The 119,951-nt window shown below is 42.4% G+C and overlaps 9 protein-coding genes across 16 annotated transcripts; 3 read left to right on the forward strand and 6 right to left on the reverse strand.

Moving 5' to 3' along the window:
• The first annotated feature begins 32,486 nt into the window (after positions 1–32,486).
• Positions 32,487–35,224, forward strand: LOC141015331 (galanin receptor 2a). Its single transcript, XM_073489343.1, has 2 exons — positions 32,487–32,827; positions 34,585–35,224. The coding sequence occupies exons 1-2, from the start codon at positions 32,487–32,489 to the stop codon at positions 35,222–35,224; spliced, it is 981 nt and encodes a 326-aa protein (XP_073345444.1).
• Positions 35,225–38,098: 2,874 nt separating this feature from the next.
• Positions 38,099–51,139, reverse strand: exoc7 (exocyst complex component 7). 6 transcript variants are annotated; one of them, XM_073489336.1, is made up of 21 exons: positions 50,953–51,139; positions 50,716–50,781; positions 50,079–50,263; positions 49,889–49,994; positions 49,399–49,621; positions 48,006–48,173; positions 47,648–47,659; positions 45,408–45,500; positions 44,214–44,282; positions 43,840–43,985; positions 43,520–43,672; positions 43,325–43,423; positions 43,184–43,246; positions 42,914–42,980; positions 40,599–40,664; positions 40,394–40,514; positions 39,531–39,626; positions 39,384–39,447; positions 38,993–39,034; positions 38,751–38,884; positions 38,099–38,420 (listed from the first exon to the last, which is right to left on the reverse strand). In XM_073489336.1, the coding sequence occupies exons 1-21, from the start codon at positions 51,010–51,012 to the stop codon at positions 38,318–38,320; spliced, it is 2,136 nt and encodes a 711-aa protein (XP_073345437.1). In that variant the 5' UTR covers positions 51,013–51,139; the 3' UTR covers positions 38,099–38,317. The 6 variants fall into 6 exon arrangements, with proteins under 6 accessions (XP_073345437.1, XP_073345438.1, XP_073345439.1 ...); XM_073489337.1 differs by lacking the exon at positions 47,648–47,659; XM_073489338.1 differs by lacking the exon at positions 44,214–44,282.
• Positions 51,140–52,210: 1,071 nt separating this feature from the next.
• On the reverse strand, positions 52,211–55,974 carry tvp23b (trans-golgi network vesicle protein 23 homolog B (S. cerevisiae)). The gene is made up of 7 exons (XM_073490350.1): positions 55,902–55,974; positions 55,018–55,094; positions 54,706–54,850; positions 54,523–54,612; positions 54,204–54,329; positions 52,904–53,032; positions 52,211–52,810 (listed from the first exon to the last, which is right to left on the reverse strand). The coding sequence occupies exons 1-7, from the start codon at positions 55,908–55,910 to the stop codon at positions 52,784–52,786; spliced, it is 603 nt and encodes a 200-aa protein (XP_073346451.1). The 5' UTR covers positions 55,911–55,974; the 3' UTR covers positions 52,211–52,783.
• Positions 55,975–56,760: 786 nt separating this feature from the next.
• trim16 (tripartite motif containing 16) lies at positions 56,761–66,973 on the reverse strand. Its single transcript, XM_073489971.1, has 7 exons — positions 66,857–66,973; positions 65,758–66,751; positions 60,648–60,743; positions 59,437–59,670; positions 59,175–59,346; positions 58,749–58,844; positions 56,761–57,680 (listed from the first exon to the last, which is right to left on the reverse strand). Exons 2-7 carry the CDS (start codon positions 66,481–66,483, stop codon positions 57,070–57,072), a joined length of 1,935 nt encoding a protein of 644 aa, XP_073346072.1. The 5' UTR covers positions 66,484–66,751; positions 66,857–66,973; the 3' UTR covers positions 56,761–57,069.
• Positions 66,974–68,459: 1,486 nt separating this feature from the next.
• Positions 68,460–79,732, reverse strand: fads6 (fatty acid desaturase 6). The gene is made up of 6 exons (XM_073490016.1): positions 79,144–79,732; positions 75,324–75,490; positions 74,292–74,472; positions 73,910–74,097; positions 71,373–71,552; positions 68,460–69,712 (listed from the first exon to the last, which is right to left on the reverse strand). The coding sequence occupies exons 1-6, from the start codon at positions 79,400–79,402 to the stop codon at positions 69,563–69,565; spliced, it is 1,125 nt and encodes a 374-aa protein (XP_073346117.1). The 5' UTR covers positions 79,403–79,732; the 3' UTR covers positions 68,460–69,562.
• A 1,765-nt stretch (positions 79,733–81,497) lies between these two features.
• Positions 81,498–89,305, reverse strand: ush1gb (Usher syndrome 1Gb (autosomal recessive)). 2 transcript variants are annotated; one of them, XM_073489977.1, is made up of 4 exons: positions 89,042–89,305; positions 83,697–84,144; positions 82,769–83,592; positions 81,498–81,973 (listed from the first exon to the last, which is right to left on the reverse strand). In XM_073489977.1, exons 1-3 carry the CDS (start codon positions 89,203–89,205, stop codon positions 82,771–82,773), a joined length of 1,434 nt encoding a protein of 477 aa, XP_073346078.1. In that variant the 5' UTR covers positions 89,206–89,305; the 3' UTR covers positions 81,498–81,973; positions 82,769–82,770. The 2 variants fall into 2 exon arrangements, with proteins under 2 accessions (XP_073346078.1, XP_073346079.1); XM_073489978.1 differs by lacking the exon at positions 89,042–89,305 and adding an exon at positions 87,777–87,817.
• A 3,993-nt stretch (positions 89,306–93,298) lies between these two features.
• LOC141015223 (proton channel OTOP3-like) lies at positions 93,299–97,482 on the forward strand. Its single transcript, XM_073489178.1, has 7 exons — positions 93,299–93,644; positions 93,725–93,861; positions 94,734–94,792; positions 94,890–95,044; positions 96,309–96,988; positions 97,064–97,228; positions 97,312–97,482. The coding sequence occupies exons 1-7, from the start codon at positions 93,299–93,301 to the stop codon at positions 97,480–97,482; spliced, it is 1,713 nt and encodes a 570-aa protein (XP_073345279.1).
• Positions 97,483–98,856: 1,374 nt separating this feature from the next.
• hid1b (HID1 domain containing b) lies at positions 98,857–112,175 on the reverse strand. 2 transcript variants are annotated; one of them, XM_073490241.1, is made up of 20 exons: positions 112,052–112,175; positions 110,398–110,547; positions 108,941–109,111; positions 106,962–107,084; positions 105,301–105,407; positions 104,967–105,083; positions 104,227–104,458; positions 104,089–104,145; positions 103,872–104,012; positions 103,618–103,708; positions 103,336–103,487; positions 102,716–102,794; positions 102,432–102,596; positions 102,130–102,351; positions 101,761–101,934; positions 101,283–101,431; positions 101,121–101,204; positions 100,821–100,912; positions 99,569–99,727; positions 98,857–99,374 (listed from the first exon to the last, which is right to left on the reverse strand). In XM_073490241.1, the coding sequence occupies exons 1-20, from the start codon at positions 112,115–112,117 to the stop codon at positions 99,311–99,313; spliced, it is 2,595 nt and encodes an 864-aa protein (XP_073346342.1). In that variant the 5' UTR covers positions 112,118–112,175; the 3' UTR covers positions 98,857–99,310. The 2 variants fall into 2 exon arrangements, with proteins under 2 accessions (XP_073346342.1, XP_073346343.1); XM_073490242.1 differs by lacking the exon at positions 101,761–101,934.
• Positions 112,176–114,575: 2,400 nt separating this feature from the next.
• On the forward strand, positions 114,576–118,538 carry plaub (plasminogen activator, urokinase b). Its single transcript, XM_073489179.1, has 11 exons — positions 114,576–114,725; positions 114,811–114,922; positions 115,005–115,109; positions 115,193–115,346; positions 116,327–116,424; positions 116,508–116,549; positions 116,635–116,830; positions 116,912–117,063; positions 117,142–117,282; positions 118,105–118,253; positions 118,344–118,538. The coding sequence occupies exons 1-11, from the start codon at positions 114,576–114,578 to the stop codon at positions 118,536–118,538; spliced, it is 1,494 nt and encodes a 497-aa protein (XP_073345280.1).
• Positions 118,539–119,951: the final 1,413 nt, after the last annotated feature.

Raw genomic sequence — 119,951 nt, forward strand, 5'->3', positions numbered from 1 at the left:
ACTAAAATAATATATAAATAGTACAGTATAAGTGTGATGTTAAGTTCACTTACAGAAAACTTAAAAGTATATTTGCATAAAACTACTGTATTAAAGTAGTATTCTGTAATAATGCACAGTGTTGTATATTTATATTTTCCTCCATATTTATATCTCTTTAGTGCAGTCAGACTGTTTTATCATTTGCAGGGTCAGCTTACAGTAGATCCTGTATTCCCTTTGAAAGCCACGTTATCAAATATTTTATCAGACTGTTTGGAATGAGCACGAGATTTATTTTGTCCACCTGTGATGTGCACTTTAAATTAAACCTCGGGAACACTCTGCTCAGATTCTGTACATTGATATTGGTGAGTTACATGTTGGCTCACTGTGGTAATGCAAAACATTGCTTCACTAGTGTTTTTCCCTTTTTTCTTCCTGCAAAGTGCTTCTTGGCCTGTGAGGTGTGCAGCCATGGAAAGTGTTTAAAACTGCCTGCTGAGAGCTAGTTAGCCATAGACACTAATTACATGGCAGACAGCATGTTAAAAGCCCTTAGAAGTCTTGTTAAACACACACACACTCTCTGAAATAAGGAGACCGCACTCTAGTGGAGCCCAACTCTGTCTCAGCGGTTCGCGTCTTGTTCACGAGAGCAGCTTTAAAAATGTAAAGGCCGACCTCGCTGTCGATGGCAGGATGCTCGAGTCCTGACTGAGATCTATTTCGGCAGCTGGAGCTTCATTTTGATTGGCAAGAGGATTGTTTTCCCTTTTTATTGTGAGCAGGCTTATTTTAGAGCAGAGAATTTCTCATGAAAGAGAATGAGCCGTCGACTCGCTCAGGTTTCTTTATATGAATCGAATTTGTGGAATAAATTGAAAAGCAGAGGTGGAACCGAGGAATGTGGGGGAGGGAGAAAGACGCAGAATTTACTTCCCTGGCTCAGAAATATGCCGTTCATCCGGTAACAGTTGTGTAAGAAAAGAGAATATCATCTTACATCACAAACACTTTCTCTGTGCAGCTCACCTGTGCTCATCCTCGCCAGGTTGGACCACATGTGCAGCATCTCAGGCGTCGCTGCAGCGGTCGGTGCAGAGACGGTGTTTTCACAGCTGTCCGCGGCTGCGTGCACTCGCAACCCCACACGCCGACGATACACGCACACACACTCTTTCTCGCATACACTCTAAACTTCCTGCCAAAGTTTCCCAGTATACACAGCAGAGAGCGGAACTCCAGGGATGAAGGAAAAGTACAGCAGATTACAAACCTCCACCGGCAAATGCAAGGGTGGAAACAACAGAGCACTTTTATGATAAGCTCAAGTGTCGGAGGTAAACCATCACGAGGTAACATGTCGCTGTGAGAACATTCATTTTCAGGGAGTACATTACAGGTTCTGTTTTGCTGAAAGTGTGACAAGAGTTGCACATAAATGTACTTTCTTGCTGCAGCGTGGATTTTTTAAAATATAATATGTGAGAAACTGGAGGCTTCAGTCTTTTCAGTATGAGATGACCTCTTTGTGTTTCCTTTCTGAGCCACAGTGAAGCGATACTTCCTGGTCGTCAAAAATAGATTTGTTGCCGGGACAAAACACAGGCAATAAACCTCCAGGACAACCAGGACCAAGATACCCATTTGATTTGGCCAAGTCAGACTGCTGAAGCCTCATATTAGCTCTGGCTGAACTTTTGCATATAACAGGGCCTCTGAATTTTGCTCCATGCGTTTTACAGTGGATTCATGTCAAGGAGGGATTACTACAGGGCCACCATGGACGAGCAAAACGATTACAGCAACCAAAAACCTCAATGGCACATAAAATCTAAGATGGTGAGAAAAAGAAAATCCAAACGTATCCGAAACTCCAATTTCAATTTTAGCTTGCGTAGTCATGAATCACTTTTTCAGCTTGGATAACGTCGTGGGACCGTGGTTAGGCGACCATTGTTCCAACAACCCATTATTTGAAGGCCCATTATTCTGAAACCTCAATTGTCCGAATAATGTCCCACTGGACCGAAAGCCCATTTGTCCAACAGCCTGTTATCCCAACAAATGTACTCCTTCCTCTTTCTCAAGTGTGGTTGTGGTTGAAATCTCCCCCTGTGAAATGGGAAAACCCTTCACGACTCCCATATGTCATCATTCATCGCTAACACCATTTATGTAAACAGACACAACCGGACATTTCCGGTTTCACAATGCCATTTCTCTGATGGAGATAGAAAAGCATGGATGCTCGCTATCAATCAAGTCATCAAATAAAAACAAATCAAAAACCCTGCTTCATTACCTGGCCACTAGCGGTGTTTTATAGGCTAACATTAGCAACCTGTGGTCCTACATTGCCAATCTGCACAGATATCAGAGGAGGGTCACCAAGTGCAGCAACTTCACTGCTCGACTTTAGTTAAATTTTGGGCATTATATGCCATCAAAATGGGGGAATACAACGTTGAAATACATCAAAATGTGGGACTGTCAGGCACAAATCAGCAATAACAATGTAACATTAGCTAGCTAGCTAGTTTGCTTCTGAGACATCAGCAAACTTGTAGTGATTGTTTTGATGCTTGTTATAAAGAAAAAGGGCTATAACACATTGAAACGACAGAGAGTTCTGGTAACCCTCAGTTTGAAGTGTACCTCTGGAGAAAACCATTCTGCTCCCCTGATCTCTCTCCAAGAGCTTTGGGCCATTTGCATGTCTTTGTCTTGGAGCTAAAAGCTGACTTGTCTCCAAATTGCTTGTTTATTTTGTCTGTCCAAAAGACCAAAAGATATCCAATTGGTTCATTGTACCAAACTCGTACCAAACCCTGACCCCAAAACCAAGGTATGTACCAAACCATGACTTCTGTGTACCATAACATTCCTACTTTGTACACCTGCCCAGTTGCTACATCAATCACACCAATTAAAAGATTGTTGTCTGAAGCCACCGCAACTCAAACATCGGAAAAGCACTTTCAAGATTTATTTACTTGCATCTCTAACATTTATGTAATCATAGTCTTCATAGCAGTCTAAATGGATTAAGTGAACGTGATACAAAAAGCACCTGACAGGAGAGCCTGTTCATGGTGCTAAGTGTTGACCTGTTTGTGTTAAGCTCCAGTAAAACCATGAAGCCACATTCCAGGGAGCGGCCTGGTTTAATTTTGGACATTTATAAGCAATCTGATTGAGAACAGAATGTGAACGGATGAGGGACTTTTGTATCCTGCAATGCGAGTTGTATTTGTCACAGTGTTATTTCATGCTCCTGACTGGAATAATCTCGAAAACGTCTTTGATGTCGTGACCCTGCATTTTCATGGACTGCTGTGGCTGGGTGGCCAAAGCCACTCTGTGGGGAGAGTCTGAATGTAAACACAGTGAATCACAACCACACATTCAACTGCAAAAAGTCCTCAAGCAAATCCTGAAAAGAATTTGGACACGCCGTTTTTGATATCATTCTGGGAAGAGATAAGGAATTCACGTGACAGTTACAGCCTCTGCTTCCAGTCTCGCTGATGAAATCATGACCGGAGCCGAAAGCCTGCCATCACCTGTGCTCGTAGGTGTGTGTTTGTGCATGTGTGAGTGGGTGTGTGGTATCCAGTGTGTACTGTATGCAGGAATAGCTCTGGAATTTAAGCCTCACTTGTAGGAATGTGGCTTCAATTAGGTCCATCTGATGTAGTCCACACTGCTGCATGAGTCAGGAGCGTTTGGCCTTCTGATATCTATAGTTTTGTTCCCAAATTCTTTCCTGTGTATTCAGTGTTAAATGTGGCAGTCAGTAAAAACTTTTTCCACCAGAAGAACTTTTTTTTTACCTGCAGTTCAAGTGCAAGCTACATCCCAGTTTGGTTCCTGGGCATCAGAAGGGTTACAGATGCCCCCTTACTACCAATGTGAACCAAGTGCTGGTTCAGAGTTTGTTCAACCTGCAAACCTCCTCTTTTCGAGCAAGGCTGTTCAAGGGCTGGTTTGGAGCCAGTACTTATTCTTGAACCAGTTCTTTGCATTTCCACAGCCAAAGAAGTGGCTTCTGGCCAAGAAAACTGGTTCCAGAGTGGCACCAACACTTTGCGAGTCTATAACAAAGAACTGCTTATGTCAGGGGCTGGGGGCAGGGTTATGATGACCCAGGAGAAACTAAAACTGCTTATGATCACCATCTTTAAAAACTCAAGCCAATGTAGCGTGATCCGACTTATCCACGGTAGAGTAAACAAAAGATTTACACAATGGATGCCAAATTGAAGCCACAGTGGTCAGAGGACCAGTTATGTTTGGATGCCAATGTAGGCATGCAAAGCCAGAAGCAACACTTGTTAAGAGTCGATGTAGTCAGCCATAGTTGTTCCTGGCAATGCTTAGAACTTGAAGCTGTATTCAGTGACTGAATGATGTGGCTCTACGGTGGCTCTCATGCTCGTGGAAAAGCAAACCGGTTTGTGAAAAGGTTCGCTGAACCTACTCTGAACCCGCACTTGGTTCACTTTTATACAAAAAAGGGGACCAGTTTACTTTTCCAGGGGCTAGAGAGAGATTCACCGTAGAGCCACCATAGAATCACATCATTACATGAGTGTGTACTTCTTCGATTTCCAAGCATCGCTAGGAACAACTGTGGCGGACTAAATCAACTCTTTACAAGTGTTGATCCTAGCTTTGCAGGCCTACATCCAAACATGACACATTTGTGCTGCTTGTCACGATTGCTATGGACATCGATTACATTCAAGAAGAAAGATAACTATCCACCACATTTGTATTCTTTTGCACCCCGAACATAAGCTACCAGTATAAGCCTTTGCAAGCTCAGGCCTTTGGCTAGCTATCTGACTACGCTGATATCAATCCACGTTGGAAATCTTTTGTTTATTTTTCTTTAGATATTTTAGATTACACACTACACAGACTATGCGGTTTATAAAAATGGTGGTCAGAAGGTTTTATTTCATCCTTGACCATGATAATTCTCCCCCAGCCCCTGGTGTAAGCACTTCTTTGTTCCAGTCCAGCAAAATGTTGCTGCTCTTGAACCAGTTTTCCTGGCTGGGAGCCAGTTCTCCGGTTGTCGAAATCCGAAGAACATGTTCAAGAACAGCACTGGCACCAAACTGGTCTTTGAACTCCCTCGGTAGGAAATGGGGTAAGAGAGTACTTTCCTACCCGAGAACATCTGAGTAGAGTTTACTCGACTGGTCAACCACAAAACTGTTTCAGGCTTCAAACAAATACTGATCACCAAGATCAACATTGGGATTAGGAATGGGAATTTCTTTTTTAATGTTTTTGACATCAGCAGATTTTGCCAATATAAGACATGCTTCAAAACACTTGTGGTTATTGGGTTAGGGTTAGGGTTAATAATAATAACCATTAATAACCATACAGACTGTCACATTGCGGAGGGTCAGTATGTGCTGACGCTGCAGAAAAGCAACAATTTTGCTGTGTTTGTTTTCTGGATTGGCACATCCCAGCTGCTGTACCTTGATGACTTCTAACCGTAACACTTTATAGTGTGTCTAGAGTGTGCCAAGTGGGTCAAATGTTATTCGGCTATTTATTTTGAAACTAACAAACAAACAAAACTACACAAATGTAGCAGTTCTGCAGTAAAATGTCTAAAAAAAACTAGACCTTTGTTGTATAATTTGATGAGTAGGGCACTTACATTATCCCAAATGTTTCTAACAATGTTCAAACCAGAGAAATCCACAAGTTCACTCATGTAAAAGGTTTAATTTGGTCACTGCTGCCACTTCCGGGATAGAGAAGTAAGCGTTATCAAGCAACGAAACAAACTGAGGGTTTTTGGTTAAATTCAGGTCAACCGTCAGTGAAATCAGCACTCACCAGAGTCTCTGGTTCTCTCTCTTCTTCTTCCCCTCTCCTCTCTGTAATGTTACGTTCATGAGGTAAAGTACATTTCCCCTCCAGCCTCAGTCAGCAGTTAACATTACAGAACATATGGAGGTTACCTCCACTGATCACTGCTGCAGTCAGGTTGATAAACAGGAGTGAAGATAAATCCAGTTTTTGATCTCACAAGTTAAAAAGTAATCTCTGAGCTCTCCTTCTGTTGGTAAACGATCAGGCAGAATCCAAAGTGACTCCAGGTGTTTATTCCTCCAGAAGGTATGGCTCTAATCCGGACTGTCTACCCCCACCCCGCCCGGCCTCCACACAACACTCCGTAAACATCCTTTTGATTTGATAGCGCCCCCTAGCAGCAGAAGTTACATATTTTACCTTTAACTGCTCTCAGCAACAGGTACTTCAGCTTCAATGTCCACTAAAAAATTACATTAGTGAGAGAGATGTTTCACTCAGTACCAAGACAAAACAAAATACCTCTCCCTTTCTTCCTTTCCAACACGAAAACAGCTAATATGAACACACTGTGAGGAAGTATCACATAACTAGCTTCGAACAATGAGCTGCACAGCTGGGACCAGCTGACAGACCTGAGGTCAAGGTCCTCTGTTTCACCTCCATCATTCTCCTAATATTGTTTCCTATGGCAACCCGACAACCAAACCCCAGAAAATTATATAACTCCTTTCCTTCTCACCAAAGTAATGAGCGGTCAAGAGCTCCGAGACTTGAAGAAGTGCTATGAAAAGAAAATGATCTAATCCACTTCCCTCAGTAATGCCTCGCATGAAAATATTTACTAATTTGCAGAATCAATACCAAAAAGGAGAGAGAAAGAGGAAGATTTGTCATCCAAAAATTACACTCCATGTTCTCCATCCAAACATCAACACTGTGTGACAGGCCAACAGTATGACCAGCCTCTAATGGCAGCAGCCCCAGTGTGGATGCGGAGACCTCTGCGTGACCGCACTCTGGGCCCGTCTGCATGCAAAGACCTCCGTCTCTCACCTCAACATAATCCCTCACAGCTGAATCCAGTCACCGGGAGAACTCAGATAGCACCGCTGCACCGAGCTAAAAATAATTCCAGAGGATTAAATCTCGCCTGTGATAAAATCAAGACGAGTGTGTGACTTTGGGTCTTCAGCTGTCCGTTTTTAATCCCCGCAATCAAAACAAGCAGCGGCGTGAAGCCGACTTCACGAGTGCACTTTCTGACCCTCCTCTTCCCTTGTTTTCCATCATCCAGTCTCACTTGATCGGAATAATTTCGGCACTTTTTCCTGTTTCCTGTTTGGATATCTGGCCTGCCGCGTTAACCACTACAATTACTCAAAGAGTGTTGTTGAGAATGTATTGGAAAAGCTTGCGGAGGATGAGAGCAGGAGGAGGTGACGGAGGTGCGTAAACGGCTGATTCTGTTGTTGCCCGGGAAAATACAACAAACAAACCTGTGGAAAAAGATGTTGTTTACAACCACGGACAAAAGCTTTTTTTTTTTCTTGTTTTGTTGGAAATAGCAGCAGAAGTGTTAAATGACAAAAGGTGTTAAACCTTGGATTTCCTTGTAGGGGGAATATTTGGAAAGTGGACATGGAAAATGGGCCGTTTTTTCCATTCAGCTATCACACCTGATTTATTTGAGATATTCCTGGAAGGTCTTGCCACTGCTGCTGTCTCTGCCTACCCACGCGAAGGCGGGACGTCAGGCCGGCCAGGCGTCCTTAATCACACACCACGCAAACACTTCTGAGTGATCTGAGGCTGTGGGAGTGTATTTCCAGATATTAACATAACCGCAAGAGGAAACAGTTATGATTAAAAATAATAATAAAATTTACAGAAGGGGGGGGGGAAGCAGCCAAATTAGACCCAGCTGGAATGTCGGTGGTGTGGTCCACAGTTGGCTGCTGCTGTGCAGGCAGTGTGGTCAGGGAGGTGGTGTATGGTTTCTGAATCTTGTGTGCAGCCCGGCCCTGTTACTCTGCAATATGACCAAATCATAACAGTTTTGGTGTTTTTTGTTTGGTCTGTTTTTTCAGCTAATGATGCAAAACAACTATTATCAGCTCATTAAGTTTTTTTTAATAGCCAAGCAGCATTTTCACACATCCTGCTGCAACGAGCAACACTATTGCTTTGAAGCCGTGTTTTTCTCACATGAAGGGATATACTGAGCAGTACAAAATTAATACCATTTCCCGAATGGTCAGTGTCGAAATATTGATAAGCTTCTGGACAATCGGTGCGGTTATGAGTAGTTTTGGAACGGAAAAGTATCCCGCTGAGTAAAACATATCCAAAAGAGCCAGAATGAACGTTTTTTTAGGCATCCTTTCAACGTTCACCACTTGCTGTATTTCCCCAAAGAAGGGGAATGTTCGCAATTGGGTGCACAATTCTCAAAATGTTATCGTAGCAATATAAAAAAAGACATATTTAACATGCAGATCTGGATCCAGACGACCAGGGGATACTCTTGTCAGATGTTTTCCTGTTCAAGCAAGTGGACATGATTGATTTCCGTCGTGAGAGCATTTAGAGAACAAAGTGTGTCAGGTCAGCGAGAGGTAACGCACTCAACACGTCTATTTAAAGAAGCTTTGTGACGAGTTAATTCATCTCTTCTAATCCTCCTCAGGAGTTATCAATCTTCTCAGTCACACCAGCTGACGTTTAGGGAGAAAACGCTCCTTTCATCACTGTCCAGATCTGACACAAGACTTTTGTTACCTTACCAACGGTGTATTTTAGTAACCAAACACAAGGAAGATGAAGATATTCAGTGTTTTTTATGTTGTCCACAAGATGAAGAGAGAGGAGGTGTGAGTTTGGCCTGGATCCACAGATTCTGATCAAATTCAGTTTTGATTGTCTCATTTCCAACACACTTTGGCTCTGTGGCTGATCCAACCTTCCCAAACCCAAAGATTTTCATCATCATTCACAGACGTCATGACCGTATAATTAGCTGCGTGGCACACTTTATTGTTACACTCGGGAGGAGCCGCTCACTTCTGGGTGTTGACTTTGCTTTGTTGGTTTCCCTTCAGCACTCGCCAAGGAAGGAAGCAGTTTGGTGGTATCAGATGGTTGGTTATACCCTTCTGACTTCTTAGGAAATATAAAGAAACTATGGGCATTCATTCCCAGGCATCTGATTGGTGCAACTCAGCACTGCACCCTGGGAAATTGTGAGTAGTCCATTGTCCAGATCGATGAGTCGGTTCCTGAACATGACCTCATTCCCTCCCTGGGGAGAGGTCCCGAGCAGAAAGGCGGGGTGTTGAAAATACACCTTACTGGGCTACTTGCTAATGGGTCGAGTGATCATAAATAACAGGCACACAGCTCAGTGGAGAATGTGTTAAACTCTGTGTCAGCTTCCTATCACACAATGTTAAGACTGACAGAGGAGGTCTGTTGATGATTCTGCTCAAAGCTTTTAAAACAAATCGATTGTTCCAACGTGTTCGGTCATCAATTAAAGACTGCAGCCAATGAGGAGTCAGCAGGCCGACATGAGCTGAGTGGAAAGCGAGGTGAGAGCTGTGTTCAGAGTAAAACATTATCGTCTATAGCTCCAGGGACCGGGTCACTGACCTGCTGTGACATCTCCCAGTGGTTCAACCTGTGATGTCCCAGGAGGACGAGCTGCATGTGCTGCTGAGGACACGTGTCGGCGACAGAAACACCTTCCAGTCAAGCACGGCCATATTTACACGCTAGCTAACATGTGTTAAAAGGATAGGAGATAATAACGTTCCCGTGATGCTTTGCTGAAGTCTGAATTAGATGTAGTCAGACTGAAGTTCACTTTGACCCCTTGTACTTCATAAATACATCCATTTCAAGACAACAGAGACAAAAACAAACAAACCTTAGACCACTGCAGAAGAGGAAAGCGCATCGCAAATTAAAGGAATAGTTCACCCAAAAATGTAAACTCATTCATTATCACCTCCCCTCCCATGCTGATGGGAAGTCAGGTGAAGTTTCGTAGTCCACAAAACATTTCTGGAGCTTGACAGCAAAACAGCGTTGCAGCATTCTCCAGTTGCAGTAGAAAAACTACAGAAAAACCCACAAAATGGCTCCACACAGTGTAATCCAGGTTTCCAGAAGCCCCGAGATCCCAAATTGATATGAAAAGACGTTATTTACACTCTTTGTTGAGCCAAAATCTTTACTGTAGCTGCTAACCTAACGTAAGTAAAGTAAGTGGTGCAGTGTGCCAGAGAGCTGTATGGAGCCATTTTATTTATTTATTTATTTATTTTAAATTATGTTTGTTTTTATTCCAGAAAATAAGAAATGTTGATTGTTAATTAATCAGTTACCGTCCCAATCAGCAGGCTTTGTACTCGGCTTCAAACCATCCCTGTGTGAGCTCCGCCGTGCGACAGAGACCGGCTGATACATGCAGCCGTCCCCTCGCTTTCTCCCTGAGGTGCTGTTTTCAATAAGTCGAGGAGGAAAAGAGTTGAGTTCACTGAAGCAGCTCGCCCGTATCAAAAACATGATTCATGTTGTCCATACGCACACTTAACAACACGCAGCAGTGGCCGAGTGGAAAAAGCTGCCCTTGTTTTCCAGATCGAAATAGGAAATCAATTTACGACCTTTAACAGCCGAGGAAAGGAAAATAGGAAAAATACATATAAACAAAGCAACAAGTGTAGTAACACACATCTTCAATACTTAACGAGTGGCAACGTCTCTGCTCCAACCTGTAGATTTGATGAGAGCAGCACTGGTTAGACAAAGTTTAAAGAAAACCACACACAGCTCCTAACTGTTTGTATGTTGTCTTTTTCATCCCGGTACTGATAATTAGCTTAAACAGTAAGCGGAAGAAAGAGGTTTGATGTGTAAACTGGTCTAACACCATGACTGAGTCCGTAATTTTACCAAAACATGGTTTAAAAAGTAAAAGCAACGGTGTAAAATTGCAAATGCTGGCAGAGTTTGAGTTTGAGTTTATGCTTATCAAAACTTGAGAAGCCTCGAGACAAAAAACTGAAGTCTTCATGCTGCATCTAAAAAAAAATTGAATAAATTGCAATCTGAGATCAAGAGCCTTGAGAGTGTCACATTTTGATAACAGAAAGCCAAATGACCAGAACCTCTCGAACATAACTGAGCTAATCACCTGTTCATGGCCGTGATTGTGCAAATTACACAAATCTGTTTTGTGAAGTGAAAATATGAAATAGGACAAATTATTGGGTGAAATAAGAGCAAGACTTAAGACTCAATACTGTTTCCAATTTTTACTCCCACTCCTCCATCGGATAAATGGCAGATGACACTGTGATATACCACGACTGCCATCGCCATCAACAACCGATGACGTGTGAGGTGAGGCTCCACCATGGAGCGTAAAACTCGCACTCGTCACGGTCCTGTGTTTGTGGGAACACATTTGTGCAGAAATGCTCTATGTGCTTGAATTTCTCAGACTTTATCGGTCTTTTGCCTTTCCAACGTCTCTTTCCTTCGAATACAGATTAGGATTTGGATTACCATGGAGACGGTAGAAGCTTTGAGGCATTTGGGTCAGCTCTGAACTCTCAGTATCTTTGACTTGACATGTTGTTTTGGGCCGGTGACTAAGCACCTTCAGCTGATGTGTGAGCCGGAGCCAGAAGCACTGAGTACTTCTGAACTGCTGCCCCAGTTTGGGTGTTTGTCATCAGAATGTTTGAGGAGTGTTCGTGTTAGAAAGGAGTTTGTTTTCATTTGTGACGTCAAAGTAGCTGTTGATCAGGTTTAAATGATTTCCACCGTTGATCTGATCCGATCCACAGTGATTGTCAGCAGAGCAGGTTACTTTTTCTAAAGAATCACTTATGAAATTGTGTTAAATTCCTGAGTCTAACAGCGGGCATGTGCTTGGACTGTGATCTGATTTAAACAGATTTATTGGAAGTGAGCAATGACTCAGATTTTCCTTCATGTGTGAGAGATCTACAGTACTTCCTCTGCTGAAGGGTGGTCTGTGTGTTGTGCAAATCCATTTGATTGGTGAGAAGGTTCCATGGCACCCGCCCAGATATATTTGGATCCTTTCCTCTATTTCGACATTATTTTTATGATGTAAAGTGTTCTCAGCAGGAGCAATGCAGAAAGTCTTCAGCTCTCAGGTGATGTTGCTCTTGACTGATGATCTGTTTCATCACATGTCTGGGTCGGTTCCAGGAAGACGTTCAGGGGCGACATCAGATCAAACGGGCTCCCGTGCAGCAGGTAAATAATCAACGTCCACTCGGAGGATACAGGCCAGTAGGATGTAGCCAGCAGTACTGGGACTAGACTCTGAGCTCAGCTGTGAGGGCCGCGACCTCTCCGGTCTGGGGGGAGGTGAACAGGGAAGAAGGTCAGTGCCAGGGGCCTAATCCGTCTCTACGGCCCCTCTCTTCAGGGGCTGTTGTCGAGCCTCAGGGTAGGCAACTGTATCAACACGATCTGCGGCTTCGTGTGGTCTCGTTCACCCAGACCCCTCTGAACGGTCACCAAAGCCGACTGTGCACATCGAACAAACACAGGGAAAAACAGCAGACGCTGAATAACTATCGCCCTCGGGGGGCGGCTGTTTGGGGTTGCAAATGGAGTTCAGGATGGGCTGAAAAGATGCCTCAAATGCAGGCAGCACCAAGCGGCACACGTGCAGACTCGGGAGTATTTTGGCATCGGTGCCAAAGAAGTCAAAGATAATTAACAATTGAAACAAATGACTCATCATAATATTATCGTAAATCCACGTTATCATACTTGAGTTGACTTTTGGAGGTCTTTGGTAGTTGTAGAAATGAAACTATGAACTTTGAAAACTTTAAATTAAAAGTAACTGTACAAAGACTTAGATAAAATGTTAAGCGATGGCTGCTAAAAAGAATTACATAAAGTTTTGATTCCTCAACAGCCAATGTGATCACAAGTGTGGCCTGATATCTGTTGAACTATGGGATAGTTCTCAAGGAAATGTCAGGGAGAACATGTCTGCTCAGGGTGGCCTTTTGTGATAATCCCTCTGTTATTTGTTGTCTGTAGTTTACACAACATCAGCGGGAGGTGGTGTTTCTATTGTAAGCTCTGTAGCTCCATATGTTCAGAAGAAGATCTGTCGTCACGGACTGTATGGTGACGGTACAAATGACATGTTGGTCTTTGCTGGTAAACACAGTCAGACTTACACGACAGTCTCCTCGTGTGTTGTGGCAACACACAGATCAGCTGCAGCATTCCTCACCTTCCACTAAAGTGTATTTTGGTAACCCTCATATGAGGATTTTTGTGTAGTCCAATACATCTTTACAGCACCGTGGAATTATCTTTTGTTTGTTGTTTTTATGATAGCGTTTGATTAAAGTTTGACTTAATTTCATATTTGAGATTTTCTCTCCCTCCCTGCGTTTCTTTGATTGATTGTGCTGACTGACTGAAAGTTTGTTCTGCTCCTGTCACGTTTGAATAAAAGCTGAGGGATTTACTCCACACGTGCTGCAGAGAGATGACCTTAAACATTAGCTCAGTAAACATTAGCTGCCGTCTGGGAGCCCATCGCCAAAGAAATGGATATTTACTCTTATCGATTTTATGGACTCTACATGTTCTTTGGGATCCTATCCAAAAAGGAACGGCCGCAAACAAAACCTAATCCAAAAAGATTCACGGATAAAAGGACAATTAGATCTGACCCAAAATACGGTCCACCTAAACAGAGTGAACACCAATACTGGCAGCCATGTTCGAAAAGAGCAGCGATTCTAGAACAGAACCCGACCCAGTTGGCCTGAATATAATTTGAACTGTTCCCTACTCAGTTCCCAGGTTGGGTCTCAGTGACCAGAAACCATGAAGCCCTCTACTGCAGTAGTGGGGCCTTGTAAACATCAGTGTAAAAATCCATGACACCAAAACTGTTTTGAGGTCGTTCAGGGCAAGTCCAATTCAAGTCTTTAAGTGTGAGTCGGAATTGAAGCATACAGTCCTTGGAGTCCAAGTCAAGTCCTCCGAGTCTCTAGAAGCTGACATTCATGGTCCCCAGAGGACGAATCCCTGAGTTTCCATCCGGCACCATAATGAAATACCTGCTAAACTAATACTCCCACCAGCTTCAGCTGTACTTTGTGCTAATAAGCATGTTTAAGCGTGCTAGCACAGCTAAACATTGCACCTGCTTAACACCAGCATGTTTGAATTTTCATTGAGAACATGTTGTCATCCGTCCTCCATGCGACTTCATATCCCACTGGGAGCATTTCAGAAGCAGAGCGTAATGCCTGCCTGATGTTGCTGTCTTGCTCAGATTGTGTTTGTTATTTTTCTTTGATTTTGTGCTTCTACTGTGGTTGAGGAGGCCAGGTAGTGAAATTGTTTCGTCCGCTTCCGTCAAAATAGACTCTGCACGTATTCTCCACGGGGAGCCGTTTCTGGGACGCCGTCGAAACGTGCTGTGGCGCAGCCGGTGGAAACACAAGCATCGTCTAGGAGGGCCGTGATCAGCTCCAGTGACTGTATCGTGCCCGTAACACGGCCGAGACGGTAACGGTGGAATCTGAGGGTGAGACAAAGTCCTTCCATTGTATTGGCCCAATAATTATATAATCAAGTTGTGTCTGGCTATATAAGGCCTGTATGAGTCTGTCTGATGTCTGTTGACTGTTCTGAGATTTTGAAGGTTTGACACTTCAATATTTCCGTCTTAAGTAAGTCACTTCTTCATTCTCGTGAGTCCAGGTCTCAGGTCTGCAGCGCTGCCTCACGCCCTTCTGCTCTCCAGGCTGCACTCGGCCAAGCCTGGCAAGAGAGTGCCACTGCGTGCTATTGACTTCCTACCGTTCAGACCTCAGGTCACGAACCGGCAGCCATGATCCTGTCCAGCCTCGAGGATCTGTCATCGCCAGTAGCTCTTATGTTTGAGAGCGTCTCGTTTAAGTCTCAGACCTCGGATGGACCCGGGCCCAGAGGCCTGCCGTGACCCCAGGATGTACAGCAGGAGTTGCAGCAGAGGTTTTGGCAGAGCCTGCGGTTCCCGTGCAACTGTTTGCTAATGACCTGCACAGCTGTGAGATCAGGAGGAAATGTGTTGAATAACGTAACAGACTTTCTCTCTCTGACGGAGATCCAGAACATTTTTCTTCGAAGTATTTTATTTTTTATTGTCTCATCATCAGAGTGAGACTCCGCTCGCCCTTTCAAAGCTTTTCTACATGTAATAGATCATATTCTGTGCTTATTTTACGACTTCCCATAGCCTGTCTTGGACATGACAAAAAGCTGGCAGCCGTACACAGACAAAACATTTACACGGACCGTAATATTTCCAGTATTAACTTGATTAAGACAACACCCTGAATAAGAAACTCATGCAAACAGCATTTTCTTTTCTTTTTTTCTTTTTTTTTTGAAGTGACAAAAACTGTTTTATTCAAACGTCGGATCTTTTTTCGCTCAATCCATAAATTCTTGTTTAATGTAAATAAACAGAAACAAGTGACTGAGGAGCCACTTTGATCATAAACTAGTGAGTAATACACGAGTATTTACGGTGACGTCACATCCAAACACCACTATGAACCAGAGCCACTGGTTTACATCTGAAACTGAATCGGACATTATTCCAACAATCCAATAACGGTTGTCATTTCTTCCTCCAGTCGCAGCGTCTCAACTGTGAGGATTTCATATTTTTCAATATTCTGACATAAAACCAAATCATTGTTATTTTATTTGGCCTCGTGATGACCTCGTAGGTGGGAATGTTTCAGTACTCAGACAACCTGTTTTTAATCTGCACCTGAATGCAGCTGAATGTTCACACTGAGTCAACGCTCACCTGTCTGTGTTCTCTCTCTTCTCTCTGGTTACAACTTGTTTTTAGAAAATAAATAATGGGACAGAATGAATGTAACACGTGTTTGAAGAACCTGATGGAGCTATGACATAAAAAAATAGACCTGTTGTTTCTTTAAAACTAAATAAATACTCTGGTCAGTAAATAGCCAAACAGGAAGTCATCCTGCCTGAATCAAACATCACTGCCAAACCAAACAGATAAATAAATCATTTAAAAAACAGGAAATTAAAATCTTTACTGTGATGATTAGAGGCTGATACCAGAACTTCTTAAAGTTTTAGCTTGTTAACTCCAGGAGGAGTTTAATCACTGCCCCCTCCTGGACGTTGGTCTGTGTCTGTTTAGCTTCAGTCGTGCTGCCGCCCTGCTGGCCGAGCAGCGTCCTGCAGTCTGTCACAGAGACATTTACCGAGACTGTCCGTCCTCCATGTTCAGATCTACAGGGACTGGCTGGGCAGAGAGCTGTGCTCCTCCTGCAGGTCTCCTCCTCCCTCCCCCGTCTCTCCTCCCTCCATCCAGGGGAGAGACGGGATCTCCTCCAGAGTCGGACGCTCCACAGGCCGTAAGACAGACACCAGCAAATCAGAGACTGGCATTCGCCTGTCTGGTGAAAAGGGGTGTGGCTTGGACAATATCCTGGATACACTCGAACGAGATGTCACCGCGAACCATGTCGAAGAGCAAGACGCCGTGAGACCAGACAGTGAAGGAGACTGCCTCGTAGGACTGAGGAGTCAAACAGATCCTGACACTGCGGCAGGTGGCTCCAGCACCAGCAGGAAGCCCCGCCCCTCCGCCTTCAACCAGTCCAGCATGCGGACGACGCCCGCTGGAGGTTTTCTGTTGGTTGAAGCTGATCACATCCATCCTGTTACAACATACTATTTAAGTTATTTTCTCCCCTTTAGACATCTTTAAAACATTGAAAAATAAAGTTTTTTTGATTAAAGTCCGTCCCACAGTCCGTGCTGACCCCGTCACTGCCGTGTGTTACTCACAAACAGCATTTTCTGATTAAACTGACCCAACAAAGGTTCAAACTGAATTAATTATTTTAGCTTTCCCGTCAATGAAGGGCGGTGTAGAAATTCAAGTCCGTAATGCGTCATACAGCGCTTGTTGCCAGATCTGTCAGTTCAGCCACCTTTTGATCACAGTTGAGTTATTAGATGACTATTCGGCTCCTTTTTTATCTGCATTATTTCATTAAGCTGTTTCTTTTTCTTCTTTCTGTGTCATGGCGCAGGTTGTCAGAGGTTTTAGACAGGAAACCAAACTGTCAAAACTGCTGTGAGTCGACGGTGCTCTCATGTAACAGGTCAAACCACAGCGCTTCTGCAACTGAAAAATAGACGTGAGAGGGTGTATCACATTAATGAAGTGACCAAAGATGAGGTTTGGGGTGAACACTGGAACATTTTAATAATTGAAAAGGCAGCACCAGGTACAAACAGCATGAAGTTTACGGCTTGTTCTCTTTGTAATGGGGACTGATAATCGGAAAATGCTGAATATCGGCCTCAATAATCAGTCTACCCCTACCCCTCTGAAAAGGGAGATAATGACTGAATTTTCATTTTTTTCAGTGAACTGTTCCTTTAAGTCTCATAAGTAACATACTTATTTCAGGTTAAACTACCAGGTCTCCCTCAACCTAACCAAACGATGAAGCTCCACTACGTCACGTTGTTTTCGGTCGCTATTTCAGGTCTGAGGATGTGTTGGGAAGTCGTTAGTCTGTAACTTAATGAACTTGGATCGAGGATGTTTCCTGAAGCTCGCACCGTAACGAACACAGAATGAGGGCGTAGAGACATTGTGACCCAATTACTCAGATATGGTTGTTTTTTTAACCTGTGATGGTGCCTCACCTCTCCGCTTCCTGTAGTGACGAGGCTGTTAAGTGCTGAAAACTCTCTGCAGCCACTTTGGACTGGAAAAGCCAGGCTCTGCGTTTGATTATCCTGACATGCAAACCATCATAGCAGAGCTGTGATGAAACTAATCCTGTGAGAGAAACTCAAGGTGTGTGTGCTACTTATGTCAGTTATTCTTTTCAGGCTTTTATAACACGAGACACAACAACAGAGGACATAATGCTTTTAGGTCAGACTGCAGAAACACAATGCTCTCACTTTACAGCTGTGTTGGCCCCTGCTTTCCTGTGCTGCTCACTTATGTATCTTCTTACTCCAGAGATTACATCTTCGAGGAAGGGGGAAACTGACCACCTTACTGTGAAAAACAAAAGGAAATTAGGAATGGCATTCGACACAACAGGAAGACGAAAGGACAGCAAGAGGTCAGGCTGAGATTAAGGGCAAAAACAGGTGTATCACTGCCCTGTTTAGTAAATAGTGAGATCCAATCTGTCTGCCCTCCCATTCCTCTGTGTGTTTGAGGGTAAATAACCACCATGTGTCCCCGCAGAATAAATAAAGAAATGACAGAACACTTTCGCCCAGAGGGAGCAGGACTACTGTAATAACAACCCCAAATTAAGAGCTCCCATTGGTCGATATGAAATAGAAAAGTCCTCTCTAGCTCCATCCATCATCATACCTCATTACGGAGAAATCCAAACAGTCGTGTAGCCGATGTTTGGGTGTTTTTACACCACCAATCTTGGCCTCACAGATGTGTACGCTCTGAGCGTCTGGTTGCATGCAAAATGACATAACGTTGACAGCACATGCTCTTGCGTTACGCTCGTGTGTTTGGGGAGTGTTTTTCGCCGAAGTAGATTACACTTATTTTCCATGCTGCTCATCCCTGTGATGTATTATCCACCTAATTCAACTGATTATGAAGCCTTGTTTAATGTATTTAATCACCGACTTAAGATAAGTCTGATTCCACTCTGAAAGCTCTCTTTCCCTCAGTGCACCTTGCAGCAGCAGCAGCAGCAGCGGCGGCGGCGGAGGGGACAGTGTTTTAGTGACAACAAAGGACAAACATGACATAAACACACAGTCACGCTGCAAGTGATTTACTGCGCCGAGGAAAGAGTGTGCGTTTCATTAAGGCCATTCGCTCATCGCGCTTCTGAGATTTTCCTAAAGTCGGAGAAAGAGAGGGGTCGTGTGTGGATTTGGGGATGCTGAATTAATCTCCATGGGGAGTTTGCTCGGAGGTTAACCCTCACAGCCTCCAGGAGGACGAGGATGAGTTTTGTCCAGACATTTACACAATACATGAGTGAAACCTGAAGGTTTGTTTCTATATTGGAAAAGGAGGCTGTTTGTACCTGACCTACACGTCTACAGAGGGAAAGAAGGAAACATGGAAAAGTGTTGCAATGGAAATAAGAAATATACGTTGTCGTGAAGTCATCCACTGAATTAACATGTTTGGATTTAACTTAAAGGACAGTGGAACTTTGTCGTCTTCAGCCGAAAGCTCGTCGTAATCTGCCGTAGCTCGGCTTCATCAGCTGACATTTACGTGAATTCATCAGAAGAAATCCCCATGAAAACATCTGATTACCCTACATTAGCGAGAAAATGTCAGGATACCATCACTAATCAATGAAGTGCTTTAAGAGAAGATCTGATTAATTGGGGTTTGGAGCTTCAGGGGCGGACAGTGAAGAGACAGTGTTTCTGTTTTCCTTCAAATGCTACCACAGCAGCTTTGCAAACAAAACAAAATGAGACCTCAAGAACAGGGAGGATTTCGAAAACCAACGTGTACAGTACAGCTCCAGAAAAAGGTTGCGTAAAACTAAAAATGGGAAGAATGTGTGAAAATTTGTCGTAGATCCAGAGAAATATAGAAGAATTGTGACCAAGTGAGGAAACCAGGAGAGGGCGATGGAAAACGGAAGCCTCCCAGGAAAGGCAAAATGGGAATAACAGAAAAAACTCATGTTACACTGACCGGGGAGCGCTGTTAGCCTATTGCTAGCATTGTAGGCAGACCAGATGAATAAGCTATTTTATTATGCTACATAGTTGTGGTGGCGTGGCGCGTCCGCAATAACCTGCTACTGCAACCATTTCACACAATTTTCTTATGACTAACACAAAGAAGGAAACTAGCGGCCTCATAATCAAAACAATGAAAACAAAGATGTAGTTTGATGGTAGCATGGGATCGAAAATCTTGTCCCATGTGACCGAGGCAGAAATGTTCATGGATGAGGTAATGCTTGATTAATTCTTGTAATGTTTAGTCACATTTGCCGACTTCCTTCCTCACTCTGGGAGATATCATCAGATGTTTTCACGGAAGTTAGTCAGTACCTTGAACAAAATTGTGGGTTTCATTTGGGATAATACAAGTACACAACAAAATATAGATGAAAAGGGCTCATTTGTTTTAGACATCGTAATGCTTTAATGTTAGATATCATATATTTAAATAGCCTACATATGTCTGGTGTGGTACGCTTTCTGTTTCCTTCCCTCCACATGCTTCGAGTCCACGTTTAAAGTCGAGTGTGCAGCGCTGAGCAGGTTCTGCAGGAGAGAGATAGACTAAGCACAATTAGGGGACTTGCATTCCTCTCGTTTTTCTATAAATACCCTGCACATTTCCTCTCCTCTGTCTGTGATTCTCATTAAACCAGTGGAAAATCTGCCGGCCTCGCGTGGAAGAGAGAGAGCCCCTTTTATTTCTCTCAGCCTCTCAAAGGGGACAAACTGGGTGGCAGTGCTGCTGGGGAGGCATGTGGGGAGGATAATGGAGTCATTATAGGCAGTATTAGTTAGAGGTAGTGGAGGAAAAAAGAAAGTATAGCTTTGTTACGTCACCTGCCACACGTGGGGTTTGCAAAATTCCTCTGGTTAAATGATGGCGTTGCGAGGTCAGGCTTCGACTTCCGAGTTCACTGAGTTCACGTGAACTTACAGAGTTTGCAAGAGGCAACGAGGTGGTTAGATAGAGGGGTCAACAAAAAGCCAGACTGCGGACTTTAACAAGGCCGATGTTCTTCAGCTGACAATCCAAGACGCTCTCATCCCAGGTCGTCAATTACCGATGTGTCAACCTGAGGGCTGATCGGGCTGATTACAGAGGCATTGTTAGGGGCATGTGGCCTTGCAGGGCAAAAGTTAAGCATCGAGGTGTCACATTGGTAACACATTAGTAATGTGGTGGAGTAAAGGGAAACTTTCAGCACTCTGAGCAAAAGGGAAGGGCTGGTACACCTAACTGAGTACACACAGAACTACAGGAAGTGCTGAGTCAAAGCTGAGAGATTACAGTTTTCTTGTTTCTGGATTTCTGAGCTTCACAGCAGAGTTGTGGTGTTCTCCCAAACAACTGGAGTAGCTGGGGAACAACAACAAAAAAAGTCTTCGGAAGCTCCAAGATCCAAACTTTGCAGTCAAGCTTGTGTGCCCACTTCAGACGGATGAGTGCTAACACTTTTCGCTAAGCAGCTACAGTGAAGATTTCCACTTTTAAAAGGGTGTATATGAAGTCTTTTCAAATCAATTTGGGATCTCTGGGCTTCTGGAGACTTGGCCGTGTGGAACCATTTTATGTTTTTTTTTGTTGATTTGTACATTTTAAAACAAGTCTCCATCTACTTCAGTTGTTTGGGAGAATGCTGCAGCACTGTTTTGCTGTGAAGCTCCAGAGATAATGACTAAATTTTCATTTTTGGGTGAAGTTATCCTTTAACATCTGAAGCGATGCAACATATTTGAAGCACAGCACTACCTATCCATTCTGTCAAAGCTTCCTGGACGAGCAAAACGGTCAAGATGTTTTGTTGGAACGATGAAATAAATCCTGTTCTGGCAAAAAACGTTAAAGATTCCTTTGTTGTTCTCAGTTACTGGTATAAAACATAAAGTCTGTAGTAAAATCAGAGGGACACACTTCGTGAGGTCCTAATAATTTCAGTGTGTGCGCGCTGTCTCAAAAACATAATGTTCTCTGTCACTTTGAAACCAAAAGGTATTCACAGGCTGGAAATATTTTTATGGTCCAGGCAGCGGAAATGTTTGACTCAGGTCAGTCGATTCCCCGAAACACCAATCTGGAGCCATATGGACACAATAATAAATGCATACAAGCAAACACTTGATAGCACATCATCAAGCTCAAGCGTATCATAAACCCTCGGACATGAGACGGTAATAACGAGACGAGGAAAGACTGATCGATCCGCCCCGGTGATATGAGGTTCAGTGCATGCTACTCTGACGTCAAGAGAAAACAGAGCCGCTTCTCTCCAGGTCCTGTGGTTTCGGTACTTGAAAGGGACGGTGCAGAGTCCACACGAAATCCTCTCTGAGAAACTCCTCCGGTTCTGGCTGTCCTCTGTGTAGCTGCGCTGAACTTTCTCAAACCTGATCACACACCCATGGGAAGAGCTTTGTTTCAATAACACATACTCTGAAAATGTGACTCAAGGTGGAGCTCGACTATGGATGGATGGTATATAGGCAAGGGAAAACATGAATAATAGACTAAAATCCGAGACGAGAAACTAAAACCACGACATTACTCTAGTCATTTATGTGATGATTTTTTTTATTGTTCATTTAGAAAAATAAATGAGAATCCGAAAAATGTACTTCTTAAGAGTAAAATTCATCAGTGTTCGTACTCGTGATGACGGGAAGTCCTCGTTGGGTGGCTGACTGAAGTTTATTCATTCAAGCAGTGTTGGAATATTGAGGCAAATAATGTATTTTTTACACCACTACACATATTTAATTGAACTTTAGTTACTAGTTATGTTTGCAGATTGCATTTTGCAAACATCTGACATCTTGGGGTTAGGAAGACTGATTTTTCAGTTCAATCTGACATTTAATGGACTGCCAGCTCTAGAGGAGAGAGGTGGGTGCAGAGCCAGGCCTTCTGGAGGAATAAACACCCGGATTCGCATCAGATCCTGCTCTGATCCGGACATGTTTACAGACGGGAGGAGAGCCCAGACATGACTTTTTAAAGGGGAAATGTACTTTCATTTACCAAACGTTACAGACAGGAGAGGGGAAAAGAGGAGAGAGAACCGGAGTCTCTGCTGAGTGCTGAGTTTAGTCAAAGTTGACCTTTATACAAATGACTTTAAATGTCATTGGCTGACTTCCTTCCTCACTCTCTGACTCTCTCCAGGAAGTTAAAGCGACAGGCAACCAAATGTAAAGCACCGTTACCTTCAGTATACTTGTGGATTTCTCTAACAAAGGTCTTTTTTTAGCCACTTTATAGCAGAAATTAGACATAAGATAATGTTGAAACAAGGGTCATGGGTGTGTAAAATAGATGTCTATCAAACAATCAGTGTAGTTACCTCACCCAAACTCTGCTCACGTAAGCAAGTTGACATGGCAGCTGTGTCTAAAAGTTGTAAGAGGTCCCATCTCATCTCACAGCTGCACACAGTGTGGACGAGAGGCCATTTTCTCCCCAGTCACAGGGTCATTAGGCCTCAATTTTCCAAAATCCGTCCTTTGAACTCAAGATGCCACAGCCTGAGGGCTCCTGCTAAGTATCCGTGTGCCTCCCGAGCCCATCGGCACCTGATGAAGCCACACACCATCTCATCTAATTTCTGTGAGAGCACACCTGCGCTCATGTCATCGAGACCTGGAAAGGCTCACTCGCACGAGAGCCTGCTTTTAGTTCATTACCGGCCGTCCTCCAGTCTTTTTACTTCCCGAAAGAGACGCTGTTTGCCGCACGTACAACAGACTCACACGAGCCTCCAAGGGACCTGATGCTCTAATTGCACCAGAATCAAGGCAACGTAATTCCAGGCTGCCCGAATATGACCCAGAGGTCTGTGGATGAGCAGGGGGTGAGGAAAGAAGTGACGTTGTTTGTGGGATGTGCGTCTCTTTTCCTTTTTCTGCAGGGGAAACTGATGGTGACTAAGAGGAGGCCCACTGTACCGTTACAATCTGCATCTCACGCTATTTTGTCCTCTTCTTATTTCTATACATTTACACTGATGCATGTCAGGGACCCAAGGAGAAAAATACACCTACAGTAGCTCTTTGTTTGGAGTCTTTACAAATGAATTTTTGCTGATATGCAAACAAGATGGAGAGCTAACAGCCATGCTAGCTGCTGTGAGGCTGGACTCACACATTGGTGCATTGAGCTAAATGCTAACATGCTCAAAATCACAATGCTTACATGCTGATGTTTAGCAGGTAAAATGTTCAACCCTCTTAGCTTAGCATGTTACTGTATTAGTGCTGTAACTAATGAAATAAAGTACTCCAAAACAACATACGTATATCACCGCTCCCAAAACAACATGGCCATTGCAACGTAACGGTGACAGGCGTACCGGATCTACAACTCAAGAACTTTTGGTCAATTTGGTTAGATCTAGGCAAGAACAGTACTTGGTCATGTGAAGGAAAACATTGTGAATTTGGTTAAAATAACTACATTACATACATTACTCTAGTTATGTTACGTACGAGACGTCATTTAACTACCTGAGTAGGTCAAAATAACTCACCGTTGACTTCCATGGGACAGAAACAGCAGACTGCTGGATGAAAGTCCTGCGCTTTATTAAAAACAATCTCAACTGTCCACCTCAACCTCCTTATGCTGACTTTTTCGCTCTATATACTCCATCACATGACTTCCTCCTTTGCTGATGTAGTCATTACTATGGCCACCAGAGGTCGCCGCCTAACAACAAATGTAAACTGGGGTCTTAACAAGCTGCTTTCACAGTACTTTTTCTATATGGTCCTCTGAGGACGGCCTGATTATTCAGTTATCCCGGTGAATATGACAAATATTCCAGAAAATGGTTTTTTTTTTGTATTTTTAAAGCAAAAACCCTCTTTTCTCTCTTTCTGTAAAAATGAAATAAAACATAAATAATAATCATAAAACACGTAAGTACTACTTTGAGTAGTCACCTTCATGTGTCTAATGTGCACATGCGTCATCCATGATGACTTACGAGCTACAGTCGTCTGTGGAGGAAACATAGGAAGCCGTGATAAGATGAAAGGTTCCAAGCCACAAACATGACTCCAAATGGAAACTATCAGGAAGACCATTGCGTAAGTTTGAGATATGCTGCTGTAAAACATTCAAATATGGCTTGGGGTGACTAGTTAAACCTGTTCTTGGTTTAAACATGTATAATTAATGGTTAGCTTGTGGTTCATAGTAGCTACCGGCATGATGTCATGGATCAGACCTGTGTTACATTTGTTTGTTAGCATTTCTAAAAGAGCACGACTGCGGTCTGAAGTATTGATTCCTTCCTCCACTTCCTGATCTAACTAAGCAGGTGAGTGGGACGTGTTATTTATTGATTAAGTGACAAACCACTTCAGCACTAGACAGATGTCAGGCCTGTGTTGGTAGTCCAGACTCTTCCAGCTGCAGAGTGGCTGCATCCGAGTCCAGCCGCTGAGCGCTGACACCAGACTGCCCGGCCAGACGGAGTCCGCTGGCGGATGAAGCAGCTACCGCTCCGTTTTATGAGTCTCCACTGCCGTTTAGCTCCAGTCTGCTAGAATCATTTTGGTGTATTATTACTAACTGTGTGCATGTGCAGTACATGTGTGTGTTGTAATATTTAAGTAGCTAAAAGAAAAAAAGGTCTCCATGGTCTTACAAATTACAGCTTTTAATGGGATGAAGGAGGTTTGACAGTTGGCTGACTCTGAACGCTGCAGGAGTCGGAAGTGGGGCCGTTAAAGTCGAATTTAAATGATTTCTTCATTAATTGTGACACTGATTGGTTTCTTTATTGTCTGGAGGAGTGGGCTGTGATCAATTCAGAGCGGCACATCGATGCAGCCCCTGTTTGTGATCCCGGAGACGATCAAAATGAGGGGAAAATGTGACATCATGAGGCATACCATAAGTCAAGACAGAAGGGCTGTGGTTGGACATGTTTTTCAGTAGTTACAGAAGCCTGAGTCGCGTGTGCCTGCCTCCTTTGTGAATCATCTCTATGTGACAATATTCATTTTCTCTTTTACAGTTTTTGTTTTTGCTCGAGGATTCGAGTTTATTTTCTTGTTTTGTTTTTTTCCACTTGTGCCAGCTCTTGTGGTTTTCGCATGACGAAAGTCCGCGAGCACAGCCTTTTCCGGAACGGGGTGAACAGACTCGGCCAATAGGTCCTTGAGTTTCCACCGCATAACAACAATGTTTCAATTTGTCTAATCGGGGGTATTTAGGCTAAGTAAACTATCACTCTTCAGGATTTCATCTGTAGCCACAGCCCAGTCATGCAGACCTCTTATTCAAACCATTTGTGTGCGGTCGAGAGTGGGAGTGGGGAGGGACAGGGGGATTGGATAACTCAGGAGAAAGTCTGGGACGCAGAGAGTGAGAGGTCTTGGCAACGGGCTGGAAACCACACGCAGCTTGCGTGATTGTGGTTCTCTCACAGCCTCGTCTGTCTCTGCTCTCCCCCTTTCACTTCCTCCTGCAGCTCTCCGAAGCACCTGCATGCCGCGACGCTCGACCTTTGTGACCTTTGAACTCGGCCAGAGAGACGAGAGTTCCTGTGTTACGTCATTTTACTGATACAGTGTCCATAAGTATGTGGACAGTGATGTATTTTTTGATTTTCTGGCTCGACTCCTGCATGTTAACTTTCACTTTAACTTTCAGATCTATGAATCAGTGCTGGAAAAGTTTACTAGAAGTCAAGCACATTTTATTTACAGTTTATAGCCCAAAATCACAAATCTTATCAAGCCTAGGACTAAAGCTGTCTGGAGTAACTGTGACTAAGGCTGCAACTAATGTTTATTTTCATAATCTTGATTATCTATTGATCATTTAGCCTAAAAAAAAAGTTTAAAAAAGTGAATAATTCTCATCACAATCTCCCAGAGCTCAAAGTGACATCTTCAACCAACAATCAAAAACCCAAAGACTCTTGTCATAAATGTCATAAATGACAAAGAAAAGCTGAAACTCTTTAAGAAGCTGGAACCAGCAAATGTTTGACAAATAATCAATTTTCTTTTTCTTATTATTGACTTATCGATTAATCAACGAGTAGTTGTCGCTCTAAGGGTACGTGTCCACAGAGACGTCGTTTGACGCGAGGCCATGCAATGCTTTCATGCTTTGCACATTTGACCAAAACAGGCGACAACCATGTAAACACTCACTGGCTGCACCTGATTGGACGAACAGCACTCGTGGGCCGCCGCTCTGGGATGGCGGATGGCAACATGGCGGCTTGTTTGGAAACCGTTCTCCTATATTACAAAAGCTGCTCAGCGAAATGTGTTTTTGAAGACATTTTAGGCGAGGAAGAGGCCATGCAGCTGCAGGATCAGCCTTCATTTTACCTCGACTTTGTTTAGTTTTTATTGTTTCAAGAGTTTCATGAGGTGTCGTGTTGCGTTGGACGCCACTAATTTGCATACAGTAGCCAGAATTCAACTTAATGCAAATGATGAGCGAGCAGCACGTTTCCTCAGACGCTGAGGCTCCTGTGCATTTAGTGAACCCTTTAGATACTTAAAGTACATTTGCTGAAGATACTTTGACTTCACGTGTCACAGTCCTCGTACTAAACATCTGTACTGTGCAGGTACCTGCAGCATCGGCCCTTCAACTTGAACAATACATTACTCGATGGTGCAAAGAGCCACACAATCAGCAACACTACCTTTTTATTCGCGAGGTCATGGCACCGCTTACCTTACCCAACTCCTCCATCTCAGTTTCCTACATCGATTTAGGATCATAACTGGCCTCATAAAAAGTTTGAGAGGGGACGTGAGAGCCAAACTCCAGACCCAGCCAGCGAGTTTTAATGGTACAGGTTTATAATGAAACACTCCTTGAGCCTTTCTCCCAAAGCGCTGACGTTATCCACTGGACACACACGCATATTAAAAGCGCACGCTATTTATAAAGTGTGGGACTATCAGCGAGGCACGGCGGCGGGGAGCTGAGAGGATGTGGAGGCTCTGTGTGTGTGTGTGTGTGTGTATGTGTGTATGTGTGTGTGAGAAAGTGACCGTTACCCGGAGGTTTATCTGCCTCGGTTGCACTCTGGAGTTTTGTCATGAGGGGTTTTGGCCGTTTGAGCGGATGAGCGGCGCGCCGTGTTGTTGTAAAGAGCAGATGTTTTGAGGTCACCGCTGCTCGATCCGCCTCCCTGCAAGTGTTGACACTTGTGGGTTGGAGTCGTACTTAATGAGGGAATCATGATGTGTGGGTTGCGGCTCATAGGAAACACAGAATGAGCGCCGTAGCCGTTCATATCCTCCACGACGATGACTAGCAGCAACAGCACCCTGCAGTTCCCAGAGGCTAATCAATCCGAACCCTTTATTTGTGCACAATGGTGCCACTTGATGAGACATTTTAAGGCAGCTACTATAATTACTCCGCGCTGCAGCCTCCTCAGTCCGTCCACGTCGAGCCTCCACCTGCTCTGTCCGCACACGCTCGAATGATTTCCCCTTGATTAAGGTTCAAATATTCCCAGGTGTGGTCACCATCGGGGCTGCAGCGTGTGGTTAACTCTCACCCAAGCTGCCCATTTTCAACATTCCTGCCCTGCCCGCCCCATTATCACACAGCGATGATGTATCTCAAACATGAATCAGGTTAGTCTCGATCTGATACCTCTGAGCGTTCCCTCCTGCGCGACTACTGGACGGGAGAGTCATCTCTCAGATTGGCTGTTGGTGTTTCCCAGAGTTTAAAAATACACACTTTGATGCACGCGATGCCTCAACAGCTGCAGGACTTTAATCTTCAGTCTTCTTACTCTTTTGGAAAACACTCTCAGAGGAGCATTGTGTAAAGTTGAGGTCGTTATCACGGGGCTGACACATGGAAAACCCAGTGACTTAATGCATCACAGAAGGTTAAAGTGCGCCGCTTTTCTGCGTCTGTGATTGGTGGATGCTGAGGCAGGAGTACACATGAACCTCCATCTCCTCCGAGGCAACATCACCGATGAACTCTGTGTGTGTGTCGAGCCACAGCAGGAAGTCACACAGTCCAGTTCTTCATTCATTGTTCTTCTGCTGCCATCTGCTGGTGAACAGGAGAAATACGTCCTCCAACAGAGATTCATCTGGTCAAACAGACTTGAGAATTCGCACTTTACTGTAATTATCTAAATTAAAACATGTTGCACTGTTCTTCTACAGTTTGTCCACCTCACATTTGTCAGTATGACCCAGGTTGTTTCCAGTTACCACTGTCACACGGAGTCTTTTGAAAAACTTTGTAAAAAAAAAAACACAAATGAAACTGAAACTTGGATGACACTCAGTAGAGCGCATACCTCTGTCAAGGCCCAGCAGTCCCCTTTATCCACAACAGATTGTACTCACTTATAGATACCAGCCCCCTAAATACGCCAGATTTTTTTTTTTTCATCAAGATCCTTGAGAAATTAACAAAGAAAGCTAAAATTATTTCACAACTTCAAATAAAGTGAAAAAAAACCCTGGATCAGTTCCTTTGTCTGGATCTGCACCAAAAGTTACTCGGGTCTATTCAGGGCTGAGACTCATCCTCCATCCAAGTTTAGTGAAAATCTTTTAAGTAGTTTTTGTGTAATCCTGATGACAAACCAACAAACAAGCAAACGGATGCTGGTGAAAACGTATCCTCGAGATGATTAGACGAGAAACGCATCTCAAGATCCGCAGAGTAAATACAAAACATAAACACAGAGCATGTTATTTCTGCTGCACAAAGACGGAGTTTGGTGTCATCATGAAATATATGCGATCATGGCAGTTGTGTTCATTTTGAAACGATCACGCCGAAATGTTCACGGACGAGTTAATGTTTCAGAGTTTCATCCACGTTATGTTTGCTCACTTGGGATGAGCGAGTACACCGTCCTCTGTATCTGTAGCTGTACCTGTCCACCCAGCTAAATCATGTGTATCCGGGCGGAGTGGGCAGGACTACCTGGAAGTTGTTGACGGGTTGATCAGAAATGGCTATGTTTAAGACGATTTATTAGAAAACTGCCTCAGAATTGAGCTTCAGATCAAAGTTTGTGATCACAGGAGAAGGAGAACTATTTACAAACTAAAGTTTTTTTTTAACTTATGAACACACACTTTGCTCGCATGATACTCATACTCATAAAAACTACATTATCTGTACCCGAAACTCATTCCAGCTGAGTTCTCGCTCAATTCTATTAACCATGTTCGGTGACTTTCAGACGTTTCATCTCATTTCCCCGGAGGTTATGTCCACTAGAGGGGGGTAAAGGCAATATGAGAGGCGACCAAATGAAATGCACGGTGACTGTGAATAATATTACATATGTCTTTGGGTTTGAACCTTATGTGTGAGGCAAAACATATGAAACTGAAAAATAGCAACTATTAAATCAAGAGGGAATCAAGAGAGGCTGAAACTCAGAAAACATGCCAAATTATTATCACACTAAATAATAATAATTCATTCTTAGAAAATGTTGCAGCTTGAGGTTTATTTTTATTGTAAACAACAGGGAGATGATGTGCAGCGTGTAGACTCGTACTTCCTCAGACTTCCAGGATGTTTGATTGTGGACTGACTCAGACTGTCAGAGGAGGAAACAGACGCACTGAAGCAGAAACTTCCTCCTGATTAAAACAGAAACCTCTCTTTTAAATTTAGTCCACTGAAGGAGTTTGTATTTGTTCAGCTGCTGGACGAGGTTAGCGTGTCTCTGGCTGTGAGTGTGTGTGGTGGTGGAGGTGTGTGATGTGAGTCAGATAATCAGGATGAAGGACTCAGTGGAGGGGGGGGTTACATCAGAGTGGTGTTTGGGTCTCAGACAGTGAGACAGAGGAAACTGCAGCAGCAGACTAATTACAGTTCAATCAGCCTCACTGAGATCCTGCTAATGGATCCAACACTGAATGTCAGCAGTTAACTTCCAACTCTGCTTGAATACATCAGGTTTTATTTAAAACATTCTTTTTTTTATTCATTTTGATTCGTGGATTATTTCTTTAATAGTTCAAGGAAACGAGACACGGCCTTCGCCTCGCCACCAGAGCACAGAAATACATGAACAAAACAATCCCTCAGCCTGTTATCTTCACGACTGACTGAACTTAATTCATACAGGATTCGGTGGTTTCTCCCACAAGCTTGTCTCAGCTTCTTGAAAGTGGCGACATCAGAGATCAGAGATTTCCCCTGCGGAGCGGAAGAAGAATCCACAACCCACGTCGTCATTATAGCCTGAATACATCGGTTCTTAAAGCTCACTTTAACATGAAGGGGTTCTGCTCATTTGACCAATTTTTGTAAAAGCGTGTCTCTAGGAAGTCAGTCCACCTCTTCGGTTAGGACAAATGTCTCTGTTGAATATCAAATACTTAATAATTCACAAGAGAAACAGATTGGTAACAGCACTCAAGATGAATGACTTCTGAGTGGGAGGAAGTCGGCCTGTGTGCAGCAGTGTGTGTGTCGGCTGGTATCAGTGTCCACACTGTTGAAACAGCGTCAAATATTCAGTATCGATATTTGATATTTCAATATTTATGCCAACACTAGATCACACCACTCGGGACGCCCGTCGACATGTTGACACTCCGACCCACGACTACCGACTACTCAGTCACGAGTCTTCAAACTGACTCAACTTTTTTTCAGAAGTTTTTCTTTCTTTTTTTTTCAGGATACATTTTTTTGTCCAGTTGTCTTTTATAAATAGACAATTTTTCTGGAGATTTTTTTTTTCAGGAAAAAAACTTTTGGAAACTTTTTTTTCAGAAGATTTTTTATTCTGGAGAATTTTTTTTTCAGGAAAAAAAATTTTGAGGAAAAAAATTGTTAGGAAACATTTTTTCAGGGAAAAACATTTTTTAGGAGAATTTCTTTTCAGAAGATTTTTTTTCAGGAGAATTTGTTTTCAGAAGATTTTTTTTCAGGAGAATTTGTTTTCAGGGGAAAAAAATAGGTCAATTTTCTGTGCAAACCGAGCATGGACTTTTTTTCTTTTCATGTGTGAAAAGGAGTGAAAAAAAACCCCCAAAATTTTCAACAGGAAAAAAAATCTCATATGTGAAACCAAGTGAATTTTTAATTTTTTGTAATTTTTTCCCCTTCGAGATAATTTTTTTTTCATGTGTGCATTCATGTAAATGATACCAGTGTAATCGGACTACATTGAAATCCAGCATTTAACCAAATGACCCAAAGTACTGATGTTATCTTGACATGTTTGGGTCCTTCAGGGACATACAGGTATTCTCATCTTCTTCTGAGCAGTGCAGTGGTTCATTGTGACCACAGGGGGGCAGACTGCTCTCATTCTCACCTGACTGAAGGGAAACAGGACAGGTGTGGACAGGTGTGAACAGGTGACAGAGAGAACAGAAGACAAAGCGACCAAAAAACAACATTTTAAGTATTAGATTAAAACGTTTAATAGTTTAATAGTTTAATCAAGGCTTTATTATGAGCCCTTGAACTTTATGGTAGTTAATAATTCCTTAATTATTCTTCTTATATTTTTTAAATGCTTCTTCCCTGCCTGAATTGTCTATAATTAACTTGCGATTACACATTTTTCTTGTTTTATCCCACTCAAAGCGTCAGAATGGCTCCAGAGATCTTTCATTAATCAGCTACCTTGGAGAAAAAGTGTGACCTAGTCAGAGAGACAGGTTGGAGGGAGGGGATGACTCGCGTCTCTCACAGCTGATCAGTATCACAGTGAGATACACGGATCATCCCCCGGGTCTGTGCCCGCCGCGCTGCGTCTGGGTGTGGAAACGTTGCGCGCAAAGCGAAGCGCGCGTCTCCAACAGTCAATGTGTGAGCGTGTGAGTCCGTCAGGATGAATCTCTCCTCGCTGAACTCGTCCTCCTGGAGAGCGGAGTCGGTGGTCATCTCTCTGGGCTTCTCGCTCATCTTCCTGGTGGGCACCGTGGGGAACTCTCTGGTGCTCGCGGTTCTGCTCCGGAACGGACAGATGAACATCAAGACCACCAACCTGTTCATCCTCAACCTCGGGATTGCGGATCTGAGCTTCATCATCTTCTGCGTGCCCTTTCAGGCCACCATCTACACTCTGGATGAGTGGGTGTTCGGTCCTGTGGTGTGTAAAGTCGTGCACTTCATCATCTTCCTCACCATGTACGCCAGCATCTTCACCCTGACGGCTGTGTCCCTGGACAGGTGCGTCCGACAGGTTTTTATAAATGTTAACAGATAGAAAAGTTCCTCATGTTTATTGATTGTGAGAATCAAATGTAAAGTCATATTTTATTAAACTGGGAGTGAACTGATGATGCAGGGGCGTTGATAGGATTTTGGATGGATGGATGGATTTGACTTTATTATGTGTTAAAGCAGTCAGGAAATAACCAAAAAATGAGATTAAAGAGACAAAATAACACTTAAAAGGACAAAATAAACAGGTTACAATAAGCAGATTAAAATAGAAAATAATAAAAAAGAGAAGAAATCTTCATTTTTTTATGTAAAAAGGCATCCTCATCACTTTACGCCTTTGCTGTCACGTAAAACTAATCAATTCCAGGAGAGTAAACACACCAGCTCATCTCCTCTCAGATCAGCAGTGATTGAAACACGTACACACTCAGACAAACTCTCCATTAGCAGCTCAAGCTCCATTTGTGTCCTGGTATGCACATCAACACACCCAGAATCATCCATTTCCTGCTTCCTGTTTTATACGACTGTTTTCCAGCAATTTTAAATCGTGTCCAGTTTCCTCCATTTTAGCTCAATATAAAACTTTCCTACAGAGATGAGTGCAGATGTCACTGCAGCGGATATAAATACAGTTTTTGTTTTTTTTAAATAATTACATACATTTATTATCAGCAGCCTAAAAGCTCTCAGAGAAATCTCAGTCAACATCACAAACTACAGTGATTTGATTTATTGATTCATATCTTTCAGTATTAACCCGCCTGCATTTAGGAAAAACTCCTAACTTTTATCTTAGGATAGCTAAATTTTAAGCTAGCTTGTGTTCAGTAGATTTTTCTTGTTTTGGGGAGAATTTTTTTTTTCAGGAAAATTTTTGGGGAATTTTTCTTTTTTTCAGGAGATTTTTCATTTTTTCGAGATATTTTTTTTTTTCAGGAAAAACATTTTTTCGGGATAATTTTTTCGGGAGATTTGGCTTTTTTTCAGTAGTCTTTTTTTTTAAAAAAATTCTTCTGATTTTTTTTTTTTTTACTTGGTTTGGCAAATGAAAAAAAAAGTTTTTTCTCTGGAATTTATTTCCCCCGGTTTTCACAGATGGAAAAAAATTGGGAGAATTTTTTCAGGAAATTTTTCTTTTTTTCAAGAAAATTTTTTTTCAGGAAAAACATTTTTTGGAAGATTTTTTTTTTCGGGAGAATTTTTCAGGAATTTTCCTTGTTTTTCAGGAGATTTTTCTTTTTTTCAGTAGTGTTTTAAAAAAAATTCTTCAGATTTTTTTTCTTTTTTTTATCTAGTTTGGCAAATGAAAAAAAAGTTTTTTCTCTGGACTTTATTTCCCCCGGTTTTCAGATGGAGAAAAAAAAGACAACTTTTTTTCCCACGAGTTCTCAAGTCATAAACACAGGAGAGAACACAATTCAGATCAGAGAAAAGTTCATCACTTGCCCCTCAGGGCTTCCCTAACACTGATGTTAGCCTGCCAGAGAAGCTAACATTGATGTTAGCTTGTTAGAGAAGATGTGATAAGTGAAATGAGTCGACTGTTGTCATGGATACAGGCAGTCCCCAGTATAATCAAAATACAGATTTGACAGGATGAGCGCTGATTGAAGAATGGAGGTAGCAGTTCTGATGAGGATTTCTTATGTAAGAGGAAGACAGGAGTTCTCCTGTCTTTGAAACCTAACATAGGACAAGCAGATAGGACATTTTTTCATAACAAGGCCCTGGATCACGTCTTCTCTCTGCTCTTACAGGTATTTAGCCATCTGCTACCCTCTCCGCTCCAGAGAGATGAGAACACCAAAGAATGCCCTGACCTCCATCTGCCTGGTTTGGGCCTTGGCCCTGGTTTTCTCCGGTCCGTATCTCAGCTACTACACGCAGATGGACCTGGCCGGCACTGTGGTGTGTATCCCCGCCTGGGAGACCAAACCTCGCATCATCATGGACGTGTGCACCTTCGTCTTCGGCTACCTCATCCCCGTCCTGGTGCTCGGCCTCACCTACGCCCGCACCATCCGATACCTGTGGACCAGCGTGGATCCCGTGAAGGACATGTCCGAGTCGAGACGCGCCAAGCGGAAGGTCACCAAGATGATCATCATCGTCGCCGCTCTCTTCTGCCTCTGCTGGCTGCCCCATCACCTGGTCATCCTCTGCATGTGGTTCGGAAGCTTCCCCCTCAACCACACAACCTACGTTCTCCGCATCCTCTCCCACCTGGTGGCCTACACCAACTCCTGCCTCAACCCCATCGTCTACGCCCTCGTCTCCAAGCACTTCCGCAAAGGCTTCAGGAAGGTGTTCAGCTGCTCGCTGAGGAGGAAGGAGGTGAACAAGGTGCACGTGGTCCAGGCGGTGAACACGGTCAGCAGCATGGAGACATCCAACTGAAGACAGCAGCCAAGAACCGGACAAGATGGAGGAGAGGAAGAGCCAACTGAACATTATGAACTATGAACATACCCAGAAACTACCCAAAAGTATTAATTTCATCAGTCTGTTGAGTAAACTTGTCTGTGAGGACGACATCAGAACAACAGAACAGCTTCAGGGCAACAAAGGAAAAACTTTACCTGTAGAAAAAAACTTTCATGTGTGAAACTGTGTGAATTTGTTTTTCTTTCAGGAGAAAAGTTATTTTTTCCAATGTATCAAACTGAGTGAAAAAAAAAAATTGCGCAATTTTTTTTTTCGTGTTTCGAAATCACATTTTTTTCATATATGAAACAGTGAAAAAAAAATTGGAGGTCACCTCCGCTGATCACTGCTGCAGTCAGGTTGATAAACAGGAGTGAAGATAAATCCACTTTTTAATCCCAAAAGTTACCAAGTAATCTCTGAGCTCCGGATCAGAGCAGAATTCGATGTGACTCCGGGTGTTCATTCCTCCAGAAGGTCTGGCTCTGCATCCGACTCCGGCTTGATTAAGTCACCCCTCATGGTAATTACATATTGTGCATTTAATTGAAGCTTGAAAGCCACCTTGCCTGATTTAGGTCGTCATTGTCACCCAAAAGTTGAAGAGTTTGTCGATGGAGTGTCTCACTACAGTTCAGGATTAAAAAATCTCAGATAAATCTCACATTAAAATATTCTGTCTGAGGAGCTGTGGGTGGTTTTGGACTGAAGAATTGATGGTTATGCAACCAACAGTTGTCAGACAGATTTTCAGTGACTTCACATGTTGTGCTGCTGATTCAGAGTCTTGGACAGATACCTCCACAAGCCTCAGTGTCTTTTGAAAACGTGCTGCATGATCATTATTATCATTGGAAACCTCAGTGTTGTATGTTGAGTATTTATGACTTGCTGTCACTGAACATAAAACATATTTTTTGTGAGACACATTTGTGTTGTGATGCATGCTGACAGTATTACTGTGGTGTACAAAAACACGTAGAACAAAAGCTGCTGGAATAATAAAACCATCACGTTGTCGCATAACTCGTCTCTGTGTCTGCGCATCAACATGTGATACATCATGCCACTAACTCCAGACATGAAGTGTCTGTCGCAGCCCTTCAGCTGATCCCGAGTGAGATCTTTCAGACATGCTACGCCTGTCGAGTGATGGCAGTAAATACTGAGCACAAAGCTTTTTTCTCCTCTTCGATGACAGTGTCAGGTCTAATCCATGTCAAACAGTAAGTCATAATCTGTGTTTCAGAATCAATCTTTAATTTATTTCACAGTTGATCTTGAAGTGTAGTTATCCTCCTTTGCAGCAAAATCTATCGGCATGCTCACGATCATACTCAAGCTTCTTCAACACGAGTCGTTAGAATCAGAATTAGAAACTTCTGAGGACGGCGTTCATCTTACTTGTTTTGAATCCGCCCCAGAAACACGACTTCCTGTCATCACATCAGGCGCCAATAACAACTCGTTTATCATTTAGCAAAGCTCGATCCAGCAAACATTTAAAGCAGCAACATTTTCATTCAGTCTCTTCAAGCGGAACAGCCTCGCAACACAGAACAGGAAAGCATTATGAGCCATGGTCACTGATCGATGATCGATGCTTTTTATCGCCAAGGACACAAAACTCAGGATGTTGAGAAGGTCTGGTTGCCTTGGTGATAAAAAAAGAAAAAAAGTGTCTTTACCTCCCAGCAACAGGATGGAAACACTTCACTCTTCAGACTGAAGGATAACTCCTCATTTGTTGTGGGTTATCTTTTTTAATTGTTAAAGTTTTTATCTTTTTTCTGACGTTCTGCTCCTTTAACGTGCATTTACCTACAATCCAGAAAATGAGAGGAAGAAAAATCAGTTCTCTTCTGTTGGAACTCGCTCAGAAAACATCACAGACTTGAAGTGATCATTGATTCATGATTGCTGCTGTTACACGCATGTTTTCATTTCTCTACATTGCACAAAAGCCTCCTCCCAGCCCGTTTCTCGTTGTTATGAATGAATGAATGTTTTTTTTACATTCCCCATCTACTTCAGGAGAACGCTGTGAAGCCGTTCTGCTTGTCTTTTTTCACTCTGTATATTATTGTGTTATAATTCTTCACTTTGATGCAACGTATTCTATGATAATGCATCATAATTAATTAGTTGATTTATATTTTAAGAATTTGTATCTGCAAAGTCACTAGAGCTCTGAAATAAATGTAACTGAATATAAAGCAGTCTAAGGAGGAAAAACATAAGTGTGCTTTACATACATGTAGTCATGTAATTGGTTGTGAACATCAGAATACTGATTACAGCAGCTTCAACATGACAGAACGAGCTCGGGTCTGCACACCGAGCTGTCAGTGGAACATCAGACGCTCGTTATTTAAATGAAAACCAAACACAATCTGGAGCGACACGCTCAGTAACAACCTGTTCAACAAATACACACTTGCTTTGTTCAGATGTCTCGAGCTCGTTAAGTATTTTTGTCACAAACATGCACATGTGGTGAAGAAGCCTCGCTGCCGAGCCTTCAAGTGTTCAAGCCGCAGACGACCCTCGAAGGCTCATTAGGATGCACAACATCCGGATGCTCCTGGGTTTAATGATATGTTTCTGCTCCGAGGGAGAGAAAAGAGCAGCTTTCCCTGACGCCTGCTCGCTTGTTTATGCAGACAAACACTATCAAGTGGTGACAGAATCTAAAAATTAATCTGAGATTCAGAATTGGATAACAAATAACAAAAGACTCTCAATACTCAACCCTGTGTTGTGTTTCATGTCAGTTAACCAGTCTAATTATCTGCTCTGCGTTTTGTTGTTGTGCAACTGTAATTAACAAAACAAATTACAACCGCGGCCAGTTCACAGAATTCCCTTTATTTGTTTGAAATGCTGAGCTGGAACGGCTAAATGGCATAAATACATCATGTTGATATCTTTGTACAAAACATTCATGAGACGGAGGAGGGTGACGTAGTGTGAGGAGAGTGCTGTTAGAGGAGCTCGTGTTCTGCCTGGGGTCAGATGTGTTTAAGGAGTGTGGGGAAGTGGAGCCGCGGTTGATCAAAGTGCAGCTCAGGCGGACGTGTCGAACAGCCTCTCAATCATCTCCTCCACCTCCTCCGGTCGATATTTGTGGTACTTCTCGGGGTTCTTGGTGAAAGAGATGTTGGCACATCTGGATGAGACAAGAGAGGAAAATGGTCAGTGTGGAGTCAGACCGCGGGGGGCTCCGACTGGCTGGCAGGTGTCATGTTTCAACTTTTCCTTCAGTGTGTTAGATGTTTTTTTGTGCATGTAAAACATCTGTTTGTTATGAAGCAGCATTACAGGAAAGGTTGTGTTTGATAAGCTCGGAGGCTTTCATCTGATGGATCGGACAATTTGGCACCAGTTCTCAACAGTTCTCTATTCCTTCCCTACGTCTACCAGATCCTTTAGACTGTTGAATTAACATTACTCCTGAAACACGTCAAACCCTTTAAGTGTGAGTTTCCAGCGGCCTCACCTCTGCAGGAAGGTCCTGTAGGCGTCTGACACCACCTTCTTCTGAGACTGACGGATGAAGTCTCGCTGCTCTTTGTCTGGGATCGCCCAGCCCTTCTGGATCTTACACAACTCCTCCAGGCCGTCGTTAAAACCCTGAGAGGAAAAACAGGTCAGACTGTTTGTTCTTTCGGGTTCCTGATACGACGGTGTGGATTTTTAGAGGATTTGTTATGTTGAAACATCTTTGACCTCTGACCTCACCTTGAACTTGTCTTTAATGACCTGTCGCTCTTTATCTTTCAGCTGGAGGGACGAGAGACGGCAGTTACAAAATGTAACAGAAGCACAGATTTTTTACAGTATTATTTATCTTTAAGATGTTTTTAGTTTTAGGGGCTTTTAAAAATTCAGATTCATCTAATTTTTCTCACTTTAGCAGGTGTGTTTAAAGCTATAATCTGTGTATCTATATCTCAAAGAGTTCCCAGTGGTGATTGCTGCCCTACATTTGACCAGCAGGAGACACACTGGGCTCACTGGGCACAGTATCAGCTTTTCTCCGCTGCCAAAATATCATACAGGCGTGTTAAAGTTGACACTTCTGTACCAAAGTTGGCTTTTCTCTGAGAGCGAGAGATAATAAAGTTCCGACCTTGGTGCCAGGTTGGAAGACGGGCATGTTCCTGTCGGTCAGGTGCTCGGTGACTTTCAGCCAGCTGCAACAGAATTGAATAGATCAGGTGAGGACGAGCACAGATGTGACAGACGTATGAAGCGTGTTGGAGTTTGTTTTGTTTACCTGCTCTTGTAATTGTAGATCTGCTGCTCTATCAGCTCTCTGTAGTGACTCTCAGCTTTCTTCAGAGTCACAGTGACCAGCTGGATCAACTCAGACCTGAAGAGACATTCAGAAGTTTATGTGCTGGACGGATTCACTCGCTGACGACAGGTTCTGGACAGGATGTTCCAGCCCACTTAGAATTAATCACTTCAGCTTACAGCAAATCATGTAGCTGGTTTTCTAGAAATTTGAGTGCACTTTTGTTGACCTTTCACTCGGGGAAAAATCTCCTGGGATGAAATGTTTTTTTCCCCACTCTGTCTCACATTAAATTTCTTTTCATGTTGAATTTTCTTTTTTTTAATTTCTCCGTTTTCACACATGATAAAAAAAATCTCTTGGGAAAAATGTGTCTTCTGCCGATTTTTTTCTTCACTGTGTCACATCTGAATTTTTTTTTTCATGCTGATTTTTTTCCCAAAACTTTCTCCAAAAAAAAAAAAAAAAATTTTCACACATGAAAAAAAAAAAAAATTCTCCAGAGGGAAAATAAAAAGTTCACCTGGTTTCACACAAAACGTTTTTTCCAATGAATTTTTTTTTCCGTTCAGTTTCAAATATGAAAAAAAACCTGCATTTATTTCGGTGTTCAGTTTCACACACGAAGAAACAAAAATTTCTCCTGAAAATCCCTGTTTTACACATAAAGGTCTTTTTTCATGCTGATTTTTTTCAAAACTTTCTCCTAAAAAATGTTTTTTACAAGGTTTCACACAAGAAAAAAAAACCTCACTTGTCTGTCTGGGCTTCCACAGCTCCACAGTTCATCTACACAAATAATTCATTTCAGACAGGAAAGAGACAAAAAATAGGAAACTCACTTCTCCAGCGACTTGAGGATGTAGTTGTAGTTGTTGTGCAGAAAAATGGCGCTCAGAGCCGAGTCCTCGTACACTTTGGACTTACTGAGCAGGTTCAGCTGCAGGTTCCCCAACACCTTACCTGAGAGGAGAAACTCAGCCGTCAGGCCCGAAACAAAGCCTGCTCATGATCATGAGGACAGGCGGTGGTTCTTTCTATACTCACATATGTAAGTGCTGAGGAGCCTCTTGTTGAACTCGGAGGTGTAGCTGCTCGCTGATGAACTCGTCTCTGGAGGAAACACAGAAGCCTTCAGCACCGACACGACTTTAAATTCACTCAATAACCCACAATGATCAGTTTTACCGCTTCATTTAATCTAATAACACTCGTTTCATTTTCTCTTTAGATCAAGACTGAAATCTTCATCTGCACTCCATCTCCCCTCTTGATGATAAGTACTAATTACAGAGGAGGCACTCAGGTTTCCATGGCAACACCATAAGTGTCTCTTTATGAAACAGACTCCTCTACAGTCACTCTGCATTAATGAGCTGCAATTATAGTTGTAAAAATCAGCATGAAAACCACTTCAGAGCACAGAAAACATTCAGAGTCAGCAGCAGAGGTGGAAAGTCACAAAGTTCATTTACTCAAGTACTGAACTTTAGTACACAGCTGAGGTACTTGTACTTCTACTTTATGCTACTTCACACTTCTGCATTACATATTGTACTTTTTACTGCCCTAGATTTATCTGGGGGCTTCGGTTACCTTTCAGATCATGATTTTATTTATAAATTAGCTCAACCTTTTACTTTTACTTTAAGTCCAGTTTTGCTGCCAATACTTCGACAGGACGGTTCAAACCAAAATCAAAAACACATATTATTACTCTCACCTGTAGTTTTATTTAACCATCTAGATGGTTTTGGTGGGAGTTGTAGAGTTTTGGAGATACTCATGCATACTCGCAGCACCAACTTGAAGGAACTTGGACTTCCGACTGTGGTTCGAGCAGGTTCGCAGGCTGTTTTGGTCAAAAACTACATTTCCTTGTTCATAAATATTGTAACTGAGGATCATGAATTGCACCCATATTAATGAAGATGATAAACGAACAATGCAAGGCTCTGTAGTCTGAACCTAGATATGTATTTTGATTTTGTAGTGAACTTTCCCCTTAAGCAGGATTCCCTTTCTTCTTATATCTATTCGTACTTGAGTAAAACATCAGAGTGCTTCTCCACCACGCAGTCTGTTTCTTACCTCGGGGGTCTAAAGGTATATTGTAAGTGTCCCCCAGTACTAAAAGGGCCGAGGCAAGGCAGAAGAGAAGAGAGAAGAGGCAAAAGTGCAAAAAGGTTAGAAAAGATCTGTTAGTGCAGAGTAAGCAAACAGTCATCAGCCAGCAGCGAGGGGGTCGAGTGTTTGAAAGGAGACGAGTAATGAAAAGGAGACAGGAGGGAGCCGGGGAGATACTGCAAATACTGATTTACAACCCACAGAGGAACGGTGATTGGATTATAATTCATGATAAATCTGATTTAAACAAATGAATCAATCTTTTTAAAGTATCAGTGGGACTGACGCAGAGCCCCCCAGTCTGAACACATGCTGGTCTCAGAGTCACAGAGGCTCCCCGAGAGAGAAGAGACAACAACGTGAAGCTGCGAGAAGAGAGGAGGAGGAGAGGAGGAGGTGGAGGAGAGGAGGAGGAGGAGGAGAGGAGGAGAGGAGGAGGTGGAAACATACAGAATAAGTGAGGGGAGAAACTGGAAACTGTGACAGTGTTGGACTGGTGTTACTGAGGGAGGGTCCATGTGATCATCTATATGGTCTTTGTCTCTGGATTCAGATGCAGTGTCTGGACAGTGACTTGTTTTCTTGTCGGATCAGATACAAATCTAATATTGCTCTGAAGCAGCAGAACACACAGAGATGTTGAAGGTGTGATTACCAACATATGAACAGTTTGGGAAAATCTGTGACAGTTAACAAATTTAAATCTTGTTCGTATCATAAAATGCCACAAGTAATCCATTAGTTGTCAATCATTAAATTAATTGCTTACTATTTTGATAGCCAGTTAATCAGTTTGAGAAATTTTTAAAAAACCAAAATTCAAATTCAAAACCAGTGCTCAAGTCAAAATTATGATTTGAGCACTGTTTTTTTCCCTTTTTTTTTTTGTCATCCTTGAAAACACGTGGAAAAAACAATTTCAGGAGAAAAAAAATAATTGGGTGTTAAATCGAGTGAATTTTTTATTTTCTTTTTCACGTGTGAATCCAAGTGAAAACATTTCTGTTGCAAGTTCTGCTGCTGTTTCCTTCACTGTTAACTCCAGAACCAAGACATGAAAACACACCACTGTCCAGATACTTCCAGACACATTAATGCGTGTGGTGTGCAGGTTAACAGAAGACCCATGTTAGTGTAGTGACATGATTAGAGGGAGCAGCATCGTATCAGCCCAGCGGTGCAGCCGGGAGGTCTGAGGTGACGACAGCTAACGAGTCGTGTCGGCGTGTCTCTACCTTGTGAGGCCAGCATGGCTCCAGCTGTCTCGTGGAAGTCCAGCAGCTGCTGCAGGAACAGGATGGCCTGCAGAGAGAGGTCAAGGTGAGCATCGCCTCGGTTTATTCATTAAACAGAGACGCTCTGCCGTTCCCAAGGAGACCACCTGGATCCTCAGAGACGGACAAAAAGCAGAGTCCTTGTGGGACTTGTGTTGAGTGTGAAGTGCAAAGAGAGCAAATAAATCCAGAGACGTTACATAACAGAGAAGTGAGAGAGCGTTAGCTTACGTTGCTAGTCAGCTCGTGAACGGTTCCGTCCTTGGGCATGTTGTACTCTTTATCAGGATCGTTCTGTGGTCAAACAAGAGAGAAATCAGCAAATAACTCTGGAGTATAATCAGTAAAAAGATTCAAATGTGAGCTTGTTGCCTTGATGCTGTCTGCAAACTCCTCCAGAGCTTTGGCTCCAATCGTCTCCATGGAGGTGATGAGAGTCGGCAGCTTGTTCTTGGTGCTTGCTGCTGTTCCCTGCAGACGAAGGATAATAAAGTTAGGTCAAAAAATCTAATATTATTTATATGCAGCAGCATTCTGTATAAATAACGAGACTAAAGTGATTTTGACCTGCAGAGTTGTGTCAAACTCCGACTTGTTCATCTTCAGGTGCCTGAGGATGGGGAAGATGGTGAGGACGGCCGAGTAGTCGTGACGCATGATGGCTCTGCGAGCTGCAGACACGATGTTGTCTCCCTCCAGCATCAGGTTGTCCAGCGCCTCCTGTGGACAGACGAGGGGACAGGAAGGAAGCAGATTAGACATAATGGAGACGTGAATATTTTCTGGTTTCTTTCCTCCTCTGTGACAGTGAACTGAATATATCTTTGGGTTGTGGACAAAACAAGACGAAGACTCAGTCCATCATAATATCATAATCTGCGTTTGACCTGAATGAGGGAGTCGAAGGTCTTCTTCTGGTGGTGCTCGGGGATGATTTCTGTCAGCAGGGCGTACTCGCTCTGAGCCAGCTTGACGAAGGCACTGATACAGTGGATGTACGAGTCGATCTCGATGTCCAGAACGTCATCCTTTCCTGAGAGGTACACGAGGAAACATCCAGTCAGTCGGGAAACAAACAGATTTTTTTATATATACAGAGACATGACGTCTGGTGCAGTTACTGTGTGTATGTTCAGATGCAGGGCAGTATGAAACTGTACTTTGTTTGTTAAAGATAATGAGATGTGTTAAAGCTGCAGCAGGTGAGACTTGTATCAGCCTGTTTTGTTCCTTCTGTTCCCCACATGTTCCCGTCACTCACCTGCGGCGGCCCCGTGCTTCTCGGTCAGGGCGTCACTGTGGTGTTTGACCCGCAGGTCGTGATCATAACCTGGTGGGTGAGGTGGGGGCAGCAGGGACACAGGCCTAGTCAAACCACCGGGGTCGTGACTAGGCCAAAACCTGAAGCTGGAACATCTGTACCGACCACCACCAAGCACCCAGCAGGGGGGAGGAAGCAGGGACACCCACTGAAGTGCCCACAGAGGCTTGTTTTGTGTGTGTGTGACTCATATCTACGTTAGTCAGTGTGTGTTTCAACTACAAGAGAGCTGGAAGAGAAACGTCACAACAGCTTCTGATTCACTGCAGCTTTAAAGGTGAAAGGCATCCGTTCATACTGCGACACTGTTAAATATTTTAGATTCAGGCGGTCCGAATATCTTTTGATTTTGAGCCCTTTGAAGGCATCACCTCAGGCTCTTGAAACTCCAGTTTTTACATGAAGAGGCAGAACCACAAACACTGGCCTTGATATAAAGCTCCTTATCATTTACGCCTCCAGCAAAACATAAGACCTATTCTGGGTGCATTGCATCATGGTCATTTGAGGCGTCTGTACATCGACTTCCTCCGTGATTTCGGGGGTTATATCAATCTGTATACTTGAACTGTTAATAGTTTCATGTCTTGTGTTGTCGTTTTAATGGCTGCCGCATGATTTTTCCCTTGAAGCAATAAACAATCAATTGAAGCTGATTGATTTGTTTTTACGGCGGTGGCTCTAAAAAAAGGCCTCGGCTGTTGAACTAATGTGCATCATTAATATAAAAGATCAAATTAATATTTGTTCACTGTTATTCTGCAGGAGATATGTCGCTGTGATGTATATATTTGTCTCGTAATCTATATAAATTAGAAAAATACTAAATCAAACACTGAATTAGATCCAGAAATGAAAGGTCCTGCTCTTACATACGTTAAATTAAACATGTTTCAGGATGAATGTGTTTACTTTCAATGGCTTAAATAAATGTTCGTCCCATCCAATCGTATTTCCCTGATTTATTACACATCATCTGAATGATCTTGAAGCTGTTGTGACTGTCGTGAGGAGATTTATGTGTGCCTGTTGCTCTGAAAGAGAAACAACACGGCAGCACGACATAAGAAACACCGGTACACTGTCAGCGAGGAGGCAGAGACAGACACCGAAGAGAAGACCGAGGTGCGTTACCTTCCAAAGGAGTGAGGTTAGAGCCCCCCTTTTTCCCATCCAGCCCATGCTGTGAGTACTGTTTCAGAAGGTTCTGAGCCTTGCGAATGGTCCCTGGTCCCATAAACACAGAGACAGAGTCCAGAGGAGGGAGGGGGCCAGGTCCAGACAGCCAAGAAAAGGAGGAAGGAGGAAGAAGAAGAAGAAGAAGAAGAAGAAGGGAGAACTAGGAAGTGAGTGATGAAATACAGACACCACCACCGAGACAGGCAGCAGAGGTTTGTATGTGGAGGAGGGGGGGACAGCCTAGCACCACAGCTACAACAACAGGATGTTCAGGAGAGAGATGGAGCGACTACGGCTACGTCATGAAAACACAGCCGAGCACATGTGCTCTGACACACAGTGCCCAGAGTGATGTAAGAGCAGAATAAACAGGTTAGGTCAGTTTAAACACAAAACAGCCATCAATTAATACAATTAACAGTCATATCCAGCATTAATATCACTAACATTACCACAACATGTTGTTACATGGTTTAGGTCTACAGGACATTCATATTCTCAGGATTAAAACACAACATCTGAGCTTGGTTAGCGGGTTAGTAAGCATGTAGCACGAGTAAAGCTGCGGTCGTTGATTTATTTATGTGGGGGCAGAAGATTTCTGCATCATGGGCTTATTATTGTTAGCATTTTAGCAAACAGTTGGCTATTAACACATGCAGCAAACACAGAGCAATTTTATCTTCCCATTGGAGTTTTTCCTGTCCAATATTTTACTTCGCCTGAATCCGTCCTCATTCTTTACGGCTACAAAACCTTTCTATAAATTTTTTTTTTTCCCGGTGTTGTTGTGACACTTCAGCAGAAGCATTAGCAGGACCGAGCTGTGAGTGCACGTTTATGAAATTAATTCAGATTCGAGCAGCGCCGATGATTGAAAGAATATATAATAAATAAATTGTGTTTGAGACCAGACCAGAGAATCAGCTACAAACTCCTCTGATCAACACTACGCACAGTCCTGTTACACACATGAGCCACTCTGCACAACTAATTTACACAACACTGAAACTCGGCAGCCTCTAGTTTCATGGTGGCAAACTGCTGCAGATGCAGTGACGGCAGGTTTTCATTTATAAAGCATCACACATAATTAACCTGCAGGCTACTTTGTTTTTGTAAAGTCTTCTTAACATTTTGGATCGATAATGCAACAAAAACACAGTCAGCTATTAACGCTAAAGGTTAGTAAAGGTGTGTAACACTACATCTTTCATGCATTACAGAATCCCAATATCTGAGTTTATTAAATAAGGTGAAATAAGGTGCGCCAAAAAAAGTGTACATTAATTGTCTAAAGTAATTTTCTGAGTAATGATGAAAAAATTCACAGGTTCCAGGTTCTCACATGTGAATACTTCATGGTTTTCTTTGTCTGCTGATTGTAAACTGAATATCTTTGAGTTTTATTTGTCTGCAACAAATAAAAGATTTAAAGTTGTCACCGTGTCCCCTGGGAACCTCTGATGGACACTCATTATTTTCTGACATCTTCAAACCATACGTCTAATTGTCTAACAGTTTGGCCCATGTCCCACCTCCTAACATGGAGAGGACAGGGGTTAAGACCGTATGTACTGCAGCCAGCCACCAGAGGGCCAGTGTTGGGGAGTTTACTTACAAAATGTATCGTACTACATATTACTAGTTAGTTTCATTTGAAAGTAATTAGCTACTTTACAATACTCGTGTTTATGCATTGTAATGCATTACTGATTACACTACTTTTGTGTTACTTTGACCATGAAGTGGCGTGGTGTGGATAAATTCTTAAAAAAACATCAATGAACACTTAATTTCAGGTGGTAACCTATTATACAGTCAATGATTGTGATAAATAACTACATATGCTGTGCTAGTAGATTTTATGTTCACTGGTTAGGAGACATGTTTCCTTATTTTTAGGATGATGAACCAAATGTTTTCTATCAAGCAGCTGCAGGTAAACTTGTTCCACCTTTTCAGTCCCGCACTCGTACTGGCAGCAGTTTCCAGCAGCACATCCCACAGTGAAACTAGAGGCCCACATCTACTGTACGCTGAAAACAACCTGTGACATCTCTCCAGAGAACATATAAACTTCTGCACTCTTACGATCCTACTTCTCACTGCTAAACAAACTCATGCTGTCACTTAATGTGGCATCCAAAGGACAGAAGCAAGCACGAGGCACACACTGAAGCTTGTCAGTTTACCTGGGATGTAGACTGTCATCACAACATTGGGATTATGAAAGAGGAAAGGATGAAGGATTAGTTGGAGCTGACTGTAAAATCACAGGGAAACAGTGTGGAGTGGTAGTGCTGAACCGATCAGTGAGGAGGATAATTAGAGAGACACTTGAAACAGAATAATGTGGCTGGATGGTCATCTAATCAAACAGACTTGATGTGGTGAAGATCGTGTGCTGCTATCAATTAATAATCAACATTATGCAGAATCGTGCTCTTTTGTGAGACTAATCTATAAAAGAGAGCTTCTATAGAGGAGTGTGATCATGACTGAGGTGAAGCGATAATGGAGTTTGTTTGAGGAGGCGCGGTTGTTGCTGACCTGGTCTCTTGGGAGCCTTCTTGGTGGGCGTGTCCTTGCGTTTGGTTTGGACCGCGGGCGAGTAGAGGATCCCGGAGGAGGCGCTGTTCTTACGGAAGTGATCCTTCAGGCCTTTGATGGAGCGATCGAGCTGGTTGGACCTGATCTGGAAGTAGACGTTCATGAAATCTGAAGGAGAGAGCAGGAGAGGGGTCAGGAAGGCTGCTGCTGTTTCTTACTGTCAACAAATCCCATAAAAACACCAACAATGGGTCCATTTGTTCCTCCTGAAGGTGGAAGAAGGTGAATAAGTTGGGGCCTGTTTTCAGCGGCAGAATAATCCAAATTTGGGGCCCTATCTTAAGCTCGATGTAAAGTGGTATTTACAAGCAGCAAAACTAAAAGCTGTAAGCATAAACTTGGCAGGAATTAACAGAATTCAACAGAAATAAACATTTGTAGACTGGCTTTTTTCGGAGGACAGCAGCTTTACTCCAAACATCTTTACTGAAGTGTGTCTGCAAACCTTTGGATGTTTACAAGAAGACAAAACACTGATTAATATTAGATACCGAACGATCCCGTCCTCGTGTCAGGAGATTAGTTAGGTACATTATTCACATTCATGTCAAATCGATTCATGGCCAAGTGAACAAAACACTTCATACTCACATTGTAATATGTCATTTGATTGAGTGTGATGCGTATGTTTATGCAGCATACGAGGCAGATTCATTTATGTTATGTTGCACAATGATGCATGATGTAATAAATCATACAAGCTGATCACATTTCCACTGATAAGGGTTTAGAAATTCAGTATGACAGCCTGAGTTTGAGTTTGAAAAAAGAACTAATCTTAAAATGGCCTTTAAAGAGAAATATTGTACATTTCTAATAGAATAAAATAGACAGCAAAGCTCACGTTTTATGACGCGGGACCTTTATATTTCATGCAACCCCTTACGATGCCATGAGAAGTCCAGAATCAGGTTGGCTCAAACTGACTTAAGACTTATTCTTAGTTCTTTGCAACATGCAGAGCAAAAAGTAATCTCTCCACTTTAAATCCGTCCATCTGGTGTGTACTGCGGTCCCTACAGACTGACTTTCTGTCCATACCACATATGATGTGGTTTTAGCCTGTTCCTGCTGTTTCATTCTCGCCTCCTCCTCTGTGCAGCTGAAAATGAGACACCCTGGACCTGATCTGACAAGCCTTTGAGATGGAAGCTGGGTTGATAGTAACAGTTGTATTTTCTGTCATCACTCTAGAGAAACAAACCAGATGTGAACAATCTTATTTCTCTGTGTGAGAGCTGCGAGACACGAAAGCTGAAAGAGGAAAAAAGAAAAGGTAGAGACGGAGCAGTGCAGAGCAGCAGGATGTAGAGCCATCAATATAAAGCCGTACCCTGGTTACGTCCGTACTCCACCAGCCAGCCGGCGATGCAGATGATGTCTTGGAGCACGGCTTCAGGCAGGTGTTCGAGCACGACGTCTTCCTGAACCTCCAGCTCCTCGTCCACACTGATGGCGTCCAGGATGAGGATCGGGGGAACGGGTTTACTGTAGCGGGTCAGCAGGCTGCGGAACTCGGCCTCCAGCAGCTCTTTACCCTTCTCAAAGCGCGCTTTCTGCAGAGAAGCAACAACGTTGAGTGTATTTTCAGGGAAATTAGGGGACACATGAAAACATTTACAGCTAGACAAGCTTTGATATTCAAAGTGAGGTGGTTTTGGTTTTATATTTCAAAATGTAAAACTTTTCTGTGTGCTAGTAGCTCTGGAAATCTTTGTAGGTCATCTATCTCAAAAGAACAAGATAAGTGTAATTAAATAAACTAAATATGGAGCAACTCCTTTAAGAGTACATGAATATAAAGATAAACGTTAATACTGTACCACTGTGTTGAGTTCGGGGCTGTCAGGGTTGTTATCTTGAAAGTATTCAACAGCCTTCTGAATCTTTGCAATGCAAGCGAGATACTCATCCAGTCTGCCTGTCGGCCTGAGACAGAAACATCCAGAATCATGACACATATAATGTTTTTTACATCAATTCCCCGACAACAATAAAATACCAGAGTCTCACCCCTCTCTGATGATCCTGTCGGTGTCTTTGGCCACGTGGTAGTAGCTGATGACGTGGTCCATGCAGGACAGGGTCTTGTCCACGTTCTCCTGCAGACGCTGCAGGTTCTCTGTCTGTTTGTGGACCGGGATGATGGAGTTCTCCAGCTGCATCAGGCGACTCTCGAACGAAGACAGGATGGAGACCTTCGAGGGCGAGAACGACATCAGCAGGGGTCAGAAACGGACATCAGTCTGCTGCAATGATGCTTTGACAGTAGGAAAGAAAATAGACACACCCTTGCATCTCATCTCTGCTTTCTCAACATATGTGCTGACATATGTGGCTTTTCTAACCAGACAACATCACACCAGGTCTAGCTTGAAAAAATTTACATTAGTGATCAGCAATTATTTTCAACAGGGTAATCGTGACATGAAATTTTCATATCCTCCCATGTCGTGTGGGCACAGAAGAGGTCCTCTATTTGTACATGACAGAGAAAAGGCTCTTACGCAGGGCAGGTATAGCAACTAATTAATAATGGACCTGGGTCAATTGTTCTTCATCTATGACTAATGAAGGAGTTACATCTTTGAGTACCATTAGGGGTGTGTGTGTCTGTGTGTGTGTCTGTGTGTGTGTGTGTTGATCATACCATCCCCTTGGTCAGCTGATCACTCTTCTCCAGGTTTTCTCTGATGAATGACAGCGTCTCCTGCTCCTGAAACGTCACACACACAACCAATGACTCACTTCTCTCATGTTGGCAGTACGAAGTGACGTTTAACTCATCAATAAATAACAATTTAAACAGCAGCTGAAGCCAGTTTGATTAATAAGCCGCTGAAAGGCTCGTTTGTGATGCTTCCTTCCTCCTGCAGCCATGTCTGACCTGCTTCAGTTTCTCCTCTATCTCCCGCTTCCTGGCGGACGCATCCTCGGTAGGAATCATCCTGGAGGAAATTCCCAACAAAGGACGTCCACCGGTGAATTATAACCGATTAACAGACCGGTTTAGGGCATAAAAATGACAACAACGACGACCCGAGGCTAATGTTGTGGATAGCTACCAGCAACGATGTCAAGCTAGGCGGGTTAGCGGTTACAAGACAGTTTCCGGTTAGCGTTTCAAAGTAAATCCCCGTGCTGTTAGTTAGCGACCATACTTACCTTACCTGACACTTATTATTTACCAATAGTATCAAGATCAGTGCGAATTTTATGATTATAACTTTCATGTGCTTAAATACATTACGTCTGTCTCCAGAAAAGAGAAGTACCTATGTGCAAACTTTATCTTGAAAGTACACTCTTCCACGTTCCGGAAGTGACCAGTTGACTAACTTGACAAAGGCGAGGCTTCTCTTCCGGGTCCGTCAGCTGATCCTGGGACGGTTTGGAACAAAATTGACGCCATGTTTGTTGTGGCCAAAACAATTAATACCAATTATTAATAAATGATACTGACGCTCGTACTTCTTGATTAATACATTTGTCTAAAATACAAAACTCACACCACGCTACATGCAATAACACAAACTGACCGCTGGGGGTCGTTGCAGTCTAGTGAAGCACCAAAACAAACAGTGAAATCAAAAAATAAGTGTTCAATAAATAAGATATTAAAAATTATAAAACCATTATATTCACATGTAATTATACCTAAAATGTAAGCAGTAAAATAATCATATAAAATGTTTAAATTCAGCTAAGTATCATATTTGTTCGCCCCTCCTGTTTTCATGATAAAGTGATTAATTGCAGGTAATTTTAATTTAAATCCAGCAGTTTTTCCCCTCAAGCAGACCAACGCAACAGCCAGTAACTTAACTGGCTCTGAACAGTTCGGCTTGACAGACAGACTAAAATGTTGTGATTATGGAAATATGCTGTTGTGACACAAAAACAAACAAAAACTGCTGGAATCAAACAAAAATGAGCTGCAACAAAATATCAGTTAATGGTTATATTGTTTGTGTTGTTTGTTTTTAATAATAATTATTTTAAATTAAGACAATTTGGGTCTCAAAAGGAAAAACCCCAGACTTCTCCTCGAACCAACAACAAAGAGAACTAACCAGATTTAACTCTTTTTTCTTAAATTTTACAGTGAATAAGAACTATATTCATAAATAAAAACAACCACCATGTTCGGAAAAATGTTACAAATGTATTAGCACAAAAGAAGATGTTCCACATAGTTTCTTTACATACATATTTACAAATCTCCTGGAATACTTTACACTCTTACATTATAACACTGTCTATTGCACAAACAAAATGTTTGAACAATACCTCTCACAAACAAACTGCATTATTTACTTATATAAAGATTGGAGTTAGAGGGAATGAAAAAACAAACTAAATAAGATACCAAACTAAATGAAATATCTCCGGGAGCAGTGAGACTACAGGACACATCGAACTTTAACATGTCGAGCCCTTTTTTCACTCATGCATTTACACTTCAGTGTTAGCCAGAGTCTGAGGGTTTATTGCCGGGCTCCAGTTACTGAAAACAGCTACCAGACCTCAGACCTCACACCTCTCTCTGTCAGGACTGATTGAATCACACGTTACATTAAAAAGAAAAAAACGCATCACAAAGTGTTATTTTCATGTCACGTTGCAGAAACATTTCTCTCTGTGTATCCACTTGCTAAAAGAATAAACGTAAGAGCATTAATAATAATGCAAACGTGTTAAAATCGCAGAGCGGCACTCTACGATTCCTCTTCTTTGGACATCGCCTGTGGATGAAAAAAACACAAGACACACACATGAGAATTTGTGAAACAGAATAATGTGAATATTCTGTGTGTTCTAGTCAAAATTTAAATCACCTGTTTGAGAAACTGTCGTCCAAAGTAATTCGTGGCCATATTCTTTAAGCTGGTCTTGCCTCCCACTTTACACCTCACATAGCCGTAGAGGTTGGCTCCTTGCAGCACCACACCCATGATCACTACAGGCTGTGAGGAGGAAGACAGAGTATGACAGCGATGGGAATCTTTTATTCATGTTGTTTATACATTATTTCAGGCTGATTACATTCTACATTTCTTTGATTACCAATAAATCACAAGAAAAGATTGAAACCATCAGTGAATGTATCTCCTAACAAGTATAACGTGTGTATCACAGCCTGAATTATCTTCTTCCTCGGGGCCATAGAGATCCAGTGTCGTCCCAAAACTGTTTAAAACACATCAATGAGCCACTGGGAGAAAGTTTCATCATTACCATGAACACACACACTGTAGTTTAGTCTGACTCATCCTACACACACCACCCTGCTGCCACAAATACTCACTAGAGTCAGGCTGCAACTAACTATTATTTTCTTTGTCAAGTACGTACTTGATTAATCTATGAGTTGTTGAAAATGCTGAAAAATGTCGATCAATGTTTCCCTAAGTCCAAGATGATGTCCACAATCAAAAGATATTCAGTTTACTGTCATAGAGGAGGAAAGAAACCAGAAAATATTCACATTTAAGAAGCTGGAATCAGAGCCTTTGTTTTTTAAGATTACATCTGCATTAGGAACCAATAGGCTTGGTGCTGAGTGCACAGACGTTGGAAACTATTGCTGGTCTTAGTGTTTTTGTGGGATTTGCTGACAAAAACAGGGTTCCCCCTACATTTAATTGCACCACGTATTCATTTTCTATTTTTAGAGCTGCGTGCCTCTCTCCATCTCTCTCAGGGGCCCGATTAGACAGCTCAAGATTGATTTACGCAAAAACACTTAAAAGCCTCCAGAAAACAAATGGAAAAAGACACCCGTCACTGCAAAAACTGCTCTCTCAAATTGAGCCCTCACTCTTGTTGTAATGCAACCTCTTCTGATTAACCATGGCCATCTTATGTAATTGTTTCCCAAAATCTTTTAAGTGCAGCTGGTTAGGGCCGATGTCATTCGGTACCACACTGGTTTTGATAGTTTTAATAGGCTGCGTCATCAACACAAACCTCCCCCACATGAGGCACAAAAACACAAGGTGTGTTTTTTGAGGTGACTTTATAAAACACACTGCTGAGTAAAGTCAACATAGAAGTCACAGGGACAGAGAAACGGAGACAGATGGGGTAGGTGCCACAGTGATACTTTTGTTCTGTGGGAACAAGTTGAGAACTTACCACCCATTTAATCTTGAAGGAAAAGAGGGTGCTGAAAGCAAAGATGACCCAGAGGACCGGACAAACGATCAGTCCGAGCCAGAAGATTCGGGACTCGGAGTCTGACGCTTGCTGTTTCCCAGTACCCTGAAGAAAACAGGATATTCTCACAGTCAGGACAGCTGCAAATAGTATAAGTTTGATTGACAGTAAACAAGTACATTCATCAACTCCATACAGTACAAGAGGTCAGTGTCATATGGGGTTAAGGAGTCACATGTGGGATGGAACGAGTACTGTAACAGCGAAGTAAACTGGAACAAACTGAGGAGCATCTCACCTTCCTAGACTCAAACACCCAGTGGCTGCGTCCATCATCGTCCACCTGGTTCCACCACCGGAGACCAACCATCAACCTCCCAGTGATGTTCTGTAAATGCACAGTATATCATCGTCAGCACAGGGACAAGAATTCCTGTTGTTGACAAGAGAAAGTTTCTTGTAAAAGAAGTAAAAAACAAACCTTTACTGCCCAGAAGTCACACGAGAGCAGGAGGATTATTGTCACCATGCAGGCGATGAAACTTCCACCAGTAAACTCACAGAGCAGGTACACGATGACGGCCATAACTCTGAAGAAGAGGTGGAAGAAGGAGGCCACCGGATGCCTGGTAACAGATACATATAACATATTTCAACTACATTACAGAAGCTGGAACCACAAAATCTGTATTAAAGCAATTATTCAATTATCAAAGAAGTTGTTGTTGCTCGTCTGTTGTGCTGGACGTCCCCTCCAGAGACAGTTCAATCCATCAGTCATGTGTTAACTTACTTAATGTTCGACTTCTTTGACCTTTTCCCCGCATCTTCCTCCGCATCAAACAGAGACACGTCTTCATCGTTGTTATCCTGAGGGATCAATAAGGAAGAGCTGAACCCCTGGAGACTCAGAACACAGAGTCATCTCGACTAGAGGCTCATATTTTGTTTACATCGGGTCACATGAGTTTGAATGCCTGAAGTCAATGTCTCAGCTGAATTAAAATTCCTACACCACTTTTGCTACCAGTGTTTTGTTCAGACACTAATTTGTAATCAGTAAGTATTGTATTGTAACGTTACGTCACGTCATTTTATGTTTTAGCTTGTCAGTCTGTAGCTTGATATGTCACATGCTAACTGTCCACTGCTAAACCATTTGAACACATTTGCTCACTGAAATTAAACATGAGTAACAACAGTGCGATGCCGTTGATATATCTGCGAGTTTATACTTCTATTTGATCAAAATAATGACGTGTCAGCCGAAAGGATAACGTATTCAACTTTACTTTGCTACCGCTAGCTGACAGGGAAACACTTCAGCTGCTAGCTAACGTTATCTGGCTACTAGCGACAAAGTGTTAACGCAAAGACAACCCGAAAAACACATTTAGGTGTTTAACAGAACACAACTGTACATGTACAGTGTTTTTGAAACGCTTAAATGAAGTTAAGGTTGGCTGTGTAGAAATGTAAATAGCTAACTTGCCCACTAGCATGCTAGCTAGCCGTCTAGCAACATTAGCACGACAGCTGTTCGCCGCAGCTGGGAGGTTATTTGTGTTGACGAACTCACTTTTCAGCAGTTTTTAGCCCTACGAGATGAAAAGACATCAGCTGATTGACACATCCTATACAACAGATACAGTATACATATTAAAAATCGCCACTTACTGTTAACATGTTGAAATCCGAGCAGGCTCTTCCTGGTTACATGCTCAGTTGGAAGACACGTCACTCTCCCAGGCGGTCACGTGACCAAAACGTGCCACGTAAGCAGTACGTCATCAATTCCGTGGTTGAATTATAAATTGAATTGAATTGTTTACATTTTATTCTTATTACGACATTTCTCTGTTACGTAATTTAATCACAATATATATATTTTTGAATCGTTGTTGATTGTTGATGTTTTTATAATTCTTCTGTTTATTGATTATTGATTTATTGTTTATTGAGGCTACATTCAAAACAATTCATATCTGTGAGGCCTTGTAGACATATGTTGTACTTTACCACACCAAGTCACACAGCACTACTAGAGCGGACAGTTTTCAAAATAAAACAAACTGGGTAAACATCTGGACATGATTTGTGTTGTTTGTAAGTACGAAGAACCTTTTTTAACCCCTGCATCATGTGTTCACGCAGCATGTTATTATGTAAGAGGCTGCACTTCAAGTAAAACCACCGGCTTACTGTGTTATACTACATAATATTACTGTATTATACTGTCTTTGTTCCTTTTTTGTTTCTTTCTGTTGTATAAATCAGGTGATGACAATCAATTCTACCTTGAACATATGTGTGTGATTGTGACATGTTCAGGGCCACATTAACATCTCTTATATCGATAGTGACATTTCAGGGGTAGGGTAATCGTCTGTGCTGCAGATTTCTTATTTATTGATTAGACCATTTCCAAAGAAATCCCTGAAAACAAAAGTCCAATTGAACTAAATAAAGTGAGTTGGTTGATTTAAAATACTGAGTATGACTGAACTGTAAAGAAAACAGACTTTTTTATGGCAAATGATGATACAAATGATTTATTTGCATACAGAAAATATAGTAGACCTCTGAATTCACAGTGTGATGAAAAAGTAACAATAGTCCCAAACGTACACATGACCTGAGCCCAGATATACATGACAGAAACATTCACAAGTTATCCAGCAGTTGTACAAAACATTTGTGGCAAGACTTTTAATTTCTTTCCCTTACAGTTTCTGGGGTTATTTTTTGATTTGTGTGGGTTTTTTGTTGTTGACAGTAGTCTTACATTGTTGAATTGTCCCTTAAATGATCCAGAGCAAACAGACTTTTCTCATTTTATTCATCGCTACGCTGCTGGTTTTGAAACAATAGCTCCGTTTGCAGGTGAGGTGGGAGGAGAGGGACTTTTGAGCCGTAATGGCTCCCCCGGAGCCACCAAAGCCACGATATTCTCCTTCTTGGACAACCAGAACGCCGGGTAAAGAGGCTCCAGGAACTCTGCCTCGTACTTGTGGATGAGCTTAATGGTTTCATCCACGCCGTAGAAAGCCAGGAGGCCTCTGCTATAGTCCACGTAGACCCCGATACGAGTGAACTTCTCCACGTTCAGAGGGGTCTCCACGTCGCTGTGCCAGGCGGAGAAGGTGCGTCCGTTCCACTGGAGGCACCAGGAGAAGTTGTTTCCAGTGATGCAGCTGTTGCTCTCGCTGCCCTTGCGGTCGATGCTCTTGTAGGTCACGCCGATGTGCGTTCCCTCTCCGCTGATGTCTACCTCGAAGTAGTGCCGCCCCAGGTAGAAGCTCTCTGTGGCCAGGACTTGGCGCCAGCTCTCAAAGCGCTCAGGTACATCAGGATAAGGATGCTGCCAGGGCGTGGTGTTAGTCACCTTCCTGTTTTCTTCTGTCAGGCGCAGGAACTTGTGAGCCGTGTCAGGGTCAAAACTCACGTGGGCGGCATCTGGGGGAGGATTGTGAAAATATTAGTCAACAGTGCAAATACCGCGGCAGTCACCAAGGTCACCATTTTGTTTTTGTAATACTCTACTTTCTACTCCACTACATTGTCTGACAGCTGAAGTTATGTTTCAGTTTAAACCTCACCTTAAAAAACCAAGATCGGCTTATAAAATACAACATTTTAAAGGTTGAACCTGTGCTTCATGACCCTTTTGGGAGGTTACCCGACAAAAAAACAGCAAGATTTTTTCCATCTGTCCCTCTGTCTGTCATCTGCAAACTCTATTTATACTTTGCAGGGTCACGGGGAGCTGGAGTCGACCCAAGCTGACATAATTGGGCAAGTGGCGGGGTACACCACTGTCATGCTCAGATTGTCAGATACCAATCAGGTCATTGGTGTTGGACTCGAATCATTAACCCACAGCGCTGAGACTTAACAATCAACTACGTTTCTCAACTTTTACTTTCCATATTGTTGTACTGCTACTTCTTCCACTTCTGATGTTCTTCATATTGTTATTTGAGGAAAACTCAACCTGGTTCCTCTAGTTACCTTACCTAATGTAGTAAACAGCTGATATTTAGTTGATCTAAAGCCTGGGGGTGGTGGGTCATTGGGGGATTCAGAAGAGAAAAAGTGTGTGAGATACATTCCTGAGCAGGTGAAAACAATGCAGCTTTGTTATAGACCTGTCCAGGTGTCTTTGGTAACATGAATACTGGAAAAGGCTTCAGCAGACTGTGTGTTTGAACAGGATAAACATTTACAGATGGATGGATGAAGGTTTTCCTTGTCTTTTTCCAGGTTATTAGTCCCCACCTCCAGCTCCTCAGGCCGAATACTTTTTTCTTTTCTGTGTTCAGGAAGTTGTTCACCTGGTTTATCTGATCCAGAGCCGGTTTATCAGCTGAATGGACTCAAAGGACTGCACCTGAAACAGCTGTCTCAGTGCATCATCTTTACTCCTTGATGTCAGGGAAGTGGGACTCATTACCACAACCATGACTGCACTGTCTCTGCCCTTTGGCCCATATTCATTCACACAGCTAAAAAAAACCCACTCACACTTGAGGAAGTCTGCATGAGCCACTGGATCTGGTATGGACTGGTTCTGTTTGGCTGCAACGATTTGCTGCACAGTCGTCTTTATCCCCATTTTGTCTGCAACGAAAAGGAAACACATTTCAGTGTCATTTCAGATTCATTTGCATGAAGCTAGCACGAGAATCCATCGCAGGGAAACAAGTAAGTGCTGTCTTTCAGCTTTAGCCCGTGACTTACAAAACAGGTGAGTCATGGAGCTCACAGGTGGTTTCTAAGCATATCTATGTAAATGTCATCGCTCGTGTTACCACCGCTGTATACCTGAACTCCACGGCGATGACACGCAGGCTGAAAATTCTTTACAGGTGTGAACACGCCCCAGACAGACAGTCTGTGCAGAAAACTGTATCTTAGTGCTGGAGTGTGAATTCCTTCTTCTTTTCTCACCGTTCTTGCACGTCTCTTTAACTTTCTCTATGTATGAAGACACGAGCATGTCACACAGCTCCTGCGTGGAGTCGACGATCACACGGCTGAAGGAGTTCAGGCGGTCCATGAGGCCGATGTAGACTCCAGGCAGAGAAATGTCAGTGGCTTCTTTCTTCCACTCTGAGTACTCCTGCAGAACAAACAGCAAACACAACAACATGAGGATCGTTGCAGGACTCTCCCCTCTAGAAACAAATGATCTTGCTCCTGCTGGTGTTACCTGCAAGAAGTCCACATCATTTTTGTTTTTAGAGAGCTTCTCCATCTGCGCCTGTGTCTTCTTCAGCTCCGTGCACCTCTGCTCCAGGTGGACACGGATGCCCTCGGCCTGCCTCAGCGCCTGCTTCTCCTCGCCCTCCAGGATCTCCGTCAGCTCCCGCTTCGCCCTCTCCACCACCGCCTGCAGCTCCTCGAACTGGCTCTCGATCGTCGCTCGTACCTCCGTCACTGAATGCTGTGGAATAATGCTTTTAGTTCAGAGTGAAATGGTGACAGTTTACCTTTTTACAAACCACGGATACGTTAAATTTGTATGTATGGTGGTTTCGGGCGAGCTGGGCGAGAGACCACTGTTCAAGGGGCCGTTTGAACATTTGTGAGCATGAAACCACTGGATATTTTTTACAAGATGTCGGGACATTTTCAGCTGCGTTAGGGTCATCAAAACCAGATATTTTTGACAAGATGTCGATTCAATTTCCAGCTAGGTTAGTAGCCAAGAAACATGATATTTTTGACAAGACATTTGGACATTGTCCAGCTGTGTTAGTAGCAACAAAACCGGATATTTTGACAAGACGTTAGGACCTTTTTTCAAACTGTGTTTGAGGCAAAAAAAATGATATTCTTAATAAGACATTGGAACAAATTTTCCATCGTAGCGGCAGAGCCAAGTAAGCCAAAACATGATCTTTTCCCAAACCTAACCAAATGTTTTTTTGTGCCTAAACCTAACGACAACACAAAAACACAATATCGTATTGAAAATTTAAAATCGAACCAAAAGACATGTAAAGTTGCAACATGTCAGCGGTTTATAGAAACATGTGTGGCCAACATTTATTGTGGCGATTGTTCGTGTCGGATGGCAGCGGGCCAGGCATTTTTTACAGTCTGAGGGAGGAAGTGAAGGTATCTCAAAGGCTCAGGTAGCAGGTAGGGAATGCATCCGGTCACATGATGGTTTTACATAACTGCCAGCTCCCTGAGGGATTACTTGTTACCTCACCAACACTCAACTAAATAAAAACATGGATTTCCTCACACACCGCAGGGAAACCTGTTGGGTTTGGGTGACTCCGATACCTCAGGGTTTACAGGCTGGTGGTTTCTCAGGCCAAAAATAACCAGCTGATATTCATTAAGTATTGTGACATTCATGTGACATACCGACAGTGAGCTCATTCCTGATTAGTCATGCGGTGGGTTTACCTCAATGGAGACTGTGTTGAGTTGAAGTTTGTTGATGGCGTTCTCTGCTGCCGTCACTGTCTTCACCATCTCCGTCTGCTTCTCCCTGAGCTCTTTCTGTGAACATCAGAAGAAAAACAGAAGTCAGCGCAGAAAAACCACAACCATGTTCTCATGCTGAAAATATGCCCGATCCTAACAGATGGTAAGTAAATGTATCTGGGCTGATGTAAACATTCAGGCTGTTTCTTCAGGAAAACTGTGTTGTTTCCTGGTTTCCTCTTCTCTCTGTATGTGGGGGCCTCACATCCTATTCTACACCCTGTGTCTGTGGTTTTCAAAGGCTCGTTTTTTTTTTTTTATAGATTCGAAGTCTGAATTCCTCGGGCAGGTCCAGGCGGATCCGGAGCTGATTCTTTTCCATAATGTTCAGACCCTGAGGGGAACATTTCCAGTGGGACAGGGCATCAAGTTTATGATAAAAAAACAACCAAACATGTAATGTTAAAGTCTTACAGAGATGCCCTACAGCTAAAATGTGTTGTCTGAGGAATTTCATTAATTTTAATTCAAATTAAATCCCCTCTCCGAATGAAATTCCTCAGACAACACATTTAAGCTGTAGGGCCTCTCTGTAAGACTTTCACATTACATGTTTGGTTGTTGTTGTTGACAGGATCCCGTCTCTCCCCACTTGTCTCAACAATACAGAAATATTTAGATCCAGAAGTGTGGCTTAGTTATGTTATTTATCTTGTCATGTACATACAAATGCACACAACAAGACAAGACAACAAAAATATAGTTGTAGCGGTGAATACAGGTAAAAATCAATACCTTTAAATGGAGTTGATTTTTTGACCATCACCTCTCTGGCGAGGTTAGCCTGTCAGCTAGCCTAGCTGGCTACTAAAAGGAAGAAAAGCACCGGCAAGTTTCTGAGCAGTGAGCTTGGCTAATGTTGGGGCTACACTGAGTGACTAGCTAACGTTGCTAGCGGTTATCTATGACACTGAGGGGGTTATCGATTAGACCAAAAACGCTACTAACAAAAATTAAAAATGTTAAATACATTACAGTATGGAAGATAACTGTGAAAAGGGACGTAACTAACTTATGGATGAAAAGTCACTGTCACCACAAAGGTTGGAGGTTAATGTAACGTCAGAGTTGACAGACAAGCAGTCTGCAAAACAGGTACACTTCACACTACATTGAGCAGGTAGAGAATAAATAACAGATAAATAATAGATAGATAAGTAATGATAATCTTTAATGTTTCAAAAGTTAAATTCTTAAGTTGTCTTGGTGTAATTGAGGATTTGATGTACCAGATCACAACATGCCACTCAAGCATTTTACACGAGTCCATCCTCAAAGCCATATTTTTCTTTTAATGAAAAAGTATAAATATTTAAATGTAACTTGGCTCTGACATGTTAACTCATCCATCGGTTTAAGCTCTGTATGATTTATCGGGACAAATGAGGCCACAGCAGAAGCAGAGGGCTTGTGCTGACATGTGGCAGCTAGCAGAAATACTTTTCTGCTAAACAAGTAGAGCAAATCCATTTTTTGGCACTGTGACAAATATCTGTAACACACCCAACAGCTTCTCAACTTGTACTTGTAAATTCATTTATTAGCATTACGTCATAATCACCCAAATCCAGAGGGTTGTTAAAAAATGCTATCCTGCCATCTGGATAAAAAAATAATCCCTCCCCTGCCCGATAAAAAAAGGACTTTATACATGTTTCTTTTGCCGCAAATAACATATTCTCGCTCGATTTGTACAACATGAACCACAAGTAAAAACTATATTGTTACTGTGTATTCATACAAATTAATGCATTAACATTTTGTGTTGAACCTCGCCTCAGTTAAAGGTGGGGTGAGCAATTCCGGAGAAAGATAGTTTTTTTTTTTTTTTTTTTTTTTTTTTAATGATCAGAATTCAGTTTATTGACAAATCAATTAATCAGCTAATCGTCTCAGCTCCTCCAATCTCTGTGCCCCCTGATTGTTAACAATATATTTATTGTTTTTAAACATAGAACATACAGTCACAAGAAGAGATAGTTGATCGTTGAGTCCGGCGACCTGGGCGTGAAACTCAACGATCAACTGCCTTTCACCCCACCTTTAACCGGGGCGAGGCTAGCCAAAGCAGCGTCGGACAGTCGGACCAAACGGAGGTATGAGTTATGTCACTCTATTGTCCGCCGTGTTTTTCTTACTGTCGGTGTCGGTCCTGTGTGAGTAAATCTCTTTGAGAGGAAGTTTCCTCTTGTGCAGAAAATATTGCCAGTATTATTAATTCCCCTTTTTGTTTTCTATTCAAACACAATTAGAGATGTAAGAAAACATGTTTTGCGGCTGTGACTGGTATTCTACCTGCATTTTCAAACAGCTTTATTGACACTGCGAGCCTCCCAACAGTGTTTGCTTTACAGTTCTAATGAAGCACTTTGAGGTTTTGCAACAACACACTCCGCAAATAACAGGTGTAGGCTAAAAGCTCCAGATCTCTGCGGGAATCTGGACTGGAATGCTTGAACCTGAGGGTCACGAACTGTCAAAAAGAAAAGACAAATGAGACTTTAGCTGAAGCTTGAGCTTTCGCTGCGTCAGAGCGTGGAAATAGACCCGAGTATTAAGTTTCCAGACCGACAGGCCATCTTGTTAATCACAGAGCAGACTATGATTTGACGAGCTTTACATGGGATATTAGTCAGAACGAGCGTCCTCATTAGATTTAAAGTAATCAGAGCTGCATGGTGAGAACAACTGTGATGCACGTGGAGGATACAGTTCATCCCCGTCATAGCAGCTCAGTCGGACATCGCTATAAATATCCCTTCTTCTAGAAATGTTTTGTGGACAACGAAACTTCACCTGACTTTCCATCAGGGTGAATTTTCATTTTTGGCTGAACTGTGCCTTTCAGGATTAGTTTGGAGGTTAAATTGCATCTCAATGGCACTTGTGCTGCCATATTCTCTAAACTTCAAAGCTTCAGTCCTCAGTGTTTGTCTGCTCAACCAGTTGGACTCCACCTTTACCACAGACTGTAAAATAAATAAAAGAAAACACACAGCTATCAGATGACAAAACCACACTGGAGGCTTGTTGCAGTTTGAGAAAATAATGGACCTGGAGCTTATAAAATGCCGAACAAAAAAGTAGAGCAAGTTACGCCAGTCCTTAAATCACTGCACTGGCTTCCTGTGTATAAATCATATTGCTTCTCTATAAAGCACTACATGGTCTCAGGCCTGAACATCTCTGGTAAACGTATACGTAACGAAGCATTCAGACCCCTCAGGTCATCGAACACAGGCTGACTCAATGTTCCCAGGATCAGAATCATGCAAGTTGAAGCAGCTTTTAGTTTCCATGGTCAACACCTGAGGAACAAACCTGAGGTCTGCTTCAACCATCAGCTCATTTAAAGTTTTTAGTTTCTGTGTTAGAAGTCTGGTGTTTGGTTCGAGCTTCTCACAAGGTTTGCGAGCCAATCGTACGTCAGCGTTGGTATCACATGGCGTCTGTGTTTTGTTACTGCTCAGCGGCAAAAGGAGGAGCGACCACAGTGAACGTTGGAGTCACGCCAAGGTGACCACTGTTCTTCTTTGTAGGCTACAGTTTAGGTTTGGTGGCTAGCTAATGTGAGCTAGCGTTAGCAACATTGGACTGGACGTGTTTCAGTTTCTTTAAGACGTTTCATCTCTCGTCCAAGAAGCTTCTTCAGTTCTAACTAACTGGAGGGGAGCTGCAGGGTTTTAAACTCTGTGTGGGAGCGTCCTCACAGAGTCGTTAGGGCCACTTGTGGGTCGTTAGTCCAACCGGTCTTCATGTGGGTTGCTAGGGCTCGGTGAGCCCAGGTGTGAATGGTCGTTAAACTGTCTGGGGAGGGAACTCAGTACTGCATTGTAGGTGGGGGATAAGTAATGTCGTAGGCCACCTCCTCTGTTCAAAGACACTGTCTCGTTAGTCACAGTGACTACAGTTTTGGTCAAATTTGAGTTATGACTGGATTCAGACTTTTAAAAGATTATATTGTCTTGTGAGAAATTGTCCAAGTTCAGTCTTCCTAGAGAAAAAAGATGTGAAAATTGCCAAAAATGCAGAAAAACGCCAAAAATACTATCAAAAATCAAAGCAAGTAGTAGTAAATGTAGTTAAGTTGGTTAGTTAAGGACTTAAAACATTACTGTGTACTGTGGCTTTACAATAAATTAAATGCTTAACTTCTATTTAAGCTGCAACTATTTATTTGCTCATCGTGGTTTTCATTTTCTTTTAAATTCAGTTTCTTTTTAATCTCTATTCGCTTAATTTAGCCTTTTTGTCATTTAAATGACATTTTAACATTCTCTCTGTCTCTTATTTTAATGTATTTCTGTGCCTCTGTGCAGCACTGTGAACTGCCTTGTGTCTGAAAGGTGCTCAATGAATAAAAGTGCCTTGCCTTGGCAAAGAGCTCAAGAGCCCAAAGATATAATGATATAAAACAGAGACAAGCAAATCTGGAACCAGTGAATGTTTGACATTTAACTTTATAAATATTTCAGACAAGTATTTTCCGGCCTGAGGGCCAGGAACCAAGGAATTAGTTCATTTTTTCCTGACTCTTGTGAAATACTGAATACTTTGACCTCTCCAGGCTCCCAAAAACCCTTCATAGAGGACACATCTGTAAAGAAATAATTACTTTTTGCTTTAGCTGCTCACTGTTTACTTAAACTGAGCTATAACCTGAGATGAGGGGCCTCATTTTAAATTTATGTTATATAGAAAATGTTTTCTGTTTTTTTTTGTTTCTGTTTCTATTATTTTCTTTCAATCTGATTTGATCTGATCTTATGTGTGTGTGCAAATAAAGTAAAAGCAAAAGTAAAGAGGTCACAAGCCAAAAAAGAGTAGAAACCACTGATTAAATGATTAATTAATTATCAAAATTGTCATCAAACACAATCAGATATAATCAAAGAATCATCTAATTGTTTGAGAAGTTTAGTTGTACAAAAAAAAGGTGAATTTAATAGATTAAGATGTATAAACATGCCGTTTTGAGGAGTTGTCATGACAGTAAATGAATCCAGCGTATGAGTGAAGGATCTCTCACCTCTATTCGTTTGCGAGCCTCCACCACAGGTACGATGTTGTGGCCCTTGTGCTCCTCCGTCACACAGTCCTGACAGACGCAGCAGGAGTCGGCGCTGCAGAAAAGCTCCAGGGGCCACTTGTGGCTCTCGCAGGTCCGCCTCTCGATGTCCCGGAGCGGCTCCACCAGCCGGTGGTTCTGAAACTTTGGGTTCTCTAGGTGAGGTCGGAGGTGGGCCTCGCAGTAGGACACCAGGCAGGTGAGGCAGGACTTGAGGGCCCTGCGGGGGTTCTCGATACAGGAGTCGCACACCACATCGTCGGGGCCCAGAGGTTCCTCCTTCGCCTCCTCTTCTTTGACCTCCTCTTCTGCACCATTTTTCTTCTCCTCTGCCTCTTTCTTCGCCTCCTCTGCCTCTTTCTTCTCCTCCTCAGGCTTCTTGGGATCCTCGGACTCCTTCAGATCCTCTTGGATCTTGATCTCCCCTGTGGTCTTGGAGTCCGGCTCCTCTTTGCTCTCGATCTCAGGAGCTTCAGCCTCCGTCCCGTTCTGTTTGGGGCTGTCAGGTTCAGGCTTGCCGGGGCTCTGCAGACACTCAGGACATCCTTTACTTTTGTCCTGGAGGCAGGAGCCACAGACAGAGTGACCGCAGGCTGCCGGCTTGTCTGCGCTCAGTGCACCTGAGCAGACTCCACACAGCTGCTGGTTGGAGATGGGAGCTGTTTCTTCAGCTGCTGTATTTGCCATGTCTTCAGTCCGTCTCTCTCTGTCAGCCTCTCTCCTCTGCTGTCTGAGAATAACTGGCTCAGCCACTTTTTGTCAGCTGGTAGTTCCTGGATCGCGCTGAAGAGCCTGAAAGCCACACCTAGAGGATGTCAATTGAAGCCCATAGTTTCAGTCGAAATGTTAACCACTCACATGCAAGCGGGCGGGCCAGCACACAAGAGATACACCCTCGCCTGAATCACTGCCCTCCCTTCCCCGAAGGAAAAGAAACCACAGGGAGGAGCCCACACTGCAAAGGGAGGAACACAGAGGTGTAGAGTTTCTCCCACATGCACCGTGTTTGAAGACAAAGCAAATCTGACAACATTACTTGTTGACAGATGTTTTTTCTTACCTCACTGACGGATTCATTCACTGCTCTGTTGCCTCTGTTACAGCATGATTGAGCTATCCTGATAAAAATGAGGAAGTCATCGCTGCAGCCTTTTGTCAAGTGAGCATTTCTCCTTCTGCTGCTGCTGCTCCAAAGTACAAGTGGAAAATCCAGTGAAAATGTAAATACACTGAGTGAATCAGCAAAATGAGAGCAGATACTGCCACCATGTGACCACAGCCCGTGGATATCAGAGAGCCACTCTCAAGAGCCCAGTATGAGAAAAAGTCAAAGTGGACAATAATGCACATTTATCAAGTGACTCATGAGGAACAGTAAAGTGGTCATGTGATTAATCACATGTGTTCAGCCAATTAGAGACATGGATTCGACCCATTGTTCTTCCGTCTTACAAAAATGTTTAAAACATCTTTTAACATTTTACTCTGCAGAGGTAATAATGATTTTGAGGTTATTTTTACTTGTATGTAATCTTTAATTAAAGCAATTCACACATGAAATTATCAACAAATAGCTCCCAACTACAAAAATAGTGCTGAAATAATAGAAAAGTGGCCAAAATGGTAGAGAAGAGAGGAGATGAGAGCAGATATGGATATATATGCTTGTTATTTTAATCTCTGATGATTGCATTCGATTCGAATCATTTTAGAGCAGAGTTTGAGTTATGTGGGAGACAGTGGGGTCCGAGCTCCCATAAAGCAGTAAAATAACACATCTGTGAGGGTCGCTAATACATTAGCAACTAGGATGACACTCAGCAGAGCACATATCTCCAGCAAGGCCTAACAGCCCCCTTTAATTCAATCAAGCCTCATGTAAAATCAAACTTCAGCCTCATATCACTCTAAATTTTGAACCACCCATAACATCTGAACTGAACTGAACTGAACTGAACATAACATCTTAACTATAATTTCAGCTCGGCAGATCTAGGATCGGGATCAAAGGTACCAGTCACCTTAATACGCCTGATGTTTTCATCAAGGTCGATGCTTTATTCCCTGAGAAATTAATTAAAGTGTAAGACAAAAACAAACAAACAAAAAAAAAAAAAGTCCTATCTCACAGTTTAAAGAAAAATTCCTGGATCAGCACCATAAGTTAATGGGGTCTATTCTGGGCCCAGACTCGTCCTCCATCCAAGTTTCATATAAATCTGGTCAGTAGTTTTTGTGTAATCCTGCCGACAAACCAACAAACACACAAACAAACAGACACTTGTGACAAGTGCGCCTTCCAAATGAATAAACTTCAATATAAAGTAGTAACTGTTTGCTAATGTTCAACCTTAATGAGGTCATAATGTGCTCATGTTGTGTTCACTGTTCATTTTGCTGCCCCCAAGTGGCAAAAATATATACCAGCACTACTCGATGTGTTTTATACTGTGTGAGTGTGTGAAAGATGAGATGTGACCGATTTACGCCCCCAATTTCATTATAGCTGTCTGTGGGTTTAAAAAAAATTCTGGATAAGTTTAATTTCATATAAATACACAATCATTTATTTTATCAGGAGTGTCACTTAAACAACAACTGGATACAAGCAGCACAGATGTTCGAATACTGGACTATAAGACAATGAAGGCAATAAAACAATATTTAATTCTTGAAAATTAATGTTAAAATTTATTATCAGAAAACATTAAACACGCTGAGACAACTCTATAATGTATGTGCTTGTAACTACAGTGCAGTCAGGAAGTGACACAGAAAACAAACATCTGTCACTATGGAAACAGGAGCCTGTCTCATAAAGCGGGATCAGTGGTGTTATCCTAGTTTTGTTCTTCAGTTAAGTCAGTAAAGTCAGTCTAAATTTGGGACATTTTGGGAAATGCATGAACTGTTTGTGCTGAGAGTTCGATGAAAAGATCAACAAAACTCTCCGTCTGTTTGTTAAATACACTGTGGAGCTGGAGCCAGGAGGTGATTAGCCTAGCTTAGCATAAAGACTAGGAGCAGGAAGAAAGACATCTCACTTTGTTTTTCCCTAAATGTCTGAACTTTTCTTTTAACAGGACACCCGGGGATGTTTCTAGCTGTTTTTGTGGCGACCACCCCGGCCGTTTTTCACGGGAAGTCGGACCATCTCCATCTGTGATCGCGGTGACCAAAACAAGTATTTTAAGCGAAACTGCGATGTTTTCCTAACCAAGTGGTTATCGTGCGTAAACATAACCAGAGCATAAGCACAGCGCTGCGACGAGAGAGAAATATAAAATTCAATCCAAAGGCTGTGAGTGAATTTCCGAGTGAATATCACCAATTTCTTTATATCTCATGAAATAAGATCCTCTGATTGGTTGATAAGCAGTTATCAAGGACCAGCAGGTACTCACAGAGAGAATCACTGAGCTGAATCAGCTGCTTCATGAGACAGACTCCAGGTCATCAAACATCAAACTCACTCAAGTCATCTTTTGTTTGAGCGCTTATCTTTGTGCTATTCATTAAATTACCTCTAATAGTGCAGGTTATTCAATCAGTTAATATGATAATTTAAAAAAGCTATCATGAGGATTTCATGTTACTTTAGCTCCTAACATCATGAGTGTATGTGTTATTGATTAAAACCTATCCTGTATGTTAGAGACTATTCAAACCTGGACTGTGGAGGCAGAGATGAACCTAAACACTGAGGCAGCAGCAGCAGCAGCAGCGACAGTCTTTAGTCTTTAGTTTGAATAGTTTTTCTCCTTCATTACTGCACCCCCACCAGCTCTGTGATCGGCGGGGCGAACACCATCAGTTCCTGGTATTTGTGGAAGAAAAAGTTCAGGCGGGAGAGGTAGCTGTCCTGCTGGTACGGGAGCTTCTTTTCAGTCAGATACTTGGACACGACGGGCTTCACCTGGAGACACACAAGGACCACATCATCCACATCAAAATCTGAACATAACTGACTTCTTATATATTCTTCTTATATATTTTAAAGGGCTAGTCCGCAGATTTAGTATTGCTCTCCCTTAAAGTTAAAGGGCTCACTAGGGACAGATTTTTTCAAAAAGATAGTCAAGATTGAAGCAGCAGAGTGGAAAAATCATTAGACACTAATAGTCTGTTGCATGTTAAGGTCTTTAAAACTTACTTTGTAATTAAAGTTTCCCTCTAAAATTTAAAGTTTCAGGCTCAAATGAGGAAAAAATGATGTCGTCATCGAGGTGGATTTAATCTCAAATCTCTTCCAGAGCCACAGAAAACATCTCACAACGAGTTCTCACGGGATGAGTTGAACTCATCATGCGACTACACTGATTAATGTGCAGTCAAATAAAGCTATTAACGATAAACCAAAACAAATAAAGCTGTGTGAATCAAACAGTGAGTATTAAGAAATTGATATCAGTGTTGGTTCATCTTATTTGCTTTAAATGTGTCTGTCAGATTAACTGTGATATACTGGTGTAATAACGAAAGTCATAATAAAAACAAATGGAAGCTTTTATTTATTGCCAGTAGTTTTGTTGTGGCTCTTTGATAATGAAACCTCAGTTTGCACAATGCATTAACTTTTATTGACAAGACATTTATGACGTTAATACTGGTAAAATAAAACAAACAAACCAAAAAATTATTACTGTTGATTAACACCAAGAAACAGTATATTAGTATTTATTTGTCTGACAACTTTTGACTTTTCCTCCCTTGAACACAAACATCTGAACCTTCTCCTCCTCACATTTTCAAAACAGGCTCGTTATTGTAGTTTGAATGCATTTGAGGGGAATTATGGATTATTTTTGTTTTGAATCATCGCACGCCGCCTTCCAAACATCACAAGACTGAGTTCAACCTATCAGCGCATATCACGGAAGGCAGACGAAACAAGACGTAAGAAGACAGAGAGGGAGACTGGAATGGGGAGAAAAGACGTGTTAGTGTCTCGTATCTGCAGAGACCCTGCTGCCCTCTGCCTGGATTGTCTTATTTTCTCACTTTGTTGCTGCTCGGTACGCTTTACCAACCCAAAATGTGGATATTTGACGTCCTGGGAATGAGACTCAACAATCAACTGTCTTTGTGGTGCATTCAGGAACAGCTGGGACAAATCCTACTGATTCCACCTTTAAGTTTAATAGTCTTTGAATTATATTAATATGATGTGAGCTTCAGTTAGAAACTTTTTACTTTGATACTTTGAGTACATTTCAGAGCCTGTACTCTATTAATTTTACTTGAGTAAAGTAGTTGAATCAGCACTTACGTCTCTGTACTTCTACTGGAGGAAAGGATATGTGGACTTTTGCCACACAACTTTTTACCTCTGTAGTGGGAGTTACATTTTATACATACCATATATGCTTGGTAAACTGTTTTTAGTTTTTGCTATTTTATGCCAGTTCATTATAAAAATGCTTTATGATTACTTTGTAAGATCAAAGTAATGATTGTTCCTGTTTGTTTCCACCGCTGTACTCTTTAACCTTCTTTCCCAGTGCAGTGAAAATCAGTCCAGCTGCACATTAAGATAAAACCACGTGTAGACTGATAATATATAATGGTTTTCTCACCTTTAAACACATGTTATCAGACAGAAAGGGGAAGAGATGGTGCTCCACGTGGCAGTTGATAAGCGAGTGTCCAAATATCCAGTCCAGCACGGGGTTACGCGGCAGGTTCAGGACCCCGTGGGTCATCTGGTAGATCCTCTTTGGTCGGCTGGTCGGAGAGAACATGTCGAGGCCGATGTGCTGCAGATTACACACAGTGTTAGTTTGTTTTGATGTTCATGGGCAACTAGACAGGTTATAAAAACAAAACAAAGTAAGAAGTACACTGCAACTGGATTTTAACTTTACTTTTAATTCTCAGGAAAGAACACAGAATAATAGTTGTTGTTGTTTTATGGGTTTTTGTGCTTGTAAGAGGTCTTAAAATTAAAACGGTCAAAGTCGGCACCAACAGAAGCTCCTCTCTCCCACAGAAAACACAGCTCCTGAAACGCCTCGTCAGTAGTCCCGCCTTTAATTCTGTGACTTTGTGACATCACGCTACATCACTTATTTGTATAATTTATTCCTAGTGGCTAGTTTGGCATGTAAGAATTGATTAAGCACAACTGCTCTGTTGTTGTTAGCCATGCTGGGTCAGGCGTGTGTGAGCGGACCAATCAGAGTAGACTGTATATTCAGGGGGTAGGCGAAAACAGAGCATTTCAGACTGCTGCACTGGGCAGAATGAGAAAACTAATGTGTGTTTTTTAACATTAAAGCATGTAAACCTATTCTAGTAGTAACCCAAAATAAAATGATGAACCTGAAAATTAGTTTAATGTGTCTCCTTTAAAACTTTATCGAAGAAATTTAAATAATTATTAACAGGACGTCTGAAATTTGCTGAGTGTTTCCTTCTCTTCTCCATTTCTCTGTCCATCTCTCACTCACTGAGGAGGACGAGACGCAACAGTAATTTCCTGTACTTCACGCTGTACAGTGCCAGAAACAGGTTGTGATAACTATAAAGAGGAGAAAGGTATGAAAATTTGTCTTAAAATGGAAGAAATAGAGGAGAATTCTGACCCAGGGAGGAAACGTGTATCCCAGGGTAGCTGCTTGTTTTGTTCATTTGGTAAATCAGGAACGAGCTCAACCAAACTGGATTTCAATTCCTCGAATTTCAATATTTGCTCTGCATTAATGAAGCAAAACAACAAGAAACCACTGCTGCATAAATACAATATAAGGAATATAACTTCTGTTTATCTTTTATTCACCGTCAGTGTTTAGTGTTTTCATATAGAAGGGAAACGAGAAGAGTTTTATTATGACATGTTTTCAAACGAGACACCGGAGTCGACCTAACCAAAGGTCGTCCTCAGCTAGAGGTCCATGGGAACACTGAGTTCAGGGGGAAATATCGGCCAACAGCCAACAGCAGCAGCAGACAGGTCTGAACAGGTTTCAGTGTGACCCCCCACAGAGAACAAACCCTTCGCCCTGTTACACTTCACATCAAGAACCTGTGTTTTCTAATCCACCTTCACACCCTTTTGATCAGAACAATGCACAATGACCTGCAGGACTCACACTCCATCACGCATGAATTGTTCCTTTTTATCCCCTCAGCTGTGTGACCGATCTGATCTATGAGAACACAAAGCTGCATTGAAGCAGAATTTCTCAGAATGCAGAGCAACAAGAAAGTGCTCTCATGATGGTTTGGCATGAAGCGACACAGCCACAGTATCAATCTGAATTCAGATGACCATCATAGGAGCACATTGAGTAGATAGTCGGAGCTTTCAGTCATATCACATGATCTTAATCAGCATTGGGATTTAGCCAAGCTGTCGTGGAACAACCTGGGAACGAGACGAACCTGAGAGTTCATGTTTTATTTGCCCTGGCAGATGGGTCTGACCTCCGCCCCCTTCCTGTTCAGACAGATTTTCATCCAACCTAGGCTGTGTTGGGCTAATCAAAACCATTTATCTAATGTGAGGTGGGTTTGATACCTCTACTTTATATACAGTCTGTGGTTTGATAAGTCTGGAGTTCAGAAACAGAAGTTCGGAGGCGAAGTTCCAGGAATTTCTAAGCAGGCAGTTTGTAGTTAAGACGTGATTGACTGATTGAGTGATTTACAGTAATGGGCTGCTATGTCAGTTTGAATAAATGGAGATGACGCGACATTATTTACACCCTTTTTTGAGCTGAAATTTTCACTGTAGCTGCTTAACTAAAAGCATCAGTCTGAGGAGCTCAACCATGTGTCGGGGGTGTAAATAACATCTTTTCAAATCAATTTGGAGCTTGGATTACACCGGACGACCTGTATGGAGACATTTTTATGTTTTTTCAAGTTGTCTTTAATGTTAAAACAAGCCTCCATCTTCTTCAGCTGTTCAGGAGAATGCTGCAACGCTGTTTTGCTGTTCCAGAAATGTTTGGTGGACTACGAAACTTCCCCTCATCAGCATGAGGGTGAGGAGATAATGACTGAATTTACATTTTGGGGGTGAACTGTTTCCTTTAAGGCCAGCCTCACGGAGATAAGACCATGTAGTGAACATGTACAGTGCAGCAGGCCGGCTGCAGGTATTTCTCACCTGGAAAATGTTGACGTGGATGTACGGCACAGAGAACATCGCTCTGCAAACAAGCATGCAGAGCAGAGCGCTGAGAGGCGACTGGAAGCCGGAGACGTGGATCAGCAGCCAGTACTGTGAATACAGGCCCAGTGTTACCATCAGCATGGTCCTCAGGATGAGGGCCACAGACTGTCCTTTGATGTGAGCTGTAAAACCAGAGAATCAGAAACTGTCACATGTATGAGAATAAACTCACAGCTGAGTGAGAGAGGCGAGGTAACATGGCAACACGAACAGGATCAGATGGTCAGAAGTCTCAACTTCACGCTGATAGTCACATTTAATGTTGAAATATTCGTGTGAACTCATAAACCATCTCTGGTCCTGTGGCGCCTCTTACCGAGTGCAACGAGCGGAGTGATGATGGGCACGGACAGGGGAGCTATGAACAGGTAGACGGTGCGAGGCAGGAAGGGGACCTTCCACACGCTGGAGTCACCCAGTCCAATGACGTTAGTGTGAGCGTGATGCATCTTAATGTGGCCCTGAACGCCGGCCCGGGCTGAGAACGAGCCACAGATCTGAGTGGATGAAGGACAGATGGCTCGTTTATGAACATCCAAACAACACGGAAACTATCAATGAAAATTATCAGGCATATACTGTATGTATATGACTGGATTATTTTTATTATATACTCTTTTTGATAAGCAGGTAATGACACAGTGAGGGCAAAGAACAGCAAAGGTTATGATGCCGTCTGTTTACTTATCATCCACATCCATATTCACAGGTTCAAAAGTTCACTGTTCAGACAGCGGGGCTATTAAACTCAGCTGTACTAACCTGATCCACATCCGTGAAGGGTAATCATTCACCCGGTAAATATTACTGTGTCAAGGATCATACATGAGCTGGTAATTCACCTTTCACCTGCACTGTTACAGCTTCCCTTCCAAATACACATGTAGTTGTTCATTTGAGTACAGGTTTGTGTTTCTGTGTATTTATGCAAATGAGTGAATATTTAATAAGACTGCCTCATTTGCATATCTAATCATAAAATATTGGAAAACTTACTGTACAGTGATACGTACAGAAAGTTATATTTCCATGGTGATATCTGCCTGCTGGTTGCGGCTGTTTGCACGGTTACACTGCTGTGTAAATTTAAGCACATTTTCCAACATATTGAGAAAGATATTCTTAAATCCTCTCTTTGTATCAAGACAAATGTACTTGTATTAACGTATGTCTTTTTTTAAAGACGCCAAAATACCAGTGAGAATATCTAAAAACACAACAACACTCTGAGGGGAGCTGGTCCAAAATTGATTTGGACCAGCTGCCACAGAGCCACATGTGATCAACAAACAGAAGCTTTCCCTCAGGTGTTTAATGACAGCTGTCAGTTTATTTCCGAACATCTCACCTCGATGAAGAAGACGGCCCAGAACTTCGCCCAGGCCTGAGACTCGCTGAGCGCCCCGTGGCTGGCCAGATGTGTCCCTTTGATGGTGAGGACAGCGTGAGCCACACCCATCAGCAGCACGCCGGCTGAAAACCACAGGAGCTGAGAGGAGGCCAGCAGCAGGAAGGCTGCAACACAAGGACACAAGAAAAATATACCAGTTAATTCACAAAAATGACATATTGATGCCTTGACTTTGTGAACTTGACAAAGAATATTCATACAGATGTTGAGTTTAACTTTACTTAGACTACATAACCCTTACATACACGGTTACTTTATTATTCTTTTCATTGTTTTTACGATCTTTATTTGAGTTTCTTTGTTTTCTAAATTCATGCTGGATGTGTTTACTGACCTCTCACAGTTCAGCATGATAAAAAGTCTTTATTAGCGCCCTCATGAGGCAGCAATGTCCCTCACACCAGAAAACAAAGCTGCTGGATGTATGAAAAACAGAAAGACGACTTCTGTCTGTCACCTTATGTAACAACATCTCAGCTTCTACAGGGAACTTTTGATTCTGGCGGCTGCAGAAAGTAAACTTTGTTTTATTGCCGCATCATAAGACTGCAGAGCAGCTTCTTTCCTCAGACTATGAGCCTCCTCACTTCATCCTCAGCACTCCACCATAAAATATGGTTTTAACTTTATGACTCATGCGCCGAGCAGCTGTTAGTTTTTTGGCACCCTTGAACCTTGAACCTATCCGACCTTGATAAGTTGGAATCTGACCCAGTGACAGGCATCAAGAACAACTATTTTAATCTTTGATTTGCTCATGAAGGTCAGATAGAGGCTTCAGTATAAAACTGAGACTGTTTCATAACCAGTTAAAAGTTCCTCATAGTAAGCTGCTTGAGCCGGCTAGACAGTCTGGATGAGAGCCAGACCTTCTGGAGGAATAAACACCTGGAGTCACATCAGATTCTGCTCTGGAGCTGTTTACTGATGGGAGGAGAGCTCAGAGATTACTTTAAAACTTCTGGGATTAAAAAGTGGATTTATTTATCAACCTGACTGCGGCAGTGATCCGTGGAGGTGACCTCCACTGTCGGGTGTTTATGTTCTGTAATGTTGACTGCTGACTGGAGCTGGAGGGGGAATGTGCTTTACTTCATGAACATAACGTTACAGAGAGGAGAGGGGAAGAAGAAGAGAGAACCAGAGTCTCTGCTGAGTGCTGAGTTCACTGAGAGTTCACCTGGATTTAAACACACAAACATGCTAGCTTTCGGCTAGGGTACAGTAAAGTACGCTGTAAATCTTTTTTGGGGCGGATAAACACTGTATGAGTAACGCTTTCATTTTCTGCACCATAAATGGCTCTTCTGACAGTTAATCCATCCAGTAGTTATAGTTGGATCAGCAGACCGACTGACCCACACTTCATCCCCACAGCAACGGCGCTGTGTGGCTAAAAACATGCAGCGTTGTCTCTGTTATCTGTGAGCAGCCATCCGTTTATTCCACTGCAGCAGCAGCGGCGGTGGTGTGACTTTCAGCCATGACAGGTGGAGGATCAGGTGGAAGAAGGAAACTTGATCCTTAACTGGAGGTGACTGTGCTGCTCTGTGTGTGACGCCGTTTCATCACACACGACGGGGTTTCTTTCAGGATGACATCACCGTGTAACGTCTCTGCTTTCAGGTTTCCACATGATGCAGAAATAAACATTCGGATTCTGTTGATTTTCTTGACTGCACTTTCAGAGTAACTTCCTGCCTGCAAAGTCAGTTTGATCACAGAATGACCTCACTCTGATCACATTCAATAATTAATGAGATGCAGCATCGATGTGGTTGCGCTGTGGTCACATAGTTTTAACTGTAATAACTCTGCAACACAGGCAGCCAGTGACTGGACGGACTCCTGCAGCTGGTTTAGCTGACATGTTTCTTTCCTAACCCAATAAAACTGTGCTAATAGACTGCACCTCCTATTTCAAAGCAGCCTATTTCGAGGTGATAAGTCACAAGCTCTGATACACAATGACAGGCGACTCCTCGGCTCCACTGTGAGACTAGAATCCATTCAGATGTGAGTGTTTCTTCACAGTCGGGGAAAAAACAGAGTGAATCTAAACTTGAACCAGGTGTCATGTAAAGCTGCTGAAAGCTGTCACTTCCAATGATCGAGTGACAGGAGCGACAATAGGCTCTCGTCCTAATTGAGGTCAGCAGCTGACCACCAGTGACCCAGTTACAGGGGGGCCATGAGAAACTGGGAGTGTGTGAACCAGTCATGACAACAGTGTTGGTTTGTAAGGGCCCATGTACAATGTTTAACTTGTACATGGGCCCTTGAATCTAAAGTCCATGTATGTTTACATTATATCTATATTTTAATCTGCAAAACAAATATGTCTGTCACATATTTACACTTAAAGTTTTCTACATATGTGGAAACTAAATAATGTAATCTAGTATTTGCACATAAATGTCACCTCATATGAGACACACACATGTGTGTGAGACAAGTATCTGAATATCAAATATGTCCATGTGAAGTTATATGTCCCAGTATTTCATAAATATATATATATATATATAATATATATGTACAAATGTTATTTTTTGGAAAATAAATTACCCTCAAATTACGTGTGTAGCGAGGTGTAAAGATTCTGTAACTGTATAAAAAAAACAAAACTTCATTCAATTACCAGTGAAAAGACAATCGTGACACACTAATATATTCATATATGGATATTTATTTTCCTTTTTTGTAAAACACTTTGTAACCCTGTTTAGAAAAGTGCAACATAAATAAAGTTTATAATTATCATTTGAAATTTGAACAATTTCAGTGGTTTCAGCTCGACGGTAAACTGAATATTTTTGGGGGGTTTTGGTCTGTTGGTTCAGACAAAACAAGCAATTTTATGTCATCGCCTTGTGCTGTGTGAAGTTATGATTGCCATTTTTCATAATTTGTAGATTATTTATAGTCTAAACAATTAATCTTGAAAAGAGCAGACAAAAATGCCACTTTGAGATGCTTTTTCTGATGGTTAATAGTCTTAATAATCAATTAATTAAAAAAAAGTCATTGACAGATAAAATAGCAGCATGATAATAATCATCAACATAAGTAGGTAATAAAATTTCTGTGGTTTCGGCGGCTCTGTGGAGTTCTGGAGAAGGAATTCAAACTCAGAATTGTATTATTTACAATATTAATGAGGTAATATTGATCTTTTCCATAAGTGAAAAAACAAGCTGTTCTCAGAGGAAAATAAGGTCCCCAGAACACTGTTTGAAGCTAGAAAGGTGGCGGGGTCGCCACATATAAGCAAAGTAAAACAATACGAAATGATGTTGTCCTTTAAGGTCAGTTTGTTTATTCAGTTTGTTCAGTCATTAAAACAAAGAGAGTTTGTTTATTTAATTTGTTTACGCATAAAAAAAATTATCTTTCCCTTCTGGTGAACAAATTTACATCATGCACCTTTAATTTAAAAAATGAGATTAAGTGAAGAACAGCACACAAAACACTGCAAAATGTTTTTTTTAACTATTACCAACATACAATGACAAGATTACTCCATTATGAGTTATGATTATTGCTATAAAGCATTATGAATACACGTGAGCTTCATATTGTGGTGTACATGTGTCAGATTTAGCCAAAAGGTGGATTTTTCTGAGCAGGTAGATGCCATAAAATAACTCAAAAACTTAAACCTTCTGTAACTTATTTTTACCTCTTTACTAACAACATTTAGTAACTTTTTACCCTTTGAAGCAGCTTAGTGAAGTTTCCTCAGACTCTTACTCACCAGGTGGCAGACAGAGGAATGCTGCTGCCAGGATGCTGCAGTCGATCCCCCTCCTCTCCCACCAGCTGCTCTCCTTCACCATCTTCTGCACCAGCCTCGTCAGCTCCATCATCAGGGACTCCTTCTCCACCTCCTCACCGGCCGTCCCTCCGTTCTTCTTCCACTCCTCACCAGCTGTCCCTCCGTTCTTCTTCCACTCCTCACCGTCCTCTGATCCCACTCTCCTCCTCACCATCCCCTCCTCTGGTACATTCTGCATGTCAGCCCCCTTTGCTGATGTTCAAAACAAAGTCAGCAAGCAGCCGGAGCTGAACGCTGCCTTTTCACGCTGCGCCCTGAGCACAAAGTCCTCAGGTCAAAGTAAGCATTGCGAAAGTCCTTATTGGCAAGAAGCATTGTCAGAGAGGCCCAGCCCCCTTCCTGCTGCTTCAAGAGCCTGGTGGACCCTCCTCTTCTCTCCTACCTCCTCCTCATCTCTCTTACAGTTTCCTCTCTTTCTCCCTCCGTCAGCTGACTCCTGATGCAGTCCAGCAGCAGAGGAATTTATTGTCCCACGGCCTGAAGATGTAAGACTGCCCCCGTGACGTGATGGATCCAAAAACTACCAGTCGCGCGGCTCTGCTTCTCCCTCCTCTCTCATGCATTCTGCATGTCGTTCACCCCCTCGTCTCTCTTTGTGTCAGCCTCCCCTCCTCTCCCCTCCCCTTCCCTCCTCTCCCCTCCCATCTCTGTAACCTTGGCAAACGTCCTGGGAAAGGAGAGGGAGAGAAGGAGGTGGATTAACAGTGGCTGGTCAGTTGTTTCTTCACTGGGGGAAAGGTTCAAGATGCTGCTGTGCAAGAATGAGCCCCAATAGTCAGGGTGTGTTTATGAGTTAGCTCAGGTGAGAGTATAAATATCTGCGTGCACAGATCTAATGTCAGTGCTGCTTTTCATTCTGGAGAGAGGCCAGTGTTCTGGGCTGGAGGCCAGGCTGCAGTGTGCACTTTAACATAAACAGTGTGTGTGTTTTTAAGGCTGTAGGACAGCAGGTTCTGCAGAGACGGGAACATAAGAACACCAGGGAGTCTGACAGATCTGCTTACATCCTCCCACAGCCTTCAGCTGCTGGTTTTTATTTATGCAAACACTAATCGACTGTCAGTGTCTGTGTTTGCGTGCACGCAGGCCAGAGAGGTAAAGCACACAGTCAGCAAACATTGACCTTACAGAAAAAGACCACACTTCTGGTGTGCTGTTACTATGCTTCTTTAAAATGAAAAATAAGAGTATGCCTTCATTTTTTATGTACTTATCAGAGATTTAGTTAACTAAATCAACGGTACACTTGGTGAGAATGTTGATTTTTGAGTGTCATGTCAGAGTCTTATCATTGTAGGTCGAGTCCACAATCCCAAAGCGTCCATATTTGCCAAGTTGGGATGATAAGACTCTGAGCGAGACTCAAAAATCTACTTTTTTTACAAAGTTATAAACTTTAAGTATATTTTGTTTAGTATAATAAAAAATGGAATCATTTCTTTAATTGATTGATCGATTGCCGATCAAATAACGTGTACAAATGTTCTTTGGCTCTGATGCAGCATGTAATCTGCAAAGTAGCTAGTAACTACAAATATCAAATACATGTAATGGAGTTAAAAAGGTACAATATTTGCCTCTGAAATGTAGTGGAGTAGAAGTATAAATTACCTCAAAAGTACTTCGAGCTTGCACTTAAACACAGTAATTGAGTAAATGTACTTAGTTACTTTCTATCACTGCCCTTTAGTCTAAAGTCATGATTATGATTAATCATTCACTTGTACAGAATAAGTATAAAGTAGCAGAAAATGGAAATACTCAAGTAAGTACAAGTACCTCACAATTACACTTAAGTACAGTACTTAAGTAGATGTACTTAAGTCCATTCCATCACTACGTAAAAGTATACTTCCAGTATAAAACTAGTTCACAGTATAGTTTCAACACAACATTTGATGTAAACTAGTTGTGTACTCAAAGTTTACTTTTATAATCTAAAACAGTCCCAAAAAGTATTACAGTAGTACACTTGTAAGTAGACTACTAGTACACTGATATTAGTGTAACCCTAACCCTTACTAGATAAAGTAGACTTGACAAATATACTTGTGTGTACTTAAATTTACTTGATAAAATACACTTTTAAGTTTACTCTTTTTTTAGGGTTGTTGGGAAAATAAAAATATTTCAACACACACGAACAAAACATAATATTTTTCCCTTTATTTTAATAAAACATAATTATAGTTGCAGGAACATCTTCAGATACAAAAAACAGATATTTTTAAACAACATTCATGCACAGTCATCCTCTCAAGTACACACACACACACACAAGCAGACCTTCAGTGAAACCAAATACGCCCGCAGCAACCTGAGATAACAGTGTTATCTAGCACACACTCGCACAAGCCCACAGAACCACCCCATTGTTTTTACTATTGCAGCAGTGTTTGCAGAGCAGCCGTCAGTCTGGGGCTGCTTCATTCATAAATAACCCCGTTAATAGTAGGTCACCAGTGTTTATGTGCCATGGAGGGAAATAACGTGTCTAAAGTAAGAAAACTGTACAGTGAAGACGTTATAAAGGATAAGTTACATTCACTAATACATGAATCATTCTATGATACATGAGTTAATACAAATATATCAGAGGTTACAGTAACAGACATTGGATGAGAGTTTGTATATGTGGCAAAGTTTCAGTCAGATTTCTGGACTCCATGTTGTCTCCACTGACTGCACCGGGAAGTACTAACAGCACATGGAGGCAGCATCGTGTACGCATCTTCATTTTGCGTTAATCCTGTGAATAAAACAATAAAACATTAACATGATGTATGACTGATAAAATGTATGATGATTATCAGCATAAGTGCCATGCAACTAAAAACGGCTTGCAGGCTTCCACAGCTATGAAATCTGATCCGGTGTATCACACAGTGCCACTAGATGGTACCATTTAGCCTGTAAGAAAGCTAAATCTGTCCCGTGGAGGCATCATGGAAGTTTGCTCTGGTAACTGAACCTGGGCTGCAGTCAGTTACTCTTTTTTAACTTAGTACGGTTCCTAACTGAGTGTATCTAACACCTTGTATTAAAATGCGATTATTTTATGAAGAGAGGAATAACTTAATGTCTTAAATATGCCGAATTTACAAGACGGGACAGATAATTAAAAATTTATCACATATATTGTTTTACTAAGTTTTTAAAGTCTCCCCGAGCTCAACAACCCACAAAAATCCAGGGTTTTTAAAGGGAGTCTGGGGATGATTTACACCTGGTATAAAGGCAAAGGCAAGAATGGATCGTTTTTATTTGGATACAGATGAATTTTTAAAACCAGGTGTAAATGGGGTGTAAGTGGCATCAGTGATAACGATGAGTTCGAGACTAATCAGACTTTCCAGCTTCTAATTAAAAAAAGTACAATTAAACGCAGGCTTTACATCTTATTTCCGTCTTGCAAATTCATCTACGCCAGGGTTCCCCAGGGGTCTAAGTCAAGGCCCTAAACAGTTGCTTATAAATGTTTATCTGGAAGTAAAGGACAGTGTTTCTTCCCATTAAAACAAAATGTTGATTACTCCACACTGACCTTCAAAGCTCTGTGTCTTCAATGGCCTCTGGTTCATCTATCGTTTCCAGACGTCTCTTGCAGGCGTCCAGAAGTTTCTTCCTGGGGCCCAGAGGAATATGGATGCTGGTGAGGTCCTGATCTGAACACAGCAGCAGAGCCTGCAAGTCGATCTTCTCCCTCCTGAAGATCTGCATGAACTCACTGAGGCTCTGAGAGGCCAGGAAGGTCTCCAGAGGACTGTTCTCTGGCTCCAAGTCCTGATCCAGACCAACATCCGTCTCCTCCCAGGGCAGCTCCTGGAGGTTTCTTTCCTGCAGGCTCAACGCGCTGCCAATACTGTCCTCATCGAAGCTGGGCGAGCGTCGAGGCAGACGTCCTCGTAGACGAACGTTCGGCGCCCTACCCACGGGTTCACTCCCTGCTACACTCCCTTCATCCCTCGCCCCGATCCCAAACATGCCTCCACTCAAATAGTTCCTCCTGAACACCATGGTGCCAAGCCCAGGTCGGGTGAACAGGGAATCACGTCCAGAGTCGGCGCTGATCTCAGAGTACGCAGCCTCATGGAGGCCCGGGTCGCTCATGGCACGGGAGACGGTGTCGGCGTCGTCGTCATTGTCACGGTGGAACATGTCGCGGATGTTGAGGCGCGACCGCTCCCTGGGGTTGGCGTACGTGCCCTGTTTGAGGAACATGACGTCGTTGCCGAGCTGCAGGCCGGACAGCGAGCGCACACTTTTCCTCCCGTCCTCGTAGATCTTAAAGGTTCCATCGACCTGCTTCTTCTTCTCCAACTTCTTCTGGATCTTGGCCTTGCCCTTGGCTGTGGAATGCAGCGTGGCCTGAGAGGGAAGCAAAGACAGTAAGGATTTAAAAAGACTGCAAAACTCCATGTAGATCACTGCAGCTAACTCTGAACCCAGAGTAAAATTCAAAGAGTAACCACCTGTGAGTATGGCATGTTGGAGGTGACGGTGTTGAACTTGCGGCTCAGTGTGCTGCCGCTGGTGTAGCTAGAAAAGCTAATAGCATCTAAGTTGTCTAAAGCCGCCGACTCCTTCATGAACCTCCTCTCCATTCGTTCATGGTGCTTCTTCTGGAGCTTCTCGCAATCTTTGATCCGGCGCTCTGCGGCGCGGAACGCCCGGTCCTTCAGTTTGCTGACCAGCTTCGGGTTGAGGGTGATCTGCTTGGCGGCGATGGAGTCCAGGTAGCGAACGCAGTCCATGTGGCCCTTGGTGGCGGCCATGTCCAGCGGTGTGTGGTAGTCGTTGTCCAGACACCACACGTTGGCACCGAAAGCCACCAGGAAGGACAGGCAGTTGTGGTGGCCGTTGGCAGCTGCCAGGTGGAGCGGCGTGTTGCCCCAGATGTCACACTTGTCCGGGTCACCTCTGGAAGAAAGAAGAGACGAGAAGCCATGTTGAATCACAGCAGTATTTTTACTTAAATGATTTCTGCTGTTGATCTTAAAGAAACATTTTGCGTGATATAAAACATCACTAATGATCATTTTTCAAAGTTTAAGGCAGCTTTTGGTTCATCTGTTTCACCTCACGAACACAGGACTGTAATCTCACAGACCGTTGTTCTTGTTCATGTGAAACCAAAAGTAAACGGTGAGTTTCTTTAAACCTCACCAAGTAGTTTCGTTACCTACACAGAGATCTGGTACAGTGCAGACTTAACACAGGTTCACTGAGAAACTCAAGCTCACTTTGCCGATCCTCTTACACTACAGACTGAAGATGGGAAGTAAGATGACTCACATGACCTGCAATTATGTCACTACATCTCCTGTACAGAGACGCTTGTAGCATGTTAAACTTATTTAAGTTTGGTAATGTAACAGTTACATCAGATTATTTTTATCCATTATAGTAAAACCTCGACACAGCAGCTATTCAAATGTGTTGGTCAGACAAAACAAGGCATCTAAAGACACAACTGTGGACATTTTTCACAATTCTTTGACCTTTAACCAATTCTCAATCAATTTAAAAATATGCTTCTTTTGGCTCTGAATCTGCAAAGTAACTAGTAACTACAGTTATCAAATAAATGTAGTGGTATAAAAATACAGTATTTACACAGTTACATCCCTTTATTACTGTGACATCATTAAAGAACTACCCATAATGCTGTGCAACAACAGTTCAAGCAGCAACAACACAGTCTGGACGTTGTCTCTTGGTGACATATTGATTACAGTTCACTGACACACATGCAGCGTGTCGACTCTTCCTCACTTCATATATAAACATGTCTGCTCAGTGTTTGTATTGACCTGAAGCCCCTCCCCTTCCCGTCCTCTCTCCGCCCTCATGGCTCAGCCCTGATGAATAATTGAAGCGCTGCAGGTTAAACATGACAGAGGTGACTCTGCATTATTTATCCCACACACCAACTCTTTTTCTCTGCAGACACCCAGAGACACGGTCACCACACACCGCAGGGTCGCCAGCCTCATCATCATCAACCCTGATTTCAGATCCGCACTGCAGGCTGGCAGAGTATCTCAGGTGATGTCAGAGCAGATAGTATGAGGTTTATTTTTACGTTCAGAGAGTCATATTTTACTTTTATGTCTGTCAGCTGAGAGGGCAGTGGAGCAGATCATATTCTAAAATGAAATGCATCAGCGTAGTAACACAGAGGACGAGTCACACTGAACCATCTCTGATAGTAACTCGACCATCTGCAGCTCTGCCAGGAGCTCTGACTCAGGGACGACACACAAAACTCAAACAAACACATGTTTACCTCCTGTATCTTCCTTATACAGGAAGGACAACATCGTTTCTTTGGTACCAGGTGGAATGTGCCCGGAGCCTGAGTATAAACACTCAAGTTCCCACGGCCGGGTTAACCTCTGAAGGGGCCCCAAATGTGCTTGTTGAGCCGTAACAGAGCACACAGCAGGCTGCATGTGAAGCTTTGTTATGTGCTCACAGACCCAGAAACTAACTAGTGGTGATGGAATATCATCCTGATGTAGGTCTGTCGGTTAATCCACTTTGATCCAGACTGAAATATCCCAACAAGCGCCGGGTGATTTCAACTCTAGCACCATCAACAAGTCAAACATTAATTTTCGTCCTTCACTTTTGTTTCTGACCAAATACTTGAAAAATCCTAAACATTCCCATCAGCCTCAGTTGCACTTTGTGTTTAGTGCTATTAGCAAATTTTTGCATGCTAACATGCTAAACTAAGACACCGAACATGGTAAACATTCTGCCTGCTGAACCGTTTTAAATTAATTAATTAAAATCAGTAATCTGATTACATCATCTGTTGCTCTAGCATCAGGAAATCATCTCAAATCAGAAAAATCACAAAATTACTGAGGACAACTTTAATAAAATACTATTCATATGGTTGACTTTCAGTTTTACCAGATGATAACTTTACTTTTACTCTACTATGAGCTGCAGACTCTGTTTTGTTGAGAAAATGTATTTAAGCACAACAATATGAGCACAATATCATGTTAAATGATGGAGACCTGAAAGGCCCTGAAAGCTTTTGTTCGCAATCATTTCCCTTTTTCTGCCAAAGTTACTTTTTTTGTTGTTAATTTCGCGTCAGAGATTTTCATATTTCTTGATTTCTCTGAGCTACAAAACAAAACGGTGATGTATTTTCATGCACTAATCAGGAATCAGCAAGATTTGACGACAGTGAGTCAGCTGGTTGTTTGGTCACTCTGAAAGCACACACACACACACACACACACACACACACACACACACACACACACACACACACACACACACAGTCCTGATGAAGCACGTAAGCTGATTTAGTTCAGTGTTAAACTTGTTAAACTTAAACTTCAAGGACTTTAGTACCACATTTTTCATATGCCCCCTCTTCAAGACAGAGCATTAATATCAGGTAATAATGATAAAGATCTCTGATATTGTGCCAAATTCAGTCCAGCAGTACCTAAAGTTGATGTATTTACTTAAGAGCTGCAAACGAAAAGTCGATTAATTGTTCAATCGATTGAAAGAAAATTAATCACCAAATACTTTGATGATGAATTAATTGTTTTAGAAACTTTTCACGCAAATATGTCAAACATTGTTCTGGTTCCAGCTTCTTAAATGTTAAGATTTGCTGCTTTTCTTTGTCATTTATGACAGCAAATGAAGAGTCTTTGGGTTTTGGACTGTTGGTTGGACAAAAGAAGCAATTTGAAGACGTCACTTTGGGCTCTGGGAAACTGTGATGATCATGATTGTCACAATTTTTTTGTCATTTTATCGATTACTCCTGAAAATAAGAGACAAATTAACCAATAATGAAGATAAACCCAAGCTGCAGCCCTGGTTTACTTATATTTGACTACTTATATCATAGTTTTTGACAAAGTTTCCTTCATCATGACTACTTTGGTTACTCGAGAAGTTTGTCTTATTTTGTTAAATAAATAAAAAGGTTTAGCAGGAAAATATTTGCAGCACTTATAATTAAAAATCAGAAAAGTTGTTTAAAGAAAAATGACAACATTTTCTGTTAAATCGATCTAAAAGCTTCTCTACTTCTGTCGTTTACCTCCTGCTGTGAGCTCTGACCTGCAGCTCAGCTTTGGTCGTCGTCGTTCGCCTCACAGTCGCTCTGCACTGAGTCCTGCAGGGTCGCTCTGATGAAGAAGACGCCCTATCCATCACTGTGACCTTTCCTGCGTCTGCAGTCGCTCCAGCATCAAACTCAACTGCCTCCTCTTTACTGCTCGCCTTATAAACCTGCCAGCAGCAGCATGACGGACTGTGACAGTAAATATTATCCTGCGTGAGAGGCTGCTGCTCCCAAACCTTCGACAAAAGACTCTCTGATACATCAGCCACAGCTAATCTCGCAGAATATAGACTTACGCCTGAACCCTCTTATAATTGTCTCAGTTTTCACTCATATCTGAAGCCTGTGAGCTCACAGTCGGTTTCTGTTCAGACGTTTCAGTAATCGATCGGTATAAAAAACGTCTCAGATCAGATTAAAACCTTTCACCTGCACTCACCTGCTATGTAACGGATTAGCCTGAGCCACATTAAATATAAAGTCATCACCACACACACACTCTCTCTCTGCTCCTTATAGAGTGTGAGTGTGTGTGTATGTTTCACATGTCTGATGTCCGGCTGCTGTGACCTTTCTCTGTAATCAGGCTGTTAAAATGTATAAGCTCCATCTGCAGCTGCACTGATTACATTAGTGACGGAGGCCGGAGCATGTGTGGCTCCATGTTTTTACATTCAGGCTGATACGAGCTGGCACATGAAGAGTTTTCATCTCTGTAAATACATTTTTTATATTAACTATCTGACAGCAACATGGGAACTGAACTACGGCTGCAACTAATTAATTAATTTATTAGTTGTTTGGTCTATAAAATGTCAGAAAAATGGGGAAAATGTCGATCAGTGTTTTCCTCGAGCCCAATATGACGTCCTCAAATGTCTTGTTTTGCCCACAACCCAAAGATATTCAGTTTACCGTCATACAGGAGGAATGAAGCCAGAAAATATTCACATTTAAGAAGCTGCAATCAGAGAATAAACTTATCAAAATAGTTGGCAATTAATTCAATAGAGAATTACTCCATAGTACATAGTAAATTATAATTATGGGATAGAAGGTCTAAATTATGGAATAAAAAGACAATTATGGGATAGAAAGCCCAAACTGTGATATAAAAAAGTATAAATTATGTGAAAAAAGTCATTATTATGGGATTAAAAGAACAGTTGTGGGATATAAAAACAAAATGAAGTGATAAAATGTCTAAATTATGTGAAAAAGATATAATTGTGAGATAAAAGGACAAAATTATGAGATAAAAACCTGAAATTATGAGATTAAAAACCCTCGACTTTATGGGGTACATTTCTACTTTTTATCTCATAATTATGATTTACTAGGGTAATATATTTTTTTCCACCAAGCTTCCACAGATTTGTGAGTGAAATAATAATAATAATAATATTAATAATAATAATAAGAATAATAATAATAATAATAAGAATAATAAGAATAATAATAATAGTACACTGACAGTATGTCCAGTGAACTTTCCCTTAAAGAAAATAACATAATTCTGTCCTCAGGAGAGGATAAATAAATCTCCCTGGCTGACAGGAAGTCTCTGAGGAGACAGGTCCATTACTGGACCCGCTCTGACAGCTTCAATGAGTTGATAAAACAAACTTAAACTCTGCTCCGGGACCAGTGGACCAGTGGGTCAGTGACCGTGTCCAGCTGCTGGTCCCTGCTCCTCGGACTCACCCTCTGCTCACGATGAGCCGCAGCGCCTCCAGGTTGCCGTGGTACGCGGCCCAGAGGGTCGGTGTCATCCCATCCTCGTCTGGGGCGTTCAGCTCCTTCCGTGTGGCCTCCTTCAGCACGTCCAGGTAGCCGTCCCGGGCCGCCCGGTGGTACCGGTCGTTCATGGCGGCGCCCTGCGCTCACTCTGAGGTCGGTTCCATGGAGGTTCTGGACGGTTCTGTCCCGTTTTCTGGACCACGTTCAGCCCAAGACTCGGCGTGTCTGGTCCGGCCAGACTGACAGGCTGGTTACTAAGGAGACGAGCACGAGGCGTGCTGTTGTCAGGTAGGGGCGGGGCTACAAACAGCAGACCCGCCCCCTTTTTAAGAGCCAGTGTGGATAGAATAGAACAGAACCGAATAGAATGGAACAGAACCGAATAGAATGGAACAGAACCAAATAGAATAGAACAGAATAGAACCGAATAGAACAGAATAGAATAGAATAGAATAGAATAGAATAGAATAGAACAGAATAGAACCGAATAGAATAGAATAGAATAGAATAGAATAGAACAGAATAGAACCGAATAGAACAGAATAGAATAGAATAGAATAGAATAGAACAGAATAGAATAGAATAGAATAGAACCGAATAGAACCGAATAGAATAGAATAGAATAGAACAGAATAGAACAGAATAGAAAAAAATAGAACAGAATAGAATAGAATAGAAGAGAATAGAATAGAACCGAATAGAACAGAATAGAATAGAACAGAATAGAACCGAATAGAACAGAATAGAAAAAAATAGAACAGAACAGAATAGAATAGAATAGAACTGAATAGAATAGAACAGTAGCACTAATCTCACGTGTATGCAAAAAAAGTAAATAAAAAAATCTCATCATGTATATCAACTCTTAATGTACATTGACATTGACTTATATGTATATATGTACAGTATTTATGTCTATATAGGACCTCCCTGCGCCTGTTGTATTTAAAAAGCATGTTTGTTTACATCAGAATGTCACCAACATGATGGCAGAATAACCAGCAAGACTGTGCTTAACATTTTCAGTATGACACCAACAAGTGTTATTTCCTACATTTTATTCATTGTTTTGTTTGTGGTGGTTTTATTGGTTTTATTTTTATTGGTTTATTTGGTTTTATTTATCTAGAATATTTCAAAGCACAGCTGCAGCTAAATTTTTCATTAAATGCCACAAGAGGGAGACAAAAGTTCAGTACTCCAGCTGTTGTCCTATGTTTTTGTTCACATTCCAGTTCCAATATGTTAGAATAGAATAGAATAGAATAGAATAGAATAGAATAGAATAGAATAGAATAGAATGGAACTGGACTTGACAAAAGCAGTTCAATAAGAATCTTTGTGTGCAAACAGTTTTTGTGATTCTGCTACAACTACAAATTATTCACTATCCTGTTGTTTGATTCGCAAGACTGGCTTTCAACCAGAATCATTGTACTTCCTCCTCTCTCAAGATAACTGATTTGGTATTAACTGATAAAACTTTGATATTAACTCTCATTCACAGATCTAAAAGGAGGAAAATCAAATCCCATTTTTTTCTGGACAATCATCCGATATAAGGAGAATACTGTGTGCTCTCTCCTCAGAGTTGATCAAAAAATTAAAACCCTTAGAACATCTCCCATTTCATTTATCTATTCATGATTTATTAACTCATTCATTTTAACATTATTTGGGATATTATACATTTTTTCTTTGCCTTCATGTGTGCATATAAAAATGTTTACATGAAAACAAAGTGAGTCAAACAAAATGTGTCAGAAAATGAAAAAAAGAAGAAGAACAGATGAGAACAGAACAGAACAGAGGGCAGTGTAGTATCTGAGCACATGTGGACTATTGGACTGAGATCATCTGTAATAAAACACAATATAATGAAAGACAATATTGTAAACAGAGTCCAGTGCTGTGAGGGATGATACAGGCAGAAGACAGCAGCATGTAGACAGTGGAATATAATAGAAGACAGTAGAGTTAAGTAATGTGGACTGTGCCAGAGTGGGAAAAAAAGGCCTATAGAGAAGATTAGATCAGGCTGACGTCACAGACTCTGTTCCGGGTGTGAGCTGATTCTTCAGATGATTGACCAGCAGCCACAGGTGAGTCGATCAATTTCTTATCAATAGGCCAGAAGACAGATCGTGTATGTCGATGTGAATTTTTCATTCATGAAATCTCTTTATTTTTATCCCCAAACATTCAATTAAGTATTAGTTATTTAATGATTGATAAAAAAGGGCACAAGGGTGGAAAATAGGGCAAAACTGAAACTTCATTTGATTCTTTGATTATTGTATTGTGCTTACTTCTAAAAACATAAAAGTACAGACACATTTCTCAGGAGCCATCAGGTGTAAAAACACTTTATTTAATCTAACAGGCCATTACAGTGCTGATATGTTCCTCGAACCAGATAATCGATGTGTGTAAGCAGCATGTTTGATGATGTTATGAAGCAGTGATTGATTTATCTTCACCTGACTTCACTTCACATCAGTCTGATGGGCTGCAGCCATGCATGAACTCACAAAAAGGTATCAGCCACTAAACAAATACGTGATTTACACAGCGGAGCTCTGCTGGCTGCAGTTTTACTCCTGTGGTATCTGACTTTTGACTGCTCATTGTCTCGTCTTTTCACGAAGATTTGTGATGGTTTAATTAATTCCAGTTCATCTAATAAATCTCAGGCTTCTCCTGATGTATTTTGTCAGTAGTGCATCACAAACCTGATGGTCTTAATAATGTGTCTGCCTTTATCTAATCTATGGCTTTATTTGATCAGCTGCTGTCTGAAGCAGACAGATGGGAGTTGTTTAGTCTCTCATCTTCAGCAGCTATAAAACCAGATTACAAACTACACATTTATGCCTCCACTCACTGTTCGGTCATGGACAGCCCAGTTGCCTGAATAAAATGTTGGCATTTTAGCCCACTGAGCAAAAATATATCCAAAAACGTCTTTTCAACATCTTTGCCGCATTGAAGAGACGTCCAGTGGAAAGCCAGAGTGAAAGTTTTTTTTCTTTACGTCTATTTTTGACCTCTTTACAACCTTACACAGTTCAACATTAAAGTTTTTACACTGTAATTTTAGACATCTTTTCAACTTCAGTCACAAGAAGTCTAAAGAATATCTTGTGGTCCTAAATTAAAGTCTTTATGACTCCATGCAGCAAAACCTACAGGAAGGATTTGAAGCACTGGTTTTAACCTCTATAGTCTAAAATTGTTTTACCATGTTTTGATCATCCAACCTTTATCGAGTAGGCTAAATCTGACAAATAGCTCACCTGGTAAAGTACAGCAAATGGGCTAAAACATGCAAAAACATTGTAATGACCCTTTAACTACTAAACTCACTCCACAGCTCACATTTAAGGGTGTGTCTGCAAGTTTCAACTCCTAATCTACAGATCACAAACGCTTTGTATTAATAAAATCTTTTTGCATACTTCAAAGTTGCATTACATGATAAACTTGACTTCTTCATTCAACCTTTAAATCTCCAGGAATCATTGAGGGTATGCCCTCAATTTTAATGATGTCAAGAGTTCATTTAAAACAGGGTAAACAGAATGAATGGAAAACCCTCAGATTTCTAAAACAAATCAACAAGTTTCACAAAAGTTAAAGCTGTGATGTGAAGTGTTTGAATCATGCAAAAACCTCCCGTACATTCATTCACATCAGAGTGAAACTGAGCTGTGGCAGGTTATCAGCTTTGACTGAGCCATTAGCTGCTACTCGAGGCTCTGCAGTGATAAGAGTGAGGTGAAATTCATAATCAGTTCCTGGTGTCGACTGTACGCAAACAGTGACGCAGAGCCCGGCTGATAAACCCTTCCAAAGTAAAATAACCTCACTGACTTTTAGAAAAAAACTGAAGTGTGACAGAGTCTCTGCTCGGGTCGTCTGAGGCCGTGAAGGAAACTTTGTTCGTTCAGGTGAAGGTTCAAGTGGCTTGACAGGGAAAGACAGGTGAGCATGAAAAGTAAACATGATCCCTGTCGCTTTTCCTATGAAAGGTGTGTTGTTATTAATGCTCTGGATCGTGACCACACCTACACCAGTGTTGGAAGGCGGCTCAAGAGGAATACCAGCTCCTTTCATGCCTTCACATGTTGAGAACTGAAAACTGGATGGAAGAGATTAAAAGAAGACGGAGGGGGAAATAAGATAAAGAGTGATTTTAGAAGAAGAAGAAGGACTGCAAATATGAATTCAGATCCTGGAGTCACAGAGCTGGACTCTCCCAGCAATGAACCAGTCCAGAGCTCGGACCAGCAGGAGCCGGAGTTTGACCCTCTGCTGGTCTGGGCCCCCAGCGGCAGGCGGCTGATCTCAGGTCTGCTGGGTCTGAACGTGGTGCTGCTGGGAGCCGCTCTGGTGGCCGGAGAAGCTTTTAACCCCGAGGGCCTGAAGCACCACGAGCCCCAGGTGTTCATGCTGCTGCTGCTGGGGGTCAGTCTGGTGTGGCTCCTGTGGTACCTGCTGTGGGCCAGGAGACAGCCCGACATCTGTCCACACAAAGACCACCACGCCGGGGGAATCACTGTCACCGGTGAGCTCCAGAGTTTCATCGTTACAACAGAATATAAGTTTGTTCTGGATCTTGTAATAAAGTCTTTCTCCTCTCTGCAGTGGTCCTGATGCTTTTCGCTGCCTTCAGTCTGCTGCTGTACATCTGCAGGATCGGTTATCTGATCAATATGAGGGAGTGCAAGCCGGCTGCTAAAGTGCTCTCTCCATTCATCGAGGCTCCTTTCCTCGCTCTGCAGGTAAAGATATTTATATCTTATATATATTTTTTTTTGCTTCACAAGAAAAAAAAAGATTAAAAAAGTGCAAAGATTTGAATAAAATTAGAGCAGAATGTGCAGAAAAAGGTAACTGTTGCCATTTTTTAAGTTGGTCAATACAGTTTATCTAAACTCAGAATTTATACAATCAGCCCTTAAATTTATCTCAGGATAGTATCTTAACTCAAAGACCCACTTTTCATTGCAGCTTACGGTTATCATCATCATCTAGTCTAAATCTAACAACTTGTTTAATTTACTGCCTCAAATTTCTAGAAGACATGGTAAGTTTTAGCTTCTTCTCTGTGGACAGAGGTTTATCGTACAAAATAGCTTTGTTCCAGCAGCTAGCAGTCAGACGAGCAACATTTTTGCACATGCTTCAGAAGCAGTTATTTGCAGCAGAATTTTACATAATTGATTCTAGTGGCTGTTTATTTCAACTCTCTAAAGTCCTGATTAGTGGAATTATGAGTACTTATATCATGTTTCATTATGTTACCTTTGGGTCCAAATAAAGTAACCTGAACCTGAATACATTTTAATTTATTCAAACTGTGCGGGCTGGCAGGCGTGTTATAATAAAGTATTGAGGGATTTATGAGGTATGAAATCAGCACTTCTGTTCTCGACTGGATGCAAACCAAAAATGCAAAAAACAAACAAACAAAAGACCTCTGGCTCATTATTTGCATGTCTTCTTCACACTTCATTCCAATGAAGCACTTGAGCACCAGATTGCATTATTAAAAGAATCATCATAATATATTAATCTTTAATTTCTTACATATCCGTCCTTAAGGCTCTGTTATTATTCCCTTTTGAATATGAGCCTTTTTTTTCCCTTGCAGACATATTTACTGTGGGCTCACTCCAAAGACTGCATCCACAGACACAAGATAATGACCAGGTGCATCTCTCTATACTATATATTCTACTGTCTTTGTTTTTATGTCTTTACCTTCATACTTGAATCTGTTTATATTTGCATGTTGTGTTCGATGCAGGTCCGGCCTGATGTTGATCCTCTCCGCTGACCTGCTGCTGTGGCTGAACGCAGTGACCGAGGACACCATCCACGCAGAGATGGAGTTAGAAAAAGATGACAGGCTCGATTTTAGCAACACAAAATCATCTGAAGCAGACGTCTCTGATTTAACAGGTAGTTAAAGATATTATGTAACATTCCTGCATTGAAATGTCTGGAAATGATGAGACCTTTTTTATTCATTTTGTTGAGTTGAGTTATCCCAAATGTTTCCAACATTGTTCAGACCAGAGAAATCCAAGTTTACTCAAGTTAACGATGCGATTTTCAATGAAAATGTATTCATCCCAAACAGCCAGATTAGTTTACTTTACAGTTTCAGGTTGATAAACAGGAATGAAGAGCCCCAGATCAGAGCAGAATCTGATGCGACTTCTGGGTGTTTATTCCTCCAGAAGGTCCGACGTGACTCTGTTTGTTTATTCCTCCAGAGGGTCTGATGTGACTCCGTTTGTTTATTCCTCCAGAAGGTCTGATGTGACTCTGTTTGTTTATTCCTCCAGAGGGTCTGATGTGACTCTGTTTGTTTATTCCTCCAGAGGGTCTGATGTGACTCTGTTTGTTTATTCCTCCAGAAGGTCTGATGTGACTCTGTTTGTTTATTCCTCCAGAGGGTCTGATGTGACTCTGTTTGTTTATTCCTCCAGAGGGTCTGATGTGACTCCGTTTGTTTATTCCTCCAGAAGGTCCGACGTGACTTCTGGGTGTTTATTCCTCCAGAAAGTCTGATATGACTCTGTTTGTTTATTCCTCCAGAGGGTCTGATGTGACTCTGTTTGTTTATTCTTCCAGAAGGTCCGACGTGACTTTCAGGTGTTTATTCCTCCAGAAAGTCTGATGTGACTCTGTTTATTCCTCCAGAGGGTCTGATGTGACTCTGTTTGTTTATTCCTGCAGAGGGTCTGATGTGACTCTGTTTGTTTATTCCTCCAGAGGGTCTGATGTGACTCTGTTTGTTTATTCTTCCAGAAGGTCCGATGTGACTCTGGGTGTTTATGCTTCCAGAAAGTCTGATGTGACTCCGTTTGTTTATTCCTCCAGAAGGTCCGACGTGACTTCCAGGTGTTTATGCCTCCAGAAGGTCCGATGTGACTCTGGGTGTTTATGCCTCCAGAAAGTCTGATGTGACTCCAGGTGTTTATTAGTGAAAACAATGCCTCTTCCTGTTTAAGCTAATGTGTTTCCTTTGAGCTGTAATTCGACCTTCGTTTTTCAAGCAAAAATCCGTCCGGCAGACTTAATAGTAGAGCGAAAGTGATGTTTATAGGGAACCAATCTATATGGTGTCATTTTACTGCAGCCATCACACTGTGACATCAGTTATTACTTAAAAGCAAAAAGTTTAGTAAGTCTGTTTCTCCATGCCTCCATCCAGGAGTTGCCAATTCAACCTTCTGTCAGTGCAGTGCGAGTGCAGCCTGCCTCACCTTCAGGAAAGCCATCGAAGTCCTTTACCCCTTCAACATGGAGTACTACCTGATGGCCGGCTGCATGATCTACGTGATGTGGAAGAACGTGGGCCGCAGGATGAGTCCAGATCACCACCACATCACTCAGAAGCTGACCCTTCATATCGTCTATGAAGGTGGGATCCTATTCGGCCTCGTGTTTGGCGCCCTCGTCCTCGTCGCAGGAGTGACCGTCTTCATCCTCTACCAGGTGTGGGTGGGTCAGAAGCAGCTTCGCCTCACCGCCTTCCTCATATTCTACGGCTACCACTTAGCCGTCATGCCTGTCATGTCTCTCTGCTGCCTGGCGGGGATGCTGGTCCACAGGCTGGAGAGGAGGGCGAAAGAAGGAGGACACAACCCGACTCGTAGCCTGGATGTGCTCCTCCTGGTCGCCGCAGCTCTGGGCCAGCTCGCCCTGTCCTACTTTTCCCTGGTGGCGGCCCTCGCCGTGGGGACCGAGGGGCCCCTGGGGAGCCTCGACCTGTCCTACTCCCTCCTCAGCCTGCTGGAGCTCATCCTTCAGAACATCTTCATCATCGAGGGCCTCCACAGGCACCCCAATCTCCTCGCCAAGAAGAAGGAGAAGCAGCGGAGCAGCATTTTCAAGGTAAACGCCAGCAACTGCTTTTCACCAGTGTTTTGTAAACTTGCAGTCATGAAAGGGTTTTGTTTTGCCCCACAGCCGAAGAAAAAGGTCACTGCACCAACACAAGAAGAGAGGAAGACGGATATTTCACTCCTGGAGGGGAACACACCAGCTGCTGGTCAAGAGCATGATGGGAAAAAACCCTGGACCAAACGAGCGACAAAAGAGATCTGTGCTTTCCTGATCCTCTCCAACGTCATGGTAATGTCATGTTTGCAGAGAAACACACACTCCTTCATTGTTTCTGCATTTATAAAACACATCCGTGTCTCCTCTTCCTGCAGCTGTGGGTCATCCCCGCATTCGGAGTCCACCCTCAGTTTGAGAACGGCCTCGGGAAACAGTTTTTTGGCTTCTCCGCCTGGTTTGTTCTGGTGAACCTGGGCCAGCCGCTCAGTGTTTTCTACAGGATGCACTCAGTGGGAGCTTTGATGGAGCTGCTCATCACCGCATGACGAGAAACACGGGCTACATGACTGTTAAAATGGAGAAAACAACATGATACACATTTATAAATTATTTGGTTATATGTTTTGTCGTGGCTGCTTTTCGTGGTTTGAGCTCTTTAGTTCATATTCAAGGACTTCTTAAAGGTACAGCATGCAGTGGTGTTTGATAATTGTGTTCATATGACTTTGTGTTTGTCTCTTTCATGTTTCAACGTGACAAAAGCTGCATTCCACATACTTTTTTACCTTTGTGCATACTGCAGCTGACCTCACAAAGTACATACTGTCAAGATGTCATCTGTCTGTGCTCGGTCGATGTAGAGTTTTATCCGCTGTGCAGAGGATTGTGGGTGAGAATAGCCAGAAAAGCACGCTGCCTTGCATGCTGCAAAATGCGACCAGATGCAGTAATACATCCTGCTGTTTTAGGCATACTGCATTTGACATACTGTGTACTGGTACAGTCTAAATGTTTTCTGGCATACTAAATGACTTGGTAATATGGGTACTGGAACGTAGCTGTGTCCCCGTGCACAAAGTCAGCTTTTTTCCCAGTTTTGTGTGAAAGAATATGACTAGTTAAAAAGATGGGAAACAAAACTACAACATTTCAATATGTAGAAATTAAAGCTGAAATTGTGCTGGAAAGTATTTATTTTAATTGTATTTTTTTGGGTGGTAAATGATTCCAAACCTGATCACTACCAAATTTACAGCCCTTAAAATGTTTAAAATGCTGTAATAATCTGTTTATAAACTATCTCTTACAATAAACTCAGGGTCTGAAATGATATAATCTAAACTCAGTACTCAAGTACTTAAGTACAGTTTTGAGGTACTGATACTTTACTTGAGTGAGTATATCCATTTTCTGTTACTTTATACTTCTACTCAACTACATTTCTGTGAGTGAATATTGTACTTTTTGCCCCACTACATTAATTTAATAACTTTATAACTACTTATTTTGCAGGTACATGCTGCATCAGCAAAGGAGCACTTCATAAACTTACTTTATCTGCAACTGGATAAAAAAACAGATTTATAGAATCCAAAAAAGGCTGAATATCGGTTATATCTTTAATGTACTTTTACCTGTACTTTTAATAATAAAGTATATTCAATGTCACATACGTTACGACTTCTACTCATCTACTATTTGTATGGGTGACTTTGGGTTTACAACACAGGCTGAATGGGAATCTTTGCAGCAGGATCAACATCTGGAGGACGGACAGAAACCAGAGGAGTCGAGGCTGATGGAGCAGCGATTAATGCCCATCATTGTGGAATGAGAGGTTCAGGTGTCCACATACTTTTGGCCACATAGTGCGTTTCAGTAAAAATGCTTCACAATAAAGAACTTCCTCAGAGCTCAAACCGGTCTGAACAGTTTTTAATTCAGCATATAACACACTGTATTTACATTAGCAGTCACTCTTCAGTTCCCTTTCAGCTCAGTGTGAAAGGCCTCAGCACAACAGTTTCCTTCAGTCTGCTGATCCTCTGTGACTTCCAGCAGTTCATATTTGGCGAGGAGTTTAAAAGACAAACAGAAAGTGTCGAGTGTGTTTGAACAAACATCACAAACATGTGCAAAAAACTTCCCTTCCAACTACTAATTATATTTTGGCAGAGCGAATAGATTAATATTCAATTAATGTCACATCTATTCTCCCATTTAATGACAATTTGGCATTTCTTCTACTCCACACATATTTGTCTGAATCCTGGAGGTTGGCAGGAAGATTGACGATCATCACTTCCTCTGATCACAGCTCAGGTGTGAGGGAGGGGAACCAGACGGTAGATCTTCTGTGAAAAAACAGCTGTTTTAAATCCTCTGGATCTCGAAGAGCCTGATGTCCGTGTCGTACCAGATCGGAGGATCCACGTTGCTACAAAGACGAATCAGAGAGAAAAAACAGGTCATTGTTAAAACTAAAGCCGTGACAGGCGATCGTTACTCAACACTCGTCGAGCTGGTTTGAAATAAATGTTTGTTTTTACACGTTAATCTACCGACTGCTTCCTTGTTATTATTCAGATACATACACATAACAAGTAAAGTAAACAGGTGTGGCGTGTTTACCGTAGGTAGATGACTCCCCACATGTAGGTGCGGAACCACATGGCCGTGCCGGCGTTGGCCTGGTACTTCCTGATGAGGATGGGATGAGGGACGGGCAGGAGGCCGACGAGCGTGCCGTGCTGAAGGAACTTGAGGATTTCTGACTCGTCTGTCAAACCCCTGAGGACGACAACAACACTTAATCGGACCAAAGTTATGTTTCCTGAATAAATCTTTTATCATCATCTGTGAATGTTTTCAGTATGTACTAAATGAAAGAGAGAAATTCAGAGGTGATTTATGACTTATTATGTTTTTTTCTGATCTGGCCCACTTGAGATCAACTTGGACTGCATGTGGCTCATGAACTAAAATGAGTTTGACATCCCTGAGAGTTTGTTGACAATGTCTTCCAGGGGTTCATATGTGGTGAGGAGTTCAGAAGACAAACGGAGAACATTGAGGCTGTACCTAACGAAAATAAATGTTTGTTGCAGCCCAGATTTTACACACCTTTAGATTCTATTTAAAGTTTTAATAGTTGCCAATCCAAACATCTGGTGTCAGAGACGTTGTTACTAGGAGAATGGAGCACAAAGGGCGGGGATTTCTTTTATATTCCCGGCAGCAGCAGAGGCAGTTTTAATATTAACACAATAAAAACAGATAACGAAGCTCCGAAGCCAGTTTCACTCCTGTGACGGCACCGTTTCAATAAAGTGTGCCGGAAATTGTGTCCAGTGAGGAATATCACATCTTTTTTATCAATATCTTTGATCAATATCACTCTCACTTTAATGAATATGGTGGACTAAGCTGCACCAAAAGATACATTAATGTTTTGTTTCAGCAAAATATATTTTTATGTCGAGGCTTTTTGGACAGTTTATAGTAAAATAGTGTACAGTTACATCTGTATTTAATGTGGCACAATGTGGAAGAAACAGATTTAATAACATGCAGGCATCTCAGGCTTTTATTGTTTTATTGCATGAGATTATGAGACTGACGCTATAAATAGCGAGGTGTGGTGGTGGTTTTAAGCTTTACAAACCACCAGAGGGCGCTGTGCTCAGTCTGAAGCCCTGAAGCTTCACAAGGCTTCAGCCGCCCATCAGCAGATGTAGTATGAGCATAAAGAGTCACCGTGACTGAACTGGCAACGCAAAGTGCTCCACAGATGCAAAAAAAAGACAACACAACAGGAAGATACGACACCAAAAAGGTCATATAATCCATTTACTTCAGGGTTTAAAGTTAAAAAATGTCTTACTTGTCGATGCAAATCTTCTCCACCTGAGGGACCAGGACTTGTAACAGCCGCATGATGGTCTGAAGAGGAAGCTTCGCTTTCCATGACAACACCTGAGACACACAGGTAACAGAGGGAGGAGGAGCACATGAGCTGTTCTGTGTGTGTTAGGTTTTACGATGTGATAGTAACGCAGCAAATGAAGTGTGTTTTTAACACTGTTATACTGTTACATTTTCTATAATATTAAAATTACAATAACAACGCCAAAACAACCAGATAAGACCAAAAGAGTGAAAAACAGTGAAAAAGACTACATACCCAGTCTGGATTCGGGCTCCAGGCTGCTGATGACGACACGCTGGACAGTCGACTCCTCGCTGCTTCTGACTCTGCCTGATACACCTGACGACAGAATAAATCACTTTAACAGCAGAAAGATAAAAACGTGGTGAGCACATCGGTGATGTGAGGGGTCGTTACCTCGTGGTCTCTCTCTGAGTTGGACTCCGTGTCGCTGCCTCCGGCTGCAGCGCCGCAGTCAGCCGTCGTCTGTGCAGAGTCTGAATGTGGCACAGCGATCATGGTGCCGTCCTCACTCACCTGAGCCTTTTCTGTTATCTTATCAATGCCTGAAGGTCACAAGAGAAGAAAAAAGATCTTTTCAGCATAAAATCTTCTCCCCCTGTAGGCTGGAACGACAGCTCTGAGAAGGTTGTATCTTGTTTCCTCTGTCTCCTCTTGTTCCCTTCTTACTGAATAAAAGGTTTACAGGAGACAAGTTTGCCTTTCTGTTTTTTTTCCCTTGTGTGTCACGTTCGTCATCACAAACGCGCCGGAAAAACAGGAACAGTAGAAAGCATCAGATCATTTACCTCATCAGAACACTTCCAGAAGACACTGAAGTCGGTTTAAAAAGTCTTAATCAACAACATTCTGAGTCAGACACATTGTTTTTTACCAGAGCTGATGATGGCAGCAGTAACCAGTGAGACATCTCGCTCCTTTCTCATCTCTGCTGAGAGTTGCACATGTGCAGTAGCGACCAGGCGGCTGACAGGCTCGGAAGCCACTCCAGTGGCCACTTTTTTAATATCTCTTACTTCAGTCACTCTTTCAAGCTCAACTCGGAGCGCTGCTTGAACAGAGGCGGATGGAAAAAGTATTAACAAGCCCAGCTTCATAGCATCGCACCGGACAAGGGGCAAACATTAGCGTGTTCACCCGGGTGTCTTCATGACAAACGATCAGAGCTGGAGCTGACAAACACCCAGGGATATGAGCAAGTGTTGGTGAAACTTTCAGTGTTTATTGTACTCTAACTTCCTACCTGGAGTGGCCTCTAAGCTGGCTTTGAGTGTGCCCGGCTCAGCAGGTACAGCCGGTCTGGAGCCCTCCATGGACTCTGTCTCTATAGAGTTCGATCTGGAGATCCCAGACTTCTTCTTCCTCTGCAGGGCCTTCTGAATAGACGCCGCGTCGGACGGCAGGTTGGCCAGCTGGTGGAAAACGTTCCGCTTCCGGATGATGGCGTACACGAGGTTGCAGTTCCCTGTGAGGGAGATTCAGTCGTTGGTAGAGGCTGGGAGCGTATTTGTTTGATTTGACCTGAGTTCACATCTGTGTTCTCACCGTCAAACTGATACTGGATGATGTTGTTGAAGACCTCCAGCAGGAAGAAGACCAGGTGGTGGTTCTGGGGTGAGGAGAAGAGGAACCAGGGGGTGGAGAAGGCCTCCAGGAGGTGGAGCAGCTTGTTCGCCGCCACCATGGACAGACTCTTCAGATATGGAGAAACTGCAGGAAAAAAAGACAGGAAACAGAGTCACAGAATCCCACAGAGACTTCAAAAACACTCTGCACTTCTTCTTTTTAGCCACCAGATGGCAACATGTCCCGTGTCATGTCACACTCACTGTTCACTATGACTGTGAGCAGGCAGTCAAACAGAGGGTGGAGGCGCTGGTGTCCACTGGTAACGATTTTGTGGAAGATCTGAACACAAAAAACAGAAAATTGATGTGATAGTCGGGCTTTTGAAGAAAGACCTCAGATTTAATCTGTGGAAGCTGTTCCCTTTGTCAGCCTCAGATGTGCTCAGCAAGTAAATTTTGAATTATATAACTCCAAATCACAAACTAGCCAAAAACATCTACCCTTGGACTCTCAGTTTAGTCAAGGATAAACTCTACTAAAAAAATGGAAATGGAAAAAGTCTTTTAAATGGTTTAATGGAATACTTTGATTAAAAGAACCCTTTCAGAGTAAAATCTGGATGCTGATGTTTAGCATGTAACATTTTGGAAACTACCTGGGGTGAATTTAGTGGCATAAACTAATAATTATCAGTTTCATGCATCCATATATATTTTGCCCTTTCCCTTTAGAGAGTCTACACATGCCACTGCCTCATGTTTGTCAGCATCTTGATGGTGGCAAACAGGAGCACAGGAGGGAGTGAATGAAAAACAGGGAGGGTCTCTGGGGAAAATCATGAGAGTTGGCGAGGATGTTTTCACCACCGATAACCTCTTACCACGATGAGCAGGTCAGCGTGGGTTCCTGTGAAAACGGGAATGTCCATCGGGACGCGCAGGGTGAACGGTTTGTTCAGACGAACGCCGAAGTTTCTCTCTCCGCTTAACAGCAGCAGGATGAACACGCCGATGTGCATGAGGCCGACGCGAGCTGCAGGCACACACCAACAGAAAGAGCTTTAGCAGAGGGTTTTAATAATGATCCCGGCGTGTTAGCACTTAATACACATGCATCATATTTAATCTTCCCACACGCAGCGCGGAGGGCGGCTCTGACTCACACTGATCTGCTCGGGCATCGTTCAGGTTGAAGAGGATGGGAACCAGCATGTCCAACACATCGCTGCTCTTCAGCACAAAGAAGAGGAATTTCTAAAAACACACAGAGTTCAGCTTTTAACTCCCCCACACATAAAAACTACAGAGGCATTTGTTTGAGTTTTCAGATTTTGAATATGGTGTACTCAGTGACTGTATTTTAAAATAAAGCCGGTAGATCTTCTTTTCAACGCCATCCTTAGCTCGAGCTCCACACCTTGTTGAAGTCACAGAACTTCCAGAAGAGGATCAGCAGCTCCTGGTGGAACTGGATCTTCTTGGCGGAACGAGGCAGGTACGTCTGGACCAGAGGGTTGTTGAGCAGCCGAGCCAGACCTTTGAGGATGAAGCTCAAGTCCTGATGAACAATGAAAACACATTCAAACATCCTGAAGTACCATCCTGTTCAGGGGTTACTGGTCAGCTGTGTTTACCTCTTCTCTGTGTATCCTGGAGAGGTAATTCACAAAGAGGTTTTCAGGTCCAGCTGACTGAAAAAAAGAGATATTTTAAAGTCAGAATCACTGTTTTTTATTTTAAATTAAAAATTGATCCCTTCATCTCCCTCTTACCTCCTGCTCCTCCTCAGCCGACGGAGATGCAGAGCCGTCCAGGGCCTGCAGGGCGGCGCCGGCGGCCGACCCGGCCTCGTGCTCCAGGGTGACGATGAGGATCTGGACCGCCTGCTCCACCAGCAGCTCCCGGTGGTCGGAGAACAGCAGGTGGTTGTAGGGGAAGCCGTAGCCGACGGGGTCGTAGGCGCACACCACGTTGAGCAGGGAGGTGAAGAGAGGCAGGGCGTGTCTGAGGAGTCAAAGACGGGTCGAGGTCAGCCGGCGCTGAATGTATGTTTCACACATGGAGGCCTATCAGTTTTCCAAGTGTTCAGAGCAGTGAAGGGCTCTTCAGAGGGGACATGTCATGTCCCACAGTGTAGGTCAATGCACAGCAGACATTGTTCACAGGCCTATTTCTGTCCCCTTCTTTATGATCGTCTCTCTGAACATTTTACTGACTCTGAGGAATCAGATCAATGAGCAGCAGCGAGTGTTGATCAAGTGCTTCGTGGGTGTTTTCAGCCCTGTGTTTTGCCTCTCAGGCTACATCCCTCATCTTATCTACTTGGTGAGGGTTTGTCATGGATATAACAAGGAACATCTGGATCAAGTGATGAAGGCTGGGTCCTATTCATTATTATGAAAAGTTGGTCAGTGGCACATGAAGCCAAAAGTTCCTGGGTCCCATCCCAGCTGTAAAATTACCTGGATCTTCCGCATAGGTTCTGCAGTGTGTGTGTGTGTGTGTGTGTTACCTGTTCTCTGTGGAGCAGAAGAAAGAGACCCAGGGGTTGAGGTTTTTTCTCTCAGAGGACGGAGGAAGATACATGGCTTCAGAGAAACAGGTGAGGAGCAGCTTCAGCAGCTCCGTCCTGAACAACCAAGTACACAAGATGAAGATATCATCCACATGGGAAGTCCAGGAAACGTACGTACATTTTACAGTAGAAAAATAAAAAAATAAATGTTGTCCAAATCCCTCCCAAAAATGTGTTTAGTCAGAAAATGGTGCGGTCAAATGATCCTGGTAATGAAGGCACTACTGGATCTGGATCCGCACCACAAAGTTAATCTAGAGTTCAGTCTTACCTGTTGATGTCGTGGACGTAGTTTAGAGGAGGTGTCTGAGCGAAGCCCACCCCCGCCTCCCAGATGTACTCACAGCTGTCGATGGACTGAATGTCCTCAGCTGCATCCTGAGGAAGAGAGACAGGCTTTTTTTTTTTTTTTTTAGCCATGATAATGAAGGCTTTTAATATCTCCTTCCTTGTTTGAACAACCAATGATAAAAATGTAATTATTCACTGCTTTAGTATGATTTAAAACTAAGGTGAAGGCCAGTGAAAGTCCTCTCTGTGAGAAGTCGATGGAGGTAAATTACACCCAGAAACTTAATGTTATCAGCTGAAAAACAAACAGGAGGGTTTTAAGGTGAACTGAGTCCTGACTGACTGGTTAAACTGAGGATTATCAGTCTACAATTACCGACTGCCTTTATAAACTGAGACTCAACACTCACAGTCTGCTTATATAACGATTAGAGACACATTCGACTGTGTTCACACCCACTTCTACCATGTGATTCAACAAGTGGACTAAGCTGACGGTGTGTGTGTGTGTGTGTGTGTGTGTGTGCGTGCGTGTGCGTGTGCGTGTGTGTGTGTGTGACACATCAGCACAGATAACTACAGCTTCATGAACAGATCTGACGAGGTGCTGCCATTGCAATCTTCATGAGCAAACTGACAGCAGAGGGCACCGGGCCGTGACACACATTTATCAGTGCCTCCAGTGTTTATGCTAAGCTAGGCTAACTACCACCTGACTCCAGCTCTGTATCTCGCACCGACACGAGGCTGATATCTCATCTACCTCTCTCAAAAAACGCAAATAAGTATTTCCAAAAGTTTCAAGCTAATCTTCCAACAGTCTTCCCACATAAGAAGAAAAACAACCTTCTTCAGCTCAGTGTTTGCTTAGCTGTTGCCTTTAGGCTACAGCAGTGTCAGTCCGGTGCGGCAGGTCTCTGTTAAGTACCCTGCGGCGGTACCAGTTAGATCTGTTATCTCCCTCACACAATCTCCTCAGTCAGTAGCTCGAGTTAATGAGTTACTCCACATGAGACGGAGAGAGGAGAGAGGGAGGAGTGGCCATGTTTGTCTACTGGGCTGCGGAGAGCAGGGTGGACACTTCTTAACCCAGTTGAGCAAACATACGTGGTGCTGGAGAGCAGGGAGGTGACACAAAATGGCTGCCCTGCAGGCCCTAACCCCCTCCATCATTGGATCGTTCCGAAGAGACGTTAAAGTCACTGGAGCGTGAGCGAGGTTGTGATGGCGGCAGGTGGAAAATGACCAGCGGCTGTCGTTTGTTCTCACCTCGGTGACCCGTGAAGCATGAACGTCCTCACAGAACACTTTCTATTTGAGCTTTCACTTCCTGGTAAAGACTTCTACTTCTAGGTCAAACAAGACCTTCAAAAGGTTCAGTTCAGGTTTATTCCTGATAAAACGACACTTATGGGACTTGGCGATTCCTCGGCCTGCTCAGTCGTCCTCCTGGATCCACACTAGTCGACCTTTAAGCAGCACTAGCTGTGCTGCAGAAACGTCACTGAATGAACCCGAGGCCATGCTCTGGCAAATCTGTAATTAAATACTGAATATTGGCAGGTGTTTGTGTCCAGCTGCACTCTGGGATAATGAGGCCGCAGCTGAATGTCAGTGTAACGTAGGAGGCAGAGGACTCACCGCGCTGCTCTTCTTGTGACTCTGAGCAGTGAAGTCTGGACAGAAGAGCAGGTCAGCGACGGCCAGCAGCAGAGACTCAGCCAGCGGCCGCGCTTCATCCTCACCGTCGTCTTCGTCCAGACGCTGGAGGACAAAGAGACGAGTTAGGAGACGTCACAGATGTGCATCATGTGAATCCAGAAAGTGACTCTCTCGCATTCAAGTTATTCTACTTACGTATTCAATATTAATAATTCAATTTTAATTTAGAGATGCTGGTATGAGCCAAGCCAGCTTCATGTTTACCGACATCTGCAGCATCGTCATTTGATATAATTCAACAGATGTTTACATTTTTGTGTCCACACCTACAGAGATGAGTTTATTTATACTGCATACAAATAAAAATGTCATGGATTATCTATAAATACACAGTTCCTCTGTTTTCTTTAAATCATGTCAGTAACAGCATCCCGCTGCAGAATCACAAACTGAATTCATACAGCTACAAACTGCACTTCACCTCAGTCCCACACTTTAATTAAGGGACATTCAATCCCTCCTTAATTCAACCACTGGCCAGGAGGAGGGGGGGATACAATATGGGCAGTGTTTGGACTGTGGGTCCCCTGCCGACCAGGTAACCAGAGAACCAGCTGCCGTCAGGAGGGGGAGGAGGGGGGAGAGCAGGGAGGGAGGGAGGGAGGGGGTTGTTTTCGGACAGTGACCTCGACAGCATCAACAGCAGCGGCTACAGTCTCAGACAGCACCATCACTTCTAACCGGTGTAGATTTTAACTGGGGCCTCAGATCGTCTGATGGCTGCAGAGCTGCTGACAGATTAAAGTCTCCAGACTGTCTGCAGGAGGATACAGTTCCTCCGTCTGATGTTTCAAACACAGCGCATGGTGCAGTCGTCTCAGACAGCCGAGCTTTTATTCATCTCTGAATTAGTTTGAAGGAAAACTTATTAAGAAGGAAATTAAGATTTTTTCGTGTCTCGTTTACAGTCATTGTTAGTTTAGCTTTAATATTATCTTTTATATTAGTACACATTACCTTGTTTATTTTCCCTGAAGTTTTATTTTTGTTTATGTATTTTGATTTTGTTCGATTGTATTTCTTTGACTGTGAAGCATTTTGTGACTGATGTCTGTAAAATTTGCTGTAAAAATATTTTTTTCTTGCTGATTCAACAACACATTTCGTGAATCCTTGAGGTCTAACACATATGGCCAAAAGCGTTTCCTTTCTCATTATATCATCATGTACAAAGCAGACTCATCAATATTAAGTCTTCTTCTTCGCTGCCTTTTGCTACATCCCTTGTTGAGTTGCGGCCACCAAGAAGCATAAAACCTTGGCACTTGTCTGGGGCCACAAAGTGCTCCATGGTGCTACTAGTGGTCGAAACCTCCACAGGGTGCCTTTGGAAAAAGCTACAGTGGACATTGAGTTATGATGTTTTTGCCAAACTAAAATGTCAAACTTGGTAAACACTTTCCCTCCTAACACGATCGTTTTAATAGTTAGCATGGCACTTGGCTTGTTTTTCTTTGAAACACACCAAGACTGTTTTTACTGTTTTATACCTTTGACAATTTGGTGAACTGATCCTACAAAAAAATTTACTTTCTTTGATTTTTTTCTTCTTTTTCTGCCAAAGGCTTTGTAAACATGGTTATGTAATTAGCCAGTGTTTTGACATTAAACTGATAATTGCTCTGCCAGTAACTGTCAGGGAACAACTTCCTGTTAATAAAAGATTAAAACAGTAATTTAGATAATGAGAGCTTGAATAAATCGCTTCCAGGTCGTGTATATCGGTACACACACTGAGGTTGGTTGACGCGTAGAAACAGAATCACTGCTTCCTCTTACAGCACCAGAAACTCTTTCAAACACCAGAGAGAGCAGACGCTACATCAGGTTGTCAGCAGAGTGTTTGTGGCCTCTCTCCAGAACACTTCCTGTAACAGATTGTGTGTCGGAGGCGTTACCCCCGCTCTGCCGGCGCCAGGCACCGTGGACCAGAAGAAGCCTCTCCAGTCGGCGTCCTCGAAGATGTAGGGCAGGATGCGGGTGAGCAGGCGGACGCAGTTCAGGACGATCTGGCGCTGTTTCTCCGAGGGGCAGCCGGAGTCTGCAGCCTGGACCAACCTCTCCACCGCCTGAGGACAAAAACACACATGAAGAAGAGTTTAAGACCTTCAACCTTAAAGCTACTAAATGGGGAAAGAAAGGCAAAACTGGTTGCCTCTAAACAGTTATATTTTTCTTAGCTGGGCTAATCTTTTCCCCTCATTTCCAGTCTTTATGCTAAGCTAAGCTAATCGCCTGCTTATTGTAGCTTCATATTGAACATACAGACATGAGAATATCCTGATGTGCCGTGTGGAAATGTGCCGCTAGTTTGGAGAAGGGCAGGCCCTGTCACGGGCAAGCTTCAACCAGTCAGATCACCAGCAGGAGAGCGCTACCAGCAGCAGAGCCAGTTGGTAAATCAAACTCCTACTGAAGTCAGTCAAGAGAAGAGTGTGAACATCTTTTCCTTAAATAAAAGCCTTCAGATGATCTATTTAATAAATTGTTTTCGTTCTTTTGTTTATGAGGAAAAAGTAAATAACTTTTTGTAATCTTCCTTTATTTTTTCTCCACTTGCCTCTCAGGGATTCCACAGATCCACACAGCAGAAACAGTGTTTCATGATTTTCAATTTTCAATTTTCTTTTTTATCAAAAATCAAACCTCAAGGCCATCCAACACTGGCCCACTTAAAGCAGCTGCACAATCAAGGCTCCGCAAAACCGCCATAGACCAGGGTATTGTTTGAATATTTTCTATACTAGTGCAGATATATTATTGAGTTTTAGTCGCAAAACAATATTTTTTTTGACATCCCTTCTCGTTCAACAAAAGAAGCCAAAACTCTCAAATGGTAAAAGTCGTCTGAACAAATGGAGCTCTAAAAGACCTCCACTGACATGGAAAAAGGGGTTCAATCAATCAGAAAACATCTGATCAAACAATGAATAAAGACAGTTACGACTCTGAACTCGTGCTTTTGAACTACAGATCTGTTCCTTGTTGCAGGAATTTGTAGAATCTGACCTTTACAAACACTGATGTGTGTCACGTTTAAAGTGTGGGAACAACAAACAGCAGCATTCCTCCGACTCTGACTGTATCCAGGATGGAGCGAAGACACTGGTGGAAGGTAACTAAGTACATTTACTCAAGTGCTGTAGTACTTTAGTACCATCATGAGCCGCTTTACCTGAGTATTTCAATTTTATGCTACTTTATATGTTTACTTCACTACATTTCAGAGGGAAATATTGCACATTTTACTGCACTAATTTAGAGGAAGGCTTTAATTGCTTTTAATTTATATAAAGATCAAAGTGCATCTTCTTCAACTGACTAAACAGCCTCTAACATCATTACTGCAGGTTACCTTGTAGCAGAGGGTTGCCAGGTTGGACGGAGACTCCTCTCTGACGGCTCGGATCTCAGCTGCCGGCACTAGAGCGAAGACGTCCTGGATGGTGGTGGAGGAGTCGGCCCAGAACTGATCCCAGAAGGCATCGTCTGTGGCCTCTACGGGCTGCCGGAGAGGACAAAACAGGTCAGTACAACTGAACTGTTGTTTCAGTTATTTTCTTCATTCACCGATTAATTATTTTTTGTTATAAAATGTCAGAAAATTGTGAAAAACATCATCACAACATCAACTTAACAACTCAAGTGAAGAGTTGATTTTTATGAAAAATGTCCATGAAATCAGAATATCTTAGTATTTGGTATGTGGCCAAGTTGGCATGGACTCCACAAGTTTGTCCAACACGTGGTGATTTGCACAAATTTGTGGAGTCCATGCCAGCCGGAGTACATGTTGTCATTACAGAAAAAGGGTTGTGTTTCAGTGACTGTGGAGGAAGGTCCATGGCAGTCAGGACTCCTTGGTCTTCTTTGGACTTCAGGTAGCTCTGTCAAAGCTTTAAGGTGTTTTGCACAAACTTGTGGAGTCCATGCCAGCCGGAGTACATGTTGTCATTACAGAAAAAGGGTTGTTTCGGTGACTGTGGAGGAAGGTCCATGGCAGACAGGACTCCTTGGTCTTCTTTGGACTTCAGGTAGCTCTGTCAAAGCTTTAAGGTGTTTTGCACAAACTTGTGGAGTCCATGCCAGCTTGTGTGTATGCTGTCATTAAGGCAGAAGGGTTGAGGTCAGGTGACTGTGGAGGAAAGTCAATGGCAGTCAGGACTCCTTGGTCTTCTTTGGTCTTCAGGTACTTCTTGCAAAGCTTTGACATGTATTGGACAAACTTGTGGAGTCCATGCCAGCTTGACTACATACAAAATACTAAGATATTCTGATTTCATGGACATTTTTTAAAGATTTTACTTTACACTCATATTGTTAAACGTCTGTCATCACCTGTGATGACAACAGTAATATCAAATTTGCTGTCTCAGACTTTTTGACCCGACTGTAAAAAAAGTATTTTTGCTTAAAAATTGGTTCAAATGATCGATGATTATAAAACAGTTTGCTTGTAAATCAATTTAACCATCTGCTCATACATTAATCTAATAATGGACTAACTGTTGCAGTTTTAACCAACACACAGTACTGAAACAGGCTCAGTAACCTTGTAGATTCAACTCTACTGTATCTAGTTAGTTCCACCTTAAATGCACCTGTTAGGCCAACACATTTCTGCTCCCTGCTAGAAACACAATTAAATTCAACATGTTTCATGTTCATGTTATTAAAGGATGATTTCGCTAAATATGCAAGAAACTGGAAGAAGTGGAAACAGAAGACCATAATTGCTGTTTTCAGTGACTTTAACAGCACAAATATTAAAATAAAATCTAAATATTTCAAGTGATGTCTTTGTATTTTGTCTGAAAATCATCCATGTAAACTGACTGCTGTGTTTTCTTTTCTCTCTCTCCTCTTTCATGTCATCTGGGCTGCAGTTCAGGCTACCATCTGGCACTCCAACTTTATCTCCACAGCCAGAATTAAAACCACAAACGCACGACCGACGCGCTCCACGCTCGTCTCTGTCATTTAACGGTGTTTACTTTAAATAAACCGACCTGAGTTTTGGTTGTGAGCTGGATCACCGCCTTCCTGAAGTGAAGTTTGGTGTCGGCGTTTCCCATTTTGTGTCACAAAGCACCTCCTGCCTGTGTGGATCCGTGTTAACACTGAGTCGCAGTAAAGGAGGATAATCTCCGTCCTCATCCAACGCTGACAGCCGCTGCGCTCCTGACGCCTTCAGGAGCGGCTCGGAAACTACAGCCTCCAGCGAATGTAGGCCAAGAATGTTTTCTTTTTTAGTTTACACATTGTTTTTTTACGTTTTATTATCGGTGTTTTTGTGGTTGTATTCAGCCATTGTTATAAGTTTTATTGCTCTTTTATTCCCTATGCATGTCTGCTTATTCATAGGCCTATAATACTGTGTATTTTTTTGTTGTGTTTTTTTGTTTGTGTTGTAAAGCACTTTATTATTATAAAAAAGTGTTAATTATAATTTTGATATGATTTAATTTTAAAATATGGGCCTGTAGACCCTCACCCTATATCAAACAAACAAAACACTAACATATTTTTGGACAGTGACCATCACAACAAATTAATTATACACTTTTTTCATGTAGTACCTTTCAAAATAAAGTCACAAAGTGCTTTACATAGGGAAAAATTTAAATGTAAACATAATCCAGAAACAAAATTAAATGCAATCACGCAAATTAAGTATAAACAGTTCAATAAAATAAGTTATTACAAAAATTCAATAAAAAATTCAATAAAAATTACGTGGAAGTCAGAAGATATTTATTAAAACATGAATTACAGGCTTTTGTTTTATAAACCATTGTGATTTAAATGAAGTTACTTCTCCTGCTAACAATATGCTGCTATAACAGTGTTAACAGATCTGTCTTTCCCATGTTTTTAAGTCATGTTATGTTCAAGAGCTTTTATAATTCCGACGGCCCGTAAAGGTAGCACAAGCCAAGCAGGATCCAAACTCGGTCACTTCCGGGATCCTAATGTACATATTTGCTCTCATTCGCGCTTCATTGGATGAAACTGCCTTCATTAACATAAAACCTCAGACTGATCCAGGTGCAGGTGTGAAGACTGAAAACTCTTCATCATCATCATCATCATCATCATCATCATCATCATCTTCACATTACCTCATCATCATTATTTGTTTTCAGTGGTTTGTTTGTTTGTTTGTTTGTTTGTTTGTTTGCTAGTCTCCTCATCAGACAGCAGATGGACCATATATGAAACTTCAGGTACAATCAGGATAACTGAGCTCTGATGTTCAGAGAGCAACAGTGACATCCAGTGAATTAAATGCAAATTACATCAATAATCTTTGTTTTATTACTTTAGTTTGAATACAGTAGGGTCCAAGAGTCTGAGACCACTAGTGAAAATACTTTAATAAAAATATTTTTTAAATATTTTTTTTCCATTTTAAATGATAATATAAGACCAACAATACAAGTGAAAAGTTGGATCTTTAATCTCTCTGCTGTGATTAGGGGTGTTGTAATATACCGATATTGACAATAATTGTGTTAGCCAATTTAAAAATGAAATATTGATATTGTGTTAATTATGATAACATCATGTTAATAATCCATAATCCCCCATAATCCATAACAGCCAAACTAGCTGCTAGGTACAGAGCCCAGGAGGTGACATGGATGTTTGTTTTTTTTAAATGTGCACTCAAATTACTCAATCGAGAAATATTATTATGTTGCCATTTACTCAATCGCGCAATTTATTCCTCCTTTCGCACATTAAGTCCATGTCCCGGACACTTTCCATACATCCACCTGTAGCCCTGATGTCTCCCAGGGCCTTTAAATTGCTCACTGATAAAATCTGTTCCTTCCTGCCAGTCCAAATATTGTCGACGACAAAGTCTGTGTGCTTTTATGGATTCTGATAAGATGCCTCCTGTTTAAAATGAAACCATGTAAAGCTCTGCTTCTAAGTATTTCTTTGTGATTCATACCTAAATTACTGAAAAACATAATTAGATGGTCTCGATCCGTGATACTAGGCCTATACTTAACCGACTGCGACTGTTTTGGCTTTCCACTCTCACAAACGTACGGATTTTAGGCGCCCAAATGACTAAATCATGTGAAATTATGTCAAAGACACACCCTTGACACACTGACACAGTTTCTTCTTCATGTGATCACTATTAGTATTTTAGTATCAGTTTCCCAATAGTTGCTGCAGCGTCACTGGTGAGACCTTCTGAGGTGTCACTGGGTGTGGACACCAACATGCTGCAGCTGTATGATGTCCAGACAGTCTAAACATGATTAACACTGGTTTTTATTATTCATCCACGCTCACTTTAATCCAGATTCACCATCTAAACAGCTGTGTGTCCAATCTGACACCCCCAGCTTCCAACATACCAAAGTTACTGATGTGCTTCCTGAGAATTACAATGCAGATTAACAACTCTTAGTCATCCACAAACACATATTTCTTCACATCAAATCTTGTGGGCCAGCTCTCCTCGACCAATCACAGCTCTCCCTCCTCCCTGCACGCAGCAGTCAAAACACGATGAACCCTGAGGAGGTTCCCATACAGCTCTCTGCAAGCACGTTCCTGCTGTCCGGATTCCAATCTGTGCAGAGATCCAACATGATGATGATGAAGAAGAGTTTCTGTGTTCTGATCTGCAGCCTGGCAGCTCTGTGGACAGCTGAAGCAGTAAGGATATTTCTATTTTACCTGCTTGTTCTGAAATGTTGCATTTATCTTCATGAGAGTTTATCAGACTCCTTGTGCTTTTTAGGGCTCTTTCAGAGACAGAGGACGGGACAGATTACCTGTTTTCTCTTCCTCCTTTCCTTCCTCCTCCTCTTCGTCCTCTTTGGATTCGTTCTCCACCTCCTTCGAAAGCTCAGGTGAGAATCCGTCACAGCTCTCTGGTTCTCTCCAGGCTGCACCGAGCATGAAATCAAACGTATCCTATCCTTTGTTATCCAGGTGGGGTCTGTCTGAATGGAGGCACCTCCGTTCCCGCCTTGACTTCTGGGGAACACATGTTTTGTTTGTGTCCTGACGGCTTCACAGGGGAAAAATGTGAAACAGGTAAGAAGCTTAAATGCTAAAAAAAACCAAACTGCACTGATCTTTTTCACAGTTTTAAACAGAATACTGTCCTGTTCCTTTAGTGAACAGCGGTGACTGCTACGAGGGGCTGGGACTGTACTACAAAGGCACAGTGTCGAAATCAGCGAGTGGACGGACGTGTGAGGAGTGGGACTCGGACACCAGGCAGCTGTACCTGTCTGCAGATGTGAATTCAGGGAGGCACAACTACTGCAGGTAGGTCTGCTTTATGGCATATATTCAGCCTGTGTATACTCATTTTTGCTTTGGCCTTTAATCAAGTCAAGACCAAGATGAGTCCCACACTGCATGACACATTTACAAAAACATGTGGAGCTTATTTATCCAACGTGGAAAGTTGGATGAACATGATGGCAAACATGGTTTCCGTTGATTTCTTCTTCATATTTGGTTCCAAGTTTCCCTGCGAGAAAAGTGCTTTTTGCCCTGTATTTTAAATTAAACTGTATTTAAGTGAAAGAAGCGTTTTCAAGCAAGTTTCCTGCCAAGGAATGTGTAAAGTTGGATAAATACGATGGCTGGATACCATAGACACTCCTCAAATCGATGCACATTTACATAAAAACAACCCCAGAGGACAAATTCAAAAATTCCTCTTCATTCATTTTTTTATTGTCATGTGTACGTATGAGTTTCCCGTGAGAGACATTGTAGATGTGAATTTTATGTGCGGGAAATTTTACTTGATTTCTACGAGCAAACAATTACAAACACGCAGGAGTTGAAATGAACTTTTCCATGTTTAACCATCGAACACAAGACTATTTTTTGTACAAGCATCAACTTTTCTGGGTCCAGAGTCCTCTGTGCCCAAGACCAGACAGAGAGTAGAGTCTGTGCTTCGATCCCTCGTTCCTCCTGTCCACATGTTGAAGCGTGAACAGAGCTGAACTCTGTCACTTCCAAATGAACTTTGTAGTCATCATATATTAGTAGCGGCACCAGCACAATAAAAGAAACAGCTTAGCATGGTGAGAAGGCTGCCGAGCCAGAGACCCCTGACAATCTTACCTATTTCCCTAAGTTTAAGTTTGGTAACTGTTCGATCACTTATTGCCTCTTTTGCCTCTGCTGTTTCAATCCAAATCCAAGGTGTTGGAGTGATGTGCATTCACAAGTAATATCTTTAATGTCACATGTTATAGTTTGATTGATTTGATGTGGTTTTTCCTCAGAAATCTGTTCTACAGACGGCGTCCGTGGTGTTACGTGCGGAGGAACCTGCGGCTGGTGTGGGAGTACTGCGGTATCCCACGGTGTACCTATGAGTCGAGTAAGAGCGTTCTCTCTTTACAGAAAATCTAAACCAGAGTTCATGTTTTATTGCCGTTAAACTCTCTAATCTTGTAGTTCCAGCTCAGCCTTCACCTGCACCTGCACCAGCTGATCCAGAACCAGGTAACTTCACCTCCTTTCTGAACTCATCACATCCTATCGTTGTGCGTTTCCCCCCCACTGTACTGATCCTGGTTTCATCCCCCAGCTGCAGACACATGTGGTCGGCGCAACAGGAGAAAGCTGTTGAAGATCGTGGGTGGAACAGTTGCCACTGTGGAATCCCACCCGTGGGTCGCTGCCATATTTTGGCGCAGCGCAACCAAGGAGAAGGTTTTCCGCTGCGGGGGCAGCCTGATCTCATCCTGCTGGGTCCTCACAGCTGCCCACTGCTTCCCTGATGGGTAAGAAGTGAGGTCATTGACTGTAACAGCAGCAGGTGCTGAGGAACAACATGTTGACTTGACTTGTGTCTTCTGTTTCAGTTCTCACACCAAAAGCCGCCGCTTCTCTGTCGTCCTGGGGAAAAATGCTCTGAATGAAAGCGACCCGACTATGGAGCAAACATTCAGGGTGGAGGAAATCATCCTCCACGAAGGGTTCGACAACAGTGAGGGGAACTTCAACAACGACATCGGTATGAACATCTTTAGATGCTTCAGTATTGATGTTGTGATGTAATCAAAGCACTAACTCCTTGATAACGGTCTTGCAGCACTGCTGAAGCTGAGGGCCAAACAGGGGAAGTGTGCTGAGGTGAGTAAGTCAGTGAAGACCGTCTGCCTGCCGCCGCCTCAGCAGAGCCTTCATTCTGGTATGACCTGTGAGATCGCTGGATACGGGAAAGAGAAATACGGTGAGGAAAGTCCTCTGAGTGCTGGCTGTATCTTGATGGTTTATCCCAAACAACAGCCACTTACTAGTTTCTCTGAGCCTTCATCACACAGTGTTCTTCGTCTCCATTGGCTGAAGAAAGCATCACTTCAAGCGCTAAAAAGATCGGGAAAACAACAGTTGTTATCTCATGATAATGACATAAATAACTTAAGCGTTAATAACACTAAACGAAGGAAATAATATTTTTGACCCATGGCCGTTTAGGCCTTCCGTAGTTCCCAAAAAATCTCATGTTATCTTCACTCCTGTTTATTAACCTGACTGCAGCAGTGATCCGCGGAGGTGACCTCCATTGTCAGGTGTTTATGTTCTGTAATGTTGACTGCTGACTGGAGCTGGAGGGGAAATGTGCTTTACTTCATGAACGTAACGTTACAGAGAGGAGAGGGGAAGAAGAAGAGAGAACCAGAGTCTCTGCTGAGTGCTGAGTTCAGTCAGAGGTTGAGGAAACACTTTATTAACCTTTCTATCTGACGTGACTCAGGCACTAAAGTTCACAGATGAGATAATATTTTAGTTTTGTTCATGTTAAGTTTGGTCTCATTCGCTGACTTCCTTCCTCATGAAACGTACCGTTCCCTTGAGTGAACTTGTGGATTTCTCTGGGTTTGAACTACAATAAAGGTCCATTCATTTTAATGCAGGAGTCTTACACAATATGTCTTTAACTGTAGCACTTAGGTGAATATAATCAGCTTGATCTAACCACTAATTATATGTATTTTACAACCCATCATGAGTGAAGTATTTGTCTGGTTTTAACAGCTTGTCTCCTCTCCAGGTCTATGGTATAAGTCTCAGTACCTCCGGGAAGCTCAAGTGAACCTCCTCGCCGACAATATGTGTCGACACAAGGACTATTATGGAAACATGATCACTGAGAACATGTTTTGTGCTGGTCGTCCCGACTGGAGCCAAGATGCCTGCGAGGTATTCACAACAAGTCCCGACTCGATCAGGCTCTGCTTCATCAGATCAGCGTGTTGATTTCCTTTAACGGTGCTCGTCTGTTTCCCACAGGGAGACTCGGGGGGGCCGCTGGCGTGCGAGGTCGGTGACAGGCTCTTCCTGTTTGGAGTGATCAGCTGGGGCGACGGCTGCTCGAAGGCGTTTCGACCCGGCGTTTACACCAAAGTGACCAACTACAACCAATGGATCGAAGAGAAGACGGGACTGTCATCCATCACTGCTGGGTCCATGTTCCCTCAGAAGTGAAGTGACTGCTCTTTTTCTTGGTCCTAAAGGAAACAGCTGAGAATGTTTTATATTTTTCTTGAGTCCAATGATATGACCAAAGCCAACAAAGTATTCATCCACTAACAAGCATTATCTGTGCATCCAAAGAGTAATGTCCAGCAGACTTGTCTGGTTCCAAAAAGAAGTCAGATTGTATGTGAGCTTATGAGAAAATGACCTTACTTTTCCCTTGATTTATCATCTCTGTAAATAGTTTCCTGATGAGTTTACGGTCTAAATCACTGGTTTAAAGTCTTCATCAATACAAGATTTTGTAAATTAGGGTCCCATTGACCAGTCTGCGATGCCAAGGGTCAGGACGCCCAGGTCCCAGTCGTGACCTGCCACCCAGCAGACATTGCACCCGACATCATTGTCAGCCCACTGAATAAGGCCCAGTCACCAGTGGCTCCCTGGCGAGCTCCCCTCCCAGGTCTGGTTCCAGCCGGGGGGCCATGGTTTTCCCATCCCTTTTGTGGCCGATTTATATGATTCCTCCAGGTTGGGGTTGAGCTCCTGTCCCAGGCGAAGGAGATTAAGTATCTCTGGGCCTTGTTTATGAGTGACAGGAAAATGGAGAGTGAGGCGGACAGGCGGATTGGTGCGGCGTCAACAGTAATCAAGGCGCTGCACCTGGACCAGAGCGAGCTGAGCTAGACAAACCTGTCCATTGACCAGTCGATCAACGTTCCAGTCCTTACCTATGGTCATGAGCCCTGGGAAGTGACGGAAGGAATTAGATTGCGGATACAAGTGGCCTAGTAGTGGCAACATGCATCCTGGGCGCCTTCCTTTGGTGGTTTTCCGGGCACGACCAACTGGAAGGAGGCCCCAGGGCAGACCCACAACTCGCTGGAGGGATAACATATCTCATCTGGTCTGGGATTGACTTGGGGAGGAAGAGCTGAAAAACACTGCTCCCTGGTAAGTGTAAGAAAATGACCAGATGATGGTCCCATGTAGAGTAAAATAGACAATAAAGCAGGGTATGCTTTAGATTGTGGTTCCCCCAAGCTTCTCAGTCTGATACAATCAGGATATCCTCCCCAGATCCACACTCTCGTCCAAATTTGGTCAGGTATTGTATTATGTTTACCAGTAACACTAGCTTAGTTTAGTGTGTTAGCATGCTAAACACAAAGGCTGAAAGCTTTTGTTATAGTCTTTTCAGACATCTGGTCATAAACCAAAGTCATGAACAAACTGAGACATTTCACTTTAAATCAAACATGTGAAAACGTTGTGGTTATTTCTATACTGACATTTCATTTCAATACATTGACTGTATCTTTGTCTCTGGTGTGACAGGGTATTTCATACTTATACAGACGTTCTGTGGCGTTTGGTTCTTACTGTACTTAATGGTTCGCTACTTGTTTCTATCTTTTATAA

The sequence above is a fragment of the Pagrus major genome, chromosome 20 (genome assembly GCF_040436345.1).
Source record: "Pagrus major chromosome 20, Pma_NU_1.0".
NCBI classification, from domain to species: Eukaryota; Metazoa; Chordata; class Actinopteri; order Spariformes; family Sparidae; genus Pagrus; species Pagrus major.

What these genes read in the sequence shown, in the direction of transcription:
- LOC141015331 (XM_073489343.1), top strand. Translation starts at nt 32,487, where the DNA reads ATGAATCTCTCCTCGCTGAACTCGTCCTCCTGGAGAGCGGAGTCGGTG. An exon ending in ACGGCTGTGTCCCTGGACAG is followed by an intron (nt 32,828 to 34,584) that starts GTGCGTCCGACA and finishes CTGCTCTTACAG; the next exon opens with GTATTTAGCCATCTGCTACC.
- exoc7 (XM_073489336.1), bottom strand. Translation starts at nt 51,012, where the DNA reads ATGATTCCTACCGAGGATGCGTCCGCCAGGAAGCGGGAGATAGAGGAG. An exon ending in AGTTTGACACAACTCTGCAG is followed by an intron (nt 43,424 to 43,519) that starts GTCAAAATCACT and finishes CTTCGTCTGCAG; the next exon opens with GGAACAGCAGCAAGCACCAA. An exon ending in ATCCTCAAGTCGCTGGAGAA is followed by an intron (nt 39,627 to 40,393) that starts GTGAGTTTCCTA and finishes ATGTCTCTTCAG; the next exon opens with GTCTGAGTTGATCCAGCTGG.
- tvp23b (XM_073490350.1), bottom strand. An exon ending in TCAAAGAAGTCGAACATTAA is followed by an intron (nt 54,851 to 55,017) that starts GTAAGTTAACAC and finishes ATCTGTTACCAG; the next exon opens with GCATCCGGTGGCCTCCTTCT. An exon ending in GACGACAGTTTCTCAAACAG is followed by an intron (nt 52,811 to 52,903) that starts GTGATTTAAATT and finishes TTTCATCCACAG; the next exon opens with GCGATGTCCAAAGAAGAGGA.
- trim16 (XM_073489971.1), bottom strand. Translation starts at nt 66,483, where the DNA reads ATGGCAAATACAGCAGCTGAAGAAACAGCTCCCATCTCCAACCAGCAG. An exon ending in AGGCTCGCAAACGAATAGAG is followed by an intron (nt 60,744 to 65,757) that starts GTGAGAGATCCT and finishes TGATGTTCACAG; the next exon opens with AAAGAGCTCAGGGAGAAGCA. An exon ending in ATGATGTGGACTTCTTGCAG is followed by an intron (nt 59,347 to 59,436) that starts GTAACACCAGCA and finishes TTTGTTCTGCAG; the next exon opens with GAGTACTCAGAGTGGAAGAA.
- fads6 (XM_073490016.1), bottom strand. Translation starts at nt 79,402, where the DNA reads ATGCAGAATGTACCAGAGGAGGGGATGGTGAGGAGGAGAGTGGGATCA. An exon ending in CACTCCGCTCGTTGCACTCG is followed by an intron (nt 74,098 to 74,291) that starts GTAAGAGGCGCC and finishes CTGGTTTTACAG; the next exon opens with CTCACATCAAAGGACAGTCT. An exon ending in CTGATAACATGTGTTTAAAG is followed by an intron (nt 69,713 to 71,372) that starts GTGAGAAAACCA and finishes GTGTGTCTCCAG; the next exon opens with GTGAAGCCCGTCGTGTCCAA.
- ush1gb (XM_073489977.1), bottom strand. Translation starts at nt 89,205, where the DNA reads ATGAACGACCGGTACCACCGGGCGGCCCGGGACGGCTACCTGGACGTG. An exon ending in CGGCTCATCGTGAGCAGAGG is followed by an intron (nt 84,145 to 89,041) that starts GTGAGTCCGAGG and finishes TCTTTCTTCCAG; the next exon opens with AGGTGACCCGGACAAGTGTG. An exon ending in CCAACATGCCATACTCACAG is followed by an intron (nt 83,593 to 83,696) that starts GTGGTTACTCTT and finishes CTTCCCTCTCAG; the next exon opens with GCCACGCTGCATTCCACAGC.
- LOC141015223 (XM_073489178.1), top strand. Translation starts at nt 93,299, where the DNA reads ATGAATTCAGATCCTGGAGTCACAGAGCTGGACTCTCCCAGCAATGAA. An exon ending in CTCCTTTCCTCGCTCTGCAG is followed by an intron (nt 93,862 to 94,733) that starts GTAAAGATATTT and finishes TTTCCCTTGCAG; the next exon opens with ACATATTTACTGTGGGCTCA. An exon ending in TGATCCTCTCCAACGTCATG is followed by an intron (nt 97,229 to 97,311) that starts GTAATGTCATGT and finishes CTCTTCCTGCAG; the next exon opens with CTGTGGGTCATCCCCGCATT.
- hid1b (XM_073490241.1), bottom strand. Translation starts at nt 112,117, where the DNA reads ATGGGAAACGCCGACACCAAACTTCACTTCAGGAAGGCGGTGATCCAG. An exon ending in CCAGGATACACAGAGAAGAG is followed by an intron (nt 104,013 to 104,088) that starts GTAAACACAGCT and finishes ATTGTTCATCAG; the next exon opens with GACTTGAGCTTCATCCTCAA. An exon ending in CAGCTTAGAGGCCACTCCAG is followed by an intron (nt 101,935 to 102,129) that starts GTAGGAAGTTAG and finishes CTGTTCAAGCAG; the next exon opens with CGCTCCGAGTTGAGCTTGAA.
- plaub (XM_073489179.1), top strand. Translation starts at nt 114,576, where the DNA reads ATGAACCCTGAGGAGGTTCCCATACAGCTCTCTGCAAGCACGTTCCTG. An exon ending in GGGAGGCACAACTACTGCAG is followed by an intron (nt 115,347 to 116,326) that starts GTAGGTCTGCTT and finishes GTTTTTCCTCAG; the next exon opens with AAATCTGTTCTACAGACGGC. An exon ending in GGAGCCAAGATGCCTGCGAG is followed by an intron (nt 118,254 to 118,343) that starts GTATTCACAACA and finishes TGTTTCCCACAG; the next exon opens with GGAGACTCGGGGGGGCCGCT.